This window comes from Anser brachyrhynchus, assembly GCF_964034855.1.
Source record: "Anser brachyrhynchus genome assembly, chromosome: 1".
NCBI lineage: Eukaryota > Metazoa > Chordata > Aves > Anseriformes > Anatidae > Anser > Anser brachyrhynchus.
In genome coordinates, this window is record NC_137694.1 from 175123992 (window position 1) to 175268170 (window position 144179).

Below are 144179 nucleotides of genomic sequence, written 5' to 3' on the forward strand. Positions count from 1 at the left end.
CAAGTGCTCTTTAAGTAAGGGAAAACCAAGTAAGGGAAATTTCCTCAAGAAAATTCTGTCATGTAGGGAGCTAATTTAAAGCAGGTATCATGTGAACTGGTCCGTGTCACTCAGTCATGAGCTTGTTCTATTATTTAGTATCACAATGCTATTGTAAAGACATGTCTATACCTATTAAAAATAAAAAAATAAAAAGTCCCATTATCTGTCCTCTGGCTCTCCTCGCCATGTTTTAAACTCCTTAAATCACCACATTAAAATAGAGTAACTTCGCCCATACTGCCAACTAGAAATATCTTGTTATGTCCTATACCCATGCCCAGTATTGGCTAACAGTTTTGCCAGGCATGCAGAAAAAAATAAAAATAAAAAAATCACAACGTAGACAAATGTTTAAGCCTATTTAGTTTACTGTTAAAGCTGATACAGTTTTCACTCTGAAGAGCTCAGAGACTCATTAAAGAACAGAGCATTTTTGTGTGAGGTGTTTCATTCCAAAGCAGCTTCTAGCTGACCCAATTTTTTCAGTCAAGGTAGTAGGACTAAACACTAGTGATAATCTATTTCTCAATAGATATGTATTGGTCCACACTACTATTATAGACCTTCTAGGCTCAGGTAAACTTCTGAACTTTTGACCCTCTTCTTTTAGTTCATATGCATCTTTGAAGAATAAACTTAAATATGTATATATCATAATGGCGTGTGAAATGCTCATGGTTTGATACCAGGGTTCTACCTTGTGTTGTCCTTCATCTGACTGTACTTTTAAAATAATTGTTCTTTCTTAGTCTATCTGAAGTTTAAAGCAGATGGCAAAATTGCCCATCTTCCTAGTAAAATGTAATCTGCTACAAAATAAGGAGGGACAGAATGCAGATTTAGAAAAATAAGTCAATTTCATCATTCAGGAATGTAAATCGTAGAGCTGTAATATTCTTTCTGAAACTTCTTAATGATCAGTTACTAAAATAGCCAAACCAAGAATGTCAGCCTTACAGCTGCAGCTTCTTAGAACTGATCATAGCTAAACCCTGTGCTCTCCAAATTTTTAATCTAATACTGTGCATCCTGCCTATCACCTATTTCTCTTTGTGCAGCAACATTTGATCACTGATTGAGACTCAGTATGCATACCAGTAATTAACCCTTCTGCCCAGTGCTTTGTTAACCACAAAAGACAGATTAAATTTCTAAGAATTTTTACTTAACAAACGCTAAGAGCTTTTGATCACCCTAGCTCAAGTTTCCACCCCAAAAACCCTGGAAGTTCGTTCATACCCTTTTATCACCCAAGAATGAGTTAAATATAATTCCACATTGACAAATAGTGATTTCCCACAACTGTATTTATATAAAATGGAAATTTTAACCTTGAGTTACTGAACAACAAGTCAGTCCTCACCATCCCTTCACAGTTCATTTTCAGTTAGGTTTTTCTTCCCGAAAAGTCTTTGTTTCAAAGTAAGGAATATGTAGTATTGTGCTTTACTAGCTATCCCAGCTGACATGACGGAAGCCCTAGAGCTGTTAGAAAGGTTCTCACTAGCCTTCCAGCATTTCTCATTTGCTTCATTTCATGGGTCTCTTTTTGTCCATTGTCACTACTGGTCTTGTACTTCACTGATCCTTCTCTGGCAGGATACCTTATGCAACAGTATCTAAGACAGTGCTGCTCCTTTGGAAAACAGACTGTATTAAGGTTAGCTCTGCACCTACACCACTAAAGGTAATAAAAGTTATTTTAACAGTGTCTCTGAGTATGGGTCCTTTACCCTAGCCCAAGCAATGTCTACATGAAGCTGACACATTGATCACAGTATATGATACTTAGTTCTCTTCTTACTACAGTTCCAAACATGAATACATGTAGTCTTCTCTGCAGTGTTAAAATTTATTGACTTTTTGTTTATCTAAAAAAAAAAAAAAAAAGATAATAATAATAATGTAACTAACATGCAAGAAACATTTAATTCAGTTGACTACCCCTGCACATACTCTGTTAGGGGACCACTTTTTTAGGCAGTCCTTGGGGAAAGGATCTGTTTCTTCATAAGCAGTGCGAACAAAGAGCTCCCTAAGCACATGAGTGCTTAATTTAATGCTGCAGTTTTGTACATTTGTTTTCAATTACACATCTTGGAACATCTCGCTTCCAAGGCAAATCTTCGTAGTTCTTTTTTTTTTTTTTTTTTTTTTTTTTTTTTTTTGGTGTTCTTAAAAGACATTTAAAGAGGGAACTTGAAAACATCATTAGTTGCAATTCATCCTTGATCCTTTCATCTCTCAGACCTTATTTAAACTTCAAAGTCTTGACCCATTCAAATGATTTAAATGAGTGCTCTGAACTTGAACAAGATACATGACAACCAATAAAACTGCTCATAATATAAGCTCTCTTCATTGTGGAATTTCCTAGTTAGGAATGACAGAAAAACGTGTAATATCTGAGAAGAAATATTAATTTTGTGAAAGAACAAGATGGACCTTAAAAAATGAAATATTCTTATTACATTTTTATTTCAGCCTAATAGCAGCTGCTTAACATGTTGATTGTACTCGACATATTGTGATTTTTCAGCATGGTCAATATATGAAATCACATTCTCTCTCCAATGGCCAAATTCATGCAAACACAATGAAAGGCAAAACAGTAACATGACTCATCATAACTGGATGATTATTTTTTTTTAATTAAGCTAAAGAAATGTATAAAAAATCTGAGGGTATAGTGCTGTGGCTTAATCCAGCAGGCAGATAAAGGCAGCTAAGTACCCCACAGCCATTTGCTTACTCCCTGCCCCCCCCCCCCCCCCCCCCCCCGCCCCGAGTAAAAGCTCATAGGTTGAGATAAAGACAGTTGAATAGGACAGAAAAGGAAGAGAAATAATAATGATTATTATAATAATAATAGAATATACAAAGCAAGTGATGCACAATGAAATTGCTTACTATCTGCTGACCGATGCCCAGCCCATCCCCATGTAGCTGTACCCCCTACCCCAGCCAACCACCCCATATAAATTATTCAACATGATGCCATGTTATGGAATATTCCTTTGGCCAATCTGGGTCACCTGTCCTGGCTGTGTCCCCTCTCAGCTCGTTGTGCACCCCCAGCCTCCCTGCTGACAAGACAGCATGAGAAGTTGAAAAGTGCTTCACTTAGTGGAAGCACTGCTTTCCAACAGCTAAAACATCAGTGTGTTATCAGCATTATTCTGTCCTAAATCCAAAACACAGCGCCAGACCGGCTACTAGGAAGAAACTTAACTCTATCCCAGCCAAAACCAGGACACATAGCCTCACTCTGCTGCATATCTTGTTTCTCTCACCTTTTAAAGTTCATGATTTTCTTTCCATTTCATTGCTCATCCTTCCTCTAGTCATTTCCCCTTATAACCGCTGAAAAAGAAATGTGGCATGATAATATTAATATATATACATATGTTTTTATGATTAATTGAGAGCTTCTGGGAGCACACAGATAGTAATCTTATTTTCATTTTCTTTTCAAATTTTGTAACCCTTCACAACCAAGAAGAGCTTCAAAACTGGACTGTAGCATACTTCAACAGTTAGAAGTGGCTCTAGATTTGGAAAAACAAAGCAAAACAAAACAAAACAAAAACAAAAAAAAAACAAAAAAAAAAACAGCAGAAGACCCTAGTCTGGGAACTGTACTGCAATAACCCTGAGCTAGCTCCTAATGACCATCAGATCAGTACCAACCAGCTTCTAAGTGATTCTAGAAGAGAATAATAATCCTCCCTTCCTTTGTGGCTTGAGTGAAGGATGGCCAGAATAGCCACTCTTGGGGAATGAAGAGGCTGCTCAGACACTGTTCTTGCTCTTCTTCCTTCAAATAGTATTAAGGAGCCTGGAGCAATTTAAGAGAATTTGTTTGTATCGCGTATTGTCTTGTTGGGAGAATTTGGTTTGCAAAACAGGTGAGCTCCAGTGGGGTAAGCATGCTGCAGCCTTTGAAAAGGCATTTTAAACTATGCTTTTCTCACTGTAATCCTAAAGCTCTAATGTCCTTGAAATTAATATCATTTCATGTTACATTATAAAAACTCAGAAATATATAAGAACATAATGCCTGCATATATTTTTTATATCATTTTATCTCTAAAACTTAAATGCAACCACTCCCTCTTAAAGGAAAAGTGCAAGTAGTTCTCATTAATGCTATTGACCACTACAGACCAAACTGTAGTCATAGTCTTGAATAAGGTAAGAAAGAATAAAAAAAAGTAGAATGAGCCAGTTCTATCAGAGTGCAATTCCTGATTTTGTCACCCAGCTACATCCCGTGTTCTGCTTACTCTCATTTATTTCATAATCATGTCATTCAGAATCTCCTCCAAAAATCTGCAAGTTACTAAGGTCACTCTAACATGCTTGTATATTTCTCTAGCTCCCTTTTTTAATACAGTTGCTGTATTGGCTAGTAATATTTACTAATTCCACTACTAACTTGATACAATTATTAAATATTCTTGTTATTTATATTGTAATTCCATTTATTATGTGGAAAAGTATCATTGTGTTATGTGAGGTGCTTAATATGTGTCAGTCGATGAGAGTTCTTTCACTGAGTTGAGAGGAAACATGATCAGGCTGCTTACTGGAGACAGAGGGCTATAAATCAAATGTTCTCCATTCTCATATTCCTTTTCATGCTGTACTATGGCTCTGGGATCAATAAAAGCCCTCATCAGTGGTATATAACTGTACAAGTAGTTTCTTATGCTCTAGCCCAAAATTTGTCAGGTTTATTCCTTCAGTCCAATGCAAGCACTATTGCCATCTGTGCAAAGGATTTACTTAATTTCTCATTTTGTACTAATACGTAGATCAAAGGCCTTTTCCCAGGCAAAATATATTTCACTATCTTCTAACCTTCCTAGTTGAGAGCACAGAAATTTATTTACTGCTTTATTTACAGTGATGATAAGAGTAGCAAGTAATTGTTATAGACACTGTTTTCTTTGTACAAATCACCATTTAAAACAGCCATTTCCACCACTGAAATTTCTCAATACATCATCGTCATTTTTATTTTGTAATACTCTGCTGACACCTTCTGGAATACAACACTATTTTGTAACTTCATAGCAGACTTGTGATGGAGTCACTAAAGAAAATCATTCTGATGTCACATACACCAAATCACAAATATCACTGCATCTTTATACTATTAGTTTCAGTTTTCACTGATTTTAAAGTATCAGAATCATAGGACAAATAGAAAAACATAATAGAAATAAATTATCTAGATTGAGGGAATTAAGTTTCAGGAACATGCCTATACTGCTAATGTCTATGATATTTGATGCTGTCCATAAGGACCTAACTATTGGAATCAAGAGTTTAAGGGAAAATCTCTGATTTATTTTTAAAAAGTGAGTGGAGGTTAAAATCAGAAACAAAACAACATTGCAACCTCTATCTTATTGTCCCCTTAGAATTCCTCTTTATGTTTTGTTCCCTATCAGCGTACGTATCTGAATGTGGAAGTCTTGAAGCACATTACATTTCACCACTTGAACGTGAATATGATCTAGTTATGCATGACCTCTGCATGAGCCTAGTAGGTTTATGGGAGACCTTCAGCCTTCTGGAGCTGAAGCCAGAGGCCATGCACCCACTCCTCAAATGACAAAAAATACATGTGTTTAGACTACTGAATCCCCTCGTTGTATTCAAAACAAAACAAAACAAAATGTTTGTTTCTTTTTAAAAAAATATTCTAAAGACAGAACAGATGATTCATAAAGTTTAGCATTTAAACGTTTGTGCCTTTAACGCAGTCACAATAATAATGCCGTGCAATAATAATGATTAATCATTTTGCTTTTTTGAGAGAAAGGGTATTTTATTTATTTATGTGTTTATTTTTTTGTGGCAGGTTTTTTTTGTTTGTTTTGTTTTGTTTTAAAGTGTGTCTTTATTAGCACGGTTTAAAAATTCTCACAGAACAGATTTCCAGTGGAAAACATTGATTCAAAGTACAAAGTACATAATTATTGATTATTTATAGTTCATATAAAATACACATGAAATCATCAAATTCTTTACTTTTTGTGTAATAAAAACACATTCATCATGGTAATCACACTATATCCTATATAGTCTAATATATATTCTATATATATACACTATGTATAGAATAAGAAATATACCTGCATATCAAACAGGACTACAGAGACCTAAGAGCTGGATTTACAAGGGTGTTTGCTCAGGTTTTCTCCTCAAAGTTACCAATCAAAAGAAAGGGCAGGCAGAAGTAAGCATATAACACAGAGCAGCATCTGGCTGCATATCTGGTGTTGTCAGCAAGGTTTTGGCTTCTGTGATCATGAGATGCTCTTCAAAGACTGTGAGCTACTTCAGAGAGATGGGACCCATTTATCAAAAAGGGACAATGATATCTTTGCTATTAGGCTAAATAAAATTTTGAAGTGGCTTTCACCCAGATTTTTGATGACTGGTGTCCAAATCTTGGAAACAAGACGTGACCCAGGTGACAGCGTGAAAGTGCAATGGGAACAGATGCAACACTTCCCTCAAAAACAAGGGACAGATGGCAGATCATCTCAAGTGCCCATATGCCAACGCTTGTATTCTGGGAAACAACAAGAAGAAAGGGAACTCCATGTGTAGTCACAGAATTACGTTATCATTGGAGATACTGAAGCTTGGTAGGATAGGTCATAGGACTGGATTACTGCAATAGTCAACTGCAGATTATTTAAGACAGAAGTTAAGTGGAGGGGGGTTATGGTGCATGAAAATAAATAAATAAATCAGTTTGAGCATCTGGAGATTAGCTGTAGACAAGAGGACAGATCTGTAAATCGGATGGGCTGATATTTAAAGGAATTGAAATGTTGACCTGAGTAAGGGTTGAATCAGATGATCTCCAGAAGTCCTCTCCAACCTGAACTCCTGATTCCATTGTGCCATGAAATTATTGGGGGAAAACAATCCTTGTTAGGAAAAAAATCACAGTGGGACAGACCAGGAATGTTCCTCAATGGGAAATGATGGGGTGATGCAGAATTTCTGGTGTGAGTAACTACATCAATTGGATTAATGAACCTAGCTCTTATTAACAGAGATAATGCACATTGATGTTAAGTAGTCCTTTCTCCTTTAATAGTTGAAGGAGATCCAAAAATTAGTTCAGAGGAAACTGAAGACTCAGTTTATCTTGGCTCACAAAGTGTGAAAAGAAGCAGCAATACTGGAAGTCAAGCAATGCTATCCATCTGTATTTTTTTCTTAAATTGCATAAAACTAATATCCATGAAGCTCACTTAGTTATTTAGCAGTTTGATAAGATAGTTTCAAAGGAACTAAGAAGTTATGTACTTAAGTTCTTAAACTGCCACTAGAAGCTGAGTATATGGACTCCAATATTTCTCCATCTATTTAAGATCATTTCTACTTTTCAGAAATATTGTTATATAAACTGTGAGATAGCCTAGTGTGGATTCTCTTTTGCTGTTGCAGTGATTATGTATTTTGAATAATGTTTTATCACTTTTGTGTTTCTGAGTGAAGTTTTGTTAGTTCCTAAAGAATGTTCCTGACAGAATCTAGTGAAAAACTTTTACATGAAACAAACTTTAGCCTACAGTTTCTAAAAGTATACAAAATCCTTGTATGGGGAATGGAATTTATGTGTATATACAAAGACTTCTAAATCACATCAGAGCCTTTGCCATATTCATGAAGACTGCCCATCAAGAAAGCAAGCATATGAGACATCGGTAGTTCTACACATAAAACAGTGGTAAAAATTGAATCCAAAGTACTAGTAATGACAGTGAGCAGGAAAAATTGTTGTTTTATTTTATGGTGAACATTGGCTGCCTTATTACTGCTGATATCCCTCAAACATCCTTATGGCTGCACTACCACAAACATTAGACTAAAGCTGGCCAGATTAGAGCACGTCCTAGAGAGAGTAAAACAAATTGCAAACATCACTGTTTTTTCTGGATGCAGGACAAAGAAACAAAGGCCTTTTCCCACACTCATGGGAAATTTAAACGTGCTGTACAAGTTAGAGGAAACTTAGACCTACTGCAGTAAGTAAAACTGGGCCAGGACAAGGGCTCGTTCACTTGTCCCTGCTCCTGATATTAATTCTTAAAACACTCCCAAGCATGATTTTGAATCTCAGTCTCTCAGAAAACACCCAAGAATGGTCTGGGGGTAAGTGTGTACCTGTTGTCTGTCATAGTAGTATGAGAAAATTAAAACATTCTTCTTTCAGATGAGGAAGGAAAAAGGACTTTTAAGTCAAGTGTATTTATTACTGCAGGTGTAACCAATATCAAATGACACAAGGACATCTGCAAAAATCCTGGTCTACACAATTCCACATAGTGCATGGAAAAAAAAAATGCAGAAAAATAAATAAGGATAAAACTTACTCTTACCCCTAATGTGAGTATGGTAAAATAACGACGGAAACTGGAGACAAAATGTGAGGCTGCAGATGACTGTACACAAACATAATGCAAAAACAATCCTTTTACTTCTGTTTGTTTCATCAGACATGATAAAAACACCAAGATTATTTTTTTCTTTTGAACTAGTACTTACTCCTTTTATTTTTGTCATAGTTTCCCTTCCCTTCCCTTCCCTTCCCTTCCCACCCCGCCCTGCCCCTCTCCTTGCTTTTTGTCTTGCCTTGCCTTGTCTTTCTTTGCCTTTCCCTGCCTTGCCTTACCTTGCTTTGCCTTGCCTTGCCTTGCCTCATCTTGCCTTGCCTTGCCTCACTTCGCCTCTAGATGATAGGATATAGTCGACGTACAACAGACAGGCTATACCTTTAAACTACCTTGCTGACTTAGCTATAGTTCACATCCCACATTATTTGCCATATGAAAGTACTAAAGCTTTGTATTCACAGGTCTGGAAATCCTAGTTCTCCATAAATGATATTTGACTGTACCTCTCTGTTAGATGCAGAACAATATTTTCTTGTCTTGGCAGGCATTTCATTAATAAAGTATTATGAAAACACTGTGCAAGCTAACTAAATAATATACCTGCCATAAGCAGTTATGTATAGTATCTATAGCTGCAGAAAAAGAGAGAGAGAAGAAAGACTTGAAATTTTCTTCCTTAGCTACGTAAAAGCTTTTTTTTTTTCCTCGAATAGCTCAAATTTCATTATTATTTTTACTTTTCAACCAGAAGACCTTTTGAAGTTACTCTACTGCATGAGTGAATAGATCATCCAATATCCAGTGCTATCTAGCATAAAACTTAACTGATTCTCTAGGTCTTAGGAGAAAGAAAAAATAAAAAAAGGTTAACAAATACATTTTCCTTATTTAAGCTCTGACCTTCTCGGGGGCATCTGAGTTCCTTTCACACTCTTCTTAATCACTTACATTCACACTGTGAATTTTGGCCTTTTTCATGGTAATGAATCTTTCTTCTCTGAATCTGTTGGCAGAGTTCACTGTTCATAACACGATCTAAACACATCTCCAAGATAAATTTGAGAAGCCAAGGTTTTCTTAATGAGCAGTAACAAGAATATGCAATGAAACAGTTGTACCACTTGATGGAGACATAATCAAGTTGCCAGCTAAACTGCTTATTCTAAAAATTAATGAGCACAGCTGTAGCTGTCATTAGAAGACTGAATCTACTCAATTTTCTGGGAATTCAATAACTTGTGAACCTGGCCTACTTTACAGTGGGTTGCATCAACCTGCCAACCTTGGAATAATTCTTTATGCTATTATCAAGATAAACTATAATTTAGTTTGCTGTATGAGAATGCCCTGAGAGCAACCCCTCACTGTTGATTTCTCCCCCAACACACAATCAACAGCCACATTTTGCCTATAATTACCAGTGTTTTTTTTTCAGATATTTAAGAGAACTGGAGAGGTTTCAGCTGTTTACCTTTTTTTACTGAAGGTTTGTTACTTTTTTTTGTTCTTTCCAGAGAGGAAAGCAAACAAAATTCTTCATCTAAAATCAAAACAATTGTTTGAAGAACACTGGCAACAATCTAGGGAAATGCTATTATCTCTGAATGTCCTTGTCGAAATTCTTATCTTATTTTCACAAGACACTTCTTTCTCTTAGGACTTGTGAATATTTTACATTTAAAGTTGGAATGTAAGCATATTTGCATGGGGCTCTACTCATTTCCGAAAGAGGCACACTTCAAACGTGAGAACAGGCTTGTGGACATTTGATTAACACTGCCTACATGCCAATAAATTACTGGTAGACATTTTCAAGCTTCATGGAAGGTGACATAATGAATATGAAGAGAATGAGTAATTCAAAAATAATAGGATTTTTTTTTTCCATCAGCTGCAGGATCTTCACATACTAAATTAACAGGGAAGACATCGAAGACTCATTTCAACTTGTTGTATGCTTATAAAACCAATTTTCCACCTTCTCTGTTATATAGGAATTGCTGATTGGAAGCACTTTCTATTTTCAGTTGAAAGGCAGTGTAAAACTCCATGCAAGGCTAATATTAACTGACATTTTAGACCATGCATGGGGTTTCAGATCAGAAGATCAGAACCACAGTGTATTTATATTTGTTTTCTCATTCAGGGGCAAGAAATGGTATACAGGTGTGCTTTCCACTTCCAAAAAGCAAGTGGTTTGGGAAGACAGTGATGGAAGGAAAAAAAAAAAAAAAGGCAGAATAATTGTCTTCCACACATATATCATTATTTCTCTGCTCAAAGGAAAAACACAAGTATGAACAAAGAGACTTTATATTTAAAATGCCACATAGATTAAATGAAAATCACTGATTTCAAGATTGGACAGCATTCTCATGTGGTATAAAAGCATAAACTGAGTTGAACTGCTCAGTGATTTACACCAAAATAATCTGTCAACCCTGGAGGTGACAGATTCATGGATGAACTGTGCCTTGCACTTTATGTAAAGTTTTGTCATGATTTTAACAGTTTCTTTTTCTATTTATTCATGATTTTGTATCATATTCTGAATAATGTTTTTAATGGTTTTAAATGCCCTTTTACATTAATAGGAATTGTATATGTTGAGTACATCTGATAATCAAGATTTTCTATTACAGCTTCTAGACTGTCAGCTCTCAAAACCCTGGCCAAGGGCTTCATTGCATGCTGCAGTATTTTGGCTGCAGTATTTTGATCTCTCATGCTCAACTTGCATGCTCCTAAACATCTCTCAATATAATAGACTGTAGTAGTGTCTCTTCCTTATGATACATTTCTGGGACGGCAGTATGTCCTGTTAAACATATAACATCTTTACATGAAAGGTAAACCACTTGGACCTCTTAACTCCCCATGTATTTGCTGAAACACTGATGTGCTCATTCTTACTCTCAAGCATCTAAATCATTGGGCACTATGACTTATTCTACAGACCCAGAAACAATATACAGATAAGACAGTTTACAGGGTTTACAAGAAAGTCTGTCATTCTGTTATATAGCCTAAGAAATACACTTATCCCACCACAACAGTCAGACACTTTATGTCTTCCCTGCATCAATGTTCTCTCCAGTCTTGAGTATTTCCTCTTCCTCCCTCCATCGGTCTTCTCCTCTGGAACACAAAACTTCCTATTCTCTTTCACATGTTTGATAAGAGTTTTAATCCTAGTCAGTTTTCAGATTGCATTCTTAGCTAATAGTCTTGATCAACTTCAGCAGATTACCAAAATCACAGAAATGTAGTTCAATGTCTGGATGGGCTCTTTTGCTTGATTTGAACACATTTTTTTGCCTAAGGTATTTCTTTTCTAACAGAAGATCATCATATTCAACCAGGCTGTTTTATGGGTTGCATCTGTTGTCCAGAACTACACCTGAAGTTGAAAGTTAAAAAAAGTTGAAAAAGTAATCAAGTCTCACGTACTTAAGGAAATGTATAATCTCACACTTATATTTATAAAATCCTCAGTATCAAACAGAATAGCTAGAATAGCTCATACATAGATTCTGTATGTCAACATAGAATATAACTGAAACAAGTTAGGGAAAAACTTCCTTTAAAGCAAGAGATGGGTAACAGACAAAGGGAGATAAATGCCTGGACTGTGAGATTGTTCTCTCTCATTAAAATGAATGAGAACTGGCAGCACATGATCCATCACAGGAGCAGATATGATGACAAGATAGCCCAAGAGGCACCAGTGTAGCATAGAAATAGTTGTACTTTCATTTGCCCTGTGCAAATTGGAGACAGGCTTCCAGTACAGGATTAGCTTGGATATACATGATGAAAAGTAATGCAATGTTATTTGTATCAGTTGACTCTCACCATTACAGATGATGACAAGTGAGAAAATGAAGTTCTTGTTTCTTCATAACAGGAATGATTTGGATAATGCCCTTTCCAGAACTATCAGGACAGGATGTTAATTGCACAAAACATCCATATATCACAAAAGAGCTGTTTTCAATCTCAGCAGCACACCCTTCATTAATCACTAGGGAGCAGGGGAGAAACTCATTTCCCTGCAAGCGCATGATTCAGTAACAGGATTTTTAGTAGTCTCATGGCATGGCTCTGATAACACTATAACACTAAGCAGACTACCGTCAGGCATGGCTAGCAGAGAATGCAGAATCTTACTAGAGTTCGTGACCCATACTGAGCCTGTACTTCTGTTAGAAAGATATGAATCGTTGGAGTGAAAAACACCATATCTTACATAAACTATAACATTTCCATTATGTATTATTATTTTTTTCTTTTTTAATGCCAAAACCAAGCTGTTTCTTCCTTTCTGTGGTATTATACTGCCCATAATTACCTTGGCAGGTGAACACAAGTTAATTTTGACCACCATTGCTTTGTGCTCCAAGCTGACTTGACATCATACTGGTTCATTTTAGGGTCATCTCTGCTACCCACAGATATACAGCTTCCATTCATCTTTGGAGACAGACTGAGAGAGTCTGCAAGAGACCAAGGAGACAGTTCCTGAGTGGTTTACAGTCTTAATTTCCTAGTAATTGAGCCATATTAACTAAATTTATTTTGGATGCAGAGCGTGCAGACTCTACTCTTTGTTCGAACAAAAAGCAGCAGCATGGGGACAGGGAAAGCTGTGTTGTGGGGCATATTTCTGTGCCCCTGCAACAGCATCATAGGCCTGCAAAGTCCCTCGGCTGTTTCTGTGTCTGCACTGTTTCTTCACTCATTTTGGTCTCTCATTCTTCCCTCTTTTCTATCTTTGTCACACTTGCAGACTACCCTGTGCTGCAATGCATACACTCCTCACTTCGAGCATCTTCAAGTTGCAGTAAAGGAAAGGTGACTCTCCACAACCCACCTGGTACAGAGTTCAAAACCTAGAAAACAAACAAACAAACAAAAAACAACAACAACAACAAAACACACCTTTTCTTTGTAACTAAATGCTTCATCTTCCAGCATAACTTTCCATGGCAGACTTTGTGCAAAGACAAATAGAATGTGCCAAACCTCCCCTCTTATAGGAGGACCTGGACAGTCACCATCCTCTGCAGGATAAAAAGAAATCTGTAACAATGTGGACCTGCAAAAGAACCAAGAAATCTCAGTACTGAATACCAGTAATTCCAGGTAGCCCCAGAAAACCACAAAGTGGAGTCTCAAACTCAGATTTTTTTCTGAAACATGTGGAAATTACTCTTGCCAGCAGTTTCTAACCAGGACCAAGTTTCATTAGATAGCTTTTGCTACTGTTTCTGGCAGCCTAACTGAATCAACATGTGCAGCATTTAATTTTATGCACACAGGTTTATTGGAATAGTGTCTCCTGTATGAACAAGAGTTAATCTATGCTCCAGGACTTGATGAGTCCAAGATAGTTTTATCACTGCAGACACCATCTTTTTTGCTCTTTAATTACACTACTCTCCATAATATATTTTTTTCATTCCAAACAGTTGGAAGAACATTTACTTTTACAGGTCCCCCCAATATATTCAAGTATTTGGCACCCCTATCCTTTGTGAATGTATTTTCATAAAGTTATTTGATTGCAACAAAGCATTATTTGACTGATTATGGAGTAAAGGGGAAAACAGATGAGCATTTTGTTGTCAGTCAAATAGCAAGACAATTTAGACAGATTTTTATGTACTTTGGCATAGTTTTTGAGCTTTTGATTCTTTTTTTTTTTTGATCATATAAAACCTGAAAAATTTCCATGTACCATTCAGAGCAGAAACCCTTCACCCTTCATTTAAGTATGTTTCTCTATTTATCACATCAAGCAAAGAAATAACTACCATAAGAGAACTTTGAAGTTCCATTGTTAACCATTCAAAAACCTTTGACACACTGAAAGACTTTTGTACACAAAACATTTATTCTACCTTTTGTATCCATTTGATTATGGTACCCTGCTTGGCTTTTCATTTCTTGCAACCCAATACTATGTTTTTTTAGAATCTGTGAGCTTTTCAAGTACTTAAATAAATAAATAAATGAATAAACAAACTGCAACTAGTTTTTAGGAGTCTGTTAAATCAGTTTTGTTAAAATTCCTGCACATTCATGTGTTTCTGTATGCTCTGTTTCATATGGTCAAATAGCTGGAAAATTTGTTGTTGTTGTTGTTGTTGTTTGTTTGTTTGTCTGTTTGTTTTTGTTGTTTTTTGTTTTGTTGTTTGTTGTTGTTGTTGTTGTTGTTTTTTGCCAAAATGCTCTAAAAATAAAATTAAAGAAAGAATGATGAAAATATTTCCAAAGTGACACAAATTGGCTTAATACCTTTTTTTTTCATTTTTTCAGTATCTCACAACAGATCAATTCATATAAGATAAATTCAAATGTTCTCGATAGTCATACTGTTCATTCTTTAAAATAAGGCCACACCTTTCTGAAAATAAGTCTATAGTAATTGGTTACTAAAATATCTTCTGTATTTTTTGAAAATGTTCCCATGTTTTGACTAGATCTAGTTCCCAATTTGGCCACAGGTTGACTGGGTCTGTCTCAGCCTCCCCCTCCTATTTACCCTGTCAGGCAACACCCTTTCTACCACCTCCCAGAAACAGTAGGGCTATGTTTAATGAAGGCTAAAAAGTAAATGGTGCATTCTCACTTCCCACTTAAATTGAGTAATTGTCTGTCACTGCTTATTTTGCAGAGTTCTGAGTGAAACGTCAGGCTCAAAAAAGTTAAATGAGCTTGAACAAAAGACAAGCTTTACTTGTCATTGGCTGGCAAGTAACCTACATGATATTAACCTTCTGAAATTATTCACTCAGAATAGAATCTGAGATGACGCATAATTATAAACAGAATTGTAGATCTACAGCACTGCTTAAAAAAAGAAAATCTTCATAAGAAACTGAAATATTTACTGTAATGGGAAATGTTGTCTCTTCATTCAAAATTCCTTAAATAACAGAAGGTGGCATAAACTTTTTGCATTTTTCCAGTAAGTAGAGCTGCGATGGAATTCCACTGAAGCCATTTTCAAGAGGAAATGTGAGAACATTGGACTGGAAGCTGGCAAATGTTGTGCCAATTTTCAAGAAGGGTAAGAAAGAAGACCTTAGCAACTACAGGCCTGTCAGTCTCACATCAGTGCCTGGTAAAATTATGAAGAAGATTATCCTTGAAGTTATTGAAGCACACCTGGGGGACAATGCAGTCATTGGTCCCAGCCAACATGGGTTCATGAGGGGTAGGTCCTGCCTAACAAATTTGATTTCCTTTTATGATAAGATCACCCATCTAGTCAATCAAGGGAAACCAGCTGATGTGATCTTTTTGGACTTCAGCAAAGCTTTTGACACAGTTTCCCACAGGATCCTACTGGACAAAATATCCAGTATACAACTTAACAAAAACATCATACGATGGGTAAGCAATTGGCTGATGGGCAGGGCTCAAAGGGTTGTGGTAAATGGGGCCACATCTGGCTGGTGGATGGTCAGTAGTGGTGTCCCTCAAGGCTCCATTTTAGGGCCAGTCCTCTTCAGTGTTTTTATAAATGATTTGGATGTAGGACTAAAAGTTGTTTTGAGCAAATTTGCCGACAACACCAAACTTGGAGGAGTTGTGGACTCTGTTAAGGGTGGAAAGGCCTTGCAGAGAGATCTGGACAGATTGGAGAGCTGGGCGATCACCAACCTCATGAAGTTTAACAAAGGCAAGTTCCGGGTCCTGCACCTGGGAAGGGGCAACCCTGGCTATACGTACAGACTGGGCAACGAGATGCTGGAGAGCAGCCCCGCAGAGAGGGATCTGGGGGTTGTGGTTGACAGGAAGTTGAATATGAGCCAGCAGTGTGTCCTGGCAGCCAGGAGGGCCAACCGTCTCCTGGGATGCATCAAGCACGGCATTGCTAGTCGGTCAAGGGAGGTGGTTGTCCCGCTCTACTCTGCGCTGGTGCAGCCTCACCTCGAGTACTGTGTGCAATTCTGGGCACCACAGTACAAGAAGGACATTAAATTATTGGAGAGTGTCCAGAGGAGGGTGATGAAGATGAAGGGCCTAGAGTGGAAGACGTATGAGGAGCAGCTGAGGGCACTGGGCCTGTTCAGCCTGGAGAAGAGGAGGCTGAGGGGGGACCTCATCGCAGTCTACAACTTCCTCACGAGGGGGAGTGGAGAGGCAGGTGACCTGTTCTCCATTATCACCAGTGACAGGACCCACAGGAACGGTGTGAAGCTGAGGCAGGGGAAGTTTAGGCTAGACATCAGGAAGAGGTTCTTCACCGAAAGGGTGGTTGCACACTGGAACAGGCTCCCCGGGGACATAGTCACTGCACCAAGCCTGTCTGAATTTAAGAAGAGATTGGACTGTGCACTTAGTCACATGGTCTAAACTTTTGAGCAGCCCTGTGCGGTGCCAGGAGTTGGACTTGATGATCCTTATGGGTCCCTTCCAACTCGAGATATTCTATGATTCTATGAACTAATATTTCATATTTTATCTATAAAAACAAAACCAAAGCCAAACAAAACATAAAAAACAAACCAGAAACTAAACTAGTATTTCCAGTGATATTTATGGTATTAATAGACAAATAATTAATATACGGTTTTCTTAAATCTTATGTAGATAGAGTTTAGAATGATAATCCTGAATATTTCCACATATATATTTAAGCATTTAGCTCCTTAAATGAAATTTACAGTGCTCTTAGATGCTGAGATGCCTATGATACATGTGTAAAAGAAGTGAAGGAAAAGTCCTGAGATTCATATCCATCACCCCACTGAGCAGTAGGACATCTTCTAAACCAGACCACCAAAAAAAAAAAAAAAAAAAGATGGATGCATCTGAAGTTTGTTTGTTGTTTTTTTCCTAGCCTCCCGACTTTTTAGCTGCAGTCAAGTAGCTGGTTTTATACAGTTCAAAGTGTGATCATACACTGATCTGGAGAAATGGCTTTAGCTCCAATAATTCACAGAGAAAAGGAGCTGTTCCTAAAAAGGGTTGGGGTAGCTCCTTTTTTCTCTCTAAGGCACCATATCCTGAACGGTTGAGGTACTGCTGTTAGCATCCCTCCTGGGCTAGCAGAGTGAGTTCATTATTTCCAGAATTAACACCAGGGAGTAGTTCAAGAAATAGTCCTGAGACTACAGTTTAGATGCAGACACACCAAATTTTATTCTTTTCCCAATGCCTGTCACCATAATAGTGATTTTTTACTTCCTTTTGGAGATAGGAAGGAAAAGAAATTGAAAATACACAGCCAAAGAAATTTTAATCCTTGTTAGACTGAAATGTGATAATGGAGGCCACTTATAAAGGTGCTGCATAGATGCTATCTTATTAAGTACAGGAAAACATGGAAAATATAGACTTCCTCTTCCTATTTTCTGACTTCATCATGATATGGATCCAAGTAATATTTTCCAAAGAGAAAGGAATAATTTTATGCAGTGGCATGAACATATATGAACATATTTTTTTTTTTTTGTCATTTTGTTATTCCCTCCCTCTGCAAACACTTAAAAACTCTGTAAAATTAATATCTGAAAATACTTTGCATCTTTGATCAAATTCCAGTTTTCTTACCTATTACAGATTTGAGGTCTAATCTTCAGCTATAATCCTTCTAATAAAGTATGTATTTCTACATATACCTTTCCCAGAAACTACCACGCTACAGTTCTTTCATCTTGAATTCGCTGTGTTGCTTCCATCAGAAACAGTGAAATTTACACTATATGAAGTATTTATATGGGAAGTAAAGAACTCAAACATTTTTAATCACAGAATCACAGAATTGTCTAGGTTGGAAGAAACCTTCAAGATCATCTAATCCAACCTCTGTCCTGACACTAACAAGACCTCCACTAAACCATATCACTAAGGGCTACATCTAAACGTCTTTTAAAGACCTCCAGGGATGGTGACTCAACCACCTCCCTGGGCAGTCCATTCCAATGCCTAACAACCCTTTCAGTAAAGAAGTTCTTCCTAACATCCAACCTAAACCTCCCCTGGCGCAACTTTAGCCCATTCCCCCTCGTCCTGTCACCAGGTACGTGGGAGAATAGACCAACCCCCACCTCTCTACAGCCTCCTTTAAGGTACCTATAGAGAGCGATGAGGTCTCCCCTGAGCCTCCTCTTCTCCAGGCTAGACAACCCCAGCTCCCTCTGCCACTCCTCGTAAGACTTGTTCTCCAGACCCTTCACCAGCTTCGTCGCCCTTCTCTGGACTCGCTCGCGCACCTCCATGTCCTTCTTGTAGCAAGGGGCCCAAAACTGAACACAGTACTTGAGGTGCGGCCTCACCAGAGCCGAGTAGAGGGGGACAATCACCTCCCTAGACCTGCTGGCCACTGCTTCTTATACAGGCCAGGATGCAGTTGGCCTTCTTGGCTACCTGAGCATACTGCTGGCTCATATTCAGCTGCCTATCAACCAGTATTCCCAGGTCCTTCTCCGCCAGGCAGCTTTCCAACCACTCATCTCCCAGCCTGTAGCGCTGCTTGGGGTTGTTATGCCCCAGGTGCAGGACCCGGCACTTGGCCTTGTTGAACTTCATACAGTTGACCTCAGCCCATCGCTCCAGCCTATCCAGATCCTCCTGCAGAGCCTTCCTTCCCTCGAGCAGATCGACACACGCACCTAACTTGGTGTCATCTGCAAACTTACTGAGGGTGCACTCGATCCCCTCATCCAGGTCATCGATAAAGATATTAAAGAGGACCGGCCCCAGCACTGAGCCCTGGGGGACTCCACTAGTAACCGGCCTCCAACTGGATTTGGCTCCATTCACCACAACTCTCTTGGCCCGGCCATCCAGCCAGTTTTTAACCCAACAAAGCGTACGCCAGTCCAAGCCACGAGCAGCCAGTTTCTTGAGGAGAATGCTGTGGGAAACGGTGTCAAAAGCCTTACTGAAGTCAAGGTAGACCACATCCACAGCCTTCCCCTCATCCACCAAGCGCGTCACTTGGTCATAGAAGGAGATCAGGTTCGTCAAGCAGGACCTGCCTTTCATAAACCCATGCTGACTGGGCCTGATTGCCTGGTTGCCCTGCAAGTGCCGCGTGATGACACTCAAGATAATCTGCTCCATGAGCTTCCCTCGCACTGAGGTCAAACCTACAGGCCGATAGTTCCCCGGGTCTACCCTCCGGCCCCTTCTTGTAGATGGGTGTCACGTTTGCCAGCCGCCAGTCAACTGGGACCTCCCCTGATAGCCAGGACTGCTGATAAATAATGGAAAGCAGCTTGGCCAGCTCTTCCGCCAGTTCGCTCAGTACCCTCGGGTGGATCCCATCCAGCCCCATCGACTTGTGTACATCCAAGTGCTGTAGTAGGTTGCCAACCATTTCCTTGTGGATTATGAGGGACAAATCCTGTTCCCCATCCCCTTCCACCAGCTCAGGGTACCAGGTATCCAGAGAACAACTGGTCTTGCCGCTAAAGACTGAGGCAAAGAAGGCATTGAGCATCTCAGCCTTTTCCTCATCTTTTGTAACTAAGTTTCCTCCCACATCCAGTAAAGGATGGAGATTGTCCTTAGTCCTCCTTTTGGTGTTGATGCATTTGTAAAAATGTTTTTTGTTATCTTTAACGGCAGTAGCCAGATTGAGCTCCAGATGAGCTTTGGCCTTTCTAATTTTGTCCCTGCACAGCCTCGCAACATCCTTGTAGTCCTCCGCAGTGGCCTGCCCTTTTTTCCAAAGATCACAAACCCTCCTTTTTCTCCTAAGCTCAAGCCACAACTCTCTGTTCAGCCAGGCCAGTCTAGTTCCGTGCCGGCTCGTCTTTGGGCACGTGGGTACAGACCGCTCCTGAGCCATTAAGATTTCCTTCTTGAAGAGTGCCCAGCCTTCCTGGACTCCTTTGCCCTTCAGAACCTCCTCCCAAGGGACTCTGCCAACCAGTTTCCTGAACAGCTCAAAGTCAGCCCTCTGGAAGTCCAAGACAGCGGTTTTACTCGTCCCCTTCCTGACTTCGCCAAGAATAGAGAGATTTTTTTAATTAAGATTATTTTAAGATTAAATTGGTCATGTAACAACACCTTAAAGGTCAGTAAACTAACAAGGCTATTGACCTCCTGAAATGCTTAAGAAAGGTAAAGTGAAATGAGTTTCCCAGGTGTTCAAGAATAATGATCTATATATTATGGGAATTTAAAAAATAGAGTATTTTTGACTTACTGTTTTTATTGTTATTATCTTTGGAGTGACCATTATTCTAAAATATCTCTACAACTGTACTTCGGTATAATTATCTTATAAAATTCTTTTCTTTAAGAATGAAAATTGAGTAAAATCGAGATCCTTGCATAATCAAAAATTCAAGATAAGAGGCTTTTGCAATGAATTCTTGCAGTACTTTATAGCAATTGACAGCCCTGTCGTGTCATTCATTTAGTTAGTTCAGTATTTTGCAATATTATGTGTTCTTTGGATTTACAATTTTACTTGTAATAAGGCAATCAATCCCTTCAGTTGCAACAGATGAACATAGTATTAGCCATATTGGGCCAGAAAACTAAGCCAATCTAGCCTGGTGTCATGTCTCTACAGTGCCAGATAGATGATGTCTAAAAACATGTATAAGCTCAGGCATGACAATTATATAAGTAATTGTGCCAAACTAATAATGGAAATGAATAATCTTCTAGCCTCTGGAGGTAAGAGCCACTAGTGAATTTCTGCTCTGATAACTTCTTCAGTCACTAACAGAACATGTCTAAGTTTTTAGCAATCACAACTTCTCTCATGGCTTCAGTATGTATTATGCAAAGAAATAAACTTTTTTTATTTACTTTCAACCAGACACTAATTTTATTTGACGCTTCGCATATTAGGAAACTCCTTTCTCCATTTTTACCTTTCCTATTATATTCATAGTTTTATACTCTGCCGCACTCTACACATTCAGTTTGCTTTTGCCAAAGTAAAAAGTTCTTAGTGTGTCATACTATAAAGACATGTCCTAGATTTGATCATCCTAGTTTTTCTACCCCATACCTTTTACAGTTCCAATAAATCTTTCTTAGGATAGGCATACTTCCCATTAATATATATATATATTTTTTTAACTGTTATCAAGTTTTCATTAAATTATATACTATAACACTAAGACCTCATTCGTGTGTTCTAATGGTTAGCTCAGGGCACAGAGCACATCGTTACATGTATTAATGTTGGACTATTCGTTTTCAAGTGAATGACATTACTTTTATCAAAGTTGTTAGCAGAACTGCCACTCTGGAGGGCAGACTTCAGCCTGTTAAGGAGAGTGGTTGGCAGAGTCCCTTGGGAGGCAGTCCTGAAGGGCAAAGGAGTACAGGAAGGTTGGACAGTATTCAAGAAATAAATTCTAAAGGACTTACATGATTCAGACATACTTAAATGCTTTGTTGGATTAGGGTCTAAAATTTGAACATTTCCATATCTTTGATACCATTATGATAACATTATTTTTAGGTAAATTTTCCAAACTCACTCACATGCACAAACCCAAGCCATTATGCTTTCAGCTGTTTACTCACTCTATTTATGCCTAAACCTGCCCATTTTCTCATAAAAGCCTATTAACAAAGTATTCCAATGTCAGCAATATTGAACCTGTTTCTATTATAATGAGTATTACTCTGATATGTTATTAAAGCAGAGAGAGTTAATTCTTATGGACATAATAGAGAAGCAAAATCCTAATTTGGTTTTCATTAGTATAGAATGATGGTGTGGAGCTTTCTGAACTGGGAAAATTTTGTACATATTTCTTGCTTGGAACACTTTTGCGAATCCATGTAGTTTTGTTTCAACTGCTGGTCCTTCTGAGTAGTTATCATAGTTGCAAGATAGTCGAATAGGTTGTCACAATAGCAGCTGGCTTAAAAAAAAAAAAAAAAAAAAAAGGAAAGAAAGAAAAAGATAAGAAGACATTCGTGAAACAGCTTCTGAAAACACTTTTTTTAAGAAGGAAAAAAATTTTCAAGTTAGAAACGTGAGTATGCAGAGGAATATTTATTGTGAGTGATATATAAAGTATATAAAGTAAATCAGTTCAGACGATGTCTGTCTAATTTGAGTGAGATCATTTGCAGCATTCAAAGCCAACACTTCAAGTGCTCAATATAATTCACTGAAACAGTTTTATAAAGAATAAGTCTGTTCAATTAGGAAAACAAATTAGTCTCAATTGTAATCAGCTAAGGATCAAGCAGAGTAATGATCAAAGAGCATCAACTACCTTACATATATTTGTATGGTAAAATTCAAGAAAATCATTAGGTTTCTTTCTGTGTCTCTTCTAATAAGGTCTAGCAAAATTAGAAAGTGTCAATTAATTAACAACGTAGTGTTCACATTCTTTCACTGGTGAAATAAAAGCAGCACTCCAAGAAATGATTGGCATGTGTACAACTGCTGTAACTGCAAATATCTCACTCAAGATTGTCACGGATTTTTTGGATCCTGTTTAAATCATTAGTGGTATACAAGGTTGTGATAGACCCCTCCCTGAGTTTCCCAGGGCCTTGAAGCAGAACAAATACTTTCTCCTTTTTGCTGAAATTCTCCAAAGGACATTGACAACTTATAGTCTCTAAAGTTAACTCCTATTAGTACACACACACACACACACACACAAGCACACACAAAAGAAGCACTGTAACTCTTAATAAAAGAATCCAGAATTCCCAAATGAAATAGCTGAAAAGTAAAACTTGAAAGTAAATCTCACCTTTGATCACCAATTTCTCCTCTCCTCTCAAATTCTCCTTTCCAGACCAGGCAACTTCAGAGGTTTCTGTGGTTGGAACAACTTCAGCACAGACATCCTAGCCCTGCTCCTGTATCGGATTTGGCTTCTAATCAGCTCAGTCCTGCAGGCAGGTCTCTGCCCTCTCAGGCGTTTTCCAGGTTGTTGAACTGCAAAGTATTGATTAACTCCTATGCACAGGTATTTCTCCTAACACTATCCTACTCCTGAGAAGACCTGATTTACATCTTAGGAACTGCAGGAAGAACAGCCAGTCACAAGTGGAAAAAGGATATCCCATACTACAGCCATTCCCTTACCCCGTTATTGGTATCCCAGAATATAATAGCACTTCAAGTTTCTTCAGTTTGTTCTTTGCCCTTCATGTTCCAATCCGCCCTTCAAAAATATTTTCAAGGTTAAAATATTTCAAGGTTCCTCACCAAAGGCTCTTAAAAACACAGGATACAAGGAAGGGTCAAACTAGGAAAACTGGGTGCAAGATAAGAAATAGGCAGGGCTGTCCTAGCAAAAGGGGATTGTGGCCTAGAACTCTGTTGTGGTCTGTCCTCTTTAAGTTATTTGTAAGTGATACTGTAAGGAAATTGAGTAAGACAACGAAGTTTCCTGACTCCATCTTATTCAAGATGGTAAAGACAACTGCTATATAAAGAATTGCAATAAGAATTTTAAATGTCCTTAAAAGAAAATGACATATTAAATTCATAGAATCATAGAGTCATAGAATCATGAAGGTTTGAAAAGACCTCTAAGATCATCCGGTCCAACCTTCAGAATATGCTAAAATTATGGTCTTGAAAATCATTGCACTAAGTGGTCTGTGTACATCCTTCTAAGCAAGAGGTAGAGACTCATGGTGTTCTCAGTATCCTCATGAAAAATAGTGGCACTTACCATTTGCAGAAGTGTCTTTGCTAACGTACCTTGCAGTGATATTCAGCTATTATTAAAATCAAGCTCAAAATGCCTTCCCAGCTATATTGTAACTTTCTTTCTTATGAAATCAATTCTGAATATGCTTATACCTATATATATATATATATATGAAGCTCTATATGACTAGAAAAGAAATAAATCAAAACAACTGGTAGGACATATTTTACAGGCCCCAAAACAGCGATATTGAACACATGAGCCCCTAAAGGTTGCCTAAAATCCATACACTAGATGGATTTTTTCTCAGAGAGATGTATCTCTAGATACCATGGCTATCAGCATTCAATCTGTGGCTTATGTATCACGAAAAAACTGCTCTCTTACAGAAGCCAGAGAGAGCAGTAACATCAGTAATGAGCTCCTGTGTTCTGGACCGCACAATGGTTTTCACAGTTCTTTTGTTTTCCTCTGCTTCAGAGAATACAATAACTGTTATGATCCCAGGGACAAGGGAGGAAGAGTTCTGTGGAAAGAAATGTATGTAATTTGGAGAACAATATAGCAAAATGAGCACAGAATTTTCCTCCTTTCCTTTCTTTCTCTTTCCCCAGAGTTCTCTCCTAATTTTTATCCCTGGATGAGCTTCATTTTGTAACTGTTACACAGGACCCTGGGCTATGTTTTTTTCAATCTCAATAGGTGGCATCTTTGAGAGAAGTACCTGTCTCAACTGAGATACAAATGATCTCACACAATAATTCCAGTGTAGTATTGTCATTTAGAAAAATTAATCTTGATTCTGTTTTGGACTTAACTACAAAATGAGAGAGAAGCCAATGTCTTGAATAACCCTTTCTTAACTAGGGAAAAAGAAAAAAAAAAAAAGAGAGAGAGAGAGGAAAAAAAAAGTGTGATCTTTCCGATAAAAATTTCTGACAGATTCTGATCAAAGTTCAGATTGGCAAATCCTTTTCTACAGTGATCACAACATTCTCTACATTTAAATTTAAAAACAAACAAACACACAAGCAGACAGACAGACAAAACAGCTAGACAAGACATAGAGATGTATATACAAATCATAAAAACAAACCTGATATTTTAAATTTTGTTAGTAAGAAGAGTTAATATTGACATACCACCTCTCATTCAAGAAAAAAAAAATCCCACAGAAAGAAGTATAAGAGACAAAGAAGAAAAACAGGGCAGGGAAAAAAAAAAAAAAAAGTCTTTAAAATAGCAGAAGAAAAAAGAAATATTTAAATGGAAATATAAAATTTATTATTTTATTTATTGTGGAGATATTTACGATGTAAATTATACCTTTCCTTTTTGTTATTAATTCTCTGGAAATTATTATTCTTCCAATACACTGGGCAAGTTGAAGAACTCAAAGGCTCCTGATTCCTGAGGTGGCTGCTGGCTATGTTGAAGCACCTACTTAATCTAGTAGAGGCTCCAGAGGCTCTAGAGGGTCCAGAAATCACCCATTTGACAGTTTCATGAAAGAGCTTGCCAAAATCCCAGACTTATCTTATATTTCTGTTCATTGAAGACATGTGAATGATCTGATGTGCACCACAAGATGACAGAATCACAGAATCACAGAATTGTGGGAGTTGGAAGGGACCTCAAGAGATCGTCGGGTCCAACCCCCCTGCCAAAGCAAGTTCCCTAGAGCCGGCTGCCCAGGTAGGTGTCCAGACAAGCCTTGAATATCTCCAGAGAAGGAGACTCCACAACCTCCCTGGGCAGCCTGTTCCAGTGCTCTGTCACCCTCACTGTGAAGAAGTTCCTTCGCATGTTGGTGTGGAACTTCCTGTGCTCCGTTTTGTGGCCATTACCCCTTGTCCTGTCCCCACAAACCACTGAAAAGAGGTTGGCCAAATCCCACTGTCTCCCACACTTAAGGTATTTATAAACATTGATAAGATCCCCTCTCAGTCTTCTCCAGGCTGAACAGACCCAGGTCTCTCAGCCTTTCTTCATAGGGAAGATGCTCCAGGCCCCATATCATCTTTGTGGCCCTCTGCTGGACTCTTTCCAGGAGATCCCCGTCTTTTTTGTACCGGGGAGCCCAGAACTGGACACAGTACTCCAGGTGAGGCCTGACCATGGCAGAGCAGAGGGGGAGGATCGCCTCCCTTGACCTGCTGGCCACGTTCCTTTTAGTGCACGCCAGGATCCCATTGGCCCTCTTGGCCACGAGGGCACACTGCTGGCTCACGGTCAACCTGTCGTCCACCAGGACCCCCAGGTCCTTCTCCTCAGAGCTCCTCTCCAGCAGGTTACCCCCCAACCTGTACTGATATGTTCAGTTGTTCCTTCCCAAGTGCAGGACTCTATACTTGCTCTTATTAAACCTCATTTCGTTTCTTCCTGCCCATCTCTCCAGCCTGTCCAGGTCTCGCTGAATGGCAGCACAGCCTTCTGGCGTGTCAGCCGCTCCTCCCAGCTTTGTGTCGTCAGTGTACTTGCTGAGGGTGGACACTATTTCCTCATCAAGGTCGTCGATGAAGATGTTGAACAAGACCGGACCCAGCACCGACCCCTGGGGAACACTGCTAGTCACAGGTCTCCAGCTGGACTCTGCACCACCGATCACCACCTGCTGAGCTCGGCCAGTCAGCCAGTTCTCAACACACCTTACTGTCCACTCGTCTACCCCACGCTTTCTCAGCTTTGCTAGCAGGGTGTCATGGGAGACAGTATCAAAAGCCTTGCTAAAGTCAAGGTAGATGACATCCACTGATCTGTCCCCATCTACCCAGCTGGTGATGCCATCATAGAAGGTAACGAGGTTGGTCGAGCACGACTTCCCCTTGGTGAATCCATGCTGACTACTCCTCATAACATTCTTCTCTTCCAATTGCTTGGAGATGGCATCCAGAACAAGCTGTTCCAGCACCTTTCCAGGGACAGAGGTGAGACTGGCTTGTAGTTTCCCGGATCCTCCTTCTTGCCCTTCTTGAAGACTGGAATGACATTGGCTATCCTCCAGTCTTCAGGCACCTCTCCTGTTCTTCAGGACCTTTCAAAGATGATAGAGAGTGGTTCGGTGTTCACCTCTGCTAACTCCCTTAGCACACGTGGATGCATCCCATCGGGGCCCATGGATTTGTGTGCATTGAGCCCACTCAGACGCTCCCGAACCACTCTCTCATCAACCAGGGGGGAGCCCTCCATTTCCCAGACCCTTTCTTCTCCCTCCAGGGTCCAGGAGTCCTGGGGGGGAGTCCTTGAAGCAAAAACTGAAGCAAAGAAAGCATTCAGTATCTCCACCTTTATGAATAGACATAAAGCAGCAAAGTTTAATACTCACTCCCAACTGTGTAAAAATGAAAATATAGTCTCTATATCACTGTGGGTACATAAAAGGAAAGAGGCAAACACTGAGTCATTTTAGGTAGATGACCTTACAAAATTTTGATCACATCAGGAAAGAAAATTCCCATTCATTACACACATCACTTCCTGCTTCAACAGTTAAACTTGAATCAGACATGAACAGTTAAACTTGAATCACACATGAATGTTTGCATAATCATAGAATCATAGAATATCCCGAGTTGGAAGGGACCCACAAGGATCATGGAGTCCAACTCCTGGCACCACACAGGTCTACCCCAAAATTCTGACCATATGACTAAGAGCACAGTCCAAATGCTTCTTAAACTCTGACAGGCTTGGTGCCATGACTACATCCCTGGGGAGCTTGTTCCAGTGCACAAAAACCCTCTCGGTAAAGAACCTTAAGTCTGAAGAGGAGCAGAAAGGCAACAAAAGGCAGGAGGCAGGAACTGAGATGACGCATGTAGCTTCATTTAAGAGGCATCTACCCAACTTTAGGCCAGACGCATCTCATTCATAGGATTATGGAGGCCTTTATTGGAGAAACAATCTGAAACAGGTACAGTAGAACTTGAAAGAATGAGGTTAATTTTCATAACTATGACTTCAGGTTGGAACAAGCTGAATCTGAAATGGTGCTCACAGAATCTGGTTATTCTTCCAGAGTTTAGTCAGAATTTACAGTGTATGAACATTGGTCATTGCCATTTGCTGCATGTTACTTTTCCTGAGTTACTGTGAAATTCCAGAACAACTGCAGGAGTCCTTTATATAACTTTTAGTTTTATTCCAATAAACAATGTCTTTACAAGTACATAGAGAACATATTTCTTTGTAGTCCACCATGGATCTCTCCATTTGAAATGTTATTGTACTTTCAATATTATAATTATTAAAGAAATGGAAAATACTTGAGCTTCTGAGCTTCATCACTCTTTAATGGAAGATGAGGTCAAATCCAGCATCACAGGTAAAACTTCCAAGTTTAAGTATTAAATTTAATTCCACATATTTCTGTCTCTTTTTTATGCATATGTTTTCTCTAGGAAAACACAATGAACACAAGGTGGAGCCAAAGACTCTTGAAATAAGTTATTTGTTAATTTATTTATTTATTTATTAACTGAGAGCTCTTGAGAGAGGCAAATGAGAATAAACTAAAATCCAGCATTTGAAGCAAGGGGTTCAGGTAACTAGAAGTGGAATCTAACTGTTACTGTCTATAATTAAATCATAATAAATCTAAAGTTCATGCATTTTAACCATGAAAAAATAATTATATTTTTAGTCCATATCTTTTAAGGGCACATCCAAATTTAATAAGATTCTGTATCTTTAAAACTCTTAGACAAATCCAAATGTAAATTACCAATGATTTTTTTTTTCCTAAAAAAATCAGCAACACACAACAACAAAAAAAACATAAAATTTTGATGTCCAAAATGATTTTCATATTGTATGAGATAACTTCTCCTTTATTTTTATTTCACTACATTTTTTGCCTAATTTAATATCTCCCTGTTTGCATTTTTTGGTTTAAGTCAACTTTAATTGCGATATGTGGAAGAAAAGTGAGATATAGTCTATATTGCATATATAATTTGTCTTTGTAGACACTATGGCATTTTTGAACTCCAAGAGTAAAGTGAGAATGAAATTAAAGCTCTTGCCATTTTAATGTGGGATGATTAATCTTTAAAATTCTGGATTGGGTTGTTAAGGATTGTTATTAATGCATGGGGAAAACATATTTTTACATCAATCCTTCTATGGTTTCAATGTCATGGGTCGCATCAAACTGTATTTCATGTACCCTGCTACTTGAGAATATGTATTTTCTCTTCTTTTCCTGACTGTACACTTGACGGATCAGATGACTGATAATATTTCACAGCTGTCATCACCATCTAGTTCCACTTACATAGACACAACTTCATAAAACAAATGAAAGACTTTGGAAATTAGGGTCATACCCCTACTCATGTTAATATTTCCAGAATTTAGTTGGGGAAAAAAAAAAAAAAAAAAAAAGGAACAGGCCTTCAAAATTAGCTGTGCTGGAACTGAAACTGATGGCTTACATATCTGATTTGTCTTTGTTTTCCTTTTAGTTTTGCAACAAAAACATTCACATGTTTCAGAGGGACCTTGACAGTCGAGAGGTGGGCCCATACAAATGTCACAAAGTTCAACAAGGCCAAGTGCAAGGTGCTGCACCTGGGCCAGGGCAATTCCAAATACAAAACAGGGTTCTGTCTATGCACAACTATGGGCTGGACAATGAGTGGATAGACAGCAGCCCTGCAGAGAAGGATTTGGGGGGTACTGGTGCACCAAAAAGTACTGAACACGAGCCATCAATATATACTTGCAGCCAAGAAAGTCAGTCATATCCTGGGCTGCGTTGCCAGCAGGTAGAGGGAGTTTATTTTCCCCATCTCCTCTGTTCTCATGATACCCCACCTGGAGTACTGTCTTAATTTTTTTTCTCCTGAAAATGGAACTCACTGACTGATACAGCTTATATTTAGAGCTGGGTAGTATTTGTAAGCGTAAAAGAGAATATGCTGAAATACAACCAGCTTAAATACCCTGAACTGAAACACTGAATTTCAGGACTGTAAACTGCCAGTTATTTTCAAAGGCATTCTTTTTGTGGGGAGAAAACATGAAAGCTGAGTAGTTGGAGGAAGAAAAACACATGCAAAATGCTGTGGCAGATTGTTGCAGTGAAAATAAGTATGACTTCTCATCCACGTTCAAAGTCAAACTGCCACAAAATTCTGAAAGGAATCATACAAGCCAAGAGCTGTAGCAAGCAGAGGAGCATAAAGTAGTTCAAGTATTATAGTCGAATGAAATCATTACATCCAGTCTCTACTCCAGCCCTGTAAGCAAAGGAAAGGACAATATATTCTACAAATTAACTTATTCAGGCTGTACTGTACAAAATAAAAAGAAAATCAACACAAATAATTAATCTTTTACTGTCACCTTAATTGACAGAATTACTTAACACAGAATAAGTATCTGAAAACCATCTCTGACCAAGTTTGCATGAAACTATGAAAGCTAGAAATTTATAGATGAAATCCAGAAATTCAGATTGCTTTTTTCCATACACTAAGCCAACTGTTTTCTTATATGTGTATATTAAATCTCGTGATGACTTTACTTTTGATCATGCATGATAATGAATGTGTTCCTAAAACTGAGTCTATCAAAAGTAGCTTTAGAATTGCTAAAGATACATTATCTTATGGTTTTGTTTGATCTCTCAAGTGTTTTGGATGCTTACCATGCTCCTGTGTTCTCTATACCCATCATTCAGTCTCCTGATTTTTGAACCATTTACAGTAAGCAGTAGGAAAGCCCTCATTTTTTTCAAGGCAGTTTTTACTCATCTACAGTTCTCAGTAAACCAATGGTCCTCAGGATGTTGTTTAACTAAGTGGATTTTTAATTTAATTTAACTCTAGTTCCTAAGTACTGGGGGAAAAGTAGTTAGGGTTCATATTGAGAGTAACTTATTTTATACTAGAATGCACTTGAGAGTCAAAAAAATATACTTTCCTATTAATCTTTGGTTTTATTATTTTTCTAAGTAGCTTATGAAATATTTAAATCAAAATATCTAATTGCAAAAACATCAAAATTAACATTTTTAAAATGAATAATGGAAATCAAATATTTCAAAATGAAAATTAAAGTAACAGTGATATATTTCAGCTAAAAATAGAAAGCATTAATCTGGGGAATGATAAAAAAGATTTTTATTTTGAAATATTTTCTTAAATATTTCAGTTACCAAGTTATTGTATTTTCATAAATATTTAATGAGATGCTTTGTCACAAACTTGTCCAGTTCTAGTTTGTAAGCTCTCCCTTCCCTTCCCTTCCCTTCCCTTCCCTTCCCTTCCCTTCCCTTCCCTTCCCTTCCCTTCCCTTCCCTTCCCTTCCCTTCCCTTCCCTTCCCTTCCCTTCCCTTCCCTTCCCTTCCCTTCCCTTCCCTTCCCTTCCCTTCCCTTCCCTTCCCTTCCCTTCCCTTCCCTTCCCTTCCCTTCCCTTCCCTTCCCTTCCCTTCCCTTCCCTTCCCTTCCCTTCCCTTCCCTTCCCTTCCCTTCCCTTCCCTTCCCTTCCCTTCCCTTCCCTTCCCTTCCCTTCCCCTTCCTCTTTTCCTTCTCCTTCTCCTTCTCCTTCTCCTTCTCCTTCTCCTTCTCCTTCTCCTTCTCCTTCTCCTTCTCCTTCTCCTTCTCCTTCTCCTTCTCCTTCTCCTTCTCCTTCTCCTTCTCCTTCTCCTTCTCCTTCTCCTTCTCCTTTTTTTTCCTGGCTTCTCTAAAATATAAATAAGAACTTTTCCTGTAAATAAATATGGATTTTATTTGCCTCCCTCATTTTTTTTTTCTTGGATAAGACCAAAAAAAATAGGTAAGAATGCAAAATTCTCTTCATCGACTTCAATGGAAGTCATATTTTCTTTTCAGCCATCAAGATACTACATATGACCCTCTTAAAACAGCGCTTACAAAATAAAGGTGTCAGGTTTATGTGTCTATAAGCAAAATCACAGATGAATATGGATATAAAGTTTAATTCCATAGAGATCAGAAATGTTTGAAACACCTCATGCAGTAAAGGAAAGAGTTTGGACTTGAGAATGTTGTCTTGGTGTGATAGAGGTAATCTTGACAGCTACAGAGCTAGGAAAGTGATAATGAAAATTCTTGCGTTGAAGACAAATCAGTTGCAGTTTCTCAGAATAGTGCTTTAATGTTTAGGTTTTATAACTAATGATTCTAAAGATGCTCGCTCTAAGACCTCATCAGTGCTGCTGCTCCTTCTTGCCCCTGGAGGTTATGCTGTGTTATGCCTTGCTGAATTGTCCAGTTCTTTTTTTCTGATACTGAACAAGAGATTAAAAAAAAAAAAAAAAAAAAAAAAAGGGAGAGACAGGTTGACATAAGGACAAATAAAAGAAATGTATTTCTGTCCTAGGAACTCTAAAATTCTTCTTGTCTTGCAAAACATTTCCCACTGCATAAGACAAATTACAGTGAATAATCTTCGCCTCCTATTATACAAAATGTTCCCTGTCTCCAAAAAATGATAGAAAATGAAAACTCTGCAAACTGTATGCACAAATGCATCTATATATATATATCTGTAAAAATACAGGTAGAAACCTCACTAACTTGAATCTTGACCAAATAGCCTTTGGATTTAAACTTAGAAACATAGTCCTTTGAAACAACACTCATATCAGTAGAACCTGTGGCCTCCAAGGAATCAATCATTTTAATTATTTATCTTAAACGAAAATATATCAAACAGTCTTTCTTAGTTAAATCACAAAAAATAACGTACATGCTTGCTGTCTGCCTGATCCCATTTTAGCTGAGTGAAAGAAGTTTCAATTAATATTCTAGGTTCTTGAAACCCTTACGTCTTTTGGCAAGGAATTACAAAGGCTGTTAATTTATTACTATGAACACATCTTTCCTTTACATGCATTCTAAAAATTGTTATTTTTTTCAATTAAAATTCTGTTTTTGTTTTTCAAGATAACAAGTATGTATATTTGTTACATCTGTCCAATCACTCAATATTAATTTCTTTGCTAAAAAATAAAATAAAATTAAATTAAATTAAAAAACTTTTTAAAGGCTTCTCACACAAGCTTTTTCATTTGACCAGAAGTAAAAGATTTCAAGACCAAATTGCTACTATTTCTAAATCACACAGAATACTGTTAAGAATTGGTTTTTCAAATCACCCGGTTTTGGAAATAAGTTGTGGGATTCACCTGTCCTTACTGTAGATGTTTGAAGGTTATAACTTTTTATCCCTTTCCATTAATGGATATAAACCCCCTCTAGAGCACAGTTCATTGCTTCCTAAGGTGGTCACATAAGACAAGTTAAATGTTAATTCTTGTTTTGAGATGTCTGCACCTTGCCATTTGAGAATGGAGGGACGCATAAGCCATGGTGACCATCTCACGCTGGTTTCATACATGTGCATGCAAAATTAGGAAATCCCATACAGTATTGCACACTAAATATTCAATATATATTCAGTATATTCAAGAAAGTACTGAAAGACCAGCAGACTTTGATAATAAAATTAAAATGTCTTCCAGAACATATGGATGACTTAGTGTTACTATGTAAAAAGATTTTTCTTTTGTGTGAAATGTCATGTCAAACACTTGTTTGAGTTATTCGGTAGTAACAATGTTCATATTTCGAGTAAGTGCTGAACACTTATTTATGTGATGGATACTGTGCACTCACTACTATCATTGATAACTATCAGCTCAGTGAGGCAGGAATTCACAATCCCGTCAGATAAAAGCAGTCTTTACAACATTCAGCTGTAAAATGTTCTTTTGCATCATACAGCCTACACAACCTGATTTTAAGGATCCTTATAACAGCGGCTGCAGAGCAAATGTGAAAGAGAAACTTACAATATAAACAGCAAATTCTATGAATCTGCTGTCATTTAACTGCACAGAATCCAGCTGAAAAAGAATAGCTGACTAGAACCACAGAATCACAAAATGGTTTAGGTTGGGAGGGACCTCTGGAGGTTATCTTGTCCAACCCCATGTGGAGAATAGTCAGACTAGTTAGTGTCACTGAAAACTGATAAGCACCAGCCTTGGGAAAGGGGAGTTGAGCAGCTTGCTCCTGCTTATCTCTTACACAAAGTTTGTGGATGGAAGTCCACAAGTTTGGTACAAACGGTTGCTGAAGGAGGGACTCTTGAGGTGGCTGGCTGGCCCTGTTTTTGTGCCACAACAGAATCTTGAAGGCCATGGTGCCCATAGTCAAACATTTTGCTTCAAAATGTTTAAAACTAATATTGAAGTTCACATCCCTGAATATGATAATGAGCTTAATGAAGTACATGGTAAACGTAAATTACTACAGTACTCACCTCTTCACCCAAATCATGCTAAACATCACTCCAGGAGGGTGGGGGTGGACTGTGGGGGAACAAATATGGTTAGAATATAAAGGAAAAGAGGAAAGCGTAGAAAGTTAGTGTTAGGAGTTACTGTTATGAGGATGTGTTATACTTAGGAAAAAAAAAGAAGAGCAGGGGTTGCAAAGATAGAACTGGAGACCTAGAAGAGACAGTCGACAGTCTGTGCCCCTTCTCCTCCACCAAGACAGGGATGCCTTCTTGGTAAATTCTGTGCCTTCACCTTTTGGTTAGGAATACCTTATCCAAAACTGTCTCAGTAAAAGCCTTTATCAGGACTCTGAAACAGGCAAATGTTTGATGTTAAAAAGTCCCCTTTAACATGACACCCCATGCTGAAGCAGGGACACCTAGGCTTGCACAGGACTGTGTTGAGGTGTTGAGTCAGGCTTTAAATGTTTCCAAGGAGACTACACAACCTGTCAGGGCAACCTCTTCCAGAGTTTTTGAGATTTATGATTAAGCCCATCCCCCAATCCTTGGAACATTCTGTCTTGTCAGGCTGCTCACAAATTATAACAAACAAGAAACACTGTCTGCAAAAGCTGTTCTCATGCAGTAAGTCATAAATAGTAAAAAAGCATATTCTCATCTCAGATATTCCATCCCGTGTCAATGTAAAAATAACTTCCAACTCTCTGTGTTTTCAATTGACTCATATTCATTATGTTTTACCTTTCAGAAGTAATGCATGAGTTTTCATTTAAAGTAATGACATTTAACACAATATAGGAAAAAAAATATTAACTGTTGCCTTTAGAAACTAACTTTCATTTGATGAATTTCTTATAGAAAAGATTTTGGAGTTCTGTGGACCAGTGAATTGCAGACAACTTTTTATTGCTTAAATATATTCAGAATAACTTTTCTGTGGGATAAAAACAAAATAATGATAAAATTGTCCTACAGCTTTACACAGAGAGACATCACAATTATTTTATATTTTGCAAACAAAATAATACTAGATGTGATTTTATTCAAAGGAGTCTAAGGCAGTTAGACATCAAATTACCACTAAAATTTCATAATATATTCCCATTTGCTTGCTTGAAAGTAGCTGTTAGTGTGTGCTTGTATCCCTCTGTGTGAAAATATATGTATTTAAATATAGATACATGTGGGTGTGTGTACTTTTCAATGCCTATGTGTTTGTAATACAAGAGGAAATTAGATGAATAATACAGAATGTGTTATCAGGTATTTCATCTTCATTCTCGGTGAGGAACATCTTCAGTGGAATACTCTAACGCTGTCCTATAAAATCAATTTTTTTCTGTTTCTCCTTATGACTGATAAGAGGATGGATACTTCCTTCTGTTGTACTCATTATCATCCTGCTGCATTTATCAATTACTGTATTCTTTTAACCTCTTCTACTTACACTGTTTTCTTCCATATATGATTATTTCTTTCCTTGATCTGTGACATGCCTTTCTCCCACTGTTGGAAAGGACTTCATGTTGTTTTGTTGTCATAAAGGGCAACAGAAAATAATTAAATTGATTATTTCATATATATATGTAAGCAAACCAAATGATTATTTGACTTGCGGTTGGATGCTGTTGATGGAGTTTTGGAAGCTCTCAAGGAACCAAAGAACTGCATTAACTGCCTGAAATAATTACAGATCCCATAACTCTCATCATCTGTACTGTACTGTCTTTGAACATTCATGGAGTTAATTTGCTCCACTCTTACTCTATAGTTTATCTTAGAATGTGAACATAAATCTCTGTAAATATTCAATGGAACAATCTCCCAGGAAGAAACACTGTAGTTCATGTAGGAACATGAAGGTAGTACAATGAGAAATTAAGCCAAAGAATTAGTTTCCCATAAGGGACATATGCACAGTGACTGAATGATAAGTCAATGATCCAACATAAATTATTTTCCTGGAATATTTCTTACATCTTGACACACCATTATCCTTTATACTTGGCTGTGAATGCTGCCAGGGTACAGTCCAATACGCATAGGCAGGAAAAACAGACCATAACTGTTTCTGATTTAGGGCTATTAAAATTAACCAAGGCTGAATAAGTTGAAAGTGGCACTGCTGATATCACCAAGCAGTATATTAAAAAATATTCCAAAATTATTTACTGAACTAAAGCTTTCATAATCAAAATGTGAAGAAATCTTCAGAAGATAAATCTAGACAGATCCTGTTAGCCCTTTGTAGTGGGTTTACATGGCAAGGTTTTGGTAGCAGGAGGCCATAGGGGTGGCTTCTGTGAGAAGGATCTAGAAGCTGTCCCATGTTTGGTAAGGGCCCCACTGCTGACCAGAGCTGAGCCAATAAGTGATGTTGTTTTGCGCCTCTGTGAGAGCATATTTAAGACAGGGAAAAAAAAAAAAAAAAAAAGAAAAAAAACCACACTGCAACACACAGCAGCTGGGAGAGTGAGAGGAGTGAGGAACAGCCTTGCAGGCGCCAAGGTCAGTGAAGAAGGAGGGGGAGAGGTGCTCCAGGTGCCGGGGAAGAAGTCCCCTGCGGCCTGTGGTGAGGACCATGGTGAAGCAGGTTGTCCCCCTGCCGCCCATGGAGTACCACGGTGGAGCAGGATTCCACGCTGCAGCCCGTGGAGGAGACCACGGTAGAGCAGGTGGACCTGCACCAACAGAGACTGCGGCCTGTGGAAGACCCCTGCCAGAGCAGATTCCAGGCCGGAGCTGTAGCCCATGGAGAGGAGACCACGCAGGAGCAGGTGACCTGACAGGAGCTGCTGCCTGTGGGGGACCCAGGTTGGAGCAGTTTGCTCCTGAGGGATGGACCCCGTGGTACGGACCCATATCTGGAGCAGTTCTTGAAGAGCTGCTGCCTATGGGCAGCCCACGCCGGATCAGTTCAGCAAGGACTGCATCCCGTGGGAGGGACCCCACAGCACAGGGGACGAGAGTGATTGAGAAGGAGCGGCGGCGGCGAAGAAGCACTATAGACTGACCATAACCCCCATTCCCCCGTTCCCCTGAACCGCTCGGGGGGAGGAGGTGGAAGAGGGTGGATGGGGGGGAAGGTGCTTTTGGTTTCTTTCCTTTGTTTCTCGCTTCTCTAGATTGTTAGCAATAGGCAATAAATCTTACTATCTCCCTATGCTGAGTCTGTTTTACCCATCACAATAATTACTGCGTGATCTCCTCGTCCTTATCTCAACCCTTGAGCCCTTTTCATCATATTTTCTCCCCCTTCCTCTTTGAGGAGGGGGAATGAGAGAGCGGTTGTGGTGGAGCTTGGCCGCTCACCTGAGTAAAACCACTGCACCCTTACACTAAGATAGTTTCCTACTGGAGTATTTTGTCTTGAGAAAAGGTTGCAGACATGCCTATTTAAAGGCCAGTGTGAGCCTCACACAAGAACTGTGTGAGAGTTCACAAAAAGAAATTCCACGCCCCTGAACTGCCTTCATGTGCCAAGTATTGCATCAATATTTACACTCCTTTCTGAGTTGTTGTTTATACTCCTAATTTCCGCAGTTCACTTTTTTCAAAAAGCGCCATGGCCAAAGGCCAAAAGGATAAAAGTTCTGCTTACAAAAGTCATACAACCTAGAGTTAGAAGGCTCTTCAAATCCACCCTCTGTATTTTACAACCAAGTAAGCGACAGGCAGGATCAAACACTGCCAGCACTGGCAGCCTTCTGTTCTCCCTTATTCAAATAATAATATGAAATAATGTCATTATGTTCAGTATGTTTTCTCCATATTTATACCAGTGTCACCACCAGGAGAAAGGAGCCAAAATTCAGTTACTGAAAGTGTGCATTTTGCTGTTTTTAAGGTCTTTTTTATTAAAATGTCTCTTGATAGGTCTGTTCTATCCTAGATTCTTATTCTAGTGAACCTTGTTATATTCACCCATTTCTAAGAGTGCATCATTTTAAACAATACCTCAAAAGAGATTATTCTTACATCAGAACAGAGCTATGCATGCACCAAAAGAGCTTAGCATTCCAGAATTGGTATCTCACAGGGATGAACAAACATTTGACTGATATTGAGAGTCCTAGGATGCATTTATGTTAATGAAGTTTCTAATGCAAAAGTTACAATAATGCAATTCACCTTCAATGTAACCCTCCTGCTCAGTGTGTGTCAGATCAATTAGTTTGTCCAGGACTATGTCCATTCAGGGTTTGAACACATCCACAGAGAAGGACTCCACAGCCTTTTTGAGTAGCCAGTTCCAGTGTTCAGTCACTTTCACAGTAATTTTTTTTCTTATGTTTAGACAGAATTTTCTGCATTTCAGATTGTGCTCATTGCCTCATGTCCTTTCATTAAGCACTGCTGAGAAGAATGCCTATCTATTTCCTACAGTTGACTTCTGCACATTGATAAGATCCCCCTGAGCCTTCACTACTCCAGGCTGAACAATCCCACCTCTCTCTGCCTTTTCATGTATGAGAGATGTTCTGGTCCTTTAATCTTTTGGGCTCTTCACTGGACTCGCTCCATTAACTTATTAATGGAAAGGTTACTCCATTAACCTTTCTTAGAGTGGCAAGCCCAGAACAGGACACAGTACTCTAGATGTGGCCTCACCAGTGCTGAGTAGAGAGGAAGAACCATGTCCCTTGACCTGCTAACAGTTCTCTAGGGAAGAAGCTCCAGGATGCATTTGTTGTTGTTTTTTTTTTTTTTTTTTTTTACTGCAAAGGTACATTGTTTTCTCATGGTCAGCCAGGCCTGTCAGGAACACAAAGTCATTCTTGGAAAAGCTACATTCCATCTGATTGGCCCCCAGCCTATACTGGGTTGTGGGGTTAATTTTTGCTAGGTGCAGAACTGTTTCACTTTGTTGAACTCCATGAGACTTCTGTTGGCCCATTTTTCCCCCTTGTCAAAATTCTTATGAATGACAGTGTATCAGCCACTCTTCCCAGATTTGTATCACCAGCAAACCTGAAGAGCTTAAACAGTAAGGGACCCACTATCAACCCTTGGATTACTTTACTAGTACCTAGACTCCTTATGGACTTTGTGCCATTAATCACAGCTATCTGAGCACAACAAGATACCTTGTGGTTCAGGTCACTGTCCACTTACCTAACCCAGAGTTTAACAGTTGAAGTTAAGGATGAGGATGTTATATAGTGTCAAAAGCCTTACTACAGTCAAAATACACAACATTCACTGTTCTCAATGCTTCCACCACCAGGGATGTTTTATGATTACTTGATATGTTGCTTCACCACCCACCCCAGGATTAAAGTGAGGCTGACCAGTCTGTAGTACTGCAGATTGTGGGGAACAATGAAAAAGGGTTTTTTAAGTATGCTATCAGGAAAGAGGACCAGAGTAAACATTGGCCTGATATTTGATGAGGTTGGTCACCTAACAAACAGAGACATAGATAGACAAAGCAGAGATATTTAATGCATTTTTTGACTCTGTCTTCAGCACCGATGATGGGCTCTGGAATCCGAGCTGTCCTGAGTTGGAGGACTGTAACTGCAGGAATGATAAACTCCCAGCCAACCCTGCACTTGTGAGGGATTTGCTGCTCTGGTTGGATGCGTATAAGTCCATGGGGCCTGATTCATCCCAGGGTACTCAGAAAGCTGGCTGATGTCCTTGTGGGACCTCTCTCAATTATTTTTCAATGGTCTTGGGAATCTAGAGAGGTCTCAGTTGACTGGAAGCTGGCAAATGTGGTCTCAGTTTTCAAGAAGGGCAAGAAGGAAGATCCTGGCAATTACAGGCCTGTCAGTCTCACTTCAGTGCCTGGTAAAATTGTGGAGATTATTCTGAGAGTTCTTGAAACACACCTGAAGGACAACGCACGCGTTGGTAACAGCCAACATGAGTTCATAAGGGGAAGGTGATGTTTAACAAACATAATTTCCTTTTATGACAAGGTGACCCATCTAGTTGACCAAGAGAAGCCAGTTGATATAATCTTTCTGGATTTCAGTAAAGCTTCTGATACTGTCTCTCACAGTATATTTCTGGGAAAAAATAAATATATAAATAAAAATGAATAGAATGCAGCTAGATAAAAGCGTAATGAGACGGATGAACAATTGGTTTATGGGTCGGGCTCAAAGGGCTCTTGTAAATGGGGTTACATTGGGATAGTGAACTGTCACAAGCGGGGTCCCCCAGGGCTCCATTTTAGGACCAGTCCTCTTCAATGTTTTCATAAATGATTTGGATGTTGGACTTGAAGGTTTTTTGAGCAAGTTCATGGATGATACTAAATTGGGTAGAGCTGTTGACTCCATCGAGGGTTGTGAGGCTTTGCATAGAGATCTAGACAAATTAGAGAGCTGGACAATCACCAACAATATGAAGTTTAACAAGAGCAAGTGACGGATTCTGCAGCTGGGAAGGGGCAAACCTGGTTTTATATACAGACTGGGGGATGAGATGCTGGAGATCAGACCCACAGAAATGGGTCTCGGGCTTTTGGTCGACAGCAAGCTGAACATGAGCCAGAAGTGTGGCTTGGCAGCCAGGAGGGCCAACCATACTCTGGGGTGCATCAATAATGGCATTGCTAGCTGGTCAAGGGAAGTGATGCTCCTGCTCTACTCTGCACTGGTGTGGCCTCACCTTGAGTACTGTGTGCAGTTTTGGGTGCCACAATATAAGAAAGATATTAAAGTGTTAGAGAGTGTCCTGAGGAGGGCTACCAAGATGGTGAAGGGTCTGGAGGTAAAGACCTATGAGGAGCAGCTGAAGTCACTTGGATTATTCAGCCTGGAGGAGAGAAGACTGAGGGAAGACCTCATTGCAGTCTACAACTTCCTCGCAAGGGGGAGTGGAGGGGCAAGCACTGGTCTCTTCTCTCTTGTGACCAGTGATAGGACCCAAGGAAATGGCTTGAAGCTGTGACAGGGGCAGTTCAGGCTGGATATCAGGTAAAGTTTTTTCACCGAGAGGGTGGTCAGGCACTGGAACCGGCTCCCCAGGGAAGCAGTCACAGCACTGAGTCTGCTGGAGTTCAAGAAATGTTTGTGCTCTCAGAAACATGGTCTGATTTTTTGGGTGGTCCTTTGGTGACCCAGGAGTTGGACTTGATGATCATAGAATCATAGAATGGCCTGGGTTAAAAAGGACCTTAAAGGTCATCTAGTTTCAACCCCCCTACTCTGGCAGGGTTGCCAACCACTAGAGTAGTCTGCCCAGAGCCACATCCAGCCTGGCCTTGAATGCCTCCAGGGATAGGGCATCCACAACCTCTCTGGGCAACCTGTTCCAGTGCCCCACCACCCTCTGAGTGAAATCCTTGTGGGTCCCTTCCAACTCAGGATATTCTATTATTCTATGACCTTGCCTTTTTTAAAGATAGGAGTGACATTTATATTCTTCTGGTCCTCAGGAACCTGCCTCAATCACCATGCTCTTTCAAGGATAACCCTGTCCACAAACTCTTTACCTGGTTGTTGATTATTCTGTACGTGTTTCATAGTTTAAAGTTCTTCTTACAAGGTTGGTAGGTTAATAGCAGAATTACCCACTTAGGTGACTCCTTTCACTTCCAGGCAGTCATCAGTTCTCAAAGAAGGTCCCATGGTCACAGAAAACAATACCCTGTTGCTGATACCAGCCACACAGCCACAGGATTTGTCCACTCCTCCTCAACCCCTTTCCCCTCACTGACAGACTTGAGGAAAAGACAGCTTAGTACATTATGGCTTCAATCATCACGTCCAGAGCCATATAGTGAAGCCTGATAATATGCAGTTCTCCACTGGTATTATCATTGGTGCGCATAAGAAACAGCAGCAGGGGACAATCATACAAGGTCAGACAAACCTTGACAGCATCTGTACAACTTCATAAAATGATCCCTGGGTAAGCAGCAAACCTCATTTATTTGTCCATGAGGAAGAGAAAAAATAAAAGTCATTTTTCACTAGAGAAAAAATAAAAGTAATCTGCTCTGTATTTTATCCAAGTTCCCATGTTTGCTGTTAGCCTACATAACTCACACTGGGTAAGTCCTGCCAAAACACTCTTAAGAATATGTATTGGATTTATGTGGCAAGGTTTTGGTAGTGGTGAGGGCTGCAGGGCAACGTCTTTGAAGAAAAGACGAGGCTGTCCTGTGCCAGACACAGACGGTTCCAGCCAGCTCCAAGGGCCCCACTGCTGGGCAGGGCTGGGCCCAGCAGCAACACTGGTGGTGCCTTTGGGAAACGTATTTATGAAAGGGCAAAAATTGCTGTGCAGCATCTGTGATAGAGAAGTAAGAAAAAAAATGTGTGAGAAACAACCCTATAGACACCAAGGGAAATAAAGAAGGAGGGGGATGAAATGATCCAGAGCAGAACTTCCCCTGCAGCCCTTGGAGAAGACCATGGTGGAGCAGGCTGTCCCCCAGCAGCCCAGTAAGGACAATGCCAGAGCAGATATGCACACTACATCCATGAAGGACCCCACACTGGACATGCAGGTGGGCATGACATCAAGGAAGCTGCAGCCCAAGAAAAGTCTATGCAGGAACAGGCTCCTGGCAGGGACTGTGACCAGTTCATGAACAACTATGTCTTCTGGGAGAGACCCCATAATGGATCAGGGGAAAATCATGAGGAGGAAGGAGCATCAGAGATGAAGTGTTGCAGACTGACTGCAAGGCCAATTCCCAATCTTCCCTGCGCATCTTGGGGTGGGGGGCAGAGGAGGTAGAGGTGTTAGGAGTGAAAGCGTGAAGTTGAGCATAGGAAGAAGGAGGATGGAGGGGGAAGTGGGGAGGATGTTTTTAGTTATACATTTGTTTCTCACTACACAACTTTATTTGGCAATAAATAAAATTAAACTTTCCCCAGTCAAGTGTCCTTTCTGGTGGCCAGTGATAAGACCCAAGGAAATGGCTTGAAGCAGCGACTAGGGTAGTTCAAGCTGGATATCAGGAACAAATTCTTCACCGAGAGCATGGTCAGGCACTGGAACAGGCTCCCCAGGGAAGTGGTCACAGCACTGAGCCTGCTGGAGTTCAAGAAGCATTTGGACAGTGCTCTCGGACACATGGTCTGATTTTTGGGTGGTCCTTTGGTGACCCAGGAGTTGGACTTGATGATTCTTGTGGGTTCGTGTAGTGGGTTTATGTGGCAAAGGAGTATTTTCTTCGAGAAGAATCCAGAAGCTGCCCCAAGTTAGATAAGGGCCCTGCCACTGGCCAAAGCCAAGCCAATAAGCGATGTTGTTTGCACCTCTGTGACAGCAGATTTAAGAAAGGGGAAGAAAAAAAAACTGCTGGGGAACAGCAGCTGGGAGAGAGAGAGGAGTGAGAAACAGCCCTGCAGACTTCAAGGTCTCTAAAGAAGGAGGGGGAGAAGTGCTTCAGGCGCTGGAGCAGAAGTCCCCTGAGACCTGTGGTGAGGTCCCTGGTGGAGTAGGCTGTCCCCCTGCAACCCATGGGTCCCACAGTGGAGCAGATCTCCATGCTGCAGCCTGTGGAGGATACCACGGTGAAGCAGGTGGATGTGGCCTGTTGAGGACCCCTGCAGGAGCATGCCCTGGGCCGGACCTGTAGCCCATGGAAAGGAGCCCATGCAGGAGCAGGGGGTCTGGGGGGAGCTGCCACCCATTGTGTACCCGTGCTGGAGCAATTTGCTCCTGACAGATGGACCCTGTGGTACGGACCCATGTTGGAGCAGTTCTTGAAGAGCTGCTGCCTATGGGAAGCCCATGTAGGATCACTTTGGGAAGGATGGCATCCCGTGGGAGGGACCCCATGTGGAACAGGGGCAGAGAGTGACTGAGAAGGTGCGGCGGAGACAAAGTGCTATAGACTGACTGCAACTCCCATTTTCCCATTCCCCTGTGCCACTTGGCAGGGGCAGGGAGGTAGAAGAGGGCGGATGTAGGGGAAGGCAGTTTTGGTCTCTTTCCTTTGTTTCTCACTTCTCTAACTTGTTAGTAATAGGCAATAAATCTTACCATCTTCCTACATTGAGTCTGTTTTGCCCGTCATGATAACTGTTGAGCGATCTCCCCGTCCTTATCTCAACCCTTGAGCCTTTTGCATTGTATTTTCTCCTCCTTCTTTTTGAGGAGGGGGAGTGAGAGAGCAGTTGTGGTGGAGCTCAGATGTCCACCTGAGTAAATCCACCACAGTTCCTTCCAACTTGGGATATTCTATGATTCTATTAGTCTGTTTTTCCCATAACAGGAACAGCTGGTGTATGATCTCTCCATCCTTATCTCAAGCCACAAGCTATTTCATCTTAATTTATCCCCTTGTCTTGCTGAGGAGAGGGAGTGGGAGAGCAATTTAGTGGTCACCTGGCAGCCAGCCAAGGTTAACCCACCATAGGACAACATAAATGCAATTTATATATGCCTAATTTATATTAAACACTCAAAATAATGAAATATCACTAAGTACTATAGTACTCAATATCTTTACTAGAGAATGCAACATTATGGAGGAGCTTGAAGTTATGAAGATTACTGACACAGATAAGTTCACAAATCTTTAAAGAAAATAAATTGTGTGTAACAAGTTGTCATGCATATAGATTTACTAGTATGTTTTGCTAATTGACTGTGCTTAGGAAAATAAGTGGCCAAAAAAATACCAAAAGCAATGTTATTGTTCTTAGCTGGCAGTACTATTAGCAGGTTAACGTTTGATTTAATTCATCTGAGTAACTAAACTTCATATTGCATAAATCCGTTTAAACTTATTGCTTTTATTTATATTAATTCCATTAGTCCCTAGTACATATAATTGCAATCATAAAACAGAATTGCCAAAGTGATGATAAAAGATTTGTTGACTCTTCTGTGGAACAAGCAGGCTCTGGCTGGTATGAACAATCACTGCAGTCTGATTAGTGTGTAGTGTTCCAGCCCCAGTATTGCTTGCTGCTAGATAATATTTTACTATAAGGATGAATTATATTTGCAAAGTACAGTGATAATATTCAGAGGACCATGTCTACTGATACTCATTTAGCAACAAGCATTTGCTGATGCTTATATCCTTGCCAGTTTATCCATTACAGGAAAGAATATACAAGCAGGACATTATAAAAATCTTGGAGGCTTTTCCAAGACTGTCAGAAAACATTGTTCATAAACAATAAATGTGAACTGCAAAATGCCTCATTTGCAGAACAACCATAGTGTTTTGCTCAGTTTAGCACAGTGCAGTACTACACTGACAATTTAGCAGTGGTTTTGTGCTGAATTCTAATTGGCTGCTTTGGCTCACTAAGTTGCACCCTTTATTAATCCAGAATTATGGGAGAATGCAGTCAGCTGAGCTAAACTGACACTTCTTGCAATTGCAGGCATTTCTGAATTTGTTCTGAGAGTACAGTAGATTGTCTCTACATCACTGCTTTGTTCCCTTCCAGTGCCCATGGCAATTTCCAATAGAAATAAATAGCCATGTCAGCCATAGGTCAGCAGGCGGATAATTAGAAAAATGAAGGTTGTATTTCATACAGTTCTAAACACTGTGATTTAGAGGCATCAGTTCTGGATATATTACATTTTCCTGCAATGAAATAAATACTTCAAAATTTACATTTTGTTTATGCTATAATATGTGTTTGTGCTTCTGACTCAAGTTTTAATTTAGTATTTGATTGCCTATATTCCTTAAGTCCCAAAAAGTTGGGGAAAGCAGCTGAGGGTTACAGAAAAGAAAGAAAAAGCAGAAGCTATAAGAATTCTGAGTTAAAAGAAAATCTATTTAGGACTTTACAACCTAAATTTATATGAGTAATAGAAGATTTTCCTTTGGTCTATGAGAGCTGTGAATGAAATTTTCTTCTAGTCTTGTTACCCAAGGAATGACCAAGTATGCCTGCACTTGATTATTAAGTATAGGTATTTTTAAAGACCTTCCATTTACAGCAGAAAGAGTACAAAGTCAGATTCTTAGGTGGCACATAAATCAACACTTACTGCCTTCATCTACCTAGTGGGTAGTTGTTGAGAAGAGTCAGACATTGCTCAGAGGTGCACAGTAAAAAGACAAGAGGCAAACAGACTGATTTGCAGACAAATCTCAACTAAATATAAAACAGAAATTTTCACAATAAGAGTGATCCAATATCGAAACAAGTTGCCCAGGGAGTCTGAGCATCTCTGTCCTTAGAGATATTCAAAATTTGACTAGACAAGGATCTGAGAAATCTAGCGGAATAACCTAATGTAAGTGGAAACCAGTAACAAGTGGTATTACTCAAGGATGTGTACAGGGACCAGTATTATTCAATATCTTCTTTAATCACATAGAGAGTGGGATTAAGCGCATTCTCAGCAAGTTTGCAGATGACACCAAGCTAACTTGTGCAGCTGATATGTTGTAGGGAAGGGATACAATCAAGAGGAACCTGGTCAGGCTTTAGAGGTGGGCCCATGCAAACCTAATGAAATTCAACAGGGCCAAGTGCAAGGTCATGAACCTGGGTCAGGGTAATCCCCAATATTGGTACAGAGTGAGTGCTGAATGGATTGAGTGCAACCCTGAAGAGAAGGATTTGGGTGTATTGGTGGATGAAAAATTGGATATAAGCCAAAACTTGGACATGTACTTGCAACCCAGAAAGCCAACCATATCAAAAGAAGCATGGCTAGCAGATCAAGGGAGGGGATTCTCCCCTTCTGCTCCACTCTTGTGAGACACTACTTGGAGTACTGTATCCAGTTCTGGAGTCTGCTGTACAACAAAGACACAGATCTGTTAGACCAGATCCAGAGGAAGGCCACAAAATGATCAGAGGGCTGGAACAGCTCTCTTATGAAGAAAGGTTGAGCAAATTGGGGTTGTTCAGCCTGGAGAAGACAAGACTCTGGGGAGACCTTATAGTGGCATTCCAGTACTTAATGGGGGCTTTTAAGAGAGATGGAGGGAGACTTCTTACCAGGTCCTGTAGTGTAGGTACAAGGGGTAATGGTTTTAAACTGAAAGAGGGTAGATTTAAATTAGACATTAGGACTTTTTTTATAAGTGTGGTGAGACACTGGAACAAGTTGCCCAGAAAAATTTTTGTTGTCCCATCATTGGAAGTTTTCAATTTTTTCAATCAGTTGAAAGTTTGAGCAACCTGATCTTGTGAAAGATGTCCATGCCTATGGCAGGAGGGCTTGACTAGGTGATCTTTAAGGGTCCTTTCCAACCCAAACCATTATATGATTCTATGAGTTTCAAAGTTTGTTCTGATTTGATATGGGTGTTGAATCAGAATACCTCCAGAAATTGTTTCCCATTTAAATTAGTCTAGGACTCTAACATCATTCTATTGTCTTAACTATTTCAAATCACCTCAACAGATGGCTTAACTTACATAGAAACATAAATACTGCAGCACAATAAATGAAGAATTACAATTCTAGAGGCACTTTTACCAATAATTACTGTAAATCATACTACAGGAATTATTTTTTTTTTCTTTTATGTAAGGATATTGCTACATAACTAACTTAATTTTCAGTATCAGGGACACAGGGAAAAGGCACTAAACTGCTATATTACCTATACAAGAAAGGACTAGGTAGGAGGAGTACAGTTTGAAGGCCACCAGATTCTGTCCACCTAAATTTTAAAGTGTTGTTCAGACAAGCTTGCACTTCTGCAGGCATATACTCTGCTTTGGACTTTAATTTGCCCAGAGAATTTAAGATCCTTTAAAAAGAACTTCTTTAATTTTTTAAAATTAATTGTCTAATGTACTGTGCTTCCCGCCCCCCCTCCCCCGCCCCCCCCCATACTGATTTCATAATGCCATGTATGATGAGGAAATATCTTGTAATGATAGCTTTCAATTTTCTCCATAACAATGACTTCAGCGTAGTTATTAATAAGTTCTAACACACACACACACACCGACTTAGATCTCTTAGATCTCTTCTGACCTGGTGGAATTTGGGCAGCTGAGTGAAATTTCTCTGGTCAGTCTTTCTTTTTAGTAACTTTAGAAAGATGATCTGACGAATACAATGACACTTCCAATTCTTAGCCTAAATATGTTGATGATAAGGTCAGAAGCATTTTTTTTCTTTTTACATAAGTGTACACAGTTATTCAACATCATAACATAACAACAGTGGATTTTTGTGAGATGACTTAATGACTGAGTGTTTTAACAAACTCTCATGTTAACGTGCCAAGATTTACTTTCCACTTAGGCAGAAGGCATTATACAGCAATAAGCTAACTGCACTGGAAAGCTACAAGGAAATACATTTAACAATGGTTAAAAAAAAAAAAAAAAAAAAGAGAGAGAGAGAGAACAATAACAACAACAACAAAAAAGAGAGAGAGAACAACAAAAACAACAAAAGAATAGGGAAAAAAATAAAGAGAGAGAGAGAGAGAAAACAGGCTGAGGATTCAACAGACTCACTGTTGTCTTTATTTGTACTGGATCAATGCCCCAGAAGCTCAGGCTTATAGAAACAAATTCAAAAAGTGGCTTCATTAAGGAATACTAGAAACTGGTAGTATCAGACTGCTTTCTGCAGTACCATTCTGAACAAATTTTCCCTCCTTCTGACATTGACTTTCAACGTTTCCATGATCGTTTTCATAATCTCTACTTCAGCTGCTTAGAAATGTTACCGTGCTTACCTCCTTATTTTGTCTCCTTTCTTCCCCCCTCAAAAGTACTGCCATCACATAGTAATTCCCAAAAAATGAGTTAATATTTTTTTTGTTCTTTGGTGCTACCATGACTCAAATTGCTGGTCTTGTCTAACGCAAAGAGTTCATAAGTGCTGCCTTCAGGCCTGAGAGAAGCACTGGTATTATCATAGTCCATGCAATACTGGAAAGAGCAAGAGCATAAAAATAGAATAGAATTCTTCAATCATTACATTTCATGAAGTGTATGTTCAAAATGCAAACATGGCTGTTTAAAAAAAAAAAGTGAGAGAATGCTTCAAATAAGATTATCCTTTCCTCTTACATAGAGCTTACATAGAGATGTTTCATTCAAATTCTGGAAAAGAGCAGCAGAAGTCATCAGATAAAGCAGGAGGTTAAAAAAAATATGGCCCGAGGAAAATATGAACATATTTTTTTTGATGGTGGTGGTTTGGGTTGGGTTTTGGTTGGTCTGTGGTGTTTTTGTTGTTGTAGATGATGATTCTTTTTATTGACTAGGATTTTCATGACGGAAATGTCACACATGCACACACATACAAACACAAAAATAAGCTTATTTTAAAAACTGTCTGCCTTAGGAACTGAGGTATTTTACAAACTAGCATTGATGTTCATCTCTAAAATACCTAGAATAGTATCAACATCATAAAGTTATTCATGCCTCAGTGTAAGTTAAATTTTTACTAATCAATTTCTAGCTCTAGGACTTGGATAAAGGAAATAAATAGAAATAAATAGTAATAATTAGAACAAAACACAACCAAATAATAAGTGTATTAAAATTGCAATTGGTAGATTCATCAGTGTATGCAGAGAAAGACAGGACAAATCTTTATAGTGAGTGTTCCAAGTGGAGTGGGATGTTCACAATTTCACTTATCTATGCTTTCCAAAATAATCATAACAACAATTCTTTAGGCAAATGCCTGAAAAATTGAATGCTTGCAAGAACTCAGTAAGATTCACTATCAGGTACAAAGAGATGCTATTAATTGATACTAACAGCTATCACAGAATGACTGAATAATTGATGATGGGAGGAACATATGGACATTATCTAGTCCAACCCTACTGCTCAAAGCAGGGTTTGCTAGATCAGGTTGCTCAGGGCCATGTCTTGTCACACCCTGAATATCTCAAAGGACAAGAACTTCACAACTTCTCTGGGTAACCTCTTCCAACATTCAATCACCCTCACAGTCAAAACATGTTTTCTTATGTTCAGATGGGATTTCCTGTGTTTCAGCCTGCACCCTTGCCTTTAGTGCTGTTACTGTTTGTTACTGGGCAGCAACGTTGCTTGGGAGTCATTGTCTTTTACAGAATAATACCATGCACATTCAGTCGGGAGCTATTCTTTAGCACTCACTAAATCTTAACTTTTTAGGAGACAGCAGTTCTTGATTTTCAGTTTCTCTAGCAAGAGCTTACTGGCTTATAGTTGCAGTTGAGTTTTCCTAGGCAGAATTTTTTGTTTCCCCTTCTTCAGGGACCAAGCTGGCGTCTTGATTCTGCAAGAGAGAGACTTCCAGTCTATGCTGAATTCAGAACCTTAGTGTCCAATTTCATAAATGCACAACATAATTCTTTCTCTTCTTGTAACATCAAAGTAGGGCTACCGTAAGAACTCATTTGGATTCTTAAGCAAATATAGTGCATTTTTTAACCTGAACTAGCTTGACTAGAGCAAGTTTGTAAAACTCTGCAGAGCAATGAAGATGAAGTGGAATGGATGTCAGAATAGGCTTCATAGCAAGTGAATACCTACAGTCCAAGGTACAACATTATGGCCTGCTCCGAAGGTAGCACAGCCCCATCTCCACTCCCTTGCTACCCTAGCTGGTTGCATTATTTCAGATATGCACATCATATACTACAATCACTCTTCCCGAATGCAGTCTAGATGCCTTTGATGCATCTACTAAATGGTGTGATTCTAAAATAGACTATCAAGCAGTGTTTCCATTTTTTTTAACTCTTTCCATGTTAGAAAATCAGTAAAGCACTTTTGAAAGCAAAACTAAAAAATAAAAGTTCAGCTGAAATTTCAAACTCATAGACTTCAGAAACATGACATGCACTGTTTATGATAAGTTAATGAATAAAAATATATGAATATGCACATTCTGGATAAAACAGCCTACTGAGGTGGAAGAAGGTGCCACTTTGGCAAAACTGAATTTCTGCCTAGAGTGGCACATGTATTACTTTTTTTAGCAATGGTAGCTAGGAAATATTTTATATATATGTATATAATCTTTTCAGCATTTTAGGACAACACTGAGGTTACAGTGAGGTGAGTTACAACATTTTCAGTGACATCAGTAATATCTGTAAAATCCATGAGCAGCTTTACTTCCTTCCTAGGTATTAGAACCTACCTCATGAACACACAGAAGAGTTTGTTAAGTACCAGGGAAAAAAATGAATGGTCTCTTATCTCAATGATCCTTGGCATTTGGCTTTGTTGTTTCTGACTACAGGGCCTTTAAGGAATGAGGACTGTCAGAGGAGATACAGAAGCAATCTGATAAAGTGAGCAAAGGACACCTTTGCAAATTTAGGGAGGATGGCTTTAAACAAGGATAGTGGGAAATACTGATAATATACCTGAAGAGAAGTGGAAGCCTGAGGAGATATGAAGAGCCATCCAGAAGACAGAATGATGAGGCAGGTATTCTTATTACCCCTATGAAAACAGCAGAACTGGGGACTTATCTCAAGTGTCTGCACACAGCAATTGGAAACAGGAGAAATTAGAAACTGTTTTTGAACAGTTCCAGAGCTGTGGTCTCATTAGAATCATAGGTATGCAATGGCTATGACTCATGACTGGTGTGACATGTGACTTTCCTCGTGGCAACAGATGGATACAGGGTTTTTAGTAAGGATGAGATAGGAAGACGAGGAGGGGTTGAACTCTATGGAATGAAGCAGTTAAAATGCATGGAACTTTACCCTGGAATAGAGAGAAAGCTGGTGAAGAACAGAACAATATGAGTGATGCCAAGATGTATGTCTACTACAGAGCACTTGAACAACAAGCCTTTAAAAACTTCATGAAATCTTCTTTAAAAAAGTAAAACAAGCTTCACTACTGCAAGTCCTGTTACTCATGGAGGTCACAAACTACTGCATTTTCTGGAACAGCTTTATGAATAAGTGCACACAACCCTGACTTTTGGAATGAGTTAATAACTTTTTTTTTTTTTTTTTTTTTTAACTTAGGTAATTGACCAGCTGACTAGGTTAAATTCTCTTCTGGACATATCACTTCAAGTTAAGGAAGAGCTCATCAAGAATAAAAAGGTCTATGGAAGCTCTGACAGCAGCGGTGGCCACAAGATACTAGACTTGAAGAACGTGAGAGAAGTGAATAGCAGAACTTCAGCTCCAGACTTCAAGATCAGATTTTGGCTTGTTCAGGAGTCTGATTGGTGAGGACTCAATGGCAGATCCACGTAACTGCAGACCAGTTAGCCTAATCCTGATCCTCAAGAAGACTATAGGACAAATATATTTTAAAAAATAAAAAATAAAATAAAATAAAATAAAATAAAATAAAATAAAATAAAATAAAATAAAATAAAATAAAACGTGACTCAGTAAAGGGAAGGTCACAGTATCATGTATCACATGCAATTTTACAAGGACATGTAGTGATAGGACAACAAGTAATTGTTTTAAACTGAAAGAGGGTAGATTTAGATTAGATATTAGGAATAAAATCTTTATTATGAGGGTGGTGAGGTGGTAGAATAGGTTGCCCACAGGAGCTGTGGATGCCCTATCCCTGGTGTTTAAAGGTGTTTAAAGCCAGTTTGGATGGGGCTTTGAGCAACCTGGTCTGGTAGAAGGTTCATAGCATATGGCAGGGGTGTTGGAACTAGATGTTCGTTAAGGTCCCTTCCAACTCAAACTATTCTATGATTCTGTGACTCTACAATTCTATGAAATGAAATTGAGGACTTTATATAAAATCTTATCTAAAACTTGTTAAACTCAGCAAAGCAAGGAGTCTGGAAAACTAATCTCAAGATCTGTAAAAGACCTGCTGTTACATCCACTCTGTTTAGAAGAATGAAACTCAAACAAAACCCAGTCCCTCCCTTTGCCTCAGATCTGAGTATCCCCACCTGTAAACCTGATGGTTTGTTCAGCATCAGACTACAGTATGAATCAACACATGAACAATGAAAAGATTTGAACTCAAGTGGGGAATCCAAGCTGACATTACAGCTCATAATACTCATAATTTAAAAGATTTCCCTGCTTTTCACTGACAGAATCACAGAATCATCTAGGTAGGAACAGACCTCCAAGATCACCGAGTGCAACCTCTGACCTAACACTAACAAGTCCTTCACTAAATCACTAAACCATGTCACTAAGCTCTACACCTAAATGTCTTTTAAAGACCTCCAGGGATGGTGACTCAACCACCTCCCTGGGCAGCCTATTCCAATGCCTAACAACCCTTTCAGTAAAGAAGTTCTTCCTAATATCCAACCTATAACTCCCTTGGCACAATTTTAGCCCATTCCCCCTCGTCCTGTCACCAGGCACGTGGGAGAATGGACCAACCCCCACCTCTCTACAGCCTCCTTTAAGGTACCTATAGAGTGTGATAAGGTCACCCCTGAGCATCCTCTTCTCAAGGCTGAACAACCCCAGCTCCCTCTGCCGCTCCTCGTAAGACTTGTTCTACAGACCCCTCACCAGCTTCAATGCCCTTCTCTGGGCTCACTTGAGCACCTCCATGTCCTTCCTGTAGCAAGGGGCCCAAAACTGAACACAGTACTTGAGGTGCAGCCTCACCAGAGCCGAGTACAGGGGGACAATCACTTCCCTAGTCCTGCTGGCCACACTGCTTCTTATACAAGCCAGGATGTTGTTGGCCTTCTTGGCCACCTGAGCACACTGCTGGCTCATATTCAGCCGACTATCAACCAATACTCCCAGGTCTGTCTATGCCAGAGACAAGAAAAAGAGAAAAGAAAAAAGAAAAAGAAAAAGAAAAAGAAAAAGAAAAAGAAAAAGAAAAAGAAAAAGAAAAAGAAAAAGAAAAAGAAAAAGAAAAAGAAAAAGAAAAAGAAAAAGAAAAAGAAAAAGAAAAAGAAAAAGAAAAAGAAAAAGAAAAAGAAAAAGAAAAAGAAAAAGAAAAAGAAAAAGAAAAAGAAAAAGAAAAAGAAAAAGAAAAAGAAAAGAAAAAGAAAAAGAAAAGGAAAAGGAAAAGGAAAAGGAAAAGGAAAAGGAAAAGAAAAAGAAAAAGAAAAAGAAAAAGAAAAAGAAAAAGAAAAAGAAAAAGAAAAAGAAAAAGAAAAAGAAAAAGAAAAAGAAAAAGAAAAAGAAAAAGAAAAAGGAAAAAGAAAAAGAAAAAGAAAAAGAAAAAGAAAAAGAAAAAGAAAAAAAAAAAGAAAAGAAAAAGAAAAAGAAAAAGAAAAAGAAAAAGAAAAAGAAAAAGAAAAAGAAAAAGAAAAAGAAAAAGAAAAAGAAAAAGAAAAAGAAAAAGAAAAAGAAAAAAAGAAAAAGAAGAAAAAGAAAAAGAAAAAGAAAAAGAAAAAGAAAAAGAAAAAGAAAAAGAAAAAGAAAAAGAAAAAGAAAAAGAAAAAGAAAAAGAAAAAGAAAAAGAAAAAGAAAAAGAAAAAGAAAAAGAAAAAAAGAAAAAGAAGAAAAAGAAAAAGAAAAAGAAAAAGAAAAAGAAAAAGAAAAAGAAAAAGAAAAAGAAAAAGAAAAAGAAAAAGAAAAAGAAAAAGAAAAAGAAAAAGAAAAAGAAAAAGAAAAAGAAAAAGAAAAAGAAAAAAAAGAAAAAGAAAAAGAAAAAGAAAAAGAAAAAGAAAAAGAAAAAGAAAAAGAAAAAGAAAAAGAAAAAGAAAAAGAAAAGAAAAAGAAAAAGAAAAAGAAAAAGAAAAAGAAAAAGAAAAAGAAAAAGAAAAAGAAAAAGAAAAAGAAAAGAAAAAGAAAAAGAAAAAGAAAAAGAAAAAGAAAAAGAAAAAGGAAAGTTTGTCATTGGGTATAGTTTCCTAAAGCATCAGCATAATTTTTGTCCTTGTGATCACATGGTCTGAGAAAATATTTGGACTCCTCTTAGGTTTAAGCACAGTACAACAACAGATCCCCCAGATTCTTCTTGAGATCTGAACCTGTTTATGTAGATCTATGCTCAAACAAGCTTGTTATATTTAGTTACTGAAATACAGTGGAGACATCCTTTTTAAAAAATAAAGAATTGTCTATCAAAAGCCTTAGAAGTTCACTTCTGTTTTCTGTAGGGAATAGTACTATTCCTTGTCTCAACTTCAGAACCAAGAGTAACAGCATTACAATGACTTCTTTTTTTCATCTCTTATGTTACAATATCATGAAAGTGATAGCATATAGGTAATGTACTGATGTACTGATGTATAGGTAATGTATTGATTGTAATGTATTGATTAACATAAAACAGGAATGAAATTTCAGTGATCTCTCTGTCCACTGATGAAATTGTCAAGAAATAAAGGATACAGGAACATTGCTTAGTTAGATCATATGATTATTTCCTAAAGCCACTCTACTATGAAAGCAGTCAGCTTTCTGGCGTTTGTGGATAGCAGGCTTGATTTCTTATTCAGTAATTCAGCCAGGCTGCAGGCCTGCCAATTCAGAGCTACATTACACAATCAAGCTCAGATTAGCCTGTACAAGGTGAAGAAAACATTAACAATATGTGAGAAATAAACGAGTGGAACTTGGATTTTAAATACTGCCCTTTTTTTCCTTTCTCTCCTTAAGGAAGAGAAAATGATTTTACAAGATTTAGGCAACAATAATCTATTGCAATGAGAGCTAGCAAGTGCTTTTCAGTTCAGGAACAAGGCCTTTTCAAGTACGTATTACGCAAAAAAAAAAAAAAAAAAATTGCTGCATGACACTGGCTTTATGCAGAGAAATTCTACAAGTTCGGTTCTCTTAGTCAAGACATTCATTCAGAATTCTTTGTTTCTTTCTCATCCATTTCATTGATTTAGGACTATAGTGGGAGTACCCCAACTGTTTAAAACAGTAGTAACATTGCATTATCAGCTGCAGGGAGTGGATCCAGAAAACTTTGAATCTGAGAGCTGGAAAATAATTTAATATACATATGTGTATATATATATATATACATACATATATATATACATATATATAACTTTTTTATTTTGTGGCTATATTTTTTGTCAGTTATAAAAATCTTGACAAGGTGATCAGCTCCAGTGCAGGTGTGTTCTGCAGTGCAGCAGGGGATTGTGGTGTGCAGGGGATTCCTGAACATATGCAACCCCAAGGAGAGGAGGGATCTGCCAGCACCAGGCAGCCCTCGCAACAGTGGCTGACAGGGCTTGGGCATGGCCAGGAGTAGTTGCAGACACCCCAAAAAGCTTCCCGTAGGGAGTATAAGAGACCAGGAGAGTGGGGAACAGGGAGTGGTGGGCAGCTGGGGCAGGGTGTGACAATTTGTGTGGGAAGACCTGCAGGGAGGACAGCTGTTTTCTTCTCTTCTGGTGGCAACAAGAAGCAGCCCCCTACTGAAACAAAAATGGTGGCCACCCACTGCAACTGTCGGGCTGAGGCTTAAACCCAGATGGAGGGGACTACAACACCCCCAGGCAGAAGCCTACACCCACACAGATCTCCCAACGACCTCCCAAGGACCAAAATTTTCTTACATTGGTAAGAAAATAAAGTCCAAGGAGGGTGTACACCTTCTGAAAAACGGGAAGGGAGAACTGGTAACAACAGGCATGGAAAAGGCTGAGGTACTCAACAACTTCTTTGCCTCGCTCTTCACTGGCAGTTAGACTACCCACGTCTCTAGAGTCCCTCAACCTCTAGGTGTGGCTTGGGGGATCAAAGTCCCTCTCACTGTAAGCAAAGAGCAGGTTTGAGACCATCTGATTAAACTGAACAGGTCTATGGGGCCTAACGACATGGATCCCAGTGTCCTGAGGGAATTGGCTGATGGAGTTACCAAGCCTCCATCATATCTGAAAAGTCCTGGCAGTCAGGTGAAGTCCCTGGTGACTGGAAAAAAGGGAAACTTCACTCCCATTTTTAAAAATGGGTCAAAAGGAGGACCCAGGGTACTACACACCTGTGAGCCTCACCTCTGTGCCTCAAAAGGTCATGGAACAGATCCTTCTGGAAGCAATGTCAAGGCACATGCAGGACAAGGAGGGGATCCGAAAAAGCTAGCACAGCTTCACCAATGGCAAATCATGCCTGAACAATCTGGTGGCCTTCTATGATGCAGTGACTGCACCAGACAACAAAGGTAAACCAACCAATGTCATCCACCAGGACTTAGGTAAGGCCTTTGATATGGTCCCACATGACATCCTGATCTCCAAATTGGTGAGATACAGATTTGAAGGGTGGACAAGGAATTGGCTCGATGGCCACACCCAGAGCGTTGTGCTCAACATCTCTATGTCCAGGTGGAGGCTGGTGACGGGTTGTGTCCCTCAGAAGCCTCTTTTGGGACTGATACTGTTTATAGGTGACATAGACAATGGGATCAAGTGTGCTTTCAGTAAGTTTGCACAAAGCACTCAGCTGAGTGGTATAGTCGATACAACAGAAAGAAGGGGTGCCATCCAAAGGGACATGGGCAAGCTAGATAAGTGGGCCTTGTGAACCTAATGAGGTTCAAAAAGTTTAAGTTCAAGGTGCTACACCTGTGTTGGGGCAATCCCAGACATAGCAGAACTCATTGAGAGTTCTTTATAATTGAGAGTTCTTTCTAATATACTATTATTTATCATTCTGTCCTACTTGATGCTTCTTTAATGAGGAGATAACTATTTTCCTGCTGATCCCCTTGAACAAGGTAAAATGAGAGCTGAGTGTCAAAAAATCTTACTCAAATCACTGTAAATATCAGTGCTTACTGGAACAGAAAGAAGCCTTTGTCAGCATCAACTTCAGAGTCCCTAGAAGGGCTACCATATGAAAAAAAAAAAAAAAAAGGAAGAAAAAAACTTTTTTTTCTTCTGACAGAAGAGAAGAATAATTACTATCCATTTGTACTACGTTCTAAAAGTTCAGAGAAGCAGCAGCATCTTTGATCTCAAAGTGACATGAATGCCTGACTTTTAATGACTTAATAACAATTATTAATTTGACAGAGTGGAATTTTAGTGTTGACTGTACTTTTAAACAACCTAACAACTGTCATAAGAACTATTAGATTTAAAACACTGCATTTTAAAAGGAAATTTAATATATTTTCTCCAAAGTAGGAATCAAATTGCAAATTGTCAGCTAGCTTGTCTTGTCTAAGATAGGATTTTTAACCATATAACATAGACCTTGGCAAATAGCAGTACAATGACATGCAGAGATGTAGTTTATAGTGAATATAGGGGAAAAAAAAAAAAAAAAGTTAAAATTTAACTCCAACAATGTACCAAGCAAAATAATATATTTACTGGTTCTTCAGGCTATCTAAGTTTAGCTATCAAACTTATTAAATTAGAATATCTAACAATATATTACAGTAAGATATTATATATATATATAAACTAATTCTAAACAAGGTCTATTGTTGGATTATAGCAGATACATAAGCAGATATATTAAGCGTAATTCTCATAAATTAATATCATCTAAGAAAATTTCAGTGCACTTATTTGTATTAGATGCCTAGGAACTAAATAGAATATATCAAGTGGAATTTTTCACTGCAATCATATCACACAACTAGCTTGATTTAATTTGTGAAGATCTGTAATTTGAAACCTTATTTCTCTGTAAGGCAAACCATAATAATCCATACCTCTAGATCATGATGCAGGCACTACAGGAAAACTCAAAATTTCTACTGTGTCCCCAAAACAGAATTTAAAGTGTTCAGAAAAAAATACTTTAAAATCAATGAAAGGAAGAAAGTAAATAAAAATAAGATAATAATCTGAAAAAATATATATGCAGAACTCATTTAATATAGCCTACCTTTAAAGCATTTTATTTATATACACCCATATATCTAGTAAACCAGCTAACTGAGATTTTTGTCACCACCTAATTCATAGAAGCATAGAATATCCTGAGTTGGAAGGGACCCACAAGGATAATCAAGTCCAATTCCTGTCCCCATACAGGACCACACAAAAATTAAACTATGCCTGAGAGCTTTGTCCAAACACTTCTTGAAGTCTGTTAGGCTCAGTGCCATGACCACTTCCCTGGGGAGCCTGTTCCACTGCCCGACCACCCCCTCAGCGAAGAATCATTTCCTCCCCTGTCACATCTTCATGCCATTACTTTGGGTCCTGTCGCTGTCAGTAGAGATTAGCACCTGCCCCTCCATTCCCCCTCATGAGGAAGCTGTAGGCCGCCTCAGAGTCAACCCTCAGTCTCCTCTTCTCTAGACTGAACAAACCAAGTGAACTCAATCATTCTTCATACGTCTTCCCCTGCAGACACTTCTCCATCTTTGTAGACACTTGGGACACTCTCTAATACCTTTATGTCCTTCTTATATTGTGGCACCCAAAACTGAAAACAGTACTCAAGATGAGACCACACCAGCACAGAGTAGAGAAGGGCAATTTGATTGTGTTTGAAGAACTCCTTGTCAGAATTATATTTTCGTTGTGGAGATAATTGTCATCGTCAACAAGCTACTGTTTACACTTTCAACAGCTTTATGTTTTTAAAACATAGACTGTATACCCAAGGCTGAAAAATGTGAATAGGAACTGAATTGCTTTTGAGAAGGAATTACCGGATGCATCTGAGCCAGAGACACCCCCAGCCAGGTGGTGTATTGTGGTTTTCACCCACCCTTCCTAGGGATGCTGCCTTCTACCGCAGTAGGTTTTCCATGTAACGTGCTTTTCCCTGGTCTCCTCTGACATCATATGACCTCCCTGAGGCTCTAAGACAGGGCTAGAGGACACAAGGGATCTTAACTGGACCATTTCAACCCTTCTTCATCGTGAGAAAAGTTCCGGGATAAGGTTATTCAAGAGCCTGCAGGTGACAGCTTTTTTTTTTTTTTTTTTTTTTTTTTTACTCCAGAAAAAGTCCTTGTAGTTTCTTGTTTCTGTTTCAAAACAATCTATGCACACTTTTGACACAGGATATGTACGGACATATTTTTTTAAACAAATACAGATAATTTCACTGAACAAAAACTATACACAATCTAAATATTAGTATTTTGCCACAAGCACTGATAGGATTTGTCTATGTTTAAGCCATTTTTTCCTACTATGTCATTCAGTAACAGCTACAATTATCAAGTGCATCCATGCAGGAAAGCTCTTATACTTGTAGTCGAGCCTTTAGAATATCTACAGTAAAGAATAAATACATTTTCTTGGCCAAACTCTACATTTCTTTTATCAGAAGACATTACTGTGAATCCACTGTATTATACAGACACAAAAGTGGTGGAAAAGAATCAATCTATAAACTTGTGACAAAAACAGAACATTACAAACCACTTTCTTTAAAAGCATTCTCTACGTTTACAGCCATTAAACAAAACAAAAAGTGACTCGGTCAAGATGACCTTTTTTTCCCTCCATGAAATATTTATTGCCTCATTTTACTTGCAGAATATGAACATACTTAGCTGTTCTTTTTCAGCTTCAGAAAATAAAATAACATTTTCTGCCTGTTTGGAAAGTAAATTTATTTTGCATTACTACAGTCTGGATCGTCAGCAAAATATCCAAGAGTGATGAAAGAAATTTAATAGCTTTAAAACCAACTTTCATAAAGCAGAATCACAACATGAAGCACCTTGAATCAGATTCAGGAAAAATGTACCTGAAGAATTTGCATAGTAATCCAGAAATGAATATAGTTGCACAATGTGTTAATGAAAGACAGACAGATCCTGAAATTGCACTCAGATGAGATCCAGATATGCGCTATCCTTCCTACTTGTAGTACCCATTCCAGAGCAGCTTGAGTCTCTATCCAAGACAGGATAGTATTTTAAGTTCTACTGATGCTACCCAATTTCACCCAGTAAATAGAGATGAGGGTTTTATGCTTCATTGGACATAATCAGTTCTGTTCTCTGTCTTCTATTTCACACCAAAATGTCCCATTAGAGATTAAAGCAGAGAGAGGGAGCAAATATTTTCCTTACCACTCTCATAACCACTCTATTGTGTAGCCAAGAACAGAGAGTTCACAAGAATAGGAAAGCAAAGCAGTGTATATGGGTCTCTCTAATCCAGAGTAAGGTATTCCTGTGATTGAGGGAAGACTCCTGTTTACAAAATAGATATAAGTCAAATGCTATTAGGAAAACAAGGCATTGAGAGAAGAACCATGACCCAGAAGTGAAGACTGAAATCACTGGGCTATAAAAATCATCCTTCACTGCTACACATACCAGCATTAACTTAAAAGATTCAGCTAAGGGCCTGAGAATAACTTTTCATGAAAGTGATTCATTTTATCCATGACAACGAAAAGGAGAAAGGAGATTTGTGGATTGTCTGAAGGGAGGAATAAATTACAGTTTCTTCTTTGAAGCTTAGTTTGGAATCCTTAGAGTATTTTTGTTACTTTAAAAAAAAATCAATTAAAAAATATAAATGTTGGAATGCCAGCTGATAAAAGGAGGCTTTAAAAGGAGATTGAAATGAAAGTTGCTTAGGTGGCCAAAAGTAAAGAGGAAACTATGCCAACTGTCATGTGATACCTGGGTAAAGATATTGAGTAGCAACTTGGAGAAGATATTCTGAAATTAAAAACACTGGGATATATTTGTCAGAACATGTAACGTTTACCTCTCTGTGCAACAGTAGACAATGCATTTCTTTTAATGAATCTTTAAGTCCTAAATAGATTGTGAATCAAAGTGTGCAACAAACACCTTGTCAAATGTTGCTGTGTAAAGATAAATACACAGGATAAGGGTATATAGATAAATACATAGATAGATACATAGAATAAGGAAATAAGAATACATGTGTTCAGTCTGTTTTCCAAGAACTGGGAGTGGGGAGTGGGTGAATTTGGTTTTTGTTTGTTTGTTTGTTTGTTTGTTTGTTTGTTTTTCATTAATAACTATTCCTACTGCAAATACATGAAAATATACAAAATCAGTGAGGAGGGAATTTTAGTACAACGTTAGTACATTTCCACCTACATTTCCATTATTAAAGGTGTCTTTAGTACAGGAATTCTGAGATATGTAATTATTGAAATATATTTCAATTAATTAGGCAAGACCCTATATAGCAGTATTATATATCACAGTGCTAGGGCTATGGTGGAAGACTTATGCATAAAACAGAAGCTGAACAGATCTCACAGTGCTGTGTTCTTTCTTGCAGTAGCAGAGGGTCTCAAGATTCAAAAGCAAATACTGCCATATTGATTTCCCTTTGACAGTGCTGATCTCATTTGGAAAATTCCACTGGTGCCACAGTGAGGATCTTCTAGTGATTTGAATAATAGTGCAGCATCTGTAGACCTTTACTAGAGGAGATATTTAGTGATAGAAGAAGAAAGAGACAATCCAAGAGATGGGGTTGGAACTAGATGATCTTGAAGGTCCTTTCCAACCCAAGCTGTTCTGTGTTTCTATGATTCTATGATTCTATGATTATTTGCACCCCTCCTCCTCTATAAAAGAACATTTTCTCTGCCTGCAGTCAGGCATATTGATTTATTTCTCCGTTCTTTTACTTTATAGGTTAAAGAGCAAGTACAGACTTCTATGGGTAAGTGGGACTCACTTAACTTTAGATATTTAAAAATTAGGCACACAAATTTTACTTTAATAGTAGAAAGAGGAAGAAACATATCAAAATGGAGATTCATCTAAATTTCTTTGGGCACATATTTCAACATAAAATGATCCTCTAGAAATTTTCTTTCTAATGAGTAATGATAAATTGAAACTCAAGTTCTTAAATGTTACAGACAAATTTTAACGACTATGATAGGAAAAACAAACAAACAAACAAACAAACTCCTTCAATAACTTCTATACTAACTTACACTGACTTTCTGCCTCCTAATACATAGCTGATAAAACCTTCAGATCATTTCCCAATGGAGATACTATCTTTAGAGCTATCCTTTCAGTAGAAAGGAAGAAGATGTGAGAATGAGAGCAATCTGTAAGCTGCACAGAGTTTGAACCACCAAACTGATAGAAGACCAGGAGTAGTGAAATCAGCATGATTAGGTAGTCACTTCAGAAGGAAAGCTGGTTATCTGTATTATTAATAGACTTCATATGCTCTTTGTGGGAATGTAGGTAATGAAAATATGACATTAAATAAATTATACTTCCTTATAAAGAATAGGTTATGATCTTTTTTTTTGTTGTTGTTGTTGATGTTAAAATTAAGTCTTGCTGTCTGTTGTAAATGCAGTCAAAAAGATCTCAATATATACAGTACAACTGATTTCGTAATCAGGAAGGTGAACTTAGCAGGAGAAGAAATTAGGAAAGTACATTCATATACTTATTTTTCAGCTTCAGAGAAGTTTTGGCCATCCTTCCCTTGTATTCTCAAGAAAGACAATTAAAAATCAAAACTACAAATCTACCACAGTCAAACTGCATCTTAAATTGACTAGTAAGGAGAAACAAAAACTGAAGGTCCTTGGAAATATGCTGAAGGTTATACATTCTGATAACTATCAATATAACCAAAACAGGAGTGACAAAGAGAAGTTTCCTCTTTGTAAAACAGCACAATCTAGACAAGATGCAACTAAGTAGATTCTGAAATTGGGCTATCATACACAACATTGACAAGTAGCAAAAATTTAGTTTTAAATCTCAAAACTTTGAGATTGCATTTTACTATTTTAGCACATTAAGACTGTGTTTTATGAGTTCTTCCGTAACCTTATTTCCAATGTTATAATCAATAAGTCAACTTTGTATTTTACTGTACAGCTGTTTGTTTGTTTCATTTTAAACTTGTCTGTTTTTTGAAGTGAACCTGGAAATGACTAATAACTCTGGCATCCTTTTTACATCCACAGAGGTGAGCAATGTAGACTTTTTTTCTTTCTTTTTTTTTTTTTCTGGGTACCTGAAAACCAAGTAAGGTGAGGTATATTTCCTACAAAGCCTCATTTTGCTTCAGATAGTTCATAATACTTGCTCTAGGTATAGAAGAGAAGTTTTCTATAGTGCATATATTGACAAGCCATGCAGATACAGCCTGTGATGTCCTGAAATATCCATAGGCTTTTAAGGAAGGTAAAAAACAGATTGAGAGCTAGCTAAGAGATTAAAAGTGTCTAGAAGGACAGAATTCTGGATTGCATGTATGAAATTGAAGAAATATTATAAAAAGAAGATCAAAGCCAAGGTTAAAAAAACAAACAAAAAAAAAACTTGAAAAAACAAAAAGAAAAAAGCATAAATTTTATAAAGTTAAAACATATGGAACAAGCAGCTTGACAATAAACATAAAACAACCACATAGGTATCGAGAATAACTGTAGAATCTGATTATTAGAAGATACTATAAAAAGAAGATTCATTGCAAGTAGCTTAGCACAAATGGCTTCCTTTGGAAAACAAAACAAACAAAAAAAAACAAACAAACAAAAATCCACAAAGCTTAGGAGGTGTTTTGTTTTTCATTCTTATCAACTTTTCCTAAACAGTTAAGAAAGAGATTGAAGCATTAAATGGATATTTCATGACACTGATTTTTAGATTTAGTAAAAACAAGTACCCATTCTTCGTGAAATCAAAAATGTTATATTTTTAAAACTGAATTATGGTACTAGCCAGGATTAACATGTAAGGAATCTTAACATATATATATATATATATATATAAATAAATAAAAAATCAGGCAGAAAGAGGCTTTTGTACAGATTTTCCAGGTGGCAGTTCTAGCCAGAACTGATATCTCTACTGTAAGTGGTAAGTTAGTTTTCACCAGAAATGACATCACTCTTAGAATCATAAGATCATAGATTAATTTAGATTCGAGAAAAATCTTTGGAGGCTGTCTAGCCCACTTCCTGCTCAAAATACATCTAATTAGATCAAGTTACTCCAGCCCGTGCAAATTGAGTCTTGAACACATTCAAGGACATAGATGTTATGATCTCTCTGAATAACCTACTCCAGTATTTGGGTATTTGATAAATATCAAATATAATTTGATATTTATCATTTGCTCTTTTTTTTTTTTTTTTAACATTTAATTGGAATTTCCATTTTTCAACTTGTGTTCATTTTTTTTTCTCATCCTACCACTGGATGATTACAATAGGAGGAGTACCAAAAGTTGACTCCATCCCAGCATATTTTTAATCATTGCAATATAGCAACACATAAGAGTGACAGAAGTAGGGGATTCTTTTTAGATAAGAAATAAGCTTTTACTACTTCCAAGGAAAGGTTTAATGTTGAGAAAACGATATTTTCTAGGGAAATATATATATATATATTGAAAGATTAATGAATGAATCTAATCAGCATTCAGTGTATCTCTCTTTGGTTAGCATATGAACAAGAAGTTTTCTGGCTGAGCACAATTAATGATTTGACATTTTAAATATCCAACAATTTTTATATTGCTGATTTTTTTTTAGTTGATTTTTGTGCCACAAATATCTGTAGAGGGAGAATGAAACTGCTAGCAACTCACTCAGTTTGGACTATTAGCAGAAGGATTTTAGTGACAGAAGTTGGATTTTCTATACTGATTTTTCACCAGTATACTGGCAATTCTTATCATATATCTCTTTCAGTCATATATATTAATTTTTTGAAGAAAGTTTCTCCTTAACACCTCTTTTGGTAAGCATAAATTAGAAGAATCATACATTAAAAAAATGTCAAATCAAAGAACAATAAAGGGAAAAATATTATACAATAACAACTACCAAATGCAAATATTTGCATATCTGAGTATTTCATAATGAAAACAATATTTATTTTTAATTTATTTTTATTTTAAAATGTGAGCTACACTTGAAAGGTGTTTTGTAATATTTCATGAATATTAAGAGATTTTTATTTGATTAGTGTGAGAAGAAGCTAAAATTAGCTCACATTCTCAGCCTTTTAGCATTTGTTTGGGGATTTTCTAGATTAAAGCACTTTAGGATCTCTAACAACAATGACAGTAGTTTGATGGTGTTGGCGATACTTTTGAACAACCTGCTGTACAGATTTTAGATTCACTAGAATATTGCATTTTAGGTGTGTTTAGACCAAAGGATCAGAGGTTTTTGTTTTCATGTGGAGATTGGCAGAAACTTTCAACACACTACTTTACAAAAAACAATTTGCTGTATTGTCTGAAGGCATACCTGCATTCCTGATACAGTAGTTCAGTATTAATTTTGAACACTAATACATATTATTGTCACTGAATTACAAAGACAAAAAGTTAACTTGAGAAAAGTTTACTTCATCCCTAATCAGTTGTCTGGAAGCAGTAAGGGCCAGCTGCTCCCTAAGAGCATCCTCAGTCTAGAGCTGAACATGATCCACAAGGGGTTTGGAAGAGCGGTTACTTGTCAGCCAGAGCCATCCCTATAGTACATAGCAAGGACACAAGGTAGACCTTTAAATAATAGCCAAGTCCAGACAGGAGTATGGTCATGAATACATTAAACAGTGGTGTGACAGGGTCAAAGTCAAGCCAAGAAACCAGTCCATAGGTCAGGGTTGGGCTTGAACCCAACCTGCACTTGACACCCAGCACTAGTCAGCAAAGCCTAACATAGCACCAGACCAAGATCAGACCAGGAAGTCTGTCTATGGGTTGGAATCCACGTCAAAGTGCTACATAGCTAGTCAGGGCATGTGGCGGAGCTAGAGACGAATATTTCTCCTAAGCAGCTTAGCGAGGGATTGACACCTCTGGTTGGAGCTGAAATGGAGCCATAGGTGTGGCTGGAGGCCTAAGGTGAGGCTGGCTAGGACCCCGAAGTCTGATTAATGCACTCAGGGCCATGATATCAGCTTGGAAATGCTAATGCATTGTGGTGATAACTTTGAAACTATAAATCAGGTTCCACTCAAAGTATGAGATACTCTGAAGTCTGGAGACCTCTGAATTACCCAAGAAAGTCAAATGCATCATTACTGTTCGCTAGCCAAGCATAAAGCCATTATAAGTCCCCTTATTATAAAGAAGGTTAAAAATACATCTTATCAAATACTTACTGTATGCTTATTAAATTTGATAACACATATAGAAATAGATTTTATGTAAGTAGACAACTATAATAGTATTCCATGAACTCCCTGCAATAAAGTATCAAGAAAATTCTGAATAAAATATAGGGTAGATACTCGACTTAATTTCTCTTCCCTCTGCCTGTTTGTAATAGTAATCTCCAAGGTTCAGGATAAGCACAGTTTATTTTATATAGGGAAATATATCTTTGAAAAAATCTTTGAAAATTCAGAGAGGATTAAGGTAATTGATCTGTTTTAACTGGGAGACTCTTTAAATGGGAGAATCATTAAATGGGAGTAAAAAGTTCAGGCTTTTTTGAACCATGTGTGTACTTTACTTTCTCTTTGTCCATAATTCTCATCATTGTGACTAGAATCTCAACGTTATGTTCATAAGCCTTCACAAAAATATCATTGAATAGAATAAATGTTTCTGCAGTAGAGAATTTAGATAGAAGCTAGCTCATATATTCTACAATATTTATACAAAGTAGAATCAAGTGGCTCCAGTAGGGGGAGGAAAAAAAAAAAAAAAGTTTTTTCTCATTATAAAAGCACTTTAATTTGATGCAGCAAATATAGCCATTTTCTTTTCTTTATGTCATGCAACTAATGTAAATAACTTATATCAGTGCCCTATAAAAATCCAAATGACTCAATGCATTCAATGCAAATTAGATCATCCATGAAAGTACCCAAAACATGCCTACTTTGCAGCCTTCTGCTATGAACTGCTTCAGCAAGCATTCATTTTCTCAGAAGAGTATGCAACAAAATGGCCTCGTAAATTATTTTGTAGATTAATTTTCCTAGATGCCATAGTTTGGGGAAAAGCTAGTTAGACTAGGGGGCGGATTACTTTTTTTGTTTTGTTTTGTTTTCACAGAAAATGTGTCTATGTGATTCAGGCTACTTTTAATGACAGTATCACAGATAGGATGTGGGGGAGGAAAATAACTGATGAGAATAATTGAACTGGCTTTAAACAGTTTTGTATGCTGTCAAAATTGGAATGTGTTCAGAAGAAAAAGGATAAAAGAAAGAATGGCATGAAATATGGAATATTTCCATGAAGGAAGACAAACTGATATCTGGCAGGATGTGGGTTAATAGCGACAGCTTGTCAGACTTACCAAAAATGATGTGGAAGCTGTTTGAACCCAAAGGTGCTCTAAGAAGAGGACAATAATAAAATACATAATCTTGCTGAATTCAGGAAAGAGAGAAATGCAGAGGCAGACCTTTTAACTGTTATCCTTTGGGTTCATTCTCTCCCCTAGCACTGTGGCATGTAATAGCTTCTTAAACTTTTCTGTGTTAAAATATCAAACGTTTATATTTTAAAATATTTAGGAAAGCTGTACAATTCAAAAGCTACCATGAATCACTAGTAGTAATAGTGATAATTACATGGCAACTACCATGGTAAAAATGGAATCCTAAGGAGCTTTACAATTTCCATCAGGAGCTTCTGAAGTAAATGGTACTTTTTTGGACCTTAAAGAAAAGGGAATTGAGTCATGGAGAAAGTAAAACTGGGATTCATTTCAATCAGTGCTTAGCTTTGTTAATGATAAAAGGAGAAATGCAAGCACCTCCAGATGGTAATATTGTCCTTGCTATCTTAGATATCTGAAGAAGAAAGAAATTAGCTCTGGAACTATCTATACCTTGCAACTGACTAAGCAACTACCAAGGATAAGGTACTTAACATTAAATGAAATAAATTTGATCATAGAATTATAGAATATCCCTAGTTGGTAGGGACCCATAAGGATCATCGAGTCCAACTCCTGGCACCACACAGGTCTACTCAAAAATTCAGACCATATGACTACGTGCACAGTCTAAACCCTTCTTAAACTCTGACAGGCTTGATGTTGTGACTACGTCCTTAGGGAGCCTGTTCCAGTGCACGACAACCCTCTCAGTGAAGAACCTTTTCCTGATATCTGGCCTGAACCTCCCCTGTGGCAGCTTGACACCATTCCCATGGGTCCTATCACTGGTCACTAAAGAGAATAGATCGGCACCTGCCCCTCCACTCCCCCTCGTGAGGAAGTTGTAGACCACGATGAGGTCTCCCCTCAGCCTCCTCTTCTCCAGGCTGAACACGCCAGGTGACCTCAGCCGCTCTTCATACGTATGCCCCTCTAGGTCTTTCACCACCTTTGTAGATCTTCTCTGTACACTCTCCAAGAGTTTCACATCCTTTTTGTACTGTGGTGCCCAGAACTGCACACAGTGCTTGAGGTGAGGCTGCACCAGCGCAGAGTAGAGTGGGAAAATCACTTCTCTTGACCAGCTAGCAATGCTGTGCTTGATGCACCCCAGGGTACGGCTGGCCCTCCTGGCTGCCAGGGCACACTGCTGGCTCATATTCAGCTTGTTATTAACCACAACCCCCAGATCCCTCTCTGCAGAGCTGCTCTCCTGCGTCTCGTTGCCCAGTCTGTACGTATAGCCAGGGTTGGCCCTTCCTAGGTGCAGGACCTGGCACTTGCTCTTGTTAAATTTCACGCTGTTGGTGATTGCCCAGCTCTCCAATCTGTCCAGACCTCTCTGAAAGGCCTTTCCACCCTCAACAGAGTCAACAACTCCTCCCAGCTTAGTATCGTCAGCAAATTTGCTCAAAACACCTTCTAGTCCTACATCTAAATTGTTCATAAAAATACTGAAGAGAACTGGCCCTAAAATGGAGCCCTGGGGGACCCCACTAGTGACCATCTGCCAGCCTGATGTAGCCCCATTTAACATAACCTTCTGAGCCCTGCCCATCAGCCAATTATTCACCCATCGTATGATGTTCTTGTCTAGCTGTATGCTGGACATTTTGTCCAGTACTATCCTATGGGAAACTGTGTCAAAAGCTTTACTGAAATCCAAAAAGATTACATCAATTGGTTTCCCTTGATTGACTAGGTGGGTGATCTTATCATAAAAGGAAATAAAATTTGTTAAACAGGACCTACCCCTCGTGAACCCATGTTGGCTGGGACCAATGACTGCATTGTCCCCTAGGTGTGCTTCAATAACTTCAAGGATAATCTTCATAATTTTACCAGGCACTGACATGAGACTGACAGGCCTGTAGTTTCTGGGGTCTTCTTTCTTGCCCTTCTTGAAAACTGGTACATTTGCCAGCTTCCAGTCAGCTAGGACCTCTCCAGATTCCCAAGACTGTTGGGAATGTTGGGATCTGTTGGGATCTGTTGGGATCCCTCATTCTGTAAGATCAGTTCAGAAGACAGATGATATGAGGATGATTATTTCTGAATCCTAGATCGATATATTGTGATACACAAATTAAAATTATAATTAATTAATTATAATAATTAATTTTAATATCTTGCAATTTCATTCTCAATTCTGTTTCTCATTAAGAGATTCCTTGTGACAAATTTTCATACAAAAAATACCTAAACATTGATAATTGGGTGCAGTTACATTTGGTTGCTTTTTTCGTTAAAGGCAATGTTCAACCTAATTCATTATATGTTTAAGAAACATAAAACCTCAAAATAAATTACAAGCCTGAAATCATTGTGATAATCCCTGTCTTTTGGCCATAAATCTGTATTAAACACTTCCACTTCTTACTCCATAAGCTGGATCACATATCTTGAGAACTACTTTATTTAAATTTATTCTTAGTTTTAAAATTATATTAAAATAATATTTATTTTTCAGTGTTTCAATTATTTAAATCGATCTTAAATTTTCTAAATGTATATGAAACACAAAATATGTTTGACAGCAATTTTCATTGTGATTTGAAAATAGCTACTATAAACTTTGATCAGTTTTTTAGGAAAGCAGTCAACCTGTAGGAATATACTATAGAATATTAGTAATCATTATTCCAGACTTTTGCAGTGAAATGCTGTGTGCTGGCATAGTGAGGCCAAAAAGTTTATGGCTTGATTCCCATCCTTATCTTTAAATGCATTATTGAAATTCCTAGGTTGCTCTTGGCTTCTTAAATAGTTAATGTAAAGGGACAGGTACTCTGAAAGATGGTGAAGCACAGATAAGAGCTAAATCTTTTTCCAAATGGACTTAATCTATTGGTAGCTTATGGCCAGATACTCAGTTCCAATGATACAGCTATTTGATGTCTTGTTATAAACTGGATGATTTTAGATAACAATAATATCAAAAGATAATGATTAGTTAGTAATATAAGCATCTGTTTGAATGTTATTTGAATTAGATGAGGAATTAATTACTCTTCTGGGAAGTCCCAGGTGGCAAAGTAAACTCAGAAAGATACAAACAAACAAAAACAAACAAAAAAACCACACACTTTTCCTAGGGTAATTAAGAAGAAACAATCTCTATTCAATGACAAAGAAACTTCACAGTAATTTTGTAGAAGGCAGACAGGATAATAGTGAAATTTAAGAAGCCCTAGAATGCCTGTGCTGTATTTCATCTGATACTGCAAAAGAACACACATCTCTCTTAGTCCTTTACTATGTTTGCTAAGCTAGTGGGGTTGATAGCTTGGACAATTAACAGCAAATGGTATGAGTTACCTGTGCGTGGGTGAGTGACCCAAGCTGCCCTGGGGCAAGAACCTAATGTGGAAGAAATGACCATCTTTGGTGTAGATATCTGGTTTTGGCCTGTCTGCAACGACTTTAAAAATATTCACACAAAAAAAAAAAAAAATCTTCACACACCTTCACACAGGTGTCTAAATTAAGGTATCACAGTTAACCACATCTATGGTTATCCACCTGTCACATGTTCCCGAATTCAAGCACCTAAGTTGTTCATACACTTCCATTTGAGTCAATTGGATGTTCATATACTTCCATTGAGTCAAATTAAAACATTTGTTATCCTGAAAAGAATATAAGAAGGCAAAACAGCTTCAAATGTAGACAAGGAAGACTCAGCAGCAGGCACATTCAGGAGTGTCTTTATCCTCCCTGATCACCATAGACAAGAAAATAGTAAGCTGAATACACAGAAAAGATATCCATCTTGTACTGACACTTGCTGTCAGACTGCCCTCCTTCATTTCCTTGTAGCTCTGATCATCTCCTCATTTGCCCTTTTGCTGCTCTCACTACATCTGCCACATGAGGCAGCCCTTCTCCTGAAACTGTCTATTCCAGCTTGAGACACTAGCATGATACATCAGCTCTATGTATTTCTTCACCATGCTGAATGTATCTGGTGGCATATATTCTGTTATGTCAGAGGTCAGAAATGAGTAGCACAGTTGAAGATATAGGCCAATGCACACCATAGCATTTTTTTGTGTCCAGGGAACTGGAAAAAAAAAAAAATATATATATATATATGATTAGCTAAACTGTCTCAGTGGGTATACTAACATGGTTCTATTTATTCAGGTGGTTTCCTGCCAGTGGACTGCACCCTGCCCCATGAGAAGTGGACAATGGTAAAGTCCTGGCTAAAGAGTCAGAGGTATGGGGAATGTGAACAATGAGATGATAGTTATCCTGAAGGTAACCTGAAAAAGGGTAAGAATCACTGCTCTAAAAATCTGCAAATAACTTATTGTGTGGTACTAACTCACATGGCACTGAACTGACATTGAGAGACCATTATTGAATTTAGCCTTTCATTTCTTGTTTCTCTGGACTATGAATTTTTAATAATATTGGGAAAAAAATTATTGATGTTTGACATTTAATGCATCTGATTCTTTTCCACAGCAACAATTGTTCAAAGAACCTAAAAATATTCCATATTCTCAAGTGAACTTTGTGAGGATAAATTTATTAATATCTATGAGACACTCAGAATCTACTGAGATGGGAACCATAAAAATAACTTGTAGGAGAAACAGTATTTGTTTTACTTCTCTGCTTTGATAGTGTGGTTGTAAAGATTATGGCTCTGATTCTGATCTCACTTACATGCTTGTAAATCAGGCCTATCTTCACAGCCATGCAGTTACTGGTATAAATGAAGATGAGAATTAAGTGTTACCAGATAAATATTCATCTATTAGTTGTGGATCAATTCCACACCTCAGACTTAAATGAGACATAACAGTTAATACCAAATCAAAATCTGCCTTTATTCACCTTTCCACCTAAGTTGCAGACAGTGAAAACTTCTGTTGATGTCCTTTCTTTTCCTATACTTACCATCAATTTTACTACTATAAAACTTACAGCCTGTGTCATATGGTGGGAAGAAGCTGTACCACCACACATTTTTTTCCTTTTTGTATTATCCCTCTGGTTACCTACACAGGTAATAAACATATATATATGCATATATATTCACTGTGAACACAAGATTGTCTGAGGTGTCAGTTAAGGTGACAAATCTTGATCCAAAGTTATTTGAAGTCAGTGAGAGTATTGCATTGATTTTAGATGAATTTTACATCATACCATAATGTGACAAATCTAAGAGCTCACTCTGATTGCACAGTCTGAATAGCCAATAAAGGGTAGAATAATATTTATCCTGAAGAGAGAGAGTTTATTATGTATGTGGCGACAGCAAGGAGCGACAGCAGTTTTGATAGGATCTTGGAATTGGTATCAACAAAATATGAAATGAAAATGATTGCTTTCTGCAATTGCCCCTTAGAATTGTACCTCTGTATTGATTAGTTTCTTGTTGCTTAATAACAAACTCAACACTTGAGACATGAAAAGTATACTCAATTGATTTTAGAAAAGTATAACATCATTCTATCTTGAATTTTCCTATTCTACAACATGATAAGAAGTCAATTGTAAAAGTTATAATTTGCATTGACTGTGATCCTCATAGATAATACTTTCCGTGGCACCTTTCCCCCCCCCGCCCCCCCCCCCCCCGTTAGACCGTTACACCTTGTTGTCTGTAAAGAGCACTTTGGTGGCACTTCAGAAAACAAAAAATTAAATAAATCAGTGAACTAACACCAACATGCTAGTGGGAAGGAATGCTAATACACTCAGAATGGTAGCAATATTGCTGCACAATTAGACTAAGTATTTCATACTCCCAACTCTATCTCTAAGTGTATTATTATTTTTTATTCACATTGTTTTGCTTTAGTTCTTTGACAGTTCATATTGACGTATTAGAATGCCTTAAACATAAGAAACTTTGAGTTAGGAATACCAAAGAAGCCTAAGTTCATTATATTCACAATATTGTTTAACTATTATTTTCCTTTAAATGGGTGTTTGATCAGAGTGAAATATGTAGAGAATGAGCTTCAAGATTGCCTTGCCTGTAAAATTTTCTTTAAGTATCTTTCTGTCCTGAGTATGGAAAAAGTAGATTACGCCTCCCTTTTCTCAATCTCATTCCTTTACTTTTTTTCTCAACAGCATGCACATATGTACACATCTCTCATAATAGACTAGAGCCCAACATTTCACATACTACTAGAAACTGGTTTCTTTCAAGCAAAGGAGGATATTGAATCCGCACTTGTGCAAAAGTAGAAGAGAGAAGAGAGGGCTGTATTCACAAGAAAACTTTACTAAAAATAAAGCTCGTGCTTCATCTGAGTTTTGAAAGTGAGTTTTTTCAGATCTCTAAAACTGCCAGTAGTTCACATTTATACCTGACATGCATACGTCCCTATGAATTAACACAAGCAATGGGCAGGTAAAAATAAAATCACTGTTTTGTCCTTCCTGTTGAAAGAATCATCTTTCACAGGGCAGTTTTTCAGTGAATACCAAGATGATAAACAGGTTAAAAAAAAAAAAAAAAAGCTTTTAGAAAGTGGGAAAGGTCAAAAATATAGGCTTAAGATTGTATACATCTGAAAATGGGAATGTTTGTGTTGGGATCCTTTGTATACAAATTGTCAGTTTCTGTTATTTGATTATATTTTTGAAAGGTAGATCATGAGAACAGACATATTCAACTAAGTTAATAGTACTATACAGTCAACACTTTGGTGCTTCTTAATCTTTACTTGTCCCCTCTGTCAGAAGAAAAACAAAAAGGTGAAAATCATAGTAGAAAATCCTCTGGCTCTCTTGGAAAATGTCTCAGCTCAGAAGTTTTAAACTGAATTACAAAATGTAGAGCTGAGACATGTATGTGAATTACAAAATGCAGAGCTGCTCAAACAACAAGAAAAGCAGTGATTGTTTAGTGATCTTTTAAATTCACAGAGGGTAAAATGTCTTTTCAAGTGTTTTTTAAGAACAAGATAGAATGAAACCATTTGGGAAAGACAGAGACACATAAGCTATGTGTGGCTGTTCCCTGTCTGTTTTTCACTGTTGGTTCCATTCACAAAAGAAGTGAGCCTTGAGGCATCTGAATGCTTTGCAGTAATTATCCCCAAATGTTCAGTATTTATGAAAAATGCAATTTACTGTAGGGGTTACTTCACTAACTTCACTACAAAGGCATTTCACAACAGTACATTCTAACATTGCTATAATTATCAGCCTATCACTGAATGCTTTCTTGTAGTCAAGTCTTTTCTTATAAAAACTTGCTCAAGGCTGAAATTTAGCATCAGGACAAAAATGGGAAATTTCCTCCACATCTAAGAAAGTCAATGCCATTTGGAAGTCCAAGGATCAGATAAAAATTGCCTTTTTGAATAGATACAGCCCATGCTGTTTTAGAATGACATCACTTTAATATACCAATTCTGAAACAATGCCTAACAGTAAGAGTCAAAGTGCTGGTGTAGCTGCTTCAGAAAATGACACCGAAAAATGGGTTTCATCATTAATACAAGTCTAGACAGTAGGCAGCCTTCTTTTGGAAAGAGTCCTGAAGCCTGCTCAAGAATTGCATAAGCTATAGCTGCTGCCACAAATATGTGAAAGGAAGCAAACAGATCCATGGCTGCATGCTACAAGTATGACAACTTTGGTGTGGTCCTGTGTGCCTTTGGGTATGCTCCAAACTCCACTGAGGAGCTCCATGGACATAAAAAAGTATCACACACTTCTGTGGGGAGACCTCAGTTTAAAGCTACACATAAATGCCAGGTTTACAAATATTTTGCTTGAGAGGTTTTTTCACAAATACAATTTTGTCTAAAGACTAAACTAGCCCTGTTTATAAACAAAAAGGCCTTTTAATTCAATTTTATTTTATTTTATTTTATTTTATTTATTTTATTTTTATTTTTTATGTTTTTTTTTACCTGGCTGAGAATAAAGAAAGTTGTTAAAGTTTTTTTCTCGCATAATATTGTGAACATTGGCCACATGAGGATTTCTATTTGTGGGGGGGAGAGAGGTGTCATTTAACATAGCAATTATTTTACATAGAAGTTTATTTCAACATCTGGAAATAATCTAGTCTCATGGGCCAGAACTGAAAGTCTTAAGAATAGAGAGAAAATACTATTTAGTAGGAACATTTTGTTAATTCCTGGGAATTTAGAGGTGGGAGATGGAATCTAATCCTCCCGCTGATTTTGTGTGGTTTGCCCCTTTGAAATTCATGCCCTGGAACATTAAAGGTCAAACATTCACACCTATTGATCTAGCTGATATGCTTTTGCTAAAGGAATCATCTTTTGAAGCCTCCTCATTAAACAGAGATAAACACCACATGACGATCATTCAGATTATAGGTGATGGTCTAAAGATAGATGAAGAATCTGGACTTCACTGTATTTCCTACTCACTCAGTGGCACATATACTAAGAGAATACGTACCCTAAAAGAATATAATTTAGTATTGTGAGTTACTTTTTTTTTGATAACTGAAGATTAAATGTTTATAGGGCACTGAAAGACCTAATTTGGACCACAAAATCAGGTAATGTAGGTAAGTCTGAAAAAAACGTGAGCCTAAAAGTGACTCCCATTCCTGAATTCTTCTCAGTAAGCACAGGACTGAAGAGAACTAATTTTTTTTTTCCTGTATCTGTCACTAGCACACTAGGTGGTAGTGATTGACTGACATAGGTTTTATACTAAGAAACCAGGTGTGGGAATAAAAATGTTGGTTTTGCAGAGTTACATTGTTTAAAGGTAAGGAATGGGGTATTGAGATATGCTTGCAGTGATAAGAAAATTTAGCAGGCGACCTTGTAAAATTCAGACAACCAGACTCCTTAGAACAATTAGGTGAAAATCACGGTGTTAAGTCAAGTCAGATATGTGAAGAAGCATTACCCCTTCAAACAGTAAAAAAGTCAAAAGAAATTTGAAATTTAACAGGCCAGCAACTGAAGGCCATGCACTGTCTGTGAAGCATCAGATAGATTGTGAACCTGGGTTACCCACTCACTGGGGAAACAGGGGAGGGTCCTGTCATCAAAAAGTATATAAACTGTGTTTTGGAACCAGTAGGTGTGCTCCTGCTTGTGGGACGCCCGCCATTGCAATTGTGAATAAATTACTACTTCACTGAGATCCTCGCCTGGGCCTAAGTTATTGGCTACAGGGTGTTTCTCACAATTTGGGGGCTCGTCCGGGAGGCAGTCACCTACCGGGGAGCCCCACCGCCACAGCAGCAGGAAGGCATGCCCCGCTGATTTCAGCGGTCCTGTGCACCAACGGTGGCGGTTCTGCGGAGAGCTGACAGAGGGCCCGAGACTGATTAAAGAGGCAGGATCCATGAAGTAGTGAGGAAGGGAAGAAGGTAGGCACTCCGGGTTTAAGAATTGATCCGGTAACTGTGCACAGACCAAGGTAAGAAATATTAAATATTGCCTTGGGGGTCTGGTGAGTCTCTGTGACGTGTGATTGAGACGTACTTTTGTACGAAGCGAGTGTGGTGTCCTGATCCGTGGTTCCGTAGCTCCGCGAGGGGCGCGGCCAGAGACGGACGAAGCATGAGATAAGAGAGAGAAAGGAAGTGTCTCGGGAAATTTGGTGTGCGGTAGCCCTTGCACGGGGAAGTGCTTGGCAGTACACCCCCATTTTCCAGAATTGGAACATTAGTGTGTGGTACCCTGCAGGAGGGAAACTTCTGTAGCAGCACACTGACAAAAAAATGGGAAATATGAGTTCCAGGGGACAGGGAGATATCCCTGGGGGCGTGCCTACCGACAGTTCTTCCAGAAGAATGATAAGAAATTGGAAAAATAATCTCAAAATTAGAGGAGATGATAAAAGAAAAAAAAATGGTTAAATATTGTGTATCGGTCTGGACAAAAGAACCAATTAAGGAAACAGCAGTATTTTGGCCAAAATACGGGCCTGATGAAAATTCAGGCTTTAAATTTATGTGTAAACAATAAGATTCCTTTTTTTTTTGGAGGAGGAGCCAAGTTATGCTCCCTATAATCCTAATATTGCACTGGTGGCAGCAGCAGTCGCTCCAGCAAGGGAGACAGGGATCACAATTAACACTGTCCCTAGAGAAGAGTGTACTCTAGGCTCTGGCAAGAATTAGAACAAGGTAGAAGAGGTACTGAGAATTTTGCCTTCCCTGATACTAACAGTACTAACACTAACCGTGTATCCTTTTAGGTGAACTTCCCCCCCTCCTTACCAGCAGAGAGGTTAGGAGTTTTAAGGAGATGAAGTCTTTAATTGAGGACCCCAACAGGCTAACTGAACTATTAGACCAGTTCCTAGGACCTAACTTATGCTCTTGGGGTGGGGGGGTGGGGGGGGGATGGGGAATTATGTATATAATATGTTGTTTACAGGGAAAGAAATGGGAATAATCGGGAGGAGAGCTGCTATACAAAAATGGGAAAGAGCTCATCCTCCAGGACCAGGGGTAATACCGGCAGGGCAGAAATAACCACTTGCCGATCCTGGCTGGAATAATAATAGTGTGCAACACAGATATCGTATGAGAGACTTGGAGTCAGAATGAGAAAGTACTTGGGGATGAATCCTGAGGACCCGGTATCCCAAGGGCTCTTGAAAGTTCATTTTGTGATTAAAGCCTGGCAAGATGCACAGAAAATGCTCCAGAAGGTGGGGGGATGTAGTGAACAGTCACTGAGGGGCCCTCCTGCAGGAGGCCCTGAAGGTGTGTATCAGGAGGGGAGATGAGAAGGAAAAGCTGAGAGTGAAACTAATGGCATTGACAGTGTAGCAGGTAGTCAGGCAGAGAGTTAGAGAAAGAGGAAGAAAATCTTCAGGGGTAGTCAGGACCAGGATGGAAAGGAGAGGAAGAGAGATGTAGGAATGGCGGGCAAGGAAAGCTACCCGTGTTGTGGCCTGAATCTTAGCAGGGACAGGCTTTGATGGGATGTTTTAAGTGTGGCCAGGCTGGCCACTTCAGGTAGGAATATCTGTAGTGGAAGAAGGAGGAGAGAAGGAAAATGGAATGAAATGTTATACTGATATGTTGTTTCAGCATCCTGGAGGGAGAAAGGTATGGAATTAAGATGGCCAATGACTGAGACTTTGGTGAAAGTACAGACTGGAGGAAGATAGAAAGTGTTAAAAAGGGTTATTGAAGGTGTTAAAGGTGTGGTATGTAGTGTTTAACAGAGCTGTTTGAAGTTGAATGAGCAGGGAAAGAGGATGTAGGCATTATCTAAGTAACAGTCTAGAAGTTTTGGAATATTTGCTGTGGTGTTTGGTCAGTTTCCCAAGTATCGGGGAGGGACGGGTGGGGGCGTGGGGGGGGACAGCCTGATCCACCAGGGGCCACTCCACAGGCTGCAGGGGGGCTTCGGCTCCGGCGCCTGGAGCACCTCCTCCCCATCCTTCTGCACTGACTTTGGTGTCTGCGGGGAGGTTTCTCGCTCCTCGGAAGCTGCTGTTGAGCAGCAGGTTTTTGTTCGTTTGTTTGTTTTCGTTTTCTTGGATGTGCTCTCACAGAGGCATGGACTTTGTTGCTTATGGCTGGGCTCTGGGCAGCGGTGGGCCCCTTTGGGGCTGGCTGAAATTGTCCCTTATCTGCCACGGGGAGGCTTCTGGATTTTTCTCGCAGGGGCTGCCACTGCAGCACCCCCACCCCCCACCCCCCCACGCCCCCAAACTTTGCCATCGAACCCAATACACTGGGGCAGCTAGGTCATTACTGGCCTGTAAAGTATCAGGGATTAAATTAACTAATGAAACCCTAGAAGTGATGGGGGTAGAAGGGGCTGGGATAACAGTGCCACTTTGGGGGGATACCAAGCTAAGAATAGGGGATAAAATGATCACTGGGCAATTACTGTATGTACCCAAGGCAGGGACTAACTTGTTGGGAAGGGATTTGATGATTAAATTGGGCATTCAAATAGTAAATTGTTAGACTGGAATAACAATGTTATTAATGGAGTGCTCTCAGGCCCTGGGAGTAAAGATATATTCACCTCTGACTGGAAAGACTCTGAAATGTGGTGGAAGCAACAATACAGATGGACAGTTTTACCTCAGGGGTTTACAGGGCCACCGATTTATTTGGGCAAGTTCTAGAACAGATTTTGGGCAATTCCAGCCTCCTGAAGAGGTATTACTGTTACAAATATGTGGATGATCTTTTATTGTCAGGACAGGAGAAAACAGTTGTGAAGGAAGCTACTAACAAGCTACTCAACTTTCTGGGAAAGCAGGGCTTGGGAGTATTGAAAAATAAATTACAATATGTAGAAAAAGAAGTCAGTTATATAAGGCATCTAATATCTGAGGGAAAACAAAGAATAAATCCAAAGAGGATTCAGGGAATTGTTGAAAACTAAGAAAGAACTAAAAAGTTTTAAGAGAAATGGTTTTTGTTTTTTTTAAGGAATCAGGAGCCACGAAGTCTGAAGGAAAATGGATACTCCCTGATGGGAGAGAAATGCTGAATAAAGCACCAATGAGGCAAATATTAATCGTTTTACATTAAGAGAGTCATTGGGAGGTGCAAGCAATGTGTGATGTGCTAAGAAAGTATGTCTGTGTAGGAATATACACTTTAGTGAAGCAAATATGCAGAGGATGTACCATATGTCAAAGGGTAAATAAAAAGGTCATCCATAACCCACCTAGAGTGGGATGGGAGCCAGGGATTTGACCTTTCCAAAGTATATAGGTAGACTTTACTGAGTTAGCTAAAGCAGGGAGACTTAAGTACTTGTTTGTCCTAAATGACCACGTGACTGGATGGGTGTAAGGTTTCCCCTCAGTATCTGCCACTGCGAACATGGTGGCTAAGGTATCACTGGAGCAAATAGTCCCTAGATATGGGATAGTTGAAAACAGTGATTCAGATCAAGGAAGTCATTTCACTTCACAAGTACTGCAAGGGTTAATGCAGGCCTTAGAGACTGAGTGGGATTTTTACACCCCCTGGCACCCCTCCTCTTCTGGGAAGATAAAGCAAATGAACCAGACATTAAAGAAGCAATTAACTAAATTAGTGTTAGAAACCCAACTTCCTTGGGTAAAATGCTTACCTTTAGCACTCCTGCAGGTTCAAACAGCACCAAGAAACGATATTAGAATTTCACCGTATGAGATGCTGTTCGGATTACCCTATCTGGGCAGAAGGGACGAGATACTACAATTCGAAACAAGTGAGTTTTCTTAACAACTGTATTCTGGGGTTGTCCTCTTCTTTGTCATCTGTCAGGACCTGTGGGAAATTGGGTCCTGATTCGGACCGGGAAAGGATCAACTCCAGCCTGAATGGGAAGGACACTTCTAAGTACTACTAGCCACTGAAACAGCCATAGGAACTGCGGAAAAAGGTTGGACTCACTATATTCGAGTGAAGGCATCCGTTGACCCTAGTACCTGGGAAGCTGTTCCTACAGAAGACTTGTTGGAAGTTGAAATCGAAGAGAAAAATCTCACAGTGGACTCTGAGGGGGATAAATGCTTACAATTGTAAACTAACCTTTTATTTTCACAGGTAACTAATGAGTGTGACTTGTGGTTGAGAGGATGGACAGACCTATAGTGAATTGAAGTGCTCCCAAGGGGGGTTTGTTATAGTAGTAGTGTACATCTTATTCTTTGTGTTGATGATTATTTTGAAACCTAAGGGTTAAAAATAATGACAGGGAAAAATCAATTATTGATTTTGTTTTTAGTGATTGTAGGCCTCAGAGAAAGCCTTGGTCAATTGGCAACTTGGAAAAGGCATGACCAGATAACAGTAAGACAGGATACCCCATAAAAATATGGGTGAATGTGACAGAGGGTTCTGTACCACAATCTGTCATGTTTGATGCTTGTGAGGTGTTAGCTTGTGGAGATTTAAATGCCCAACGACAATGAGCAGAGAGAACAAATAACTGGGAGAGACCCAACAGCCAGACTGAGAATAGCTGTATGGAAACTATCCTCTATTGCCATCAGAGAAAGGGAGAAACTCAAGGAGAAAACAGGAGAGAAAACAGGAGGCCCTCTTTGAAATGCAGCAGTTCAAACATTTAAGATTGAAACAGGGTATGGGGATGTGAATGTCTGGATAGAATGGGTCAAAATATACTGTCCAGAGTCTCAACCATAGCAATTGCTATGCTTGTGCCTCAGGATGACCGATTGCCCAGATAGTGCCCTGCCCATTGGGGTGGACCGAGGATTCCTAGGGGATGCGATGTATGATTGCATTGTACCAAGAAAAGACTGCCTGGGGAAATGAGGCCTGTAAGTCTCTCTCTTTGCTGTTCCCTTCCTTGCGTGATAGCAATATCAGGGTTCCCCCTGCGTTCTCTACAGCTATAGGTAACCATACAGCTTGCCTCTCACGGCAGGGTGTGAGTGCTACCCGGCATCTGGGAGAATTTGCCTTGTGCAAGAGGACCTTGAATGCTACCAAGGACTTGATGGGAAACTGCTCAAGACTTGAGATCCCCAGGGCAGATCTCTGGTGGTACTGTGGAGGGAAGATCTTACGGTCCATCCTGCCATCTAACTGGGGAGGCACCTGTGCACTTGTTCAATTAGCTATACCCTTCACCCTGGTATTTGAAAGAGAAACATCACAAATACCCAGAAGAAGTAAAAGAAGCTTAGGAGTATCATTTGATGATAGAGTGTACACAGATTCTATTGGTGTACCTAGAGGAGTTCCTGATGAACATAAAGCCAGGAATCAAATTACTGCAGGGTTTGAGTCACTGTTCTGGTGGGTAACAATCAATAAGAATGTGGATTGGATTAATTATATTTATTATAATCAGCAGAGATTCATAAATTATACAAGGGATGTGATAATAGGAATCGCTGAACAACTAGATGCCACCAGCAAAATGGCTTGGGAAAAAAGACTAGCATTAGATATGATGCTCGCAGAGAAAGGAGGTGTGTGTGTGTGATACTGAGCAACCATTGTTGCAATTTTATACCCAACATTACTGCCCCGGATGGCATAGTAATTAGAGCATTGCAAGGGTTTATCACCCTTGCCAGTGAATTGGTAGAAAAATTAGGCATAATTACATCCTTGATTGTAGTAGCAGGAGTTTTGACAGCCATTGGTTGTTGCATTATCCCCTCTGTAAAAGGACTAGTACAGGGATTAACTGAAACTGCACTATTGAAACAAATGACCATGAGGCCACCACCTTACTCAGATAACGTGATGATATTAGAGGAGATGGAAAGCAAAGAAGGTGAAGAAGAGGAAGATATCTACCAAATTACACCTTACAAAAAAGTTTTGCAAAAATCAACAATTTATGAAAAAAGAAAAGGGGGGAATTGTGGGAATAAAAATGTTGTTTTTGCAGAGTTACATTGTTTAAAGGTAAGGAATGGGGTATTGAGATATGCTTGCAGTGATAAGAAAATTTAGCAGGCGACCTTGTAAAATTCAGACAACCAGACTCCTTAGAACAATTAGGTGAAAATCACGGTGTTAAGTCAAGTCAGATATGTGAAGAAGCATTACCCCTTCAAACAGTAAAAAAGTCAAAAGAAATTTGAAGTTTAACAGGCCAGCAACTGAAGGCCATGCACTGTCTGTGAAGCATCAGATAGATTGTGAACCTGGGTTACCCACTCACTGGGGAAACAGGGGAGGGTCCTGTCATCAAAAAGTATATAAACTGTGTTTTGGAACCAGTAGGTGCGCTCCTGCTTGTGGGACGCCCGCCATTGCAATTGTGAATAAATTACTACTTCACTGAGATCCTCGCCTGGGCCTAAGTTATTGGCTACAGAGTGTTTCTCACATAGGTGATGCCCACACTGCATTGTGCTTGGATATGTCCATCTCAGTACACACATCAGAACAGAAGCAGTAAAAATGTAATAAAATAAAGTTCAACCCTCCAAATCAATTTAAATTGAGCATGATGTGTAGGGAATAAATCTGGCCAACAGTTAGATACCTAATTTTAGTAATAGTGAAAGTTCTTTGGGGTTTTCAGACCATTTCTAAAACAACTATAAATACTTCACTCATATATATATTTTAAAGCTCATTATTTTAATAGCTGAAAAGGTCTTTTGTCCTTAAATGAAAAGTATTACAGAAGTAAGGTTTTTATAGACTTCCAAAACAGAGATGTGAAAGAAGTTTATGTCATCTTTGCTTTTATCCTACCTGCTAGAACTGGACTCCTTCCTCCTGACCACTGTTACAGACAAAATAGACTGTTTTGCAGTGTCAGATGGGTGAATTAAGGACAGACCATGAACTTAGTCTTTCAGCTGTAATTCTTTCTTTAGACTTCATTCAAGACCCTTGGGGGCTATTTGTTAGGCAGCCATGCACAGAATTTTAGACCGCCAGTGCACACTAGTTTTAATAGACATTGTCTCTTTTTACACATGGCTTTTAAATCTCTTGTTTGCAGTCACCTATTATAATAACAAAAGTAAAACAGTTTTATGATTTTTGTCAAACACTAAAAAAAAAATAATATGAAAATCATGCAAAACTCCTTTTGTATGGATGTAAAAGATGTATATGGTTTAAATAGAGATACTCACATAAAAAACCTGCTAAAGTAGAAGTAGCCCTAATTTTTGTTTGTTTGGTTTTGGTTTTGTTTTTAAATATGTTATTATTTGACAGAGGTTCCCTCGGTTACTGTACTGGGTCTGGCTGGGATGGAGTTAATTTTCTTCATAGCAGCCAATATGGTGCTGTGTTTTGGATTTGTGACTAAAACATTGTTTATAGCACACCAGTGTTTTGGCACACTAATTCACAGTGCTTGCACAGTGTCATGGTTTTCTTTTTCCCACTCTGTCCCTGCAGCAAGTAGGCTGGGGAAGGGCAAGACACAGGGAGGGGACACAGCCAGTACAGCTGATCCCAACTGACCAAAGGAATATTGCATACCATGTGACATCATGCTCAGCAATAAAGGTTCACGTAGAGGAGGATGAACAGGGGACATTTGTCATTATAGCACCGGTCTTCCCAAATAACCATTAACCCATACTGAGGCTCTGTTTTTCAGGTGGTAGTTAAAGATTTGCCTGCCAATGGCAAGCAGTGGGTAAATTTCTTATTCTGCTTCTCCTTTGGTGTGCAGCTTTGTTTCACTTTTTAATCTGTCTTTACCTCAACCCATGAGTTCTCTGACTTTCTTCATACTCTCTCACCCATCCTGTTGCTGGGGAGTGAGAGAGTGACTGAGCAGGTACTTAGCTGCCGGCTGAGGTCAACCCAGAACAGTCAGCCTATAAATCTTCGTAATTATTATTAATCACAGAAAGTTAATGTTGAAGAACACTGTTTCAGTAAGTTACTGATGCCTGAAAACAAGCCAGGTGATCAGAATGTATAGTATTTTCATTGTGTTTAACCTATCCAGACAGTTTCCTAATTTTGATCTGGTGTTTATTTCAAAAATATATTGACATTGCATTGCATCAGTTCAGCAAGTTTTAAAAATAAGCAGAAATATAACCAAAAAAATAATAATAATTCCTATGGTTCAATATGATTTATTATGTAATTTAGTAGTTTACTAATTTACAGTTGTGTTATTTAAGCATTCATTTGATATTTTCTCAAACCTCTTCCATTGCTATCTCATCAGTAAGAGAAATATATTTGTTCATATATTCTTTAGGGGTCTGAAAATTCCCAAATACTTCATCTGTAAATTCAGTGTTTAAATGAGCATTTTTCTCAGACTGTCTTTGGTGAAAATAATGTGTAATATTTACAACAGTAGCGGATGTGGACAGGAAATGTTTTTCTACTCTTAAAATAATTTTCTCATACTAAATTAGAAGTTTGAAGCTGTCAGAACAATACAATTCAACAGCCTGACATTTTTGAGTGATATTTTTATAATTCAAAATACAATATGAGTTGAAATTAGCCCTTTCTCTTCCCCCTTTTCTCTTCTTGTCCCTTCTCTCTCTCTCAAAAAAAAAATATTTTCAGAATAACAGATTTGTATCAAAGATGTTTGAAACACTGTATGCAGCATTCCTCTTGCCCTGCTCTTCAAGTTCAGGTATAAAAAATAAAAAATAATCAGTTTTGCTTTGATGTTATGAAATTAATTATAGGTAGGGTCATCATCCTGAAGCCACTGTTCCATTAAATATCAGAAGCAAAGAAAGCCATCTCCTTGCTTATTCCCAACTCAATGGCAAAAACATCTCAAAGGATCAGATATGAGCTCTATTCAGCTTCCTTGAACTCCAAGCATGCAAAACATGGTCCACCTTTGTCAATTTATAAGTAAACATTTTCTTAGTGGGAGATGAACTTTTTGTTCTTTCTATTCAACATAAATAAATAAACAAACAAACAAATAAATAAATAAAAAGTTCTTTAAAAAAGTTTGCTAACGCATTTTAAACTACTAGGACATAAAAAGCTGTGGTAGCTGCCAGGGGTGATTCCATCTGTTTCTACACATCAGTCATATATGTCCACATCCAAGATGGACATTCCAGGCTCTTCTTTATTGATTGTGGAGAATAAAGCATATTGAGGAGCAATTCTGATTAGGATTATAAATAAATAATTACAAGGCAAAAACTGTTATTTTTCTCCTCTGATCAAACAGGGAGTTTAGTTGACTGGCTCATATGTAAACATTATTAACATCTACAGGTGGTCTTAAATTTAGTAACCATTGCATTTGCTGGGAAGTTGCTATCCACACTTCAGATAAACTATGCCAGAGAGGCAAAAGGATCTGCCTTATTCCAGGCAGACCAGTTCAGACAATGCACAGGTTACTGGACCGAGTGTAGAGCCTCAGGAGAGCAATGACATCCCTTTTTTGTCCAGTTTTATTACTGCTTCCTTGCTGTGTTGAGGCCTTGCTGGTGATCTCAGGTTGCCTCAGCTGTCTTTGCGCTGTGCAGTACCGCATATCTATAAAGTTTATAGGTTTAGATGCTGTACAACAGGAACACAGCTTCAGACCGAAACTGGCTCTATGCATTTGAATAGCATAATATATATTTTGTGGAGCCAACTTGCCTGTGTATGGGACTGGTCATGAGCAAGTTAGCTCAGTATCGAAAGGATGTTTTCTAATCTGCCAACCTCCAATAAGCAATAGTGGAGGCTATTGTGATTATATGATTAGAATGAATAAACTCATGCTTAACTCAGTGCTGTTGGGACTTCATCACTTCTGGCATGTGTGCTGGGTCAGGTGTCTCTTCACTCTACTGTAGGCTATTCCACTAACAGACTCAATGGGAGTATAGATGTCAGTAGCCGCAAAACAGTGTTTGAAATGGCTGTCCAAAATCTTAGTGAAAAGCATATGAAATGCAATATTTAATTCTCACATGAATCTCATGCTACTATGAGGCATATTTCTTATTTCAATGTTGCCTAAAATCACCTTAGATAGAGTGAATGATTAGTTTATCAAAAGAGGAGATGTCTGCCCATCATCATATTTTTACCAGCCTTTATACCTGATATATTTAAATATATCCCTTTAATATGCATTTCTCACTTTTTCTCACTTTATGGATTATATGCTCTGAGAGAAGGTGGATCTTTTCATCCATCTTTCACTACATTTTTGTTTCTGTCGGTCAAAAAAAAAAAAAGATTTTATTTATCTCAAAAATAATAGAAATGTTACAGTGCTTATGAAAACAACCGTTTTAGTAAATTACCTGTTCAGAAATGTATATGTAACTCAATCCATAAAGAAAGGCCTACAATTTCTGTGGGTACTCATCTATTCTGATAAATGGGTTAGGACTTCTCTACTTTGTTGTTGTTATTGTTGACGCTGTTTCTGTTTTTATTTTTATTTTACTTTCCTTTTAATTTATTTGTAAATCAAAGAATATATGACAGGTTATATTAAAAAGATTCCAACTTAATAGTTAAGATCCTAAAAAAAAAATCCTATCTTTATGATATTACCAAAGTAGCAGTAAAATAAATAAAAACAATGGGTCCTCCTAAAGAGGAAAAACAAATAGATGAAATGAATGATTTTTACATTACATAAATAAGATCTTAGAAGCAGAAAAAAAAGAAAAAAGAAAAAAAAGAAAAAAAAAAGCAATCAAGTAAAGAAATGATTTGCCAGACTAATCCCAAAGCTTGCTTATCTAGTTTCTAACAGAATAGTTAACATATTGAAGGTACTGTACTAGAATTAAATTATACTAAAAAAAAAAAAAAAAGCTCCCTAAAAATGCAGAATTTTGCAAGTAGGTCAAGCAAACAAATTTAAAGCTAGCAAAAAAAAAAAAAAAGAGTTTTGAAAAAAAATAGAAATTGGAAAAATATGCAAAACTTTCTAAGAAAATATCATATAAAAACAATGACTTTATGACTGAATTCTACACATCAAAATGTCAAATTTAAATGTTAAAAAAAAATAAATTTTTGTATGACTTTTTTAGCAGTACACAAAGCTAGTGACCAGACAACCCTTGACATGACAGACTTTACATCTTTTTTTCATTATACCACTGAGAAAAAACTATTCTGAATTATCATAGTCTGTAAGATGCTCTTGTAAATATGTATAAGATTAAGTACTCTCCTGAAGGTACCCTTTTTTAGGTTAAAGCCATTACTCCTTGTCCTATCATTGTGCTCCCTGACAAAGAGTCCCTCCCCAGCTTTTCTGTAGGCCCATTTAAGGTACTTAAAGGACACTATAAGGTCTCCCTGTAACCTTTTCTTCTCCGGGATGAACAATCCCAGGTCTCTCAGCATGTCATCATAGGAGAGGTGCTCCAGCCCCTTGATCATCTTTGTGGCCTTCCTCTGGACTCATTCTAGTATGTCTATGTTCTTCATGTGTTGGGGGGCCCAGAGCTGAATGCAGCACTCCACGTAGATCAGAGTAGAGATAGACAATCTCCTCCCTCGACCTACTGGTGACGCTTCTGATGCAGCCAAGGATACAGTTGTCTGTGGTCTGCAAATGCACATTGCTGGCTCATGTTTAGTTTCTCATCAACCAACACCCCCAGGTCCTTCTCCTGAGGGCTGCTCTAAGTCCATTCACTGCCCAGCCTGTATCTGTGCTTGGGATTGAACTCAATCCCACTGTCCATGTCAAAGTGAAAGATGTTAAATAACATCAATGCTAGTACTGACCCCTGCAGAACACGAGTCTTCACTGATCTAAATCTGAACATCAAGCCATGGGACTGGAGAACCTATCCTACGAAGGCAGGCTGAAAAAGTTGTTGTTGTTCATCCTGGAGAAGAGAAGGCTCTGGGTAGAACACATTGCGGCCTTCCAGTACCTAAACATGGACCACAAGAAAGCTGGAAAGGAACTATTTATCAGAGAGTATAGTGAAAGAACAAAGAGTAATGGTTTAAAAATAGAAGAAAAACAATTCATATTAGATATTAGAAATTCTTCACACAGAGGGTGGTGAGGCACAAGCAAAGGTTGCCCAGAGACATTGAGGATGCCTCATCCCTGGAAGTGCTTGAGGCCTGATTGGATGGGGCTTTGAGCAACCTGGTTTAGTGGGAGGTGTTCCTGCCCATGACAGGGGTGTTGGAATTAGATAATCTTTCAGGTCCCTTCCAACCCAAACCTTTCTGTGATTCTCTGATTCCTGGGGAGTCCATGAGTGGACACAGTACTCCACATGGACTCTCAAAAGTGCTGAACCAAAGTCAAGAATAACTTTTTTGCTCTTTTTTGGATCCAGTTCTGCAAAGTTGTATTTGACCTTGCTGGGACTGAACAACTACGTCTGCTGGCCGTGCTAGCAATGCAGATATTGTCAGCTGAAGATTCAGTCACTGGTGAGGCAAACCTTATTTACATGATCATTTGTTTCACACTTATGAGACATCTAAAAATGTTCAAATGATAAATCTCTTTTATTATGAATCAGTGTTCTATCTTAAGCAGTTCTGTAGGAACACTGCTTCGTTTATGTATTGCACAGTGAACAACAAGATAGGAAAATAGCAGGAAAAGAACGTGGCCTTATTCTTCCTGCATTTGATTGCTTTCCTGACAAACTAAATTCTTTCTCACCCTTGGCCACATGTCTTTATGTAATGCTTGCTAATCACTTAAAAGAAATTGTTCTCAAAGGGTTGTTAGGTATGCGTTTTCCATTTTTTTGTTTGATAATCTAAGTTTTGGTATGTAGGAGGGTTTAACGTTATCAGCAACACAAACCACTTTAAATATATAATTTCCTGAATTTTGTGTTTGGTGTATTTGCAGCTTTTCATCATTGTGTTCTCTCTCATATGTCTCTTGTTCTTTCTATTGCTTTCTATACACATACACATATACCCGTGACATGCAGTTGAATTCAAGTATCCAAGAGTGTCCCAGATTCAGATAATTAAAACATTTGAAAGAGTCATCATCATGAAGATGAAATATGCCTTCCTTTTTATTCAGTAAGAATAGCACATTTATCACTTGGAGAGTAAAATTTATTCAGATTTTAATAATTTTCTTTATTTACAAATGCTTGCGTTTATTACGGGATTCAGTAAGCAAATATACTGATGGTAATTAGCAACTTTAATTGTTTTTACAATCTTGGAATAAAATATATTTAAAATGAATCTGTTAAAACCTCACAAGTCAACAAGATGAAGAAAACTGGTACAATAGCCCTGGAAAAATAAATCAGTTTCCATTCATATTTAAAGGGTATTAAAAATCCAGCCATATTGTGTGCTGTATCAAAAGAAGCGTGACCAGTATGTTGAGGGAGGTGATTTTCCCCCTCTACTCTGCCCTTGCAAGGCCCCACTTGGAGTACTGCGTTCAGCTCTGGGGTTCCCAGCACAAGAAAGATGTCAACCTGTCAGATCAGAGGTCTGGAACACCTCTCCTATGAGGACAGGTTGAGAGAGTTGGGGTTGTTCAGCCTGGAGCAGAAAAGGTTACAGAGAGTACCCTTATAGTGGCCTTACAGTACTTAGAGGGAGCCTATAAGAAAGCTGGGGAGAGACTCTTTACCAGGGAGTGTAGTGATAGTACAGTGGCTAATGGTCTTAAATTAAAAGAGGGTAGGTTTTGATTAGATATAAGGAAGATCTTTACTCTGAGGGTGGTGAGGCACTGGAACAGGTTGCCCAGAGAAGTTGTGCATGCCCCATCCTTGGAGGCATATAAGACCAGGTTGGATGGGGTTTTGAGCAACCTGTTCTGGTGGAAGGTGTCCCTGCCCAGGGCACGGGAGGTGGAACAAGATTATCTTTAATGTCCTTTCCAAGCCAAACCATTACTGTGAAGAAAAAAATCCTTCTCTTCTTTAAGAGGACCTTTTCTCCATTTTACAACACTATTTTATTTGGTGTAAACAGGCTGATCTGGAAAAGGCACTACTGGCATGTACATCTAATCCTAAATTAAAGAATACGTTCAAAACTGTTGTAATCCCCATATATGTTTTGAGACCTGAGGGGTGATGCAGAGATATCTGAAGGTTTGAAAAAGTTAACTCAGTTACTGGATTCATTCCACCTGTGGTACTGTGAAGCATCTTGATGAGGTAATTTAGCCTGTATTCTGGTATGGATATGCTACTGCTAATAACCATGTTTTAGTTAACATGGATATCTTATGCTATATTCCAAGCTAAAGGAATCCAGAATTTTCAGTTTCAGTTTCAGCATCCTCCTTAAAAATCGGAAATAGAATATGTTATTTTCCAAAAAGAAATCACTCATCATTTGAAGTCAAACCTGAATCAGTGATTGTATTTTTTTGTGTGTTTCAAAATTTTTTACATAGCTTAATTTTCCAACACCTTTTTCTCTCTTTTCATGCATCTCTGTATCTTTGAGCAATGCTGCAAAAAGAACTGGAAGTTCTGAAATATCAAAACAAAAGCTGTTCACACAAGATTTCCAGCAGAATGTTACACACGACAGAGGGGACTGACAGTCAACATCAATACAGAATCTTTTGAAGTTTCTCCATCCTTGGTGGTGCTATAGTGACTCTCTTGTTCCTGGTCTGATCTTTCTAAATTCCATTTCCCTTTTTTTTTTTTTTTTTCCTTTGGGACATTTAATGCAAGCTACTGTATTTGCATTTCTGACTCATCCTCAGTCTGCTGGTTCCAAGTACTGAAAAGTATCATTATATTCAAACATTTGGTAACTGAAAGGAGTAACCTTTCAAACACTGTCATTATATAGGCTGTCAATGTCCTTTTTCAGACTCCTTCTGCATTAGGATTCTACATAGCTCTGCATACTGTATATTAGCTGAAGTTTTCTTTTTTCTTTTTTTCACAATTCCTTGTTATCTAATAAGTGTATAGAAATGTTAATAGACATATGACTAGACAAGTCAATATTCATAAACCCTGTGTGTATCTCTCACTTATTCAATGTCAGTGAAGTAATATAGTGGAAATTTAACATATTTAATAACATTCAAATGAGAAACATTTTCCAACTCCAGGTAAAATAAATAAATAAATAAAATCTAAAGTTATTTTCTGCACTTAAAAATTCATCAAGTTTATAGAGTAATTTATGGTGAGACAGCCCCTAAGCCGTATAATTCAAGTTTCAAACACTTGCTTATCATATGCGTTCCCTGATCCAGATCTGCTTTATTCTGTTAGAAAACTTACAGTGAAATTTCTTCTCCCACATAAATGGCATAACTTCTATCACAGAGGGTTTTTTTTTTTTTTCACTTTCTGTTCCTACAAATATTTAATTAGTAACACAAAATGAAACTATTCCAACAAGGATGATAAATTCACACTTACAATAGCATGCAACTGAAAGCTTTTGTATATACTGTAAAAGAAATTTTCGGAACCCATTTTTCCTGTATTTGAAGTAAGATCTGTGGCAGTTTAGCTTCTTAACTATTAAAAGGAGAGCTATGCTTTGTCTCGCACCTATGATTGCACTGATAATGGTTTCTTTGATGTCTGCATATTGCTCCCCAGAAGGCATACCCCCAAATTCAATATTTCATCAGAAAAGTCCCATTCATGTCACGTGTTTAGTAAGCATTACCTTCCCGTCTCTTATGCATGCCCTAGTCTCACATGGCTGCCAGGAATAGGATTTAGTAGTCAATATAATCTTGCTGGATCACTCTAAGCAGCGCAAGAACACATGATGAATCTGTTTACTTTTGTCTGGTTCAGATTTACATGTAAAAATGTAGGAACTGGTGAAAAAAGTCCAGCATGCTACCATCTGACACTTAAACTCATCTTGAGTTGAGGAACATTCAGTCCTCTGTTACAGTCCGAATGCCTCCCTTATTTACCAGGCCAGCTCCTTGGAATACTTACCATTTTCTCCTTTTCTTTGTATAGTGTGTTCAAAATCTTCATGCACAAGGAAGAAATATACACTTTAAACCTGAATGACTTTGTTCTTGAAAAGCAAAAAGCAATAACGGAGACCCTGCAAGAGTGTGTTGCATATTCTGCTTTAGTTCTAGAGACACATTCTGCAACTTTAAAGGATGGTACTGAATAAATAAACGTATCATAATTATAAAAAGTTGCATAAGCTACTTCTTTATATTTTACAAAGTGACTATAGATTAAATCTCTTTCAAAATTGACTTTTTAATGTAAAATATTTTCTTACGCCTTACTTCCATTATATAAAATTCCCTCTTTAAGATCATATAAACAAGTAACTGCAGTGGACTTCACTGAACAAATACAGCTACCATGGGTTAGTTTAGGTATATATAAGATGAATGTTCCTAAGCTAATCAACACCATATTCCTAGATAATTTGTTTATTGCACCATCTACCTTAAAGTGATCATGATAGATTACTTTATACTCTAATACAAGGAAGGAGATTAATGGAGTATTTCGATGCAGTAGCTGAATATTTATGAATGTATGTCTGAATGTCTGAATTCAGTATGTCTGAATATGATCGGACAGATCATTGTGCTGGGTCTGGCTGGGATGTTAACTTTCCATGCAGCAGCCCATACAGTGCTGTGCTCTGCACTTGTAGCTAGAGCAGGACTGGTATCACACCAGTGTTGTGTCTATTGCTGCATAGTACTGGCACAGCATCAGGATTCCCTCCAAGCCCCCAAGAGACAGCAGACTGGGGGTGGGCAAGTGATGGGAAGGGGACATCACCAGGGCAGCTGACCTAAACCGACCAAAGGGATATTCCATACCACATGATGTCACGCTCAGCAATAAAAGGTGGAAAAGGGGAAAGGGGGGAGGGGGGGGGGGGGGGCGGGGGGGAGGAGATTTCATGGTGGAAGCATCTGTCCTCCCAAACAACCACTATGCGTATTGAGGCCCTGCTTCCCAGGATGTGGCTGAACATCGCTCATTGATGCAAAGTAGAGAGTAACTGTTTTTTTTCTCTCTCTGCTTCCATGCAGCCTTTGCTTTTTTTTTTTTCTCTCTCTTTCTTTTTTTTCCCCTCTCCCTTTTCCCTTTAATTAAATCATCCTTATCTCAAACATTGAGCTCTTTGTGTCATATTTTCTCCCCCTTCCTCTTTGAGGAAGGGGAGTGAGAGAGCAGCCATGGTGGAACTCAGCTCTCCACCTGAGTAAAACCACCACAATCACAAAATCAGAGAATGGTTGAGGTTGGAAGGGACCTCCAGAGATCACCTAGAGTGCGTTGCACAGGATCACATCCAGATGGGCTCTGAATATCTCCAGAGGAGACTCCTCAGCCCCTCTGGGCAACCTGTTCCAGCTGTCACCCTCACAGTAAAGAAGTGTTTTCTCATATTCAGCTGGAACTTCCCATGTTTCAGTTTGCGCCCATTGCCTCTTGTCTTGTTGCTGCAAAATGAAAAGACAAACATGATCAAACATGACTCTTCCCTTCATGTCTTTTTTTTTTCTTTTCTCTAAGAGTAGTTGCATGCATTTTCTGTAGGTTTTGGGATTGTTTTTATTTTATTTTTCAATTAAGAAGTGTAACAGATATTTGAAATGAACACCTTTCCTGAAACATTTTGGAAAATAATTATGCCATTTTACTGTAATGGACATGGAACTAAAAAGACATGGATAGTTCCACAGGTTCTGGGACAGATCCCCAGAACCCAGTTTCTCCAATCTTTTCTCCTATACAAATAAATATATATATATATATATATAAAGCTCTGACTGTCCCAGTAAACCACAAAGAAGAGTTATAAAATCTGAGAACAAGAACTAATTTATAACATAGAAAAAGCAAAATAAAATATTTAGTGCCACTAGACTCTGAGCTTCGTCTTCTAGAGTGTTTTGTGCCTTATGTCACTACAGCTACATGATTTACTTTTACCTGTGTCCAGTTGCTTAAGTATATGTTTGTATTGAAATATTTGTTCACTAAGAAGTAAATATGCCTATTCCATTGACTACTCTATACCACATAATAGTAGTTGCGTGGAAATCTTTGAAGACTAGATGGATAATGAAAAGCCATTAACTGTTCCTTCAGATGAAGAGGTTTTTTCCCAAAGCCGGGGGTATAGTGTTCCCCTGGTATATTCCTAACTTAGATTTACATTTATTCAGATCACTTCTAGAAAGTAGATACATTAAGGTGGCTATAAAACATCTGCTATTGTAAATGAGATTCAAAAAAACTGTGACTACAGATACATTAGTATAAAAAAAAAATAACCTTGTCATATACACCGTTAGGTATCCACCCTAGGACAGTAAATGTAATTTATACTCCACATTTTAGTAATCACACCATTCAGAAATAGAATAACCTTGAGAAACAGACATTTGAACTTGAAGGAAGGAAGGAAGGAAGGAAGGAAGGAAGGAAGGAAGGAAGGAAGGAAGGAAGGAAGGAAGGAAGGAAGGAAGGAAGGAAGGAAGGAAGTTGATATGTATTCAAAGAATCATGGATTATCCTGAGTAGGAAGGAGCCTACAATGATCACTGAGTCTAACTCCTGGCTCCACACAGGACCACCCAAATACCAAACCATATTTCTGAGAGCATTGTCCAAACACTTGAACTCCATCAGGTACATTTTGTTTGTGTTTTTCTAAGACTATACACATCTTTATGATTAAAATGCCCCCCGTCCTTTTTTTTTTTTTTTCCTGATAACAGTTTGTGCAGCATATGCCTACATTTTACAGTAGTTATTATTACCATTATTTATTAAAATTACCCAATTTGGATTTAAGTCCACATACACCATACTAAAAATTTGCTCCATAGAAATCCAGCCAGCTTTTTATAGCTCCAAAGAGTATTTCTAACTGTTACTAATGGGTTTTCAATAATATTTAAATCCTTTCCTCAACAACAAAAGCATAGGCTGTCTCCAAGGCTGCAAAAATCCAAATGGATTGGAAAATTGAATAGGTGAAAATCCATTGTATCTCTTCCTCTCAACATTCTCTGTCCAGTTATATCTTCTTAGTTTTGAAATGAGGATAATCTGAAATATTGAAGGAAAGTTTTAGAATCTGACACCCCAGAAAAGAAATAATAATATAAAAAATCATCTACTGTCAAGGTTTTCTACTTAATAACTGAAGTTTTGAGCATCACGTTTTCAAGAATTGACATCTGTTCTATTTATAAGAGAAGATCTATGATGCTGAAGCAGACAAAGCAAGAAATGGCCTTTGAGAAGCTGAGGCATTTAATCAACTGCAAAAGTTATTTACTGCAATATACTCCCATGTCACACATATTATTGCTATCAACAGGACAGTTTCAGAGAACAGTATCTTACAGAAAATGTATTTTTTTTCCCTTTGTGAGTGTTTAGAAGAAATGTGATGTATTTCCGTCACTGTCTTTCTGAAACTCTGAAATGATTGTGACAATGGGAATGGGGCTCACTTTGTATAAATGAGAAGCCTCGTAGTCTATAAACTACAATGATGGTAACTGTCTGAAAGCAGAAGAGGAAAAGGTATCCTGCAACAGTGTTACATCCAGTGAATAGACACTGGGTTGGCAAATGGTAATTATACAATGATTATTCAGTATCTACTACGTGTTTTAATTCTAAATTATTGTATAACCTAAAGCTTACCTAGAAAGTTTTTTTTTTCCTTCTTCCACTCTTACAATTTGTCCTTCTTGCCTCTTTGAGCTCTAATCCCTTAAAATGCCTAAAACCACACTACTGAATATCTCTGAAAATTACAATTTCTGTTAATATTAATAGGAGTGAAACTCTCTAGAGAGGTCAAAGTAGAACCCCTTTATACAGAAGATCTTTTGAAGGTTAAATCTGACGTCTGTAAAAAGTGCTGTAGGAGGACAGAAGCTTGTTTGCTCACATCAGTTAAACTGTGATAGACAGTTTAACTTTTACTCTGTAGCAAAATAAAACATAAGTACTGCCTTCTGAAGTGTTTGCTTTTATTTTTAAATATCTTGCAGTAGGAGTTCCCAATTAGCATGTTTGTAACACTATGGACATTTATTCCTGAAATAAGTATTGATGTAAACAGATAAAAAGACCCCTTGAATTCTTCATTCTGCGGTATACACCAAGTTCAACACTCTCAAGAGACTTAAATCTGTTTTATTTAAATGTCTTCTTAAACTATCCAACTCTTAAATGCATCTAACTTTTGGTAGGCAAGGAAGCCCTAAGACAAAGAACCTACAGTACAAACAACTTCCTTACTTACAACTTCCTCAAGCTCAAGCATCTCTCCTACAGCATAATACTTTTGAATTAAAAGATACTTTTTTCATAACCTTAAATAAAGAATATGACTCATTCTACTCAAGACAAAGATCAAGCACTGCAGAAATATCTCACCCTAACACTTAACAAGTGTCAGTCAAAAGCCCAGTAATTCACAAACTGCATATGCAGAAAAAGGTCATCAGAGCAAAAGCAGTAAAAGACAATAAAAACAACGGACTAAAGTACTTATTGAATTACCTAATTAAGTGGATAGATAACTCACAAATGATTTTAAAAGAGTCTATTTACTTGCATGACACAGAAGGAAATTCTTATGCCCTTCAGTATAGATTGAAGTGAAACTATTAGAAATACCTGCAATAAAACCCAGATGCTCAAAGGTCTCACTAGTACTGAATATACAACTGAACACATTAATATTGAGGAAAGATAAATACAAACAATATCTCTTTTTTTTTTCTTAAAGTTATATTTAATTTCCCTTCCTTGCAATGTAGGCTGCGGACCTTATTTAACCTCTGCCTCAAATTGGAAAAGCTTCTGACATCTTTCAAAGCCTTCTTACACATTGTGTGTGTATATCCGCATTGCTGAACAAAAGAGGGACACACGCGGGCATCCAGACCAGAGTTCAAGTGGCACAGGATAGTATGAGCCTATCCTGCTGATAATTAACTCACTCTACATGATTTGTAAGACAAAGTTATTCAGTATACACCAAAACTGAGACAGAAATAGTGATTACAATTTAATTATGCACAAGATCGAGGTCCAGAGATCAAGTTCACTGCTGAACCTTTTGTTTAATAGTAGACATATACTCTGAGAACCATCCGAACTTTTCAGAAATATTACTTTTTATTTAATAATAACTATTTTGTAGCATTCCACCTAACTCTATTAAGGAAAATGGGAAATATTAGGGAAATCACAGAATCACAGAATTATGCGAAATATTTCACCCAAGATCTTCCTGAGAAAATAGGAACAAAGGTAGTTTCAGGTTTGGGTCGCTCCATTCTTCTGGGCCTTACAACACATCCCAGAAGTGTGTGGTCCCACATATGCTGTCCTATATTCTTATGCCACATCTCAGAAGCAGAGCTTCTGATACCCCAAATTTATTGATACACACTTGTGGGCTGTGGGTGATACTGCAGGTATACTTTTTCAGATGAGGTAAGTGTTAGGTTTACCTGGTGGGATTTTGGTAGTGCTGTGCTACAGGTATGGCATCTGTGAGAAGAACATGGAAGCTGCTCCATATTAGGTAAGAACCAGTTTCAGCTGGCTCCAAAGGGAACTGCCACTGGCCAGAGCTGAGCGAATGAGCTATGTTGTTTGCACTTCTGTGAGACCATATTTAAAAGAGAAAAAATGTGGCACAACAACACCTGAGAGAGAGCCGTGAGAAAAGGTAGAGAGAAACAATCCTGCAGACACCAAGGTCAGTGAAGGAGGGACAGGAGGTGCTCCTGGAGATGGAGCTGAAGTTCCCCTGCAGCCCATGGTGTACCATGGCAGAGCGGATCACCACACTGCAGCCCATGGAGTATCCCATGGTGAAGCAGATGGTCTTGCAGGAGCTGTCACCCATGAGGGACCCATGCTGGAGCAGTCCATTCCCAAAGCACTGCACTCCATGGTACAGACCCATATTAGACCAATATTAGAACAGTTCTTAGAATCATAGAATCGTTAAGGTTGGAAAAGACTTCAAGATCAGCTGGTCCAACCACCACACTACCACCAATGTCACCCACTAAACCACGTCCCTAAGCACCAGCTCCAACCTTTCCTTGAACACCCCCGGGGATGGTGACACCACCACCTCCCTGGGCAACCTGTTCCAATGCCTGACTGCTCTTTCTGAGAAGAAATGTCTCCTGATTTCTAACCTAAACTTCCTCTGGTGCAACTTGAGGCCATTCCCTCTAGTCCTATCACTAGTTATCTGCAAGAAGAGGCCGACCCCCAGGTCTACACAGCTTCCTTTCAGGTAGTAGTAATTCTTGAAGAACTGCAGCCTGTGGGAAGCCTATGTTGAATCAGATCAGTAAAGACGTCATCTGGTTGGAGGGATCCCAAACTGAAGCAGGGGAAGAGAATGAAGCTGCGGCAGAGACAAAGCATTATGGACTGACTGTATACTCTATTCCCGCTTCCCCTGTACCAATAAAAGTCTGTTTTTCCTGTAGTGGTAATTGGTGAGTGATCTCCCTCTCCTTATCTCAACCAGTGAGCTTTTTTACATCCTATTTTCTCCCCCTGTCTTTTTGCATGGGGGAAGTGAAAGAGCAGTGTGGTGCCGCCTTGGTGTTAAACTACCACAAATTTGAAATGTCCATCTAGTATGGACATTGCCTATCTACCCTCCACTGACATAATTTGAAGAAACAAACATGAACCTTTTTGGACTACATGGCCTTAAATTCAGTGAGTCACTCCCTGAGCAATATGGGAGTATTGTATTCTCCCATATAAAATGAAATGAGAAAATGTATTCTAATTAGCACAAGACAGCTCTTTTAACTAATGCCATAGCTAAACACCTATCTTTGTATCCCAAGATATTCACTACGCAGGAGTAGGTCAGATCTTTACATTAAAAATGCTGGATCTTTGCAAAGTTCAGGAAAGACCTGGAATGAGCATGCTTGGAAACGCAAAACATCTTTTGTGGATTTATCTGAATAAATGCCTTCACAGCAGGTATCTTCTGAGTTAGTCACCTTCAAACCCATTATTGTCAATAGACATAAATAAGCAGTTCAATTTTGTCTGAAGAGGTGTACTTTAGGATGTCATGAATCACATTCTAGAAGAGGATTTTTTCTCCATGTAGTATAAATAGATCCCACACAGGCAAATTTGGCTTTCAGCTAAGAAAATACTAAGTCATGTAGTGAAAATAGAATAAACTTAGGCACAGTTTTGGGGTGTTTAAAGGCAAAAATTGATTTTTTTTCCTGCGAGCTCAAGGAGGCCAGAAACCTTCCATGAAGCAGAAGGGCAAAAGCTCACTTGATCTTGATTTTCAGTACAAATAAAGACCATTAAAGTGGGGCCTCACAATCCTGCTGACTTTTTGGGTTTTAAGCAGGAGGTGTCAGAAAGTTACCACAGGAATAACTGGCTTGTGGTGGCAAAGCATTCATAGCGACGTCACTTTTTGATCTTTCAATGTCAGCTCTTCCTATCATTGTGAAGCAGAATTCACCAAGCGTTGGATTGTTCACCCATTATTTTTCTATATGCATTTCTGCTTAAATTATTGTGTTTATTTCATCATTTTCCTAAGCCTAGGAAAGTTTTGTCACATAGTTGTGGCATCTGTAGGCTGAATCTAGTAAAGTGCGCGTTGCTGTGTGAGGGCAATAAGTTTGTTCAATTCACGCTTTAAGTTCTGACCTGCTCTTTTCAGTATTGTCAACTTAAGCTTTTTATTAAGGTAAGATATGTTTTTGTTCTTTTGTTTTATTTTTCAGGCCATTTTCAAAGATTATGTCTTACTGTTCACAGTGAATATTGTACTTTAGAGGACATTTCTTAATCTGAAGAGTCTTTTGAATGGGATATTTATTTATTTATTTATGGTTACTCTTTTAATTATTAATATGTGGAGATAACAGTACTTATTAAAGTGAATCAACATTTTTTTTTAATTGTTTGTTTGTTTTTAACTTTGCTGACGTTTATTCTTCACACTGAAATAGTCCATGCCAAGCATTTGCCTTAGGCTGAATTATTTTGTAACATCTGTGCCAAGAGGGATACAGAAAAGAAAATTGATTGTTTCAAAAATTTCTTACATCTACTTCATTGAGAAGCTCTCAGCAAAGAGGCTGATGTAGGGAAGACCATGGGACGAAACACACAGCTCAGGAGAAATCAGGTCCAAATAGACTGAAACATTAGTATTGAGACTATATTTCTGGGAATTCAAGAAATGTTGCTTTATTTTTCTGACTTCCTGAAATATGTTTTCAGGTATATTCAAATTTTTAGGGTTTGGGGTTTTGCTTGTTTGTTGCTTCATTTTTGTTTGTTTGTTTGTTTGTTTGCTTGTTTTTTCTAAAAATAGATGAAGAGTTGTATTTACAGGAGTAAGAAATTGCTTGAGAGAGTAGGATTGGTTCTTTTAAGTAGTTACTCTTCTGATACAATGCTTTGTTTTGTCAGAGGACACGAGTGAAACACTAATTTAACATTTTATATTCCTAAGTCAATACATAACCTTAAAACAACAATTGAACCTGGAGTGTCAATTATTGTTCTGGGCAGAGTGATCTGCAGTTGGCTTATATGGCAGATTGTTGCAGGTAAACACATTGTATGTTACTATTCTAATATTATCACAACACATTTTATTATGCTGGTATGTATTGTTATGTAAAACATCTCTGAAGCAGCCCTGAGAATGCTTTTAAACTCAGCAAAGGTGAAAGAAACCGTGAATTACCAAGATACAGTTCCAGGATAATTCCCCATGGATCGTGATCATATGTTATGTTCCAGAGGCAGTTAAATCTATCTATCTATCTATCTATCTATCTATCTATCTATCTATCTATCTATCCATCCATCTATCTATATCTAAATAAATAAGTAAATAAATAAATAAAATAGTTAATGTGGTTTCATAAAACACTGATACCAAGCACATTATCAAAATTGGATAGTAGGGACTGGATTTCAGTAAATGAAGTTATAATATCTTCTTAAGTTAGCATTATGATTCAAAAATATCTTCAGAGGATTTTCACTGTTCATTATAATGCCTCAGTATAGGAAACTGACTACATTGCAGTATTTATGTTTCCCATATATGACATGGCAACCAAACACAAAAATCTAATCTTACTCTTTTCAGATATAGTACTAAAATTACACTCTTTCTTTCATGTTTTATTGCAGTTCATTGTTACAGCTGAAGGCATTCACTACCCATTCAGTATGAGAATTACATGTGCTTTGAAATTAATGAGCCAAAATGAATGTCAGACCTTACAAGGTTAATTTAAGCTTTTCCTGCCCTGTGTTTTCCTGGAGTTTTACATTATGCAAATTGCAGGTGATGATGTGAAGCTGAAGGAAAACCCACAAGTCATGAAGCCAGGTTACGGTTGTGGAACAGAAATTAGACTAGCTGATGATCTGAAGAAATGACCCTACTTTGTCTTTCTCAGCAAGTTGTGCAACTTTTCTTCCCCCTAATGCAGGCTCTTTCAGAGCTGCTTTATCTCTTCAATGAGATTATTTGGGACATAAGATCCTTAGAGCTGAAAAGAAGAAAAAAAAATCTTAGGGGTTGAGAATTTTTGCCAGAAAGATAAAAAAAAAAAAAAAAAAAAAAGGAAAAAGAGGAAACTTTATGGTTATTTAAACTCTCAATTGGATTCCTGACAACTGAAGTGAAGTGCCTTAATATACTTTATTCTCTGTATAGAAGATTCATTGCATAATCACATTCCATTTGGAAAAAAAAAAGAAAAGAAAGAGAAGATATTTTAACAGCAATTATTCTGTCATTCTGCATTACTATTAACTTCATAAACAGAAGACCTATGAGAAAAATAATAATACAGCTCTCAAGATTTGACAGTTCAAGCAGAAGGCCTTTCATTTCACTAGAACTGCTTCTGCTTGTACCAGTAAAGAACTGACCCTCTATTCCCAGTACACTTGTCATATATTCCACAGAACATTGAAGACATATTTTCTTCATTATGTACATGCTTTAAAGCTGTGACACAGTATTTTTAATGTTATTTTAAAATAATGTTTCTCATGTTTTAACCACACTATGGTGGCATTATGTATACATGTTAAATGCATAGAGGTAACTATTAGTTCAATATGATTAGTGACATGTTAAATATAAAGTATTATTTCAAGGTCCATCCTGAATTGTTCTCATGACAGAAAACTTAATAACTGTACATTCATAAACAATGTTAAAGAAGGTGAAGAAAAACTGACATTCTTTAAGTTAATAAACCATTCAGAGCATAAGAATAAAGGCTTGGCTACATTAATCGTCATTAAACATTACTTTCAAACTGTATGCATGTCTGTGAAAAGTGGTATAGAGACAAGGATGGAGTTGATGAACCTTTTCCACAGTATTTCTCTACCCCCATCTGCTCCTTATTCAACTTTATCTCCTCCTGCTCCTTACAGCCTCTAAGCCATTTCTTTATCTTATAGCTGATGCTTTGAACTCTTCCTGTAGCCAGGCAGTGCTTGCTGAATAGTGTGAGTAGCAAAAGCTCTACAGCAGCCAAAAGAAAGCAGATATCTCAAACCTTACTTGCACACCATTTGCAATAGCAACACACATTATGAGTTCACCATCCCTGTCCTCTGATCAGTTCTAGAAAATTTCTGCCACTGAACATCTAAAAACCCTAAGGCCCTGCCTTCTGTTTTACAGGCACATAATTATCGGTGTGAAAGATTAAATCTTCTTGTGTATGTTTCTCTTCCTGCAAGTATTTTTAAATAACAGTTACATAAACAAGGCTCATGCAACTAACCATGTATAGGTAGGAATAGTTAGATGAAAATGAAATGACAAGCCATAAACTATATCATGTCCATAGCTTTCCTACATATGCCCTGCAAACACTTCTTACTTTCGGGACTGCCTATTTCAAACTCAAAGTCTGTATCTTCATCATCCATTTTCATGTTTTCTTTTTGTAGTATGTGTGGGAATAAAAATATTGTTTTTGCATAGTTACATTGTTCAGAGGGAAGGAATGTGGTATTAAGATATGCTTGCAGTGATAAGAAAGTCTAACAGACGACCTTGTAAAATGCAGACAATCAGAATCCTTAGAGCAATTAGGTGGAAATCACTGTGTAAGAAACATTACCACCTCAAAGAGTATAAAAGTCAAAATAAATTTGACTTATAACAGGCTGGCAACTGGAAGCCATGTATTGTATGTGAAGCACCAGATAGATTGTGAACCTGGATTACCCAGTCAATGAGGAAACAGGGGAGGGTCCCGGTCGTCAAGAAAAAAGTATATAAACTGTGTTATGGAACTAGTAGGTGTGCTCCTGCTTATGGGATGCCCGCCATTGCAATCGCAAATAAAAATGCTACTTCACCAAGATCCTCGCCAGAGCCTATGTTATTGGCTACAGAGTGTTTCACACAGTATGGTATTCAGTTCACTACATGCCGGGGCTGTTTTATACATCCCACAACCGATCTCTGTAGCAAGAGAGGCCAGCTCTCTGTTTTGCACAGATAAAATAATTTCCCAGAGCAAGCCAGGATGTACTTGTAAGACCTGCTCTAAAAGCTAGATCCCTTCTTCCTCTCTGTCTGCTCCCTTCAGACTGGAAATTCTGATCATCAGAATGATTCAAGGGTGTAGTATGTTATTATTTGTTATTAATTATTGAAGCATAAGGCTAGAAGCAATTTTGTCTTACCTTCCTTCTTTCTCCCACTGGAGTTGCTTGTCTGAGCTGTGTTACATGCTGTAAGCCCACAAGAGTTTTATAGCTGTTTTGGCACAGGAAAGAGAAGACAGAAATCCATGGATCTGCAGAGAGAAGGCAGCAGACATGCTACATGACCTCCTTGTGCAGCCATAGCACATTTATCATGAATGTATTCATGTGCTGTGTTGTGCATGGGGCTGACCTGTAAGAACCAATCAATGCATCTTTAATAGCTACGTCTCAGAAGACACTGTGTTATGTAGCCAGTTCTTATGTACTGTTTGCAGCTAATTTTCTATTTTATATTCTATGAATGATATATATATAACCTGCCAGGGTAGGTGAAACTTTTGGAAGTGATCTCCTGAAGGCCTGGTAGCTCTGCAACTCCTGTCCACTAGCAAATGCATTGTTGTGGGCTTTTTTCTTTTATTAAAAACTTTTGTTTCGGTTTTGTTTTGTTTCTGTTACTCCCAGAAGGATTGTACAGCTATTCCTTGCATTGGTCATCTCATTTCATAACGAGAACATAGGGTTTCCATGTCCCTAAAGATTTCCTATAATCAAGTCACAGCCTTTACTCAGTGCACCAGTTTGTGTTTTGACATAGTGCTTGATATTCCCTGTGCACACAAAAGATTTTCTTACATATCCCTCTGCGCAAAAGATTTAAGTGCTTTCTGTTGCTGTTGTTCTGGTGTTCATGCAGAGAATTTTTTTTTTTATTTCAAATATATATCACAGCAAGATCAAATTGATATATTTGTGCCAAAAGACATTACATTTCCTATGAGCAACTATTAAAGCAATAAAATTTAAGACAAAGATCTGTTAGAGTAAAAAACATATATAAATAAATAAAAGACAGTTATGTCAGTGATGTTGCCTTTTAAAGAAAAAAATAGAAAATTACAAAAATTACAGTGCTAATCATTCCACTAGATGAAAGAGGGGGAAAAAAAAAAGAAAAAAAAAAAAAGCTTTATTTAAAGCAATATATCTGGATTAGACATGGCACAGTCTATGGACTGTAATGACTGTATGAAGTATATGAAAGTCCTGGAATGCTCCTCCTGTTGCAGAAATTAATTAGTAAGCAAATATTTGTCCAAATTCTAGCCTCAGACATATCTTCTGCCATTTAAAGAGAAATGAAGACCAGAGGTATATATGAAAAAAATAAAAATAAAAATAAAAAATCAGCCTTATTATGCTCATTGACTTAATCTGAAACCGTAGATATCTGTTTCTGTTGTTGGTGGTGTTTTTTTGTTTTGTTTTGTTTTTTGTTTGTTTGTTTTACTCTTCTATACTTAACAATTATTTCTCCATGGTAGTAACACATCACATTTCTTAAAGGAACCCACATCCTGCATGAGGATCTGTGTGCTCTCACACATCTTCAAGGACAGATTTCACTACTTTTTACTTTTATAAATTCCCCTATGAAAGGTGCATCCCCACATATTCCTTTGGACTCAGAAATAGTTTCCATCTACTCTCTCTTTCTCAGTCCCAGTAACATTAATCAATTTTGTTGTGGAGTCTACCTGCAGACTAACTCTGAATCTGGGGTTTACTTACCTGTCTTCAATGCATGTTTCTCTATTTCTGGATGTACAGAAACAGTGAATGAAACACTGCAGCATGTAGAATCCTTCCTTAAAAGATACGATATCAAATTAATAGTAAACATTTTTATTGTTGTATTTAAAATCATTTATCCCTTCCTAAAATTCTCTCTTTCACTGATATAAGATGGAAAAAATTGAGTAAAATTGGAGCTCTTAATTAAGATTATTTTTTTTCACCACTGAGGCATCACATTTCACTGAAGGTATCACATTTCACTGAAACCTATTTAATCACATGGTGGTTTGTTATGGAAGTGAAAAAAAAAATCCTCTTTGCATTATCCACCTCGAAATTTGTCTTAATAAATATCCATTAGAGTCTGTTAACTTTTATTCTTCATTTTGTTTAAAATAATTGAACTGCACTAAAAATAATTCACTGTATTCAATCAGCTTTATGAGGTTGTGCTGTTATTCCACCAGCAGGTTCCACTAAGAACAACAAAAAAATCACTTTATGTCATATTCCTTCTTCCCTTCTTCAAACTCAGTTATAATTACAGGCTCATATCTGGGTAAAATTACATGCATACTAAAGCTTACAATAGTATAACTGAGTGGTGTGAGGATTTTGCTACTGACTGAAGAGCAGAAGCAAGAAAAATAAATAAATAAATAAATAAACTTCCAGATTTGGCAAAATCAAAATTACTTCGCTTCATAACTAAACACTAGACAACTAGATTTAAATATTTGGTCGAAACGCTATGTATGTCTTCATTAGTAAATATAAGGAGTAAAACCTTAGAAAATCCCCTAACTTCTAACACCAAAGTGTGGTGGCACTGGCCATATCAATTTTTGGTGAAAATAATTTGATATGACTTCTGTGCTAAAGCAGCTTTGAGTGTATTTGTCATTAGCTGACTTCAGCATCATGACTGTACTCCCTTAAGAAAGAGATAGAAGTATCAAAGTGCACATTGTATGTTTTTCTTACCTCTAGGAAAAGTCGAGGCTCAGAAATATGGAGCATAGTGTCTTCATAGAACAAAGAAATAATAAGCAACATCCTAATTCTCTACATTGATTTTAAAAGACATTCCGAATTGTTAATTTAATTCTGTTTTTAAACCCAAACTTTCTGAGTTAGTAACATTTTTCTCATAACATACATGTGTGTAAATTTTTATACCAGGGCCTAAGTACAAGAGAATAGTGCTGCTAAATTCATTAAGTTACTACAAGTAGCTAGGAGTGAATTAAAGTTTTTGTCCTTTTCCTTCTACTTTCACAAACTGAAGCAAAATTGGCTTTAAACCAATATTCCCTCATGTACAGCAATAGCTTCAATGTAAGTGATGGAAATAAATAGTTACAAAAGAGAATGTTTTCACATCTCAGGAGAAAAAACAGCAGTTCACTTTTCTCTGTGCTGATGAACCCTGGCAAAAAGGTCAAAATAAGTCATCAGAACTCATAAGCTGACTGGAGCTTCACCACAAATTCACTTTGCATTAAAAATTTGATTGTGCTCTCTACAGCTTGCACAAAAACATCAGCTAAACAACTGTGGAAACAGTATACCAGAAACTGATGGAAAATTAAAACTTAGAGTCACCATGGGAACTTTAAGATCTGCAGAAAAAAAAATAAATAAATATAAAAAATAAAAATAAATGTCAACTTTAGAACTCCATGCCCCCATCACTTCTTGAATTGGTTTATACAGGGTGAGAGTGTCTGTAAGATGTACTTTCATAATATGGTGAGATGTGTGAAGTTATTAGGAGGAAGAAATCACTAAATACAGAACTGAACACTGTATACAGTGGTCTGAAAAAACTTTTGAAGTAAGATGGGTAGGGAGAAAAAAAAATGCAACACCAATATTCTATATTGTTCCCCAGAAATACAGACAATCTTTTCTCCTTTTAACATGCTGTCATTTTACCAGTGGTATAGAGAGATACAGAAGGAGAAAGGCATTTGGATGTTTCATCTGAATTAACTGCACAATGCTAGACAGATTTTCTGGAAATCTGTTGATAATAGGACAAGCAAGACCTTTTATGGTAGCTCAGTTCAGGTGACTTAAGTTATCAGTAAGATATCCAGAAAATTGTCCCGTAATATAATCTTTTATGCAGACAGTATGTTGTCTAAATGTCGTCTCTAGTGCTTCAAACAAGATTTCTATCCTTTTCAGGTAGCTAAGTGTTCTATCAATAGAAAGAGTAAATAATCAACAGCATAAGAGTTAGAAATAAAAACCTAGAATTATTGACATTTATTTTAATTTCAGGGAAAATAGGTGTTTTGCAAATGAAGAGATTTGTAGAAATAATGAGAAGAAAAATTAACGAGTGGTCCTGTATTCCCACTAATCAAAAAAAATCTCCTATGGCATATGCCTATGATATTCAGGGGATAATTGTCCCAAAGACCACTCTGAAACTAGACTTGTTTTCCAGTAGTGATTACAGTACCTAAATCTAAATGTCTACATGTGAGCAAACAGTGGAATTCAGGTGCCTAAACATAGACATAAGGTGCAATTTTAAATGCCTGATCTAAGGTATCTGATATAACATCAGTCTTTTCTCCAGAAGATCACAAGATCTTACAAAGTATTTCAGCTGATAAATAGTATTCATCAGGAGTAGCATTTATGCCTAATCATAGATGTCTTGTACTGTTTGAGATTTCCTTGGGTATATAAGACTTCCACTTCAGTTGACAGATACAGCACAGATTCTACAGTGGACACAGGGTTTTCTGAAGCAGCCTCTGGATACTGGGCAAGATATACTATGGCATCTCAAATGTCCATGCTTATGCAAGTGAACCTCACTCATCATAGCTGCCAATCACTCTAAGCTCTAATGAGGTTATTGATTAACTCTTCATTAACTGTAATGAGAGATTTTACTGCTAGCTACCGTAAACAACCACTTTCTGGAAACAAACTCAATGTCCTAAGCTAATTTCAGCAACCTAAGAATAATTGCCTACTGTCATTTTAGGTACTACAGTGTTCTTCTAGCATACCTGCAGATCCAAAAAGAAACAAATATTCAAGACATGCTTTGTTATATCTCCCAGCCCAGAGAAGGTCAACAAAATAGCAGCAGGCACCTATGTTTAAATAACCGATGGCAGCATTTAATCTCAAACTGATTTACACCCTTGGTTCTGTGGCTAAAAGCCATACCTAGACATCACAGCCAGATGCTTCTCTCAGGTGGTTTCCAAACTTTGTGGTGCGGAGCCAAACAGATGTGAACCAGGCAGGTATTCTCGGCTGCTCTGAGACCATTCTTTTTTTTCTACTAGAGTGTAGACTAATCTCCTTACTTCCTATTGTGTCTCAACAGCTTAAGGTCTGTTCCCTTACTTACAGAAGAATTATCAGGTCTGATGTGTGTCACAGAGTATAGTCTCGAGACAGTCTTGTACAGGGCAGTCGACTTTAAAGTCCAACTTTAAAATTTTACAATCACAATTTATAGGACACTAACTTCGAAGGATTAGTTCTTTTTTCTTAGTTGTGGGGTTGGTTTCTTGTTGTTGTATTATGTTTTGTTTTGTTTTTCCTTTGCTATGTTAAGTTTAAAATTGGGCAAGAAGTGCAAGCTCTTGTGATCTGACTAATGGGCTCAAGTTTCATTTGTGCAGAAGAAAGCTGTCATTAATAAAGAGCTTTATTCATTTATTCTTTTCCATCGTATTGGTTTCTATTATCCCCTTTTCTGTGAATCCAACTCAGTGACTCAGTCATAACTAAGCATATGTCACGAAAAAGAACAAGTCATAAACCAGTAGGCTGGACAAAAAGCCACCCATCTCTCAAATGCACTATCCCAACATTTTTTCAGTCTTCATAGGTTATTTTGGTTCATGAAGCTAACCTTAGTTAGAGAAGCATAAAAACATCATAAATTGACCTCTTCTGTAATTTTTGTCCTTACTAGGGAGTTTCAGGAACAAAAAAGTTTCAGGAACAAAAGACTTTGCAGTTTTAAGTTCTGCTCAAATTATTTTGAAAGAGTGATGAGCCCACACAAAAATCAGACACCTGTAAAGCTACAAAACCTTCTCAGACTTCTTGAAGATTCAGTCCTAGGAAAAACTTATCAAACAGCAGAAGTAGAGACTTTTTTTTTTTTTTGGTTCATTTCACCCTGAAAAGCAGATTTTTTTCTGAATAAAAACAATCTTTTGAGAAACAATAACAACAAAGTCTTTTATGTAAGTTAAGTAAGGACTATTTTCAAAATAGTACACTTTATGTGTGCTTTTTATTTACAGATGACACTCAAGAAAAACTTTAGAGATTCATAACTAAATGTACTTCCATTTTAATTTTGACAAATTTCCAAAGATTTCTCTCTAAAATTATCTATTCCTCATCAGTATTCCAAGGAATTTTAACTGAAAAATAATGAACTTGGCAACTGGATCCAATCAGAACTGATTGCAACACAGAACTACCACTGAACTAATGTTATTGCATCACATGAAAATTATTGATATGAGATAATGAACTAGAGATTTATCTCCAAAGAAATAAAACCTGCAGATTATGGTAGTTCTTCATTCACTTTAACAATAACAAGGTAACGTTCCTGGACTACAAAAGGATCAAAAAGTTTCCATTATTGTTAATAGACATGAAAGTAAAACGTATAATTTTATGTTTCTTAAAAATGACATCTTGATACATATGTTGGTAGTATTGTCTATAACACAATATAGCAAAGCATTTTTGAATTTGCAGTATAGAGATAATATAAAAGAGATTACAGTTATGATACTTTATTCAAAATTTAGACATAGCATGGAAACTGCAAAAGTGGTTTTTTTGTTTATTTTGTTTTGTTTTTTGAAAACTCATGATAATTATGTCAATTGTTAAAGAAGGAGAAAAATTTTAAATAAAATTTCATTTCTGTAATAGATATTGGAAAGGCAATAAGTACTTAAGTCTTTGTGGCAACACCTAATGTTCTCTTTTAATAGTGACTATGAGTTTGAGGAAAACTTCGTAAGTAAGAAATAGATTTGCATATTCCAGCTGAGTCATCTTTTTGTTATTACATACAGTGCTGTTTTTCTTTTAATGACAAAACACATCGTCATGAAGAAGAGCATAACAAATTTGGATGAGTCAGTGGTACTGCTGTATTTGAAGTACAGAACTTTTTTTTAATTTGTTTTTAATGTTTTAATGTTTTAATGTTTTTAACGAAATAATTGAGCTGATTAATCTTTACGGGCATTAATTGGTTTTCAATGAAAAGATCGAAATAAAAATAGGAAGGTCAATGATTAGTTACTCAATTTATTTCCATATTTTTATACAGTATTTATTCAAATTATTTTATTTATATAGTCCTTGTTTCATTTGCTACTACATAGTGGTATCTAAATATACATGGGAGAACTCTTCAACCCCAAACACCAGAACCAAATAGAGCAAGAAAGAATTGTGTGAACTATTGTGTGAATAGTGCTTTACTTCATAGTTACTTCAGAAGAAAGTAAATTGATAAATAAATAAAGGTAAATATATATAAGGGAATATATATGTAAGGGAATATATATATAAGGTAATATATATATAACATATAAGGTAATATATATAATATATAAGGTAGTGTATAGGTAAATGTATAGCAAATAAATAAGGAATTAAATAAATACAGCAGATAAAAGGAAATAAGACTGTGAAAAGAATAATGATTATCCCTTCATATGCATAGCTTTTATATGTAGTGTTAAGGAAGTGCAGGTTGTTGTCAGGTGTCAAGTGTCAACTAATACAGAGAGAACAACTGTGTGTATGAACATAAGATAAACGGTTCATCTTCCCTGCACAACAAGTTTAGTAATTGTCACTAGTGACTATGGTAAAACACAATAGTAACTACTGACAGCATTAATCTGGTGGGTAAATCAATTGTTTTCAATGCACGTTCCCCAAGGAAAATGTTGTCTGTGATTTGTTTAATGATTTTCTGTATGTGTGTTTCTTTTAGTGATGAAACATCATATTAAAAACAATAATAATAACACTGTATTTGAAATTTAGCTAAGGAAAAAAAAAGAGGCATCAGATAATGTAAAATATAATCAGTAAAATTTTACATTCACTAAATTGTTCAGTTATGTGAACCTAGTATGAGCACGCACAAACCAGAGTGTTTTAAAGGTAATTCTTAAAAGAATTATTAATATATTATTATTACTATTATTATTATTTACTCCAAGAATCAGTCTTGATAATTTCAGTGGGGACTAATGAACTATTTAATATTAACAGGACTACTTGAATTGATTGTTCATGTATATCGCACTGACTATATAAAAATGACAGCGCATATTCTGTTTGCTACTTTCAAATGTATTTATGTACTTTAATGCTTATTTTTATTGACATTTTTGCTAACTTTACATATGAATAAAGTTATCATTTGACTTGCAAATCTTCTCTAACCTTTTTATTCCCTAAAGGAGACTCATTGGAAGATGGATAAGGTAACAAATATAATCAAGGAAAATGCTTTTGCATCATGCAGTGCACACAACACAGATCTTCCTATCTTCCGCAACACACTAAGAAATTAAACAAAATTATTTGATCAGAATATGAAAATACCCAGAGATACTCTTTGTTTTCTTCTCTGTCTCTTTTCCACTTGTTCAGAGCTGGTAAGTACATTTATTTATTTAGTAGTAGTAGTAAAGTTCGGTCTGCCTGATTACTTTGCCTGGAAATTTAGAGGACTTAAGTGCATAGACTTTTTGCTAAGTCTGTTCCCAGTAGTGAATTTCACTCTTTCCACCTGAGAAATAAATATGAGAATTAAAACCTGAAGTTAGTAAGTATAATTTGATAAAGTTCAATGCATCACTAAGGCTCAGAATACAACCACTAAATGTAAGTAATGATGGCATTAAGACTGTTTATCCCACTGGTGAATTTGGCACATGGAGTATTAATACATTTTGAACCTTAATTCTGAGAATTTAATTTCATGTTTCTATTTAAAAAGACTTTTTAATCATTTTTGAATGTTTAAGTAATATTCAAAATCTCCAGATGGCATTAGCATTTATGTGTCTGCCAAAAATCATGCCTATCTAAACAAAGCATAAATCTACAGCTCCAGTACTGCTAGCTCCATTTCTTTTGAAAGCTCTTTCTAGAGGTAAAAACTATTGCATTTACTATTGAAAAAAATATGCTTTTAGTCTTTAAAAATCAGTATGCTTTTGCCTATCTTCTTTGAAGTCAGAATGGGAAAAAAAAAGTATTTTTTCTTCTCTTTTCTTATGAAATATATATATATATATATATTTTTTTTTTTTCCTATGTGTCTCCTTCTAAAACTAAGAGATCCCATATCAGCCAGTCTGCTGCAGGAAAGTTACAGTAAATGAAAACTTGTCTACTTTGACTGAAACCATTGGCACTGTTCCATGGAGAAGAAGGGAATCCCCATGAGGTGATGAGATCTTATTGCTGTATTTATTTTCTGTCACACACTAAGAGGATACATATAAGATGGTATTAAGAGGTTTGAGGACAGGTATTCTGCGTGTCTTTTTTCTGAGGCTCTGCTGTTAGCTAGAGATTTTGCTTTTTACTTGACAGCAGCCCAATTTACTTTGTATTAAAGTTAATGAAATACTTCAATTTCACTGAATGAGAGATGAAGTTAACCATCTGCTAGTTTAAGTTACATCTCCACCAAGGAGTTAGCTTCTGTTGTATAAATACTGTTGTTAATTCCTACCAAGTTTTTCTAACTTGATTGAGGTTAGTCACTCTGCAGAATAACACAGCTGTAGCCTGCAGACCATGGTCTACTAATACACAGCTGTAGTCTGCAGCTAGAGATAACAAAACAGCAGTGTTAGTGTTAGTAGTTATTAAAGTTCATATTTATCACTCACCCCAGTCATTACCCAGACCCTAGAAAAGGCCTGCTAAGTTTTAAACACAAGTTTTTAAACACAATTCAATAAGAAAAAATGACGGTATAGCTTGTACTTGCAGTACAATGTGCCTGGTCTCCACAGCAGAAATCATGAAAAGTACTTAAATGCTTGTCCTGGTTCCAGTTAGGACAGAGTTAAGTAGCTCATAGTAGCTGGTAGGGTGCTATGTTTTGGATTAGGATGAGAAGAGCGCTGATAACATGCTGATGTTTTAATTGTTGCAGAGCAGTGTTTACACCAGGCCAAGGACTTTTCGGCTTCTTGCTCTGTCCTGCCAGAGAGCAGGCTGGGGGTGCAGCAGGAGCTGGGAGGGGACAGACCCAGGACAGCTGACCCAAACTGGCCAAAGGGGGTATTCCATACCATCTGACGTCATGCTAAACAATATATAGGGGTGGCTGGCCGGGGTGGGGGGGCCGGCTGCTCGGGGATAGGCTGGGCATCGGTCAGCGGGTGGTGAGCAATTGCATTGTGCATCACTTGTTTTCTTACACATTATTATTATTAATACTATTATCATTATCACTATTATTATTATTATTGTTATTATTATATTCCTTATATTCCTTATATTATTATATTCCTGTCTTAATAAACTGTCTTTATCTCAACTCACCGGCTTCACTTTCCCGTTTCTCTCCCCCATCCCAGAGAGGGAGGAGGGAGGGTGAGCGAACGGCTGTGTGGTGTTTAGCTGCCAGCCGGGTTAAACCACAACAATGCTCTATTTTTATTTTATATGTCTGAGGTGGGCAGCATGGAAGACAGCTGATATTTTTTGATTAAGCTTTATGACTATAGTACTCAAGGTAGAAGGTAGATAGGGGTTCAGGTGCCTGCTTGGCTTTGTCTGAAGAAGATCCTGAAATCTCCAGCAGCCCTGGAGAAGGATCTAAGTGGGCTGTGGTTGGTTTCTGTGGCAGCTCTCACATGTGTCTATACATGTAAGTAAAACTGCACCGAAATTTCACTCCTGGGTGGTACAGATAGTTCCCTACCCCTTACCTTAAGTAGATCAGGAATCTACTTCTATCTATGCACAGTATGGTGTCTAGCAGTGTGATTCTGGGAAACAGGACATTTATAACAAAGGGTTTGCCTGGAGAAATGCTATGCATCTATGTGGAAATCAGGCTAGTTTCTCATAATGGTCCTGTTTGGTTTCAGAAACCATCAAACCAGCGTTCTGTAAAAGGATCTGCAGTTCTATTTAGTTAGTTAGTTTTTATTTTTAATAACAGTTCTCAATGTAAAAACTATGAAAAGAAACCATATATTCTAAAGAGAGAAATAACCATTAAAATATATTTTTTCTCAAAAATAATGTAGTAGACATAATAATAACCTAAAAGTTATTTATCCAGAATTTTATTGTTATAGGAAGTGAGCTCAAAATAGTCTCACAGATGTGATATTCTACACATCCCTGTTAAAGAAAACAGAATGAACATTATTCCCAGATTTTTCTTAGCTTTTTTTTTTTCTATAGCAGAAATGCCATGCATTATACTTTCTTCAGAATAACAGATCTGTGATATAGATCATACTTAACAGTTTACTTTTTGTTCTAATTATTTGTTTCAAGTTAATGAAACATCAATAAATGCTTCAGTGAATGAGTTCTTTCTGTTGCCATCAAGCAAGGAATTTGATAGTCCAATTTCCTGGGAACATTTTATCTCTTTATCATTTGATGTTGCCTTGGAGGTACAAAAAAATATTATCAGATAAAACTGAAAAATGAAAAGTGTTAACAGTTAGGTAAACAGAATAAGATACTATGATGATCTTGTTTTGTTTGCTTTAGCCCTAAGGATGCCCTTACCAACAACAGTGAAATCTTGCTCCCTAAAAGCATTCTGAAAAGGAAGTTAAGCATTCAGATAATGCCTAACTATCCATTGTACTCAGTAGTGTTTGGATTAGTAAAGGAAATAAGCTAACAATGCAACTTGAAAACAAAAACACAAACATAAAATTCAGTTTATCATAAGTGTTTGGAGAGTTAGGCAGAAACTGGGTAATAATTTTGTTTCAGAGCTTTGTTTGTTCTGCATAATGTGTTAGAGTATAAGTTCTCTCTGGAAAATAAGACTTTGAAATTATACTTTACAGTTCTAACCACATTTTTCTTCTTATCTCAACTTGAAATAGACAAGTATTTTGACTATTCCAGTTATACATTATTAGAATATGATGAAATATCAAGGAGTATTTCAAAAATTACTATGTAGTGTCTCTTTCCATTGCATTCATTGACAGTGTGGCAGAGAGGATAAACTGAACTATCTCAGATTAGGAAACTAAATGTTTATGTGATGTACATCCAGAGCTAGCTGTTGTAAATCTGCTTCAGTTTTGGTGCTTAAAATTTCTTACTGTCAGTTCTCAATCCCATTCCTCATGCTGAGTACTACCTGACATCACTGATAGCTATTTTTAGGTGAAACGTGAATTTTGTACTCTAGTCTTTGTGATGCTGCTCTCATAGATGCATGTATAATTTTCAGAATCAGTTTACAAAAAAAAAAAAAATAATTAAAAAAAAATAATAGAATCATTAAGGTTGGAAAATACCTTCAAGATCATCTGGTCCAACCATTCCTCTACCACCACTATCACCCACTAAACCATGTTCCAAAGTAACATGCCCAACTTTTCCTTAAACATCCTCAGGGATGGTGATGCCACATCCTCCCTAGGCAACCCATTCCAATGCCTGACCACTGTTTCTGAGAAGAAATGTCTCCTAATTTCCAACCCGAACTTTCCCGGTACAAATTGAGGCCATTCCCTCTAGTCCTATCACTAGTTATCTGTGAAAAGGGGCCAACCTCCAGCTTTCCACAACTTCCTTTCAGGTAGCTGTAGGGAGCAGTAAGGTCTCCCTTGAGCCTTCTCTTCTCCAAACAAAACAAACCCAGCTCCCTCAACCGCTCCTCATAGGACTTGTGTTCCAGACCATTCACCAGCTTCATAGCCCTTCTCTGGACACATTCCAGGGCCTCAATGTCTTTCTTGTAGTGAGAGGCCCAAAACTGAACACAGTACTCAAGGTGCAGCCTCACCAGAGCTGAGTACAGAGTACAGATCACCTCACTGGTCCTGCTGGCTACACTATTCCTGATACAAGCCAGGATGTTGTTGGCCTTGGCCACCTGGGCACACTGCCGGCTCATGTTCCAGCAAGCCTTGACAAACACCCCCAGATCCTTTTCCTCTGCACAGCTTTCCAGCCACTCGCCTCAAGCCTGTAGCATTCTATGGGGTTGTTGTGGTCAAAGTGCAGGACCCGGCACTTAGCCATGTGGAACCTCATCCAATTGGCCTCTGCCAACCAATCCAACCAGTCCAAGTCCCTTTTCAGGGCCTTCCTGCCCTTCAGCAGATTGACACTTCCCCCCAGTTTGGTGTCATCTGCAAACTTACTGAAGGTGCATTCAATACCATCATCCAAATCATCAATAAAGATATTAAAGAGGATGGGCCCCAACACTGATCCCTGGGGAACGCCACTGGTGACAGGTCACCACTGGATTTCACTCCGTTCACCACCACTCTCTGGGCCTGGCTGTACAGACAGTTTTTAACCCAGCAAAGAGTGTACCTGCCCAAGCCATGGGCTGCCAGCTTCTGCAGGAGAAAAGTGTGAGAGACCTTGTCAAAGACTTTGCTGAAGTCAACAGCCTTTCCTTCATCCACCAGTTGGGTCACCTGGTCATAGAAGGAGATGAGGTTGATCAAGCAGAACTTGCCTTTCATGCACACATTCTGACTGGGCCTTATCCCCAGGTTGTCCTGCATATGCTGTGTGATTGCATTCAAGATGACCTGTTCCATAAGACAGATCAGACAGCAAGCAAGATATAGTGAAACTCTCTGCAGAAGTTTTTCTATCTCAAGGGAACTCCCTGAGAACTAGGGAAACTTGGTGGAGATTATATATGGCCAAAACAACAACAACAAAAGTCAAGCCAAAACAGGAGGTTATGCAAGTGCAACCTGATTCCTAGCCGTTTCCAAGCCATAAAATTCCTAAGGAAAGAGATACATATCTGTGGGCTTATACTTTGGTAAGAAAATTAAGGGTGAAACACACCTGTGACAATTCCCCGTCCTTGAAGGTTACAATTTAGAGTTATCTTGTAGAAATTAGATTTAATATATATAGCAAATAGTACAGCTTGTTCTGGCTCTGTCAGTAACTTTTTGCACAATTCTACAGAACTGGAGGCAGTAGTGAAACCTTAATGTTAAAAAATGTATGTTTTGGACAGAACATCCTAAGCTGAGCTGTTGATATATATATTGCTAGAAGGTCTGTTTTTATCAAGAGGTTCTTCATAACTTTTAAGTTAGTCATCATCTCAGCTCTTAGGCATAAAAATGTATCTGAAAATATCTTTTCATTTTAAGTAAAAATGCCAAGATTTTTCCAGACACATATTTGCAGACATATCTGAAAATGGAAACCAAATATATCTCAAGGGTTCAAGCAACAGAAGGAAGACAGAGTAAGTACCAGATACTCTAAATGTGAAATCTAATGATTTTTCAGCCAGTATGACTAACCCTTGTTTATTTATTTAGCATCTGTAAGGATATGAAGCATTTTAAACTTAGTTTGAAACTTATGAAGAACCAAAAGATAAATTTATTTTCAGTAGCACCGAGTCTTCTCTGTCTCTTTGCAATATGTCTAGCACTTGTAAATCTCTTGACCAACTGAGGGGTTTTTTGTTTGTTTGATTGTTTGTTTGTTTGTTTGTTTTTAGATCCTGTAAATTTGCCAAATAAGTTGACAGCTTGAGATTTTGAAAAACACATGATCTTGCTGTAATATGATATTTAGTTAGGTTGTTGTGACACTGGCTGTTAAACTAGATCAGCACTGAGATCTCAACCCTCTATGTAATATAAAAAGACAAAAAATATTTTTCTTCAGTGATCAGTTTTAATAATAATTCAAAACACATTTAGCCATATTTGGCTATGTAAAAGGTCTGATAATTTTTACTTTGTTATTGAAGTTCTTCCCTCTAAGAGCTCAAAGTCTTCAAAACCAAGTTAGCATTATTTTAGTTTCTAAAACAAATGTTGAATGTATAGAAACTTGAGAGTAGAAACCCAATATAACAGTTTTGTAATTAAAGTAATTTTGATATCTTCAATGTTCGATGTAGCTTTTTTTTTTCAAGCACAAATGTTAGAAGATATGCTAATGGATTAAAAACTACTCTAGCAGAAACCAATAAGTATTCTCTAAGAATAAGATGAATTGAATGAATTGAGAAGGTTAATCACAGAATCACAGAATTGTAGGGGTTGGAAGGGACCTCAAGAGATCATCAGCTCCAACCCCCCTGCCAAAGCAGGTTTCCTAGAGCAGGTTGCCCAGGTAGGCATCCAGACGGGCCTTGAATATCTCCAGAGAAGGAGACTCCACAACCTCCCTGGGCAGCCTGTTCCAGTGCTCCATCACCCTCACTGTGAAGAAGTTCCTTCGCGTGTTGGTGCGGAACTTCCTGTGATCCATTTTGTGGCCATTGCCCCTCGTCCTGTCCCCACAAACCACTGAAAAGAGGTTGGCCAAATCCCACTGTCTTCCACACTTAAGATATTTGTAAACATTAATAAGATCCCCTCTCAGTCTTCTGTTCTCCAGGCTGAACAGACCCAGGTCTCTCAGCCTTTCCTCATAGGGAAGGTGCTCCAGGCCCCATATCATCTTTGTGGCCCTCTGCTGGACTCTTTCCAGGAGATCCCTGTCTTTTTTGTACCGGGGAGCCCAGAACTGGACACAGTACTCCAGGTGAAGCCTGACCATGGCAGAGCAGAGGGGGAAGATCACCTCCCTTGTCCTGCTGGCCACACTCCTTTTAATTCACACCATTTAATCCCATTGGCCTTCTTGGCCACCAGGGCATGCTGCTGGCTCACGGTCAACCTGTCGTCCACTACATGAAAGATGACAGCTTTCTAAAAAGTGTTGATATAATAATTGTTTTGTCACTTAAGCTGTCCAGATAGTTCAGAGAAACACTAAGAAAGTCAATAGCATTTTTGAATATATGACTATAATAATAAAATATAATTATAACGGAATATAATGGCATTCTAATATTATACAGTAAGTTTCAAATGTTTATAACTTCTGGTCAGTAGATTATTATAAAGATGTAGAACTTGAAAACTTGAAGAAATACAGGTGAGAGTGATGCAGAATATAATAGGTGAGCTATAACATGACCTATGCTTAAAAAGAATATATAAATATATAATAAGCCACTACTGTTCACCTAGACCTCAATACTGACCTAGCTTACAGAATAGATTTTGGATGTCTCTGAACTACATGACAGTTTGCAAAAAACTATGCTTCTGTTCTTCTGGGAAAAGAATTGTAAACTGTATGATTTGTATTACAGCAGGTCCACAAGATGCAGGAAATTTCAGGACCCGATTGGCTGGATTCTCTACATGTAAAGAAGGAAGCATCATATTCCAAAATGTTTATGTTAGGAAGATATAGAACTCAAGGAAATAAGCAATATCTATTTGAACATGTTCAACTAAAGATGACTAGAAATCAAAAAATGAGGGAGCAAGAAAAACAAGGTGCTGGGGAAAGAGCAGAATGTTTTTCATCTCAGAACAGAAAATGTATTTCCAAACTCGCTTAAATAGTAATAGCAAAAGATATCTTGAACTGAAAAAAACAACCAACTTTTCTCCTGGCATCATTCTAATATGTCAGTTCATAGAATGACACACTGAATACAGCTAAGCCCAAATGTTTTTTTGTGAACCATGGTGGTGAAGGAATTGACAACTAGGGCTAACTGCCTGTGGCTGTGAATGTCAGAGGAGATTGTACTCATTCAATGACTTTGATATGCACATCTGAATTCAGTATTTGGCCTTAACAGAATAGATGCTTCCACAACTGCACTACTGGAGAATTTGTTTACTTTTAGATTAATAAATATGAAATGAAAAAGAAGAGGAAAGAATATATCAAACTGAGAATAAGTAATTAAAAAACAAAACAAACAAACAAACAAAAATATCGTTAGGTACTTAGCTTCTTTTTTGTCTACAATGAGACAAAAATTACTTGAAAAATTTTAGAGATCGATTGGAAAATGTAGGATTTTTTTTTTTCCAGATGTAAGGAGCTGTGCTCAATAAAAGCTATTTCTGACTTTGACTAGCTTCTGAGTGTAATATCTCATAGTTACCATTACTCTGAGTAGAGATAAGAAAATCATCCTTTGTCAATGGCATCAGAAAAAAAAGCTAGTCTCCCAATGGTCCTCTTTGCTTTTGTGTTTCTGTTTATTCTTTTTTTTTTCCCTTAAGTTGTATAAGAGGTGTTAGATCCTGACTGTTCTGACTTTCTTTTCTGAAAGAAAATAGAAGATTTATGGGAAAAAAAAAAAAAAGAGAACTAAATCCTCAGCTCTCTGCTATTTCTAAGTATATATATATATTTAGAATTCTTGTCATTATCCATAATTTTTAAGTCCATGAAGTGTCTATAGGCTTATTCTGCAGACCTTTGGAAGAAGCTCAGAGGGAGACCCTTGATATCTGTAACATTGCATTTAAATCAGCTAATCCCTTCCTACAAAACTCTGACAGGTTACACAGGTAATTTTAATTTGATAAAATACTGGGATCCACACAGATTATAGCCAGAATATGTTCTACTCTTTAAAACAAAATTCTATTATAAACACTGCTGCAAGGTCAGGTTTGCCTCAAGACCTTACCCCTTCTGCTCCATTTCATGTTGCACATGCATGATCAAATGTACAGAATGCTGCTCATTCATGAGAACGACTCTACCCAATGTCAGAAAACTAACAAATACACCATATCTGCATCATCACTAAGATGAAACTTTCCAAGACACATGACTGTGTTATTTCTTGTACCTGATCTTTCAGTATGATGAGAAGGCTCACTAAATATGTTCCTCTTTTATGAAGACTGTTCGACTGTTCCCTTAGTTGTTTGAGAAATTCTGTGGCTAGCACAGGGATTTCAAGAATAAAATGTGCCCTTTCATAGTACTCTGTGGCTTTTCAAAAATCACTGCCTACATATTAAAGTAAGGCTCTTCAGGTTTTCAAAACTATAAAGATTTTATTCTTCCCTTGCCATGATAGGGAAGCAGCTCCATGCTATATGGCTGATGCTTTGGTTTTCATAAAAACACTACAAGACATAAATCTAAATTTTGCAGTGTGCAGAACACTGAGTTTTCTAACAAAGCAACAGCTGTAACTATTACTTTGTTTCTTCTGACAGAATTGAGGTGGTTTTTTTTCGGGTTGTTCTTTTGTGGTGTAAGCTTTTTTTTATTTTATTTTTTTGTAAGGATATAATTTCCTTCTGGGAAATGTTCATTTTTTGTGTTTGTTCTTAATGAGAAATAAAAATATTTTTTAATCTTGATATTTTATACAAACTTATCTAAATAAGCCTACTATCAACAAAGATCCTTCAGCAAACAGACTTCTCTACCAAACAAGGAGCCTGGTCACTATGACATAAATAGACTCATTATTCACTGTAAAATCATTACAGCAAACGCCAAAGAAACAATATCTGAGTATCTCACTTGTGGTTATTTATGGCTCTGTGAAGCTTTTTATTTATTTATTTATTTATTTATTTTCTTCAAAGCAATCTTCCCTCCTCTGTTCCAAATCTTTTTGAACTTAGAGGCATTTCCATTCCATTGGCACTGCAATTTTACTGTAATACCCTTTAAAAATGAATGGAAAATGATTCATTTTTCCAGAGCTATTGTATCATCAACCTTATACTGATAGTCAGTTTTCTTCATCTTGTTGACTTGTGAGGTTTTAACAGATTCATTTTAAATATATTTTATTCCAAGATTGTAAAAACAATTAAAGTTGCTAATTACCATCAGTATATTTGCTTACTGAATCCCGTAATAAACGCAAGCATTTGTAAATAAAGAAAATTATTAAAATCTGAATAAATTTTACTCTCCAAGTGATAAATGTGCTATTCTTACTGAATAAAAAGGAAGGCATATTTCATCTTCATGATGATGACTCTTTCAAATGTTTTAATTATCTGAATCTGGGACACTCTTGGACACCTGAATTCAACTGCATGTCATGGGTATATGTGTATGTGTATAGAAAGCAATAGAAAGAACAAGAGACATATGAGAGAGAACACAATGATGAAAAGCTGCAAATACACCAAACACAAAATTCAGGAAATTATATATTTAAAGTGGTTTGTGTTGCTGATATCGTTAAACCCTCCTACATACCAAAACTTAGATTATCAAACAAAAAAATGGAAAACGCATACCTAACAACCCTTTGAGAACAATTTCTTTTAAGTGATTAGCAAGCATTACATAAAGACATGTGGCCAAGGGTGAGAAAGAATTTAGTTTGTCAGGAAAGCAATCAAATGCAGGAAGAATAAGGCCACGTTCTTTTCCTGCTATTTTCCTATCTTGTTGTTCACTGTGCAATACATAAACGAAGCAGTGTTCCTACAGAACTGCTTAAGATAGAACACTGATTCATAATAAAAGAGATTTATCATTTGAACATTTTTAGATGTCTCATAAGTGTGAAACAAATGATCATGTAAATAAGGTTTGCCTCACCAGTGACTGAATCTTCAGCTGACAATATCTGCATTGCTAGCACGGCCAGCAGACGTAGTTGTTCAGTCCCAGCAAGGTCAAATACAACTTTGCAGAACTGGATCCAAAAAAGAGCAAAAAAGTTATTCTTGACTTTGGTTCAGCACTTTTGAGAGTCCATGTGGAGTACTGTGTCCACTCATGGACTCCCCAGGAATCAGAGAATCACAGAAAGGTTTGGGTTGGAAGGGACCTGAAAGATTATCTAATTCCAACACCCCTGTCATGGGCAGGAACACCTCCCACTAAACCAGGTTGCTCAAAGCCCCATCCAATCAGGCCTCAAGCACTTCCAGGGATGAGGCATCCTCAACGTCTCTGGGCAACCTTTGCTTGTGCCTCACCACCCTCTGTGTGAAGAATTTCTAATATCTAATATGAATTGTTTTTCTTCTATTTTTAAACCATTACTCTTTGTTCTTTCACTATACTCTCTGATAAATAGTTCCTCTCCAGCTTTCTTGTGGTCCATGTTTAGGTACTGGAAGGCCGCAATGTGTTCTCCCCAGAGCCTTCTCTTCTCCAGGATGAACAACAACAACTTTTTCAGCCTGCCTTCGTAGGATAGGTTCTCCAGCCCCTTGATCATCTTTGTGGCCCTCCTCTGGATTTGTTCTAATAGAGCCATCTCCTTCTTGTGCTGCGGGCCCCAGGCTGAAAGCAGTACTCCAGCTGGGGACTCACGAGAGCAGAGTAGAGGGGGACAACCACCTCCGTCAGCCTGCTGGCCACATTTCCTTTGATGCAGCCAAGGATACGGTTGGCTTTCTGTGCTGCAAACACACATTGTCATCTCATGTTGAGCTTCCCATCAACCAACACCCCCAGGTCCTTCTCGTCAGGGCTGCTTTCAATCCATTCTTTGCCCAGCCTGTATTTATGCTTGGGATTGCCCCTGCCCAGATTCAGGACCTTGCACCTGGCCTTGTTAAGCCTCTTGAGGTTTGCACAGGCCCACCTCTCAAGCCTGCCCAGGTTCCTCTGGATGTCATCCCTTCGGTCCAGCATGTTAGCTGCACCACACAGCTTGGTGTCATCAGTAAATTTGTTGATGGTGCACTCAATTTCATTGTCCATGTCACAGACAAAGACTTTAAACAGTGCTGGTCACAATACTGAGCCCTGGGGTACATCACTCGTCATTGATCTCCACTTGGAAATTTAGCTGTTGACCACCACTCTTTGAATGTGACCATCCAGCCAGAAACTTTCACATGCTGTAGCAAGTACTGGAAAAAAACACTCACATGCTAGAGCTAGTCCTATAGAAAGATACCAAAATGCTTATGTGGTTGGAGCAGATGACATATAGAGGGAGGCTGAGAGAATTTTTTGTCGTTGTTATTGTGTTGTTTCATTTTTTGTTTTGTTTGTTTGTTTTGCAGTCTTAGGAAGAGAAAGCCAAGGGGAAGTTCTTACTGTTGTCTTCAATTAACTAACAGGAGCTTACAAAATAAACAAATAAACAAACAAATAAATAAATAAACTAGATCTTTTTTGGAGGTGCAAAGTGAAAGGCTAATAGGCAACAGGTGCATGTAGCAACACTTAAAATCAGGTATTAGATAGAATATTATCCACAATGAGGGGCAGACACCCTCTGAAGTCTCCATCCTTGAAGATACTCAAATTAAACAGAGCCCTAAGGAGCCTGCTTTAACTAGCTCCCTTTTTGCTATGTCATTGTACCACATTATTTCCAAAATTATTTTCTGATCTAAATCATTTTAAGATTTCTAACTGTGATTTTGGCTTTCTAACCTAACGTATTTTTTATCTGTTTGTATGTGGCATCAAGGAGTGTTTAGCTACAGTTAGTATTGTCAAGAGAACCTTCTGTAGGTTTGGCTTTTTTTCCTGTGTACCATATGTAGGCCTATGATAGCAGATCTCACAGAGAAGAAGGAACATCTGTTTCAGACCTTAATGATAAACCTTCAAAACTTGCAACTACATGAAGTTCACCAGTCCTTAGGCGTGAAAGTTATTTTGGCTAAAATAGATGTAAAAGAAGGAAAAGATGACTTACAAGGGAGAAGACAGGCAAGAGAAGGGGGAGGAACACCATTCCCCGGGAAGGATCTGAATTATCTTTATGGTTGTGAATTCTCCAAATAATTAATTATTTACTTTCAGCACAGAGTGAAGTTCCAACATATCTTTGAGGAACAAGATAGGGACATCACAGATATTTTCTACAGACTAATTTCTAACCAACAGTCAAATATTTTTACACTAGCTTAGAGTGTTAACTCACACATATAACATTAGAGAATGCTATTTTGGACATTAACTCTAAAGCTGGATTTACAACAGAAAGTGAGCAATGATGGAGATTTTTCTGTAGAGTGATTCATTTGCTTTCAAAGTTAAAAGGGTTTTCTACTGACCATTGATGTTCATTTAATTGATGTTCAAACTAGAAACCTCACAAATGAATGTCATTGTTATACGCACTTGAAGCTCTCGTCTAAGTCTATTTAGAGCTTCTAGAAGAAGGAGAAATTATTCTTCTCCATTTCCCTGAAAACTCCTAAATTATCAATGTCATATTCTGATACTCAGTTTAAAGTGTTATAAATCAAGACTGCAATTGAAATAAAAGATGTGCCATACCCACCTTATATAACTGATCTGAATAGAAATTCTCTCTCCTAGCTCTATGTGTATATGCACCAGCTGAAAGGAGAGGTCAGTAATATATACATGGAGATAGAGGAACAGAAGGACTGTTTGGCTGCTGGTTGATTGGTTGGTGTGGTTTGTTTGTTTTCTGTTTGTTTCTTTCTTTCTTTTCCCAACACAGTGGTGTCTCACGCTGGCATAAACTGAGCAACAAGTACAGGGCCAGAGAAGAGGGGAAAAAAGACAGCAAGGTTTAGCAAAGGATCTCAGATCAAGGTAACATATAAGAAATTTAAGAACTGACATTTCTTTTCAGCTAACTAACTCTTTCTCCATTCACCAGACTGGAGGAAATAAGTGTGGAAATAATATTTCCACAACTGGTGGAAATAAGAGCAGCTTTCTCCACTAGCAGCTCTTCCCTCTGGAAAAAGGAAAATGGCACCTTCACAAGAGATATCTGATGTCTTCAGGGAAGTCTTGGAGGGTCAAGTATCAAAGGGAGCATACATAATGATCTGTGACAAAGGAGGAACAGGACATTGGGAACACAGATCTGAATTAAAAACTAAGTGTGTAGAGAGAAGGAGTCTCTCTTGCAAAGTTGGAAAGATTTATGACTTTGGACTTTCTGCAGTCCAGGAAGCCATTGACCAAAACCACTTGTTAGACTGGGAATAGATGGGATGCAAAATACTTCCCTAGAACATAGTGGCTGGTACTGGGAAAGGGTAAACTGCCTCCTCCTCCCCTGGGTGGTTTTCTCTACTTAGGAAGGTCCAGTATACTGTTTTGCATTCTGGCATAACGTAGCTTTACAACTATTGCAGTCTTTTGACTATCACATTTCAGTAAAGAGACAAAAGGGTAACAGGGATAACAGTTGCACCACAAGGATCCAACTAGTTCAATGTCCTACCACAATTTATGGAAGACGGTGGGGGGAATAAAAGATACACACAACATTTTTACCTCTTTCAAAGTATGTTTACTAGATAAGTTGTGGGAGAACTAATTTAAGGCATTTTATGCTTAGAAACTTTTCATAGGATTCTTTATTCTCACAGTAATTTCTCTATTATGGGTCACTTTAACATATAGCTAATTTATCTCCAGAAAGAGACTATATTTGATAGGGTTTTTTTAATCAATATATAGGTACCCAGATTTTCACTGTTCCTTAAATGTTCTTCAAATATAAACAGACACATGTGTAAGTATATTTAATATTGAAAATAATTTTTATACCTTGTCCTTATTTATGATTAAAAATAAGGAAATACTAAAAATTATTATTATTCATGGATTTTATTATTATTATTAATTAAAATAAACATTTGCAGTTCTGATAGATTAAAAAAAAAAAAACACAACTTTCCTTTAGAAAATTATACATTTGAAGTCAAAAGCAAAAGTGCTAAGAAAATGAAACACTCACAAGAAAAAAAATGTGGTAGAACAAACATAACTTTCTGACAAATACTGACTTTTTTGTTATAGCTTCGATGGAAGATTTTCAGTCAGCCCTATGGACAACTCACTGTTGATGACTGCTGTCCTTGTATATTTTCAGAGGAAAGAAATGAAGACAAAAGCATATATCATCTACAATTAGATGAGTTTGTGGGGAGGCACACAGGGAATTATAGAGTTTTTCCAGAGACACACAGAAGTAGCGGTTACATATTTCAATTTGTGCTTTAGATTTGTCAGTCTTTGCTATACTCAAAGAGCAGTATTTCTCACAAAATTTTAAAATTTCATTCAGTTAGCATTAACTGTAGTAAATCAGCTTTGAAACATACTCTTGGTATAATTTTCTATGGAAGAAAACAATGCTTACAAAGAACAGACTGCAATACATGGTAACAGGTAATGGATTTGAATTGCAGAAAGAAGATTCAGTCCTGATGCTAGGAAAACCTTTCTGATAGTAAAAATAGTGAGGTTCTAAAATAGATTGCCTCAAGAGAGGCCATATATAATATTTTTGTAAAAACAAACAAACAAAAAAAAAAACAAACAAAAAACCATATCCTCTTTGGCTTTTAAGACTAGATTACACAAACATTTGTCATGAATTAAACCTATATGTGTGCTAGTTTTGCTTTAAGAACAGTAATTAGAGCTAGGGATCAAGCCAACTATTAAGCAGTATGAAAGATCAGAATATAGGTCCTGGCTGTGGTTTAATTAGCATCAGTTGTGTGCCTTGGCCTTGAAATTCTGTTAAAAAAAAGTTCATAGAAAAATTATCTCATATATACTATGAGAAAGTATTTTAAATTTTGCTTTATTAGTTATATGTGACATAAGATATAAAGTGTGTGTGTATGTGTGTGTGTTGTTACAATATAGTGATTAAATTGCTACACATGATTAATCATGTTTGGTAAAATTATAAATTGAAACTTGCAATTGGATGACCAAAGGTATCAGTATGTGCATTCAGCTATGCAAAAGTGTTCATAAATTTAGAAGCACAGGATTATTAGATTTGCCTGTGTTTCAGCAAAGAAAAGGATTCCAAAAAAGACGTGATGATTTTCTCTCCCCCAAGGACAGAAAGAACAAGGACAGAAACAATTAAACTGTTGACTGATAGCATGATCAGCTGGATAATTATACCCAAATTGCTTGCATGTTTTGTTAAATAAATCTTTGCTTTGATACGCAATTGTAGTTTGGTTTCCTATGTGCTGCATCGAAACTCCTACTTGAGGCTATGAAGAGGTTCAGTTTGTGAGCTCACTGCCTGGCCTTCTTTCCATAAGTAGCATAGCAGTAACCTTGAGGTGTGTTCCATGCTTGTTATTTGTGACTACATTTTGAACAGAAGAAAAGGCTTTGGTTACTAAGGCAGGAACAGCGACGGATGACTGCCTTATGAAAATAATCTGCCTGTTTTCCCAGAAGGTTGCTAACAGCTTTTATATTGCTCCATACGTGTGTCATCTCTAAAACAGCAATTCATTTACTTTTCTCTCAAGAATGAATGCACTGTAGCAGGAAATATGTAAGGAAAATCTGAAGGGAAAGTAAATCAATCTTATCTTCAGCCTACAAGCAATATTATACACTAACTGGGGGCAGACAGGACTTGTCCAACATTACTGCTTGCTAAAGAGGAAGGTATTGATTTGTGTTTGCCTTTTAAAACAGTAAAGAGTCTATAGCACTTTCATACATCATAGGATAAGACCTATGGGGAATCAAAAAGCAATATACAAACCTCAAAAGGCTGGTAGCTCTGATTTGTGCAAGCTTTGAGCATTATGAGTGCTTATTTAAATTTTTTTTTCTGCATCATCCATCTTCCTTCAAACCAACAGAAATTTTTTTCTGTCATTGTCCTTCTAAAAACCTCTTCTCAACTGATATATTTTCACTATCTAACCAGTCTCTTTCATCCTTGCTGCTCTATGAGATTAGACTATATTGAAAATGATCCTGGTAAACATTCCTACAACGTGAGCAAAGTTTTTATGCTGCAAGAAAACATTTGTTAATTAACAACTTAGCTATGGGATAACCATGCCATAGCTGAGAAGCTAACATACTAGAGAAAACAGAAATTTTGCAATCTTTGTTCTTATTCATTTTCCAAAACTACTTTTTGGAAAATCACTATATATATTTTAGCAAAATTTAGCTTTGAAGTAGGAAGAAGTAGAACAAAGTAGTTCTAGTAGTAGAAAAAAGTGGAACAAAGGAATATGGGTAATACTGGGTCATATCAGCCACAAAAGCAAATAAAATTATTTGTATCTGAGAAACATTAACAGTGATATCAATTTGCATTTTATTCTTTGGATCAATTAATGGAAAAGAAATGTCAGGTTTATTTTCCTCATTTCCCTAAAGATTGACAAGCATTGACTGATATTCTAGATGTCTTAAAGCATCCTGTCCATACTTCAGCTGGCCAGGCTGCCACATTTTCCTATAAAATCCAGAATTTGAAAGATGTCATAGAATTTAAGGGAAACCCACCTCCCATTCTGCAGCTGCTGAATGCCAGATGGCATACTCTAAGGCACCTAACACGACACTGAAGACCTATGTTTAAGAATTGAATTCTACCTAAGGTAACTAATTAAGGGTGAGCTGAATTTTTCTCTGAGCTTGAGGCAAAATTCATTTGTCCCATGTCCTAGGAACATGTTATTTTAGGCATTGTGGGGTGTCCCACACGGTCTCTAGTGGTCACTCCAGGAAACTGAAGGTTTTATCAAAGTCTTGAGTCACACGTGATAGCCTAAATAGGTACATGTCTCATAGTATCCCCTGAATGTATTATATGACACTATTCACCTACATTAAGATAATGGAATCCTACCCTTACTGTTCTGAACCGGCAGCTAAAAGTCAGGCATATTCCTCCGGGTGTCCCAAGTAGCAATAGATTCCTGTTCGGCCAACTGAATTGAATTTCTGTATACCTTCTTCTATTTATTCTGCTTTTGCTATCAGGAAACTACAGCACTGATCTCATGGGTTTCATGGGATAATACCATAGCTGACTACATGTGTAACATAACAACTGAAAGTCAAGGCTCAGAAAACTAATGTATGGATGAATGGGTGTACATGTGTAAACAGAAACACAAAAGCAGCAAATTGAACTTGCTTGCCATGAATCCCATTAGCATGTGATTTACTGCAACAAATATTTACCTTTCTGTCCATAAGGGATGCTATTATTGATATTTACAGACAGACAGCTTAAGTGAGTCACCCACAGATAGTATTCCAGGAAAGTTTTCCAGGCTCACATTGGAATCACACTACACAAGTCCAAAGTCAATAAGAACATATATATATATATATATATACACATATATATACGTGAAGTTTGCAGGTCATAAAACTACCGTAATTCAATTAATATCAGCTCATCTTTACATCTGAAGTGTGGGCCCTACCAATGCATGACACTGACTTGAGTAATCAGATGTAGCCAACATCCCTGGAGGTATTTAAGAGATGTGTAGATATGGCACTAAGGAACATGGTTCAGTGATGGGACTTGGTAGGTCAAGCTGATGGTTGGACTTGATGACCGTAAGGCTCTTTTCCAGCCTAAATGGCTCTATGATTTTCTGGTTCTATACATGCATGGTATAAGTCTGAGTGGAATGAGGCACAGAATTCAGAATTTTAGATATAGTTTCTCCTAAGTGAGAAAGTAGCTGAAAGCAAATTATCCCCTCATTACACTCAGTTATACACCCAAAGAACATCTAGGCATATGCAAACATTTCCTTGTAGGTTGTTTCATGGAAGATAAGGAGATTAGACTAAAATCTGTATTTCTTTACTTGTTTATAGGATTCATACCATCTATTAAACATAATCCTTTGCTAACTCTGAGGTACAGAGCACTTCACTGTATTCTCAAGGCTCAGAAGTTCTGTGTACTTCAAATCAAGAACAATTGTCTTTGGTTTGTCTACATTTCTGAAAAGATGACTGGTAAAATACATTTTGATCTTGCAATTTTGATAAAGTGAACTGGTCTTCTATTTGACTGATACTTCATGTAAAAACACTAGGGTAAGTCACAGTTCTTTCAGTCTGTGATGGTATTGCAACAGTTGCTACTGCTAACAGCTAATTTTGTGTTCCATGATTCTTATAAAAAACAGACTTACTTTACAGTAACACATACACACACAAACACACACATAAGAATTTGAAAAACACTTTGATTTGTTGTGTTGATGCATTTGGATTATAACAGGGGAAATGCTTTTTTTTTTTTTTTAGTAATGTTCATTTAAAATTGAGAGTTTTAATGTCTCTTTTGATATTCCTGTTGTAAACAAACCATCTTATAAGGCTGTGATTTTAGGTTTCTAAGCATCTTGTAAAAGAGGGTACTATTATTCTCCCCATTTTACAGATTTGTAGACAGCAGCAACAATTGGTGCAGTGACTTGCCAAGTGTAGGGTCAGCTCTCTCTGTATTGCTACTATAACCCATTTTGAAAAATTAGTAATTTTCTGTGTTGGAGTTTTCTGCAACTATTATACATAGAAACTGCTCACTAACAGAGTTTTCACCAGCTTGAGACAACCAAAGAGCTCACTTTGCCAGTGTTCTGGAAGCAATTTAGTGGGTGACGTCTCATGACTATGACAGTCACGAGTAAATCTCATGTGGGAGTTCTGTTTTCCTTACTTCCTGCAGCAGTTTAAATACAAGTAATCAAAAAAAGGCTAGGAAACATTACCAAAGGTTCAGAAAGTATCTTCCAGTGTCCTTCATTATTAGATGGGTCACTAGCAGGCTGCATACCCATTAAATTTCCATTGTAAAACACAACTCTAAACATGTCAGAGGAAATTTGCCATACTAAATCTAAAATGCACACCGTTTGTTACTTTCTCTGAATGCTAACTAGGTATTTCCACGCTATTCCATGTTGATATAATGCCATAGTTGAATTCTAAGCATTACATCCCCTAAAACAACCATATCTATTTATAGAGGTCGACTAACCATATGATAATTAATATGAAGTATGTTCTTTTCTAGTGTAAGTTTAAGAATATGTAGTGACTGTAGTGTTTGTGCAGCATCTTTAAGAGAACTAATAATGTTTCCTATCAGGATCAAAAATAAAATTTTGAATCCAAATGTCTTCAAAATAATGGAAACATTTGCCACCCAATTCAAAACTACAGAATTGAATAATACCTTACAGCATTAGTTGAGGTTTGGCTCCAGTTTCTTTTAAATCTTAATAAAAATCATGAGGTTAGCTGTCTTCCTGGGTTTTTGACCAAAAAGAAACATGACGTCTTTGAACTTTCACATTGTGACATATACAGCACTGCTAATTTCCCAAACACCAATATCTTTCTGAGTTCATCTAATCTGTAGATAAAGATGTCTGTGTGTCTAATTATAACTTTAAGTGATTTTTTGACTTACTGAGGAAGTTTCTCCTAAATGCACTACTTCAATGCAGGGTACAATTTCTCACAGAATCATATAATCATATAATCATATAATCATATATCATAGAATCATAGAATCATAGAATCATATATTCTGAATCATATTCTGAACGATTCTCCAAGAGAAACGGAAAAACAGCTGTTGATTGACAGCAGTTTTTTTTTCCCTTTGTTAATGAGTCGAATCAAATCAGTTCCCAGTTTCATTATAAATATTTTTAAATAAGCATATACCATATATTTTGAAGCAATAATAACATTAAAAAATAATGAACTGCATCACAAGTGTCAGATTTCATAGGTAAAATACATGGAAACAAAAAAACTGAAGACATAAATCTTTATCCAAATAGATCATTTTGTGCACAAATGAGTAAAGATTTTTTTTAAACAAAAAATGCTGTAAAGATTATAACTTTGTACAACTCAGTGCTGCAGATTTCCACTTCAGTGTCAATGAAGTGACAGTGATGTGTACAATTTATTTTTTTCTTGTTGTTGTTACTTCCTCCTGCACATTATCGACTATAATAAAAGAACTGAACTTTTCTTTATATCTGTATAAGTTCTTCAAGTACTGTAACTTAATGTCATTAACAGTTGCAATTGCTGAGGTAAATACAACTAGATTTCAACTTTTTTTTTTTTTTTCCAGAAATGAAGTTTAACTAACATGCTATTCAAAGAGCCAGAATCAGTGTTCAGATTCTTATTTTATGATTTCTTAAGTGATTTGACTTGTTAAAGTAATAAGTGTTATTATATTTATGGCTACTTTCTCTTCTGCTTTATACTGGTTTAAACATGGAGTAACTACAGAATAACAGGAATAAATTTTGCTGGAGTAAACTATACATTCTTACCTCCACACTCTATTATTGCATTTCAGTATGTCTGGGAATGAAGCCAAACAGGCACTAAAGAAGAAGTTTCAGAATATATCAACCCATCTTCTCTGTAACACATAGGTCTCTGAATACATCACTCTACACACTTCTGTGTACCCTGCCTTCCTGCTGAATACAGGATACAATTTATGGTTTATCTCAATATTCAGAGCATTCCATAGAAAAGGACCAAGCTTTTCTTTCCAGAAATCATTATCTCCCTTGACAGCTGTTACAACCCAATGAAACTATCATTTTCTCTTAAGAAGCAAAGGCTTGCAAGCATGAAACAGAAAAGATACATATACATATTATCTATCTATTTATTTATTTATTTATATTTTTGCAAGAGCTGCCCCACGATCAGGGTACTCTTTGACAGCTGATATGAGCTTATGAAATTGAGCTCAAGTTTCATAGCTTTCAGATTTAAATGCAAAATTCATTTCTTCCACTCTAGTTTTCTCTAAAAAGTCCCTTCACACAGTGCTGTTTCCTGACCTAGGTTAGTTTTCTTATTGTTGTAGTGGGAGTTTAGGGGACAAACAAGTACCCAAACAGACCCTTGGCTCAGTCTTTCATCTCTTTTTCTCATCCCATCCACTCTCATTGAGATTTTCTAAGCATGGTGGTATGGAAGCTTTGTGTTACTTTTTCTCTACTCTTCTCATTTCAATGGGAAATTGCAGAGACATGTCCATGCTCGCCTATTTATTTAGTTACATCTCTTTTTGCTAGTCCTAGATCCTTAAAGCATATGGATCCTGGTAGACTAGATGGCTGGAGACTACCTTGGCCATGTTCACATGAAATGGCTGCAAAAAATTATAAAGCAGGATCTATTACCTTCCGTACAGATCTACGTAACTAGTACTTCTTGATCCAAGCCTGGTTTATCTGTTACTTTGCTGAACCAAAAAGGATGAGTGCCTGCTAATTCATTGATCATTACCCTAGATTCAATGTTGGCTGACAGGTCAGGCTCAAAGGTTTATAGTACATGGGGCTACATCAGGCTGGTGACCAGTCACTAGCTGGGTTTCATAGGGCTCCATTTTGGTGCCAGTTCTCTTCAACATTTTTATAGATGATCTGGATGCAGGACTTGAATGCATACTAAGTTTGCATGTGATACTAAATTAGGCAGAGCCATTGACTCCCTTGAGGGTGGAGAGGCTTTGCAGGGAGATCTTTACAGATCCCTGCTAGAGGGCAGCTACTAATTTCATGGAGTTTAACAAGAATAAGTGTTGGATACTGCACGTAGGATGGGGCAACACTGGATAAATGTACAGACTGTGGGATGAGAGGATGGAGAGCAGCCCCATGAAAAGGGATCTGGGGGTTCTGGTTTACAGCAGGCTGAATATGAGTCAACAGTGTGCCCTGGCAGCCAAAAGGTCCAATTGTATCCTGGGGTGCATCAAGCATATCTTTTGTCTCTTTCTACAGACAGTACACCAGCTGGTGTACCAGCCCTCACTGGATGTCCTGGTTTGGTTGGGACAGAGTCAATTTACTTCATAGTAGCTCATATGGTGCTGTTTTGGATTTGTAACAAAAATAGTGCTGATAACACAACAATAGTTGTGGCTGAGCAGTGCTTGCATTAAGTCAAGGTCTTTTCTGTTTTGAGAGCTGTCTGCTAGTGAGTAGGCTAGAGGTGTACAAGAAGTTGGGGAGGACTTATCCAGGACAGCTGACCAGACAGCTGACCCAGTCTGACCAAGGGGATATTCCACACCATATGAAATCATGCTGAACAATAAAACTGGGGAGTTGGCCAATGGGGTTGCTGTTTCCTGTGGACTGTCCGGGCACCAGTCAGCTGGTGGTGAGCAATTGCGTTGTGCATCACACACATAAAAAGCACCCTACATCTTCATCAGAACAGTTTTTACTCTTGCTGCTATGGATCTGGGGATCTGAGGTCAGGGGAGTTTGTGTTCCTATTTTTCACTTTTTTTGGCTTTTTCTAGTGTATTGTAAAGCACAACCATATTTTATTTCTCAAATTCATTATCTCCCAGGAGTTAATACAAAAAAAAAAAATCAAATTATTTGTAATAATATGAGCTACAAATGATTATTCTGAATCATGAACAATATTTATTACAAACATGAAATTGTTAATCAAGTCAGCACAGTTTAAATTTGGACTGACAGAATCAGTATAATGTAAACAAAGCTATTTTTTTTCCTCTGATTTGGACAGGCTTACTGCTAGGGTGTTTGTTTGTTTGTTTGATTGATTGATTGATTGTTTGAGATCAGAAAAACAAACAAACAAACAAACAAAACGAAAGAACACATTTTATAAAGATATTCCTGGCTTGTTTGATTAGTATTGACTTTAAACTGCTAAAGGATCTCCAACAATCACAGTCGTTTATTTAACAGATAGGTCATGATTTAGATTAATTGTTATTCTTGGATAATTCAAAGTTTATCTTATATTAATAGATAAAATGGATGTTACCTAAAAATTCTTCATCATCACAAAATGCGTCTTAGTAAGGTTCCAGTTTTTGTTTGTTTGTTTGGGGGAGGGAGGGGGCTAGGTCATAAAACTCAGTAATCTTTTCCTGTGTTATTTTCCAGCCATCCACATCATGAGATCCACAGAAGCTGATGTTGGGCAATCAATATGGTGTAGTGAAAATAAGCAACTATTTCATTTGTTAAATATAACCAAAAAAATATTTCCTGTAAGAGTCAAACTGTCATTTAAGAGACTTGTTTGAATATATGCAGGTAAGGCTGTGATGTGAGTTCAAAAGACATCAAGGTTGCTGGCAACATGTTATTTATGGGACTAGTATCCTGCAATATACACTGATGCTAGAAAATCACAACTCTGTGATTAGTCAAAACTGCTTTTAATCATCTTTAATCATTTAATTATCTATAGCTCTGAATGATAATTAACCAAGACATTCCAATATTATAGGATCCCCATATATGAGAATGGAGGGTTTATATTTAGATTCTCTGTATGAAAGAGTATGGCAGTAAATTGCTTACAGAGTATTTCTCTAAGAGTATTACATTACAGAGGGACAAAAATGAAAAACTGTTACTCCATTTTATAAGTGCTTAATAACCTATTGTTTCCTCTGGTATTTACAGCCATGCTCCATGATACCAGTTGGTCATAGGAACAGAACTGTAGAGGACTAAGGTTTGATTTTCTAGCACTTCACCCCGCTCTACATCAAAAACAAGTCACACCAGGCATAAAAGGTAGCCTATGAAGGAAACAGTTAAAATGTTTTTTGTTTTGTTTTGTTTTGTTTTTCTTTTCTTTTTCTGCATTACATTTTCACTAGAATGAAAATAAATAAATAAATAAATAAATAAATGTAATTCTACCTCTGTTCACAAAAATTATCACAAGGAACAGGATTCTCCCCCCTTTAGGAAAGAGGCAGCATAAGACGGTAACATGTAGAATATTATGTGTACATTGTGTGTACTCTTTTTCTTACTTGGCAGAATATTTTATTTTACTAGATATGAAAGGAAACATAACTGAATGATTATACTGAAATGAATTTTCCTCTGTCTATCAACATTACACTCCCCTGGGAGCCACAGTTAGTTCTATAGGTTTTTCAAATGGAGCTCATCTTTGTAGCCAAGACATAGCTTCAAAGAAAAATTCCTCCCTAAATTTGAGAGGTCCCAACAGAGAACCTACATACCTAAGCTCCTTTCCAGAGTCAGAGGTTTGACCATAAATGTGGTGAATAGGAAAAATCTAATATGAGGTTGTGGTGGTTTCACACTGCTGGGCAGCTGAACTCCACTCTCTCACTCCCCCTCCACAAAGTAAGAGGGGGAGAAAACATGGCAAAAATGGGCTCAAGGGTTGAGGTAAGGACAGGAAGATTACTTACCAGTTCCTGTCATAAGGAAAACAGACTCAGCATAGGGAAATTAGCATAATTTATTTCCTATTACTAACAGGCTAGAGCAGTGTGAACTAAAACCAAACTAAAAACAACTTCACACCCGTCCACCATCTTGTACATCCTCCTTGAGTGGTGTGGAGGAAGGAATGGGGAATGAGGGCTGCAGTCCAGAACACTTTGTCATCTGCTGCTCCTTCACAGTCACTCTTTTCCCCTGCTTCAGCATGGGGTCCCTCCCACAGGATGCCATCCTTCCTAAACTGATCCTGTGTGGGTTTCCCACAGGCAGCAGATCTTCAAGAACTGCTCCAAGTGTCCCCCACAGGCGGCAGCTCCCCGCAGATCACTGCTCCTTCGTGGGCTCCTCTCCGCAGGCTGCAGCTCCAGCCAGGGGCCTGCACCTGTGGGGGCTCTCCATGGGCTGCAGCCTCCTCCAGGCCACATCCACCTGCTCCACCGGGGGCTCCTCCATGGGCTGCAGCGTGGAGATCTGCTCCATGTGGGACCCATGGGCTGCAGGGGGACAGCCTGCTCCACCAGGGGCCTCTCCACAGACCACAGGGTAACTTCTGCTGCGTGTCTGGAGCACCTCCTGCCCTCCTTCTGCATTGACCTTGGTGTTTGCAGGGCTGATTCTCACTCCTCACTCTCCCAGCTGCTGTTCTGCAGCAGTTAATTTTTTTCCTTCCTTCAATCTTCTCTCCTGGAGGCCCAACCAGCATTGCTCCTTGTCGTGGTTCTGACCAGCAACTAGTCCCTTTTGGAGCCAGCTGGAGCTGACTCTGATCTGACATGGGACAGTTTCTGGGCTCTGCTCACAGAGGCCATCTCTGCAGTCCCCTACAGCAGGTTTATGTGGCAAGGTTTTGGTACTGGGAGGCCATAGGGGTGGCGTCTGCAAGAATGTTGTGGTTTAACCTGGCCGACAGCTAAACACCACACAGCCGTTCGCTCACCCTCCCCCCTCCCTCTATGGGATGGGGGAGCGAAACGGGAAAGTGAAGCCTGTGAGTTGAGATAAAGACAGTTATTAAGACAGGAAAATAATAATAACAGTAATAATAATAATGATGATGATGATGATAATGGTATTACTAATAATAATGTGTACAAAACAAGTGATGCACAATGCAATTGCTTACCACCCGTTGACCGAAGCCCAGCCTATCCCCGAGCAGCTGGCCCCCCACCCCGGCTAGCTACCCCCTACATATTGTTTAGCATGACGTCAGATGGCATGGAATACCCCTTTGGCCAGTTTGGATCAGCTGTCCCGGGTCTGACCCCTCCCAGCTCCTGCTGCACCCCTAGCCTGCCCGCTGGCAGGACAGAGCGAGAAGCTGAAAAGTCCTTTTCTTGGTGTAAGCACTGCTCTGCAACAATTAAAACATCAGCATGTTATCAGCACTCCTCTCATGCTATTCCAAAACATAGCACCCTACCAGCTACTAGAAGGAAAATTACCTCTGTCCTAACTGAAACCAGGACAAAGAAGAATCTAGAAGCTGCCCCATGTTAGATAAGGGCCCCGCCACTGGTCAAAGCTGAGCCAATAAGAGATGCTGTTTGCGCCTCTGTGAGAGCAGATTTAAGAAAGTAGAAAAAAAAGAAAAGAAAAGAAAAGAAGAAAAGAAACAAACAAAAAAAACCTGCTGCAGAACAGCTGCTGAGAAAGAGAGAAGAGTGAGAAACAGCCTTGCAGACACCAACATCAGTGAAGAACAAGGCGGAGAGGTGGAGGAGGTGCTCCAGGCGCTGGAGTACAGGTTCCCCAGAGGCCTGTGGAAAGGACCATGGTGAAGCAGGCTGTCCCTCCACTGTGTACCACAGTGGAGCAAAACTTCACACTGCAGCCCGTGGAGGAGACCACGGTGGAGCAGGTACACCTGCACTGAAGGAGGCTGTGGACTGTGGAGGACCCCCTCTGGAGCAGATTCTGGGCTAGACCTGTAGCCCGTGGAAAGGAGCCCACACAGGAGCAGGGGGTCCGGGGGGGAGCTGTCACCTGTGGGGGACTTCTGTTGGAGCAGTTTGCTCCTGATGGATGGACACCATGGTACGGACCCATATTTGGAGCAGTTCTTGAAGAGCTGCTGCCTGTGGGAAGCCCCCGCAGGATCACTTTGGGAAGGATGGCATCCTGTGGGAGGGACCGCACATGGAGCAGGGGAAGAGAGTGACCAAGAAGGAGCGGCGGAGACAAAGTGCTATAGTGTGGTGGTTTTACTGTGCTAGACAGCTGAACACCACAACCTCTCTCTCAGTCCCCCTCCTTAGATGGGGAGGGGAAGAAGTAAAGGAAAGAACAACTCACGGGTTGAGATAAGGATGATTTAATTAAATGAAATAAAATAATAATTATTAAGGAAAGATTATTATGAATTAAACAATTTAACTAAACAATTAACAATTTAACTAAAGGGGGAAAAAGAAGGAAAGGGGAAAAGGGAGGGGGAAAGAGAAAAACTAAACAAAACAATTAAAGGCTATGTGGAAGTGCAGAGGAAAGAAATTACTCTCTACTTCCCACAAATGAGCAATGCTTGACCACGTCCTTAAAGCAGGGCCTCAACGCACATAGCCGGTGTTCGGGAGGAGGACAGACATTTTCACAATGAGAGCCCACCCCTCCCCTCTTCCTCCTTTTTCCACCTTTTATTGCTGAGTGTGACATCATATAGTATGGAATATCCCTTTGGTTGGTTTAGGTCAGCTGCCCTGGTGATGTTTCTTTTCTCACATCTTTACCCACCCTTAGGGGGGTTAGAGAGAGTCCTGATGCTGTGCCAGCACTGCTCAGCAGCAGACACAACAGTGGTGTGATACCATTGCTGTTTTAGCTACGAGTGCAGAGCACAGCACTGTATGGGCTGCTGCAGAGAAAGTTAACATTCCAGCCCGACCCAGTACATATAGACTGATTGCAATTCCCATTCCCCTTTCCTCTCTGCCACTCGGGGGGAGGAGGTGGAAGAGGGCGGATGGGGGGGAAGGTGCTTTTGGTTTCTTTCCTTTGTTTCTCACTTCCCTAGCCTGCTAGTAATACACAATAAATTTTACTATCTCCCTACTCTGAGTCTGTTTTGCCCATCACAATAATTGTTGAGCAATCTCCCTGCCCTTTGCATCATATTTTCTCCCCCTTTCCCTTTGAGGAAGGGGAGTGAGAGAGCAGCTGTGGTGGAGCTCGTCTGCCCACTTGAGTAAATCCACCACACCCCCCTACAACCAAAACTATGCCACATAAACCCAATACAGAGGCATACTTGAGTGTTCTTTCATGTTCATTCCTCTGAACTGCGAAAAAATTGGAAAGATGAAATATTATCATTTTTAGCATTACATTTTTAGTTGTTCACAGTCCTACTATTCTCATTTTGAATTTGTTCATTGTATGTAAAAAGGGCAGTACTTAGTAACAAACTCATCAAACATCCAGAAATCAGCCAGGAATCCTTTTTTTTATTATGTTTTTTCCCCTAAATATTATTAATATTAAGCTTTTGACTTTATTTATTTGTGTGTGTGCATGAGCGTGGAGGGGATTTTTCGTGTTCTAATACTCTAGGAAACACAAAATATGCTGAGATAGCGTATTAAACTATTTAACTTTGAGGATGTGCCTTGACTGAAAGTGAAAACAAAACTATTAATTCATTTCTTTCAAGAATTTCAGGTATGATTCAGCTGCAGACCTATATATCTAAATGTGTCTACTTGTAAGCATCTACCAGTGAAACAGGTGAATAAGGTTCTATTATAGCTAATGGACTTCTAGTGACTCTGTAGTCCAAACTGTTTTAAGAGTCTAAAAAACAAACTAGATCATTTTAATATGGGCTCCCAAGCCAATATTCTGTTGCCTAAACATAGGTACTCAACATATAGAGACATATACAAAAGGTTAATAGACATGAATCAGAGCATGCAGAGTCTATAGGAGATGTACACTTTTCTGGAGTGGCACAGAAAGGTGTGGTAAGATACTCTATGTCATCACAGATAGCAACTTTTGCTTACATTTAGTCAAATGAATTCTATGCTTCACATCTAAATTAGTTGTATAGGCTCAATTTTGGGAAAAAAAAAAAAAAAAAAAAAAAACAAAAAACCACCATTCAGCATGTCCAAGGGAATAATACTCTGTATGAGTTTAATCGGAATGGGAATAATGCTTTGTATGGGTTTATTTCCTCCCATTGAAAATGCTAAGCAACATTGATCTATGTTGATTATTTTGATCTACATGGGTAGATCTACATTGATTATTTTTTTAATTTTGTCTGTTTATAGGAGATATGGATAGAATAACTTCGAAGGCAAACCCCAGTGACTAATTTTAAATATTTATTTTTGATGTTTTACCTTTCACAGAGGTGACAGGTTTTATATCTGTGATAGGACTTACACATAATGTGACAGGAAATTACACCTCATACTCTTACTACACAATGTATAACAGTCTTCCAGTTAACCTCACTACAGGTGATTAGAAAAATCATGAAAAAGAGTACAGGAGCAACAATACCACATCCTGTAAGAGCTCTTAAAAATAATAATAATAATAAAAAGTAATAATAATAATTAAAAAAATGGCAGTAAACCTTTCCATGGACAGGATCTAAATGGTGTGGCGTTCACTGCTTGGAGGTCTGTCTGATGCTGCACTACTACTTCATCTGAAGAGAAGTAAGATTATTTATACTGTCCTCCTTTTCCTTCTGGTGTTAGTGCCAATATATGTTATTTTAAGAAATACCTTGCAGAGTCAGAATGCCTTTCTTACTGGGATCATAATGAGCACTAGTCCCAGTGCATTAAATTGTCTTTTGAAATAATGGTGACTTGTGGCATCTACAAAGTCTACAGCAAAGAATTCAGTGATTTTAGTGTACGGTAATGGTTTAAAGATATAGCTGGCAGAATCTCTTTCAGCGATGAAAGGACATTTAAGGCTAGTCTGGGTTCAGATGATGCAGTCATCTTGGAACAGTTTCAATTTTCTT

At 37.9% G+C, this 144179-nt stretch overlaps 3 long non-coding RNA genes across 3 annotated transcripts; all 3 read right to left on the minus strand.

Moving 5' to 3' along the window:
- Nucleotides 1-10201: 10201 nt before the first annotated feature.
- Nucleotides 10202-15150, minus strand: LOC308188227. The gene is made up of 3 exons (XR_013945280.1): nt 13413-15150; nt 12823-12967; nt 10202-11871 (listed from the first exon to the last, which is right to left on the minus strand). It is a non-coding gene; the product is annotated as an uncharacterized lncRNA (long non-coding RNA).
- A 16445-nt stretch (nt 15151-31595) lies between these two features.
- On the minus strand, nt 31596-105723 carry LOC308188226. Its single transcript, XR_013945279.1, has 3 exons — nt 105480-105723; nt 34391-34439; nt 31596-32351 (listed from the first exon to the last, which is right to left on the minus strand). It is a non-coding gene; the product is annotated as an uncharacterized lncRNA (long non-coding RNA).
- LOC308188225 lies at nt 92397-103271 on the minus strand. The gene is made up of 2 exons (XR_013945278.1): nt 98433-103271; nt 92397-97683 (listed from the first exon to the last, which is right to left on the minus strand). It is a non-coding gene; the product is annotated as an uncharacterized lncRNA (long non-coding RNA).
- Nucleotides 105724-144179: the final 38456 nt, after the last annotated feature.